Source organism: Pinus tabuliformis, chromosome J, assembly GCF_031772625.1.
Source record: "Pinus tabuliformis cultivar Carrire ecotype Pingquan chromosome J, CPIR1, whole genome shotgun sequence".
Taxonomy (NCBI): Eukaryota; Viridiplantae; Streptophyta; class Pinopsida; order Pinales; family Pinaceae; genus Pinus; species Pinus tabuliformis.
In genome coordinates, this window is record NC_142295.1 from 1,407,114,273 (window position 1) to 1,407,258,451 (window position 144,179).

General features: G+C 35.0%; 1 protein-coding gene across 1 annotated transcript; it reads right to left on the bottom strand.

Annotated features, from left to right (window-relative positions):
* Positions 1-48,170: 48,170 nt before the first annotated feature.
* Positions 48,171-50,897, bottom strand: LOC149232620 (cytochrome P450 71AU50-like). The gene is made up of 2 exons (XM_089379459.1): positions 49,842-50,897; positions 48,171-49,199 (listed from the first exon to the last, which is right to left on the bottom strand). Exons 1-2 carry the CDS (start codon positions 50,808-50,810, stop codon positions 48,567-48,569), a joined length of 1,602 nt encoding a protein of 533 aa, XP_089235585.1. The 5' UTR covers positions 50,811-50,897; the 3' UTR covers positions 48,171-48,566.
* Between the last annotated feature and the right edge of the window lie 93,282 nt (positions 50,898-144,179).

Consider the following 144,179-nt stretch of genomic DNA (forward strand, 5'->3'; position numbering starts at 1 on the left):
AATATTAAAAACCTAACGGATAAAGAAGCGCAAGGGATCAATATTATAAACACAAGAGATTAATAAAGATTACCACGATTGATACTATAAACCAAAGGGATTAATACTAAAAATCCAAGGGATTATGAACCCAAGGCAATAATATTAAACCTAACAGACTAATGTTATAAACCCAACATTGGTAAACCCTAATATAAATATTATAAACACTAAAATAAACATGGTTTATTTTCATGGTGAGACAATCCTTGTCACAATGCGACATTCAACAGTGGCTAACCATGGTTAGTTATGATTGACAATGGTTGACCATGATTGATATTATAAACCTAAGGGAATAATAAACCCAAGGGATTAATATTATAAACCCGAAGGAATAATAAACGCAAGGGATTAACACTAAAACCCTAAGGGATTATGAACCCAAGGGAATAATGTTAAACCCATGGGACTAATATTATAAACCCAATGTATATGAACCCTAACATAAATATTATAAGCACTAAAATAAACATGATTAACCATCGTTGATTTTCACATTGAGACAATCCTTATCACGATTCCATGTTGGACCATGGTTGACCATAGTTGAGTTCATAATAAACCATGGTTGACCGTGGAATAATAAACCCAATCGATTGATATTATAAAATCAAAGGAACAATAAACCTAAGGTATTAATACTAAAACCGCAAGGGATTATGAACCTAAGAGAATAATATTAAACCCAAGGGGCTAATATTATAAACCTAAGGTATGTAAAACCTAAGTGGAGACAATTTGTTTCATAATGTGAGATTAGACCATCATTGATATTATAAACCCAAGGGATTGATATTATGAATCCATGGGAAACATAAATCCAAGGGATTAATACTAAAACCCAAGGGATTATGAACCCAAAGGAGTAAAATTAAACCCAAGGGACTAATATTAAAAACCCAACTTTCGTAAACCCAAATATAAATATTACAAACACTAAAATAAACATGGTTTATTTTCATGGTGAGATAGTCTTTGTCACAATGCGATATTCAACCATGGTTGACCATGGTTGGCTATGATTGACAATGATTTACCATCATTGATATTATAAACCTAAGGGAATAATAAACCTGAGGGATTCATATTATAAACCCAAAGGAATAATAAAACCAAGGGATTAATATTAAAACCCCAAGCGATTATGAACCCAACGGAATAATATTAAACCCAAGGGACTAATATTGTAAACCCAACATTGGTAAACCTAAATATAAATACTACAAACACTAAAATAAAAATGGTTTATTACATTAATATTATAATAATAATATTAATCATAATAGTATTAATAATATTAATTTATGATAGTAATAATTAATAATAATATTAGAATAATAATATTATATTATCATTATATTATTGTAATAATATTATATTATCATTATATTATTATAATAATATAATTATATTATAATAATAATAATAATAATAATAATATTATTATTATTATTATTATTATTATTATTATTATAATATTGTATTATTATTAAAATAATATAATATATTTATTATATTATTATTATAATAATATTAACTCATAATAACAACCATATTCTTATATATTTATGATTATTATATCAATATTATAATAATAATAATAATAATAATAATATGTTATTATTATAATACAATTATTATTATATTATTATTATAGTAAAATAATACTAATAATAACAATTATATATTTTTTTCTATGTAATACTATTCTATTGAGAAAGGAAAAAATAAATATACAACGAGGCTTTGGCCTCTGCAGTGCTGAATAGAGTTATGTCAAAATTAATCAAAAAAGACTAAACTCGACTGCCCACTGGGGCGAAACCAGTGTGAGTGAACCCATTGTAAAAAGCCCATGCAAGGGTCTCAAAACTTAACTTAAAAAGGCCCACACAGGGGTCCTAAATCAATACCAATCAAAACTAGCCATGTTTTTTTTTTTTTAAACAGTAGAGGAAAAACTCCATGAAAATAAACCCATGAAACAAAAATCTGAATGGACACTTACCAACTAGCTCAATAGTCTGAATGGACCCCCTAGGTGTCATCTGGTGGAGGAACTTCCAAAATGCGACACGTGTACTCATACCAATCATCATCCTCTATTGACATGCCGCGCAGGAGGCCACCGACTGCTTGCGTGCTTGCTAAGCTCCCCTCCACTGCATGCTTGCCTAACGTGCCACCTGAGATGCCACCAACTGCCTGTGTGCCACCCAAGCTTCCTTCAATTGCATGCTTTCCTCTAGCTAGCTCCCCTCCATGTACAATGGTGTGAAGACCAGCCTTGCTCGTTTTCTCTGCCACCTGCTGCTTGCTATTGTTTCCTTTCTCTTGTTCATGGTCATCCTTATTCTTCTGCTACTCACTGATATTCCTTTTCTCTGGTACAAGCTCGTGGGTCTGAGCATCCTGCTCATCCTGCAGACTGATTTCCTCATTGAAGGTCATAGTGACAGTGGCTATGATATCGAGGCGATGCAACGTGTTGTGGAAGCGAAATTGGGTCGTGTGGTGAGAGGGGTGACGGAGGGTGGGGAGATTGGCCATTTGGGTATCAACGTTCAATATTCTAGTGCCATGGGCCTGTTCCCAACCTACTGCGAGTGTCAAGGTATCTACCAGAGAAATGACCTCTGGAATGAGTAGTATAAGGGGATGAGGAAGAAGTAGGTAGTTCAGGGCTGGGCATCGAGGGGAGGCGAGTGATTCCACCTTGACTGCCACCTCTTGTGCTACACATTCGATGGCGAATACACATCATGGCTAAATGATGGTTGTTAAGTTGGGCCAAAATGGCAGTGTTGTGTTCAGTGATTGCAATTGGGGAGGCATAGTTAACTCTGGAGTGGATGGAGCTATTCAAAAGAGAAACATAGGAGTTTTGGGTGAAATTCAGTGCACAATGAGTTGTTTGAGAGAAATGGAAGCCATTCCCTAGATCAACACAGCTAAGAATCCAGCATCGCCACCCAGTAATTGTGCGTGAGCTCGGCTCCACAACTTGAGGGGGGCAAGAGTAGTTTAGTGGGGAAGGGGTGACTGAATCATATCTTGTGGAAGCCATGGCCTTATGCCTAGTGTGAACTCCTCGACTTGAGCACCAGAGTAATGGTGCCTGCAGGTTGACTATAACTTGCCATAAATTGGCATGGAAAGGGATGCGGGTGGCCATGTGGCCTGGATGCCTACCATCTTTCTGTCTAATCTGCATTAACTTCATAATAATCACCCGCATCTGGGTAATAATAACAATTATATTATATTGTATTATTATTATAATAATATTATTAGATTATTATTACAATAATAATATTATATTATTATTACCCAAGGGATTAATACTAAAACCCCAAGGGATTATGAACCTCGGGGAATAATATTAAACAAAATGGACTAATAGTATAAACCCAAGGGATACAAACCCTAAGATAAATATTAAAAATAATAAAATAAACATGGTTGAATTAATAAAGTCTAAGAATTAATATTTTAAACTCAAGGGAATAATAAACCAAATGGATTATTAATATTATAAACCCAAGGAACTAATAAACCCAACCACTTCATATTATAAACCTAGGGAATTATTGAACCTAAGGGATAAATATTAAAAACCTAAGGGATCAAGAAGCGCAAGGGATCGATATTACAAACACAAGAGATTAATAAAGGTGACCATGATTGATATTATAAACCCAAGTTAATAATAAACTCCAAGGGATTATGAACCCAAGGCAATTCTATTCAACCCAAGAGACTAATCTTATAAACACAACATTGGTAAACCCTAATATAAATATTAGAAACACTAAAATAAACATGGTTTATTTTCATGATGAGACAATCCTTGTCACAATGCGACATTCAACCATGGTTGACCATGGTTGCCTATGATTGACAATGGTTGACCATGATTGATATTATAAACCTAAGGGAATAATAAACCCAAGGGATTGATAGTATAAACCCACAGGAATAATAAACCCAAGGAATTAATAGTAAAACCCTAGGGGATTATGAAGCCAAGGGAATAATATTAAACGCAAGGGACTAATATTATAAACCCAACACATATAAACCCTAAGATAGATATTATAAACACTAAAATAAACATGATTAACCATTGTTGATTTTCATAATGAGACAATCCTTATCACAATTCCATGTTCGACCATGGTTGACCATGGTTGAGTTCATAATAAACCCTAGTTGACCGTGGAATAATAAATCCAAGCGATTGATATTATAAACCCAAACGAACAAGAAACCCAAGGTATTAATACTAAAAGCCCAAGGGATTATGAACCTAATTGAATATTATTAAACCCAAGGGGCTAATATTATAAACCTAAGGTATGTAAACCCTAAGTGGAGACAATTTGTTTCATAATGTGAGATTGGACCATGATTGACCATAGTTGACCATAGTTGGTTATGTTTGACGATGATTGATATTATGAACACAAGTTAACAATCAAGGGATTGATATTATTAACCCAATCAAAGCATAGACCTAAGGCATTAATACTAAAACCCAAGGGATTATGAACCCAATGGAATAATATTAAACCCAAGGACTAATATTATAAACCCAACATTGGTAAACCCAAATATAAATATTACAAACACTAAAATAAACATGGTTTATTTTCATGATGAGACAATTGTTGTCACAATGGGACATTCAACCATGGTTGACCATGGTTGGCTATGATTGACAATGGCTCACCATCATTGATATTATAAACCTAAGAGAATAATAAAACCAAGGGATTAATACTAAAACCCCAAGTGATTATGAACCCAACAAAATAATATTAAACCCAAGGGACTAATATTATAAGCCCAACATTGGTAAACCAAAATATAAATTCTACAAACACTAAAATAAACATTGTTTATTTTCATGGTGAGACAATCCTTGTCACAATGCGAAATTCAAACTTGGTTGAGCATGGTTGGCTATGATTGAAAATGGTTGACCATCATTGATATTAAGTATTTAAGGGAATAATAAACCAAAGGGATTGATATTATAAACTAAAAGGAATAATAAACCCAAGGGATTAATACTAAAACCCTAAGGGGTTATGAACCCAAGGGAATAATATTAAACCCAAGGGACTAATATTATAAACCCAACATTGGTAAACCCAAACATAAATATTACAACCACTAAAGTAAACATTGTTTATTCTCATGGTGAGACAATCCTTGTCACAATGCGACATTCAACCATCATTGACCATGTTTTTCTATGATTTACAATTGTTGAGCATGATTGATATTATAAACCTAAGGGAATAATAAACCCAAGGGTTTGATATGAGAAAGCCAAAGGAATAATAAACCCAATGGATTAATATTGAAACCCAAGGGATTAAGAACCAAAGGGAATAATATTAAACCCAAGGGACTAATATTATAAAAACAATGTATATAAATGCTAAGATAAATATTATAAACACTAAAATAATCATGATTGACCATCATTGATTTTCATATTGATACAATCATTATCACAGTTCCATGTTGGACCATGGTTGACCATGGTTGACTAGGGAATAATAAACCCAAGAGATTGATATTATAAACCCAAAGAACAATAAACAACAAGGGATTATGCACCTAAGGGAATAATATTAAACAAAAGGGACTAATATTATAAACCCAAGGTATACAAACATTAAGATAAATATTAAAAATACTAAAATAAACATGGTTGACTTAATAAACCCTAAGAAATAATATTTTAAAGTCAAAGGATTAACAAACCAAAGGGATTATTAATATTATAAACTCAAAGAACAATAAACCCAAGTGATTAATACTAAAATCCCAAGGGATTATGAACCTAAGGGGATAATATTAAACCCAAGGGACTAATATTATAACCCCAAGTTATATAAACCCTAAGTGGAGAAATCCTTTTTCATAATGTGAGATCGAACCATGATTGACCATAGTTGTACATGGTTGGCTATGGTTGACCATGATTGTAATATAAACCCAAGTTAATAATAAACCCAAGGGATTAATACTAAAACCCAAGGGATTATGAACCCAAGGGAATAATACTAAACCCAAGGGACTATTATTACAAAACCGACATTGGTAAACCAAAACATAAATATTACAAACACTAAAATAATCATGGTTTATTTTCATGGTGAGACAATCCTTGTCACAATGCAATATTCAACCATGGCTGGCTATGATTAACAATGATTGATGATCATTGATATTATAAACTTAAGGGAATAATAAACCCAAGGGATTGATATTATAAACCCAAAGGAATAATAAACCCAAGGGATTAATACTAAAATCCCAATGGATTATGAAACCAAGGGAATAATATTAAACCAAAGGGACTAATATTATAAACCCAACATTTGTAAACCCAAATATAAATACTACAAACACTAAAATAAACATGGTTTATTTTCATGGTGAGACAATCCTTGTCACAATGCGACATTCAACCATGGTTGACCATGGTTAGCTATGATTGACAATGGTTGACTGTGATTGAAATTATAAACCTAATGGAATCATAAACCAAAGGGATTGATATTAGAAAGCCAAAGAAATAATAAACCCAAGGGATTAATACTAAAACCCCAAGGGATTATGAACCCAAGGAAATAATATTAAACCCAAGGGACTAATATTATAAACCCAACGTATATAAACCCTAAGATAAACTTTATAAATAGTAAAATAAACATGATTGACCATCGTTCATTTTCATATTGAGACAATCCTTATCACAATTCCATGCTGGACCATGTTTGACATCATAATAAACCATGGTTGGCCGGGGAATAATAAACCCAAGCGATTGATATTATAAATACAAAAGAACAATAAACCCAAGGGATTAATACTAAAACCCCAAGGGATTATGAACCTAAGGGAATAATATTAAACAAAAGGGACTAATATTATAAACCCAAGGTATATAAACCCTAAGATAAATATTAAAAATACTAAAATAAACATGGTTGAAATAATAAACCCTAAGAATTAATATTTTAAACTCAAGGGATTAATAAACCAAAGGGATTATTAATTATATAAACCGAAGGAACTAATAAACCCAATAGTTTAATATTAAAAGCCCAACGAATTAGTGAACCTAAGGGATACATATTAAAAACCTAAGGGATCAAGAAGAGCAAGGGATCGATATTACAAACACAAGAGATTAATAAAATGACCATGATTAATATTATAAACCAAAGGTATTAATACTAAAACCCCAAGAGATTATGAACCCAAGGGGATAATATTAAACCCAAGAGACTAATATTATAAACCCGATATTGGTAAACCCTAATATAAATATTACAAACACTAAAATAAACATGTTTTATTTTCATGGTGAGACAATCCTTGTCAAAATGCGACATTCAACCATGGTTGGCCATGGTTGGCTATGAATTACAATGGTTAACCATGATTGATATTGGAAACCTAAGGGAATAATAAACCCAAGCGATTGATACTATTAACCCAAAGGAATAATAAAACCAAGGAATTAATACTAAAACACCAATGGATTATGAACCCAAGGGACTAATAGTATAAACCCAACATATATAAACCTTAAGACAAATATTATGAACACTAAAATCAACATGATTGGCCATCACTAGTTTTCATATTGACATAATCCTTATCACAATTCCATGTTTGACCATGGTTCACCATGGTTGACATCATAATAAACCATGGTTGACTGTGGAATAATAAATCCAAGAGATTGATATTATAAACCTAAAGGAACAATAAACCCAAGGGATTAATACTAAAACCCCAAGGGATATTATAAAACAAAGGGGATAATAAACCAAAGGGATTAACACTAAAATCCCAAGGGAATAATATTAAATGAGGGATAAATATTATAAATGTAAGGTATATAAATCCTAAGATAAATATTACAGACCCTAAGACTCAATGTTTTATATACCCAAGGGAATAATAGTAAATCCAAGGGATTAATATTATAAACCTATGTTATATAAATGCTAAAACAAATATTATAAACCTTAAAAGAAAAGTGACTAATAAATAAAAGGGTTTAATTTTATAAACCCAATGAATTAGTAAACCCAATGGATAAATATTATAAACCTAAAGAATCAACAAGCCCAAAGAATCAATATTAAAAACACATGTGATTAATAAAACCTAAGAAATAACATTTTAAACCCAAGGGATTGATAAACCCACATGATTATGAATATTATAAACCTTAGAGATTAACAAACCGTGAGGATTGTTAATATTATAAACCCAACCATAACGAACGTTAATGATATAAATATAATGTTAATTATAAAATTAATATTGATATTAATAAATATATAATATATAATAATAATAATAATAATAATAATAATAAAAAAATATTATTATAATAATAATATTACACACAAAAGAATAATATTATAATCCCAAGGTATAGACACCCCAAGATAAATATTTTAAACCTTAGAATTATCATGGTTGACCACGGCTGATTTTCATATTGAGACAATATTTCTCACAATGCAACGTTGCACCATGGTTGACCACGATGGATTTTCATATGCAGTGAGTCTTTGTCATAAAGCAACTTTGGAACATGGTTGATTTTCATACTAAGAAAATATTTGTCACAATGTGACATTAGACCATGGTTGACCATGATTATAAACCAAGGGGATTTATATTAGACGCAATGTTTAATATTATTAACCCTATTAATAATATTAAATCTTAGGAATAATAACCCTTAGATTAACAATAACATTGTTTTCCATATTAATTTGAATGTTATTGTTATTATTAATTATATTTATTGATATTGTATTTTTTAATATTTAATATTAATGTTTTTTTTTTTTTTCCAATGAAAAATCATAATTTTTCATTAATTTTGAAAAATTACATATAGTAGATGCTTGGCATCATATCCAGTATTTGGCCCTTAGCCATATCTATGCGTACTAGTCAAAATATACATCCATGTCCATTCCAAAAATGGTGCTGAGTAATAAATTATATTCACCATGCAGGGTGGTAGCATGAGAGAGTTTGAAAATAGAAAGCCATAACTGAAATGTCTATAATATATATACACCACACAGGGCGACACCATAACATATAGTCTAAATATAAACACATACTATGATATATACAATGAAAAAAAATTATGTCTGAGCATGTCCAAAGTAATTTAGGGTCCATCTTCCCTATGATATGCCTGATCAATATATGGCCTTTGATAGTATTGGTACTGGGCAGTACCCGTCTGCTCTTGAATCATCCACTGGCCTCTCGGTAGTAGCGTGGCCTCCTTGGAAAGCCTAAAAGCGTTGTTGTTATCCTCCCTATAAATATGATGACATGAGATGGAGTTAAACTGATATTTGAATATGTTCACTTCATCCAAAATATTTCTAAGAGTGTGTTCATAGCAAGAAGTGATGTTATTGAACCAATTTATAGCGATTTTGAGATCTGTAGATTGATGTAGTCATGGCCTAGAGAAAAATGCAGTAAATGACGGAGGGTGATTAATTCAGCATAATTGTTAGTCCCTTCTCCAAGTCTCATCTTGACCTTGAAGTGATGATGATCAGATAGATACATTAGGAAACCTCCCCCACACCCATGCTCCTATGCTGCAACGACAAAGTATGCCCAGGGGATGGATTTATCAATGGGATCGAGTGCAAGTGATCTTCAAGGGTGAGGCACAGTGAAATCAGGCAGTTCATGGTAGGTGAAGATGATATTTGCAATAATAATCTGCCAACTGGCAACACCATCTTCAAATATAATTCTGTTCCGGGTCAGCCAACTAGACCAACATATAAGCAAAGGGAGATAAATCAGATTTGATCCATGATGCACATTATACCAATTTCCCTAGGCTTGGTTTGTGTTTTCCCCATCCCATCTATCAGCAAAATGGATCGATGTAGAGATGGACTGCTAAAGGTCAACTATAGAAACACATTTTAGAAATAGGTGATCAGTCGTTTCAGATGCCTTCTTACATAGGACACACCAGTGTGGTCCATGTATGGCTCGGTGGGTTAAGGATTCCCCAGTGGGAACTTTATTACTAAGCACACACCAAAAGAAAAGCTTGGTTCGCGGTGGGGTTTTTAACTTCCAGATAGTCTGCCACCAAACTTAAGTAATCTACGGCTGTCTGTAATTAATCAGCCCGAGGTAACCAGTTTTTGGAGTGTATACTCCGTTCTCAGCAAGACACCACATTAGTTCATCAAGTCCCTCCTTTATTCTGATGTGAGATTCAATTAGTGTAGACATGTAATTTTACCATGTTTGGTGCCATTGGGGTGGGATATTAAGCAAATGAGCAGATTTATAGCCCTGTGCAAATATGGTGGTATTATCCTGATTAGCAATGTGTGCAATAATGTTGATATCTCACTGATTTAGTTGGTGGATTAGCTCTCTCGAAAGATGATGTTGGTCACCTCCCCTAGTCTATTGATCCAGGCCGATTCGCACTTTTGAGCCATCATTTATCCGCCAGGCAAAATTATTGCGAATGATAGGTAACGAGTGGAGCAGAGCTTTCCAAACAAAAGATATACCAATCCTTGGCCATCGTGGCAGACACACCTAATCCATGAGCTGAAGAGGGCAAATGTATTTGTGATAAGTAATAGAGGTCTAGAGGTTCTGTCCAGTAAGAAGTGTCCATCCCATTTTAGCAGCAAGTGCTTGAGCAAAAAGATTTAAATCTTTTAATCCCCAACCTCCCCATTTTTTGGGCAGAGCAATCTTGTTCCAACTAACCCAGGCAAAAATCTTCTTATCTTGATGACCATTCCAAAGATATATGCTGCAAATCTGTTGGAGACAGGCAAGGATGCTTCTGGGTATCCATGCCAAAGCCATCCAGAAAATAGGTGTAGCCTCCAGTACTGATTTGATGAGCACTAGTCTTCCTACTCTAGATAAGAATCGATGACACCAATTTGATAGCCTTTTCTCCAACTTAATGACCAACCATATCCAGTCAACAATTTTTTGGCTCAGGGGTTTGATCCAAAACCCCAGGTATTTGAAACCCTAATCAAGTGGGAGGATGTAGTATGGGAAGTGCTGATGAGAAAATCGAGACTCATGGATGGATGTGTGGGCTAAGGTAATAGTGGATTTCCCATGGTTTGCCATCATACCTGTAGCCCAAGAGAAAAGGGAGAGTATATTGGCAAAAGAAGCAGAGTCTCGGATGCTACCGTCAAGAAAAATGAGGACATCATCGACAAATAGAAGATGAGTGAGGTAACATAGGTCATTTATTTTTAGTCCAAATAGTCGACCATTTCTCTTTGCTTGTGCAAGGAGCTGGCTGAGTCCTTCCATGACAATAAGGAAAAGAAGGGGAGATAGGGGACAACCCTATCTGAGTCCCCTCTCGGCATGAAAGAAATGTGAAGCAGATCCATTGATGAGTACACTGAAGGAGGTAGTGGTGATGCAAGACATGATCCAGGTGATGAAATCATGAGGGAAGCCCAGATGAATGAGAAGCATTTTGATGTAAAGCCAGCTAACACGGTTGAAGGCTTTTGCCAGGTCAATCTTTAATATGATGCCCTTTAGCTTTTTGGACCTGATCGAGTGTATGGCCTCTTGGGCAGTGCCAATGGCTTCATGAATCTGTCGATTCTCAAGAAAAGCAAACTGCTCAGATGATATATGATGAGAGAGGATGGGTCTAATCCTATTGGCAATGATCTTTGCAATGATTTTGTAGAGACAATTGCAGAGAGAGATGGGGTGAAAGTCATTGAAAGATGATGGAGAATCAGACTTGGGGATAAGGGCAATGAAGGTGGAGTTTATGGCATCATATAATTTCCTAGTGGTCCTGCATTCCTCCACTACATTGAGCAGGTCTTGTCCCAATAGTTCATAAAAGGCCAAATAAAATTCAATAGTCCATCCATCCGACCCTGGACTTTTATCTTTTTTAAACCATTTCAAGGTCCCCTCAAGTTCAACAGTTTTCACTGGTGAGTTGAGCTCATCTGCCATATCCTCATCCACAAACTAAGGAAAATGACTAGCTACATGTATAATAACGGCTAGATTGGACCCTAGGGGGGTTTTGTAGAGATTTTGAAAATGAGAGGTGCCCAGATGAGATAGTTTATTAAAGGTGTCTGCCACTCCTCCATCAGGTAAGGGCATATTCTAGATAGTGTTAGACACCTTTCTTCCCTTGGTATAGTTCTGAAAGAATTTTGTGTTATCATCTCCAACTTGTAGCCAGATGGCCCTGCTCTTAAGTCTCTAAGTTTCCTCTCTTACCTTCAATATCTTTTCCATCTGTTTCTCGAGCTAAATAAGGTGAGATTTTTCATTTACAGTTGTAAAACCCTTGTTACGATCATCCATTAGCTCACTCAATTATGATTCAATTTGTGATAGGGTATGATCATCCCTTTGTTCTTTATATTTAGCCCAGGTGATAGATAGATGCTTGAGCTGAGATAGATTGTGATAGAAACCCTCAGCTAGAGATCTATGTCTCGTAATGGGGTTTGCCTTCCAGTAGTCAGTGACCATCTTGATGTATCCCAGATCATGTAGCCACACATGATTGAATTTAAAGGGGGATTTAGGCTTTGAATGGGGGCCAAGGATCTCCAAATATATGGGTGAGTGATCAAATATTCCCCTAGAACCCACCCATTGTCTATATCTATTCAGATGTTGTAATAGGGGCACCTTAATCAGGAATCGATCAAGCCTTCTAGCTAGAGCTGCATCCCCAACCCTTCTATTCCTCCAAGTAGGAAGGGGCTTATTCATGGGGACATCTGTAAGGTTATGCTGCTCCAATAAATTCATCATATACCCTGATAGAGGATCCACTTGGGCTTGGGAACCCCATGATTCCCCAAATCCCAGGGAGAAATTGAGGTCACCCCCAAGGACCAGATGATCAGATGAAGTAATCGATAGGTTGAGGAAACGCTGCCAGAAATCCTCTCGCCGATGACAGGGTCCATATATGTTAATGACCCGAAGATTCATACCAAGTTTGGCCGAGAAAATATCCATACCAATAAACCCTAATCCACCCCACGATGATATGACCTTAATGGTGTGAGGATTGTAACCAATGGCTAATCCCCCAGAACATCCCATAGCATCAAGGGAATAAAAGTGCCAACCAGGTTTTAAGGGTGCCAAGGTTCTGGTGATGAGATCAGCATCACCAAGGGTTTCTTGCAACATAATGATATCCACAATCTCAACTTCAAATAATCTATGCAGGGCTAGTTTTATGGAGGCACTAGCCATACCTCTGCAGTTGAAGGAGAGCCACTTCATGGGGGAAACCTTCTCGGGGTGTTCAATGCTCTAAGAACCCCTTCCAAGGTGGATTGTTTGCCTGAGACAATTTTTACCCCAGCCTTTTGTATGGCTTTAGAGAGATAGGATTTATGGCCACGAGATGATTGAACGAAGGATCCAAGTAGGGTGAGTCCCAGTCCTGTATAAGAGGGAGTATGACCTTCAAGGTGTGTGAGAGAGTGAAAGTTATATGTGTGAGGCGAATCAGTCCAGTCCAAAGTGGATGGCAAAGGAATGGAGGGTGATGGAGGGAAAGATGGAGCGGTGGTAGAAAAGATGGGAGGGGGCAAGGTAAGAGTGCAGGGTATGGAGGGAGTAATGTTCATAGTAGATGTAGTATCATGTAATGCACTGCAAGAAAGAGATATAGAGGAGATAGGGTGAGAGGAAAGAGGAGTACCCACTTTTCTCGTAGCCTCAGCAGCAGCTCAGGATCACGTCATAGGAGGAGATGGTGTCCTGTGTGCACCTTCTACAGCCATGGGAGGAATGTCCCAAAAAGAGGCCTGGGGGGTTAAACAGGAGTACGATCTGGGAGGGAGATTGCTTGAATCTTTGAGGTTACTGGAGCACTTAGAGGATCAAGTGATTTCTTGATCAGTGGGTAGTCCTTGAAAATGTGCCCCACCTTGTGACATCTTCTACAACGAAACGAGAATCCTTCATAGTCCAGAGAAAACCACCCCCGTGGAAGGATTTCTTTGAGGGTGTTGCCCCAAATTTCATGTTCCGAGAGAGTCAATCTCTCCATCAAATAAGCCTTGCCATAGACATGCCCAACTAGAACAAAGCTAGCCTTATTTGTGACTTCACCCATTGATATACCCTCACTGAAACAAATGGTGAAATCCTTTGTCGAGGCCTTCACACACTTTACTTTCCTTTTTCTAGTCTGGGGCATAGATGGATGATCCTGAAGCAAGTCGAAGGAGGTGTGCCCATCCTGTTGTAGTTGAGCCATCGATTTTACCCTAATCACAGGATTTTCAAAACAACCTGACAGTGAATTTGCAGAATTTGACGGCTTGATGCCGAGATTGAAGGGCCCCAAGTTGTATGGTCTGTAGGCAGCAGAGAGCTAGATAGGTGGAGATGGTCATTCAGAGGGTTTGGCTCGAATGTGGTAGAGGGCGGTGAGACTGCAGCAAGCAAGTGTAGTGTACCAGGGGATAGCGGTGGACAATCCAGTGCAGGTGAGTTGATAGAGAGGGTGCCGAAGTGAAGAGAGGAAGTGGTGAGACCAGGGAGGGTGACCACTGGGGCGGAGCAGGATGGAGCAGATGCGGGAAGCGGAGGGGATCCAGAAACGGATGGGTTAGGATTAGGGTTTTCGAAAATGGGCTGATCGGGAAACAGGTCCAGTGAATAGTCCACCTCCTCATAGTCCATGACTTCGTCCATGTTCGAACAGGGAAACGACACCATGACCGCCGGCAACTGTTGACAGCAATGAAAGGAAACAAACGCAGTCGGTCAGCCAGAGGACTGCGGGGTAAGCTGCGGTACTACAGTAAAAACCAAGAGATTTACCCTAAGCCCTTGCTAGGCAGGCTATTCAATTGCTCCACCATCCAGAACCCCTATTCCCATATAAATTAAATTAAGGTTTTAATAATAATTAATATTAATGTTATATAATAAACAGTAATAATATTTAATATTAATATCAATAATAATAATAATAATGTTAATAATTATTATTTGAATTTAAATATTAAAAATATTATACAAAAATTTAGTATTTAATGTAAAACTACTTTTAATAAAAAATAATTAAAATAATTAATATATTTATTAAAATTTAATATGAAAAAAATACATATTTATTAAAACCTAAATGTAACTCACATTTGTTCTAATGATGTAGTTAAATGCTTGTATTAAATGTTTGAATTAAATGGAATTAAATGTTGTATTTGTTGGATTCAAATGCAATAATACAACAACGTTGTATTTGATGGAATTAAAGGTTGTTCTAAACATTGTAAATGTTGTAAACATATTATATGATATAACTCATTGCTTATATCAAATAACGTTGGGCATGTACCAAAATGATAACATTGCACAATTAATCATAAACCACACAATGTAATGTAAGGCACTATGTTGTAAACATTATTCTGAACACTGTAAACTTTGCTCTCCATAATGAATATGTATTTCCATAATACTAATGAACACTCCTAGTGAACACTATATTAACCCAACAACCCTAAGCAATGCCAAAATAACTGTTGCTAATATAAAAACAATGTACCAAATTCAAATACACTACCCAATGGCTTAGATTATGGCTCAATATAAACATTAGAGTGTTGCTCCAAACTATTAATGTTTCTCCAAAAATATTAATGTATTGAAAAATATATTAAAACTACATAACTTTGCAATTATACATTGAACGTTAGTATTAAATAAATAAAAGATACCATTAGATGAAGAAACATTCTCTTTAAATGAACAAGAAGCACATGTCTAGTTTATTTTGAATTCTCTCCACCACAATAAATGTTGAACACTGAATGTTGCATGATAAAAACACATTCCAATGTTGTACATTCTCCAAATGTTCTTCATGGCACCTTTAAGGTGTCAGTATTATGTATGGAGCTGTCAACATTCATTATTTGTTTTTCTATTTCTTGCCATCTCTGTGATCTTGTTAATTATGCCTTCCCTGTGCCTATGTCATCTACTATTTTTGAAGAGCGTGTCACCTTGCATTACTTTTGATCATAAGTGTAATGCATATTTGTGATGAGAGTTGACATTAAGTGTTAGGGTGCAAAACCCTAAAAAAATCTTTTGAGGGCACTTTCTTCCCAATGAAACAATAGGTAACATATTTCATGAAAATACAGGGATTCGGATTCGAGTACTATACGTCTTGTCTTATTGCTTAATTATTTGATTAATTACATGTCTCTTGATTCAATTGCCTTTTTTTTTACCCATTGGCTACTGTCTCTTGTTTTTGCTTCACCATGACTATTTTTATTGACTTCCATTTAGGTTCATAAAATGCTATTGGAACTGCTGCTTATGGTAAAATTTATCTTTTTTTATCAAAATTTTAAAAGTAAAACTTTTTTTAATAAAAAATTTAAAATAAATAATATATTTATTAAATTTAATGGGTGAATTTAAAATAAAATAACCTTTTTTTATTTCAAACATTTGCAAGTGAAATGGATTTAAAATTCTAAAGATTCAAACACTTCATGAAACTCATTCATTGGCAACTCATTAAAATCTTAAACCTAATATTATAATATTATATTAATATAAACTAAAAGATTTATGATTGAGACATGTTCAAGTGAAAAGAAATATGGGGATACAAAATATTCATTTGAGCAATATCTTGGTATAACAAACTCATTTGGCACTTAGTAAAGAGGGATTCAATTAAAATAATTAATTCAAGGCTTAGATGAAGAGGCATGTGGGATTTACATTATTTGAATTTGTCCAAGAGAGGATTTCATTGTTAAGAAAGAGAGCATCTCATGGTCAACAAAGTTTTTATTAAAAAAATTATATATATATAGAATTTAAATGAAACACATTTCAAATTAGCTTTTATTTTAAATCAAACAAATTTAATTGAAATTAAGTAAAAAAAAAAGGTGATGGATCAAGAGAGATATTGAAGAGGAAAAACATAATGATTAAGAAGAAACATCATTAAAAGTTATTCTTAAAACCAATTAGTTATATTAAATTTAATATTAGTATCTAATATTATATTGAGAATAATATATTATATTAGCAATACTAAAACTTCATATTACATAAATTATATTAATATTTAAAATCTAAAATCTAATCCCGGATGCGGGTGTTCAATCAGCGTAAGGGTACGAAGGTGGCGCTTCACATGGGCAGGTGTCAGCCCATGCGCGCCACGAGGAACCGTGCAGATCAAGTGAGCTGGTCTCACGCAGGGTTATTAATGTGGTTCGTTTACTCCTCCATCTACCTCCTGGTAAATTGTGCAATGGCGCTTCATAATGTTTGTGCTCCCGCGGCCTCCTCGCATTCCTCTGTGGTTTCTTGGCATTCCTCAGTGGCCTCTTCGCATCCCTCTGCTGCCACTTCACACTCCTCTGTGGTGCTGTTGGCAGCTCAGGGGCATTCACTCTCTGTGCCCAAGTCCGTCTCCGTCTCAGGCTTGAGCGTGTTTCACGGGAATTTAGCTCCAGTTCATCGAGCTCACGTTCTGGTTAGTTGCTCCCCTCCGTGTATTTGTGCGCTGGTCAATCCACTGTATACTGCAATGCCGATAGAGCATCCAAGAATGGGTAGCAGACGCAGAGGCTCCCATGGATGCGCCACCTCAAAGAGGTCTGCCCCCATCTCTCCCTCCTCCTCGGTTGAGGTGGCACCTGAGCAAAATCGCCCTCAAGTTTCCAGAGCTGGAAGAGGCAGAGGTCACGGGCGTGGAAGGCTGGTTGAATGTGAGCATGCAGCGCATCCAACAGTCCGCTATCGTATCCCCTGCACTCTTGCCAATTCCACTTTCTTAGTCTCTGTTACTATTGAAAATTGTGCAAATCTCAGCGGCCAGGCAGCAGCTCATCAGGAAATTCCGCCAGAACAAGGGACAACGCCTCCAATTGACACTCAACGCCCGGTCACGGGAAGTTCCTCCTTGGCGACTCAAGCCGCCCCTGATGGTCCAAGCGAGCCTGCTCCGGGAGTCCCAACCGGCTCGGTGGTCCTTCGCTCAGACTCGGAAGACTCTTTGCAATTTGGGTGCAGGGTAGTGGAGGAACCCTACACTACAGATGACAACTGATCTCGGATGGCACTCTGCTCTCGGCAGCCTAAGAAGTAGGTGCATTACTCTGTTTTTGGAACTCGCAATTCTGCCTGTGTCAGGTCATAGTATGTGTCTATATGTCTCTGTGTCGACTGTTTGGATCTATGTCTATTTGTCCTTGTTCAGCGCTGCACAACAGTGCAATAGTTGTTTGTATCAGCTTGTCTGTTTCGCAATATTTAGAGTCTTAGGAGAAGATGTAACAGATGGAAGTCCACCATTTTTGGAAGGTGTTCAGCTGTGCTAATTGTCAATCTCATGGCAATATTTTCAAGGCTACGGCCTTGCTATAACATTTTGAATCTTTTTGTATAATAATAGAAGTAGACAGATTGAGAAAAAAAAAAAATCTAAAATCTAAAAATACTATTGTAACCTAAAACCATTAATTTTTGTTGTAAAACCATGTTAAAGTTTTGGTAGCTTGAATAAACAACAATTAATGAATACCAATGAATTGAACAGACAAATATTTGGACCATGAAGCCTTTTGAAACACATACTTTTAAAAAAGTAACGCACAACAATGTGCAGCCACATTTCAACTTTTCTTTTTTTTTGCAAGCTGAGGTGGTACTCTTTCTATTACTGGATAGAAAATAAAACATTACATCATATCAAAAAACTTGTAGACCCGCCCACATGGGGAAACTGGGTGACTAATCCATCTATAGTTTTTAATAGCCGCCCAAAAGTAAAAGGCCCACAGTCTGATAATCTTAGCCAAAATAACAAGGCAGTCTTGAGATTTCCTAATGCTACTAGTATGCAGAAAATGCATATCTCTATTTAAGTCATGCAAGAAACTATAACCAAAAAGACTATTAGATTTTCTAAACATATCTCATGTCAAATAGTGTCCATTGCCGGTTGCTGACTTGCTCCGTTCTCTGCATCTTGCTGGTCTCCCTTCAGCAGCTGATGAATTGCGTCCAGCTTCTCCTCTTGCCTCTCCATCGCAATGCGGATGAAGCTTAATTCCCTATGCATGTCCGGGTTTCCCAGGGCCATCTCAACCATATCCTTAGCCACTTGCTCTAGAGCCTTTGCCAGCAGCCCCTTCATAACCCAATATATGTGCAAAGATTGTTTAAACAATGACATTCTCCCCCTTGTATGCCCAGGATCATGAAGCAGGAACTCCCACTCCTCCATGTCCTCTTCCGATTGATCTTGAAGAGACTCCTCCTCCAGATGCTGCATAATTCTCCTCACTGCTGGGTTGGAGTTACGCTGGTAGGCCCTTTCTGCCCGCCGGACCCTGTGATTCACCGTTCTCCTTGCCTTTTTAGCCGGGTTCTTGTCCTGCCTGGAGTTTTCTCCTTCCTCCTGCGTCCTCCTTTTCTGTCCCCGGCCCCTTTTCCTGTTCGAGTCCACGCCTCTGCCAGGGGCTCTCTCTCGTTTTCTCATGCCATACCGCCGAAACTTTACCTCCTGCGGAGCAGGGTAGTTTTCTTCCATCTGTTGGTGCTTGTCGTCTGCTGCCCTGTCCTGAGAGAAAGACCGCACATTCCTTTCACCCTGTGGAAGCTCTTCCTCCGACTCATCCTCGATATCCCAGACCTTGATTGGCTGGTCATCCTTCATAATTCCTTTTCCTTTCCTGCTCTTATTCTCAGCAACTGCATTAAACTGCTCCTCTGTCTCCCTAGCTTTCTGTCTTGTTTCCATACTGCCCGTGGGTCTGGCGCAGAGAAATCTCGGGTTCCCGGAAGCTTTTACCTTTAGATGTTGTTTCTCGGCAGCAATATCCGCACCTCTCCAAATTAGGAAACAGCTTGATATGAGATCCTCCATCCCCAAATGGGTATATATCGAATTCCTATCCTTATCGTACGTCCTTGGCTCAGTTTTCGTTTGCCGCCGGTAGCTTTCCGGGATGACGATTCCTCCGACCATCATTCCCTGATTAATTTCTGCTGTCAAGGGATCTGACAGACCGCTCCAACCTCCTCTAATGTTTCGATCATTTATTGCTTCACCTCGGATGTCTTCCTGGGCCGTTCTCCACGCACGCCGCCTCTGTACTAGCCTGTATCTTATGATCATATCTTTTCTCTGTCCCGTCTGATCTGAGATCATTACTCGGGACCTCCACGTCCTCTCATTGCTCCAACTCATCGATCCTCGTGTTCCCGCTTGTAGCTTGATCATAGTCTGATTTAATTACTTCTGCCAGGTCCTTCCACTCCCTATGCTCGCACACTGCTCTCCATTGATTATCCACCGTGCTACCACGACCTTTACAGCCCCAGTTTGCCATGAAATCGGCCGCCTGGTTCCCTTTCCTTCTAACGTGGCTTATAATTTTGTATTCAATTCTTTTCAGAAGATCAGCGATTTCCTGGATAATACCTGCCGTGCGCCAACTATTAGTGACCTTCTCCCAATCCCGACCATTACTAAGCTTTTTCAGTGTCTCGACCGCAATCTGAGAGTCTCCAACAATTTCCAGATTGGTGTAACCATTTCTTACAGCAATTCGCAATCCCTGGTGGAGAGCCCAGAATTCTGCCTCGTTATTTGTCATTTCTCCACCCCAGTCTGCGAAAATCCATCTTACCTGCTTGTTACTATCCCGGAAAATGCCCCCAAAGCCAGCTTCTCCCGGGTTCCCCTTCGAAGCCCCGTCGAAATTTAATTTGATAAAGTTTCCTCTGGGGAAGCTAAATTTATCAGGGCTTTGAGTCTGCATATCTAAATGAGAATTCTTCTTGTAATGAACCATCTCAAACTTTAGATTTAACTTATTCAGAATGCCCTCCTCAACCGGGTTGGCCTTCCAATCCTCCCCATCCCACTTTTCAACCAGGATTGTTTCCCGCATTAACTGGACTGCTCGATCCCAGATTACTTCAGGTTCTTTCTCTGTATTTTGAAATACCCTGCGATTCCTCTCCTTCCAGATCATCCACATTACAAACCCTGAGATGAGACTCCACGCTCTTTTGACCACTCTACACTGAAAAACTTCTTTATTCCATTGAAAGACAGTTTCAGTGAAATCGCTAGGAGCTATCTCAGATTTACCAAATACTCGTTTGGTGTTCATCCACAGCTTCTTAGTGAATGGACACTTAAGCAGAAGGTGATTTCTGGTCTCAGTATCAGTGTTGCATAGACAGCACCTCGAAGGACCATTGAAGCCTTTTTTTTGGAGTTGATCCCAGGTTAAAATCTTATTCTTAATTGCAAGCCAAATAAATATGGAGACTTTTGGCCACCAGTTGCTTTCCCATATCATTTTCCAGTCTAGATCCTCTTCATCTCTGGTTTGGGTATCAGTTAAGAAGTAAGCTTCTTTGGTGGTGAAGGAGCCTTTCATAGAGTTCCCCCACCTAAGGATATCCTTACCGGGCTCTTATTTTCCTAGATTAAACCTCTTTTCTGTAAGCTTCCTGATGATCTTGGCTGAGCTCCCTATCCCACTCAGTCGGGTCAGTCCAAACTCTCCAGCTTCCATCTGGTTCATTAGCTTTCCAGTAGTCTCTGACACATATCCTATCTCCTGCTATTCTATCCCGAATTTGATGTAGCCTCTGTATTTGATTCATTCTTTCTTTCTGTTACCACCTATCTTCCTAGAAGTTGGCTTCTTCCCCCCCTCGGATCTCCCAGAAGGTATGGTTTTCCACCAGATCTTTGTTTTGACGTGCAAGGTCCCATATTGCTGACCCTTTAGGAGTATTTCTCTGTCGTAAAATCTCAACTGTGGAGTCAGGCATATTGTATTTGGTCTTCCATATGATTTTCCAAAGATCATTGCCTCCTCTAAGCCAGCGCCACCAGAGCTTGGCTCCCAAGACTCTATTAAGAGTTTCAGGGTCCCTCAGCCCCAAACCTCCTCTCTCTTTTCTCTTTGTTACCTGTTTCCAAGAAACTAAGGCCCACTTTTTCTTCTGGCTAGTCCCTCCCCATATAAAAGTTCTAATGATCTCTCTAATCTTAGCACATGCTCCTAAAGGGGCAGCCATTATTGACAAGGGATAAATGGGGATAGCTTGAAGGACAGATTTTGCCAGAACTATCCTCCCTGCTATATTTAAAACTCTGAAGGCCCAATTTGCGATTCTGTTTCTCAGCTTATCCAGGACTCCTTGCCAGTTTTTCATCTTTTTGGAAGTGAAGTCTAATAAATTACCCAAGTATTTCGTAGGAAGTTCTCCCCTTTTGAAGCCCAATAATCTTATAAGGTGGGTTTTGACCTGCTCCACTGTATTAAATATGAATATACAGGATTTATCTCTGTTAATTTCTAGACCCGAAGCCTCAGCAAATAAGTCCAGAATTTTTTTAAGCTGTCTTACTTCTTTGACCGTTGGTTCCCCGAATAGCATTATATCATCAACGAATTGCTGATGAGTTAAAGGCAGATTATTTCCCCAGAGTTGCAGACCTTTGATTCTGTTTGCTTCTCTTTCTTTTTTAATAAATCGACCCAGACCTTCAGCTGCTAGGATGAAAAGAAACGGAGATAATGGATCTCCTTGTCTAATCCCTCTAGAAGCATTAAAAGTTTTTGAGGGAGTACCATTAACCAGAATAGAAAAATTTGGAGATGAAATCAAACTATGTATCCATCTAATCCATCTACTATTAAAACCAAAACTTCCCAACACTTCTTCCAAGTAATTCCAATTGAGCCGGTCATAAGCCTTCGACAAGTCCAACTTTATCATCATACCTTTTTGCTTCTTTGTTTTTAGAGAGTGAATAACTTCTTGAGTTACAACCAGACCATCAAGGATCTGTCTACCTTCAACAAAACCTGTTTGTTCAGCAGATATTAACTTGCCCAGAAGGGGTTTTAATCTCTTGGCGATCAGGGATGTTATAATCTTGTAGATAACATTACACAAAGCAATAGGTCTAAAGCCATTGGCATCTTCTAAATTATCCCCCTTAGGAATTAAGGCATAAAAAGTAGAGTTGATGGCAGGCCATACCTTTTGGTTCATCCTGGACTCTTCGACCAAATCAAGGATCTCTTTCCCCAGAAAGTGCCATCCCGCCTGGTAGAAATCGACTGTGAAACCATCCGGGCCTGGAGCAGTGCCTTTCTTCATTGCTTTCACAGTATCCTCTAACTCTTCTAATGTCACTGCTCTCATTAACGCCATATTTTGGTCCTCTGTGACTAAACGAGGAATAGCTGAGCAGATCTCCTGAATTGCTCTCGATCTATCTGCTTGAGGTTCAGTTAGGATTCCTTTATGGTGATCCATTAGGACTTGTTCTATCTCAGCTTGTTCGACCACTCGATTCCCATTCCTATCTTTGATGGATAGAATCATGTTGCTCTGTCTGTGTTTGATCATAGCATGATGGAAGAATTTGGTATTCCTCTCCCCCTCCCTTAACCATTTTATTCTTGATTTTTTCCGCCAGAGAACTTCCTCCTGCTTTCTTCTTTCTTCTAACTTACCAAGGACTATCCCTTCTTCTCTAGTGCTTTCCTCTGTTCTGCCTTCCACTATCATTTTTTGTTGAAGAGATTCCATTTCTCCCTCTAGCTTTTGTCTTTCTTCCATAATGTTGCCAAATTCCTCCTTGTTCCATTTTTTGATTCTACCTTTCAACTCTTTCAGCTTCAACTGGAATGTATGCATTTTTCCTTTGCCCTGCACTGTACTTTGCATCCACCATTCTTCAACTTTCTTCATGAATTCTGGGTCCCTTAACCAGAAGGCTTCAAATCGGAAGGGTCTTTTTCCACAGTTCCTTTTGATATCCACCTCAAGTCTAATCGGCCAATGATCAGAACCCAGGGATGGTATGATTTTGGCTTCAACAAAAACATCCTTATTCATGATAGCTTCTGAAACTAGGAAGCGGTCAAGTCTTGAGGCAATTTGATTTTTGCCCCCCCTCCTGTTGTTCCAAGTGTGTATCCCGTTGATAGTCTGAATGTCTACTAATCTTAATTCCTCGATCATTTCATTAAATTTATCCATAAAGTGGTCCACCCTCCTTATCCCGCCTTTTTTCTCGTCTAAGGATCTGATTAGATTGAAATCACCTCCTATGATCCAAGCAGCTTCTGAATATATTCTTCTGATGGTTTTCAGGCTATTTATAAAGTTTTCTTTTTCCCCTGGGGACGGGGGGCCATAAACCCCTGAGATGACCACCTGTTCCTTCGTCCCTACTATCCTACCCAAGCCTGTAAGGACTCTACTCATGCTAGTCCAACTTTCTAAAATGATATCATTAGGATTCCACAAAATTGCAATACCTCCCGCAGAGCCGATAGCGTCTTGCCCCATAACTTCATATTGCAGTTTATTTTTGTCCAATATTTTTTCAAGCTGTTGAACAGTGATTTTTGTCTCCTGTAAAATCATAATGCTAGGCTTCTCCTTTTTCAATTTATCTTTCAGATATCTCTGTTTACCTTTACTATTCAGGCCCCTAATATTCCAACTGATAACAATCATTTAAAACTTTTGGTAGGAAGGGAAGAATACCTCTGACAAAGGTATCACTTTACCTGAGTTTATCAACGTCTCTCCCACCGTCTGGATGGTTTCACTCATCATTTTTCGACCTCTTTTCCTACTGTTTTTGCCAGAGCCGTCCATTCCCGCCTGTTCATTTCCTATCATAACCTGCTGATTCATGTTCTCCCCTTTTTTTCCTTATACTTCTGAAATGCTTCCTTATACAGTTGTTTCTGTTTTTCAGGTATAAATCTATTATCTAGACGTTTCCATTCCTGGATTAGCTGTTTCATAATTCTCTCCTCTTCCACCTCAATTTCTAGTTGGTTTTCCACATCCATCTGCGATTGCGCTTCTGTATTTTCTGTCTTTCCTTCGTTCTGGGTCTCAATGATTTTTCTTAAGTTTGCACCTTTTCCTTTATCCTCACTTACAATTTCCATTGGTGAATTTCCTGGATCCTCGTCATCCTCCAGATTCACTTCATAGTCCTCGTTCTCGCTCTGAAGCACTTGGAACTTGTTTTGACTTGTTGCTTGGCTGGGTTTTTCTTGTGAGTGATATTTTGGTCCCTCCTTACTCTGCTTCCGTCTCCTTGTGACCTGTTGAAAACCCCTGTCTGTCTCCTCCACTCTTTCTGAGTTTTTCTGGTGTTCCTCTTGATTTCTTTTTGATTCCTCCTCCTTATTCAGCGGACACTGCCGGTATAGATGGCCATACTCATGACACCTGCGGCATCTAAACGGTATATGTTCATAGTCTATGGGCTGTTGCCAGACTTCATCATGATATTCCAATTCAATATTTTCTGGGAGGGGTTCTGCCAAATTCATGTAGACACAGATCCTTGCGTATGAAGTATATTTGCCTCGTTTCGTATTTTCCGCAATTTTAACAAAACTCCCGATTGAGTTCCCGATTCCTTCTAAAATTTCAGGGTCCCAGAATTCGTCTGGCAACCCAAATAATCGAACCCAGATTGGGGCGTCCAGCATTTTTTCCTTCTCTGGGTTGTATCTTTCTTCCCAGTATTTCATGAACAGGCCTGCATTGTTCATGAAGTATGGGCCTTCTTCGAAGATCCTATTTTTGTCTTCCAAGTTCGTGAAGATAGCTGTGAAAAACCCTTTGGCTCCCAGTTTCAGATCTATATGACCTCTTGGTCTCCACCTTTGGTCAATCCATCTGTACAACTCTTTCTCTGATGGCCAGTAGCCTATGAATTTACATATCAGGGCATGGTCCTTCATATAACAGTTGTATTCCTCCAGTTTGTTGCAAGGGATGACGTATCTTGGTTGTTTTTGTGCCCTAGGTAAGCATTTTCCTCCCATCCTTTTCTGCCATAGATTACCCATCACTGGGGCAGAGCTTTCCTTCTGATTGTGCTGCATTCCACTTGCACTAGTCTCTCCTGCTACCACATTTTTGAAGGAGGGGATCTCTCCCCTCCCCTTTGGGTTTTCCATATCCCCCTCAGCGCTTGCCTCGAATTATTTCCTTTGACTTTGCTGCTGAAATCTCGTTGCCTGAGATGAGGGTATTACTAGATTCTAATCCCTGCTACGATTGCTTCAGTCTTCCACACCCTCTCGACCACGATAAGCCCCTGTCAACCCCGTCTGCTGCGCCGTCTGCAAACCCTAGCAGCGCGCATCGCTCAAAGCCCTCCCCTGGCTAGTGGTTAGTTTTAATTAAAGCATTATAAAATATTAATAATCCGAGTCACATTTCAACTTTTCAATAATATAAAGTTTTAACATTTTTGTTTTTAATTCTATTTCTCTAATCTTCATACGTGTCGAAAACTAACTTGTATGGTAAATTTTTAATAGTGATTTGTAAAAAATTAATTTAAGTGAGGTTTAAACATATGATTTAAATATGTAAGAAATTTAGTGGTCTAAATTCCATGCATTGATGGAGTGGTGATGACAAGAATATACTGGCACCTTTAAGTTTACACCATCCGATCAAAAAAATTAATTAAGAAAAATATTATAGTGCTCAATTGCAATGGGGGGTTGCACCTATCAACACCCCCCCTATGTATATTAATATAAATCCCTAGTGTTTATAGTCATGGTCAACCATGGTCCAATATCACATTGTGATAAATATTGTCTCAATAGGAAAATTAACCATGGTCAACCAAGGTCCAAACTCAACATATCTCATGAAAATGCAGAGATTTGGATTCGAGTACTATAAGTCTTGTCTTATTGCTTAATTATTTGATTAATTACATGTCTCTTGATTCAATTGCCTTCTTGTTTTTTAACCATTTGCTACTATCTCTTGTTTTTGCTTCACCATGACTATTTTTATTGACTTCTATTTAGGTTCATCAAATGCTATTCAAATTGCTGCTTATCATAAAATTTATCTTTTTCAATCAAAATTTTAAAAGTAAAACTTTTTTTAATAAAAAATTTAAAATAAATAATGTATTTATTAAAATTTAATGGGTGAATTTAAAATAAAATAACCCTTTTTTTATTTAAAACATTTGTAAGTGATATGGATTTAAAAATCTAAAGATTCAAACACTTCATGAAACTCATTCATTGGCAACTCATTAAAATCCTAAACCTAATATTATAATATTATATTAATATAAACTAAAAGATGTATGATTGAGACATGTTCAAGTGAAAAGAAATATGGAGATATAAAATATTCATTTGAGCAATATCGTGGCATAACAAATTCATTTGGCACTTAGTAAAGAGGGATTCAATCAAACTAATTAATTCAAGGCTTAGATGAAGGGGCATGTGGGATTTACATTATTTGAATTTGTCCAAGAGAGGATTTCATTGTTAAGAAAGATAGCATCTCATGGTCAACAAAGTTTTTATTAAAAAAATATACACACACATAGAGAATTTAAATGAAACACATTTCAAATTACCTTTTATTTTAAATCAAACAAATTTAATTGAAATTAAACAAAAAAGAAGTGATGGGTCAAGAGAGATATTGAAGAGGAAAAGCATAATGATTAAGAAGAAACATCATTAAAATTTATTCTTAAAACAAATTAGTTATATTAAATTTAATATTAATATCTAATATTATATTCAGAATAATATATTATATATTATATTAGCAATACTAAAACTTCATCTAATATAAATTATATTAATATTTAAAATCTAAAATCTAAAAATACTATTGTAACCTAAAACCATTAATTTTTGTTAGAAAACCATGTTAAAGTTTTGGTAGTTTGAATAAATTGCAATTAATGAATACCAATGAATTGAAGAGACAAATATTTGGACCATGAAGCCTTTTGAAATGCATACTTTTAAAAAAGTAATGCACAACAATGTGCAACCACGTTTCAACTTTTCAATATATAAAGTTTTAACATTTTTGTTTTTAATTCTATTTCTCTAGCTTTCATTCGTGTCGAAAACTAACTTGTATGGTAAATTTTTAATAGTGATTTGTAAAAAGTTAATTTAAGTGAGGTTTAAACATACGATTTAGATATGCAAGAAATTTAGTGGTGTGAATTCCATCCATTGATGGAGTGGTAACGATGAGAATATACTAGCATCTTTAAGTTTACATCATCTGATCAAAAATATTAATTAAGAAAATTATTATAGTGCCCAATTGCAATAGGGGGGATGCCTATCAGAATCCCCCTTATGTATATTAATATAAATCCTTAGTGTTTATACTCATGGTCAACCATGGTCCAATATCACATTGTGATAAATATTGTCTAAATAGGAAAATTAACCATGGTTAACCAAGGTCTAAACTCGCATTGTGACAAAGATATTCTCAATATGAAAATCAACCATCGTAAACCATGGTCAATCATTTTTATTTTAGAGTTCATAGTAATTATCTTACGGTTTATATACGTAGCGTTTATAGGTATATTCCGTCGGGTTTAATATTATTCCTTTGGGTTCTATTCCCTAGGGTTTTTAGTACTAATCCCTTGGGCTTATTATTTCCTTTAGTTTATAATATAAATACATTGGGTTTATTAATCTAAGGGTTCATATTCGTAAGGTGCAATCTTTAAAAATAATACACATAATAATTCCCTTATCACAATTCTAATTATTATTAGATCATGCTTGTTATTATGAGTTAATTTTATTATTATAATAATAATATAATAAATATATTATATTATTATTATAATAATAATACAATAAATATATTATATAATAATATTAGTAATAATACAATATAATATAATTTTTATTATTTTATAATAATGTAATAATAATTATAATATATTATATATTATTATATTATTATAATAATAATAACAATTATATTATATTGTATTATTATTGTAATAATATAATATATTTATTACATTATTATTACCAAAGGGATTAATACTAAAACCCCAAATGATTATGAATCCCATGGAATAATATTAAACAAAAGGGACTAATATTATAAACCCAAGGGATACAAACCCTAAGATAAATATTAAAAATACTAAAATAAACATGGTTGAATTAATAAAGCCTGAGAATTAATATTTTAAACTCAAGGGAATACTAAAACAAATGGATTATTAATATTATAAACCCAAGGAACTAATAAACCCAACAGTTTAGTATTATAACCCCAAGGAATTAGTGAATCCAAGGGACAAATATTAAAAACTTAAGGGATCAAGAAGCACAAGGTATCGATATTACAAACACAAGAGATTAATAAAGCTCATCATGATTGATATTATAAACCCATGTTAATAATAAACCCAATGGATTAATACTAGAACTCCAAGGGATTATGAACCCAAGGCAATAATATTAAACCCAAGAGACTAATATTATAAACCCAATATTGTTAAACCCTAAGTCACAATGCCACATTCAACCATGGATAACCATGGTTGTCTATGATTGACAATGGTTGACCATGATTGATATTATGAACCTAAGGGAATATTAAACCCAAGGGATTGACATTACAAACCCAAAGGAATAATAAACCCAAGGGATTAATACTAAAACCCTAAGGAATTATGAACCCAAGTGAATAATATTAAACCTGAGGATTTAAAATTATAAACCCAAGATATATAAACCGTAAGATAAATATTATAAACACTAAAATAAACATGATTAACCATCTTTGATTTTCATATTAAGACAATCCTTATTACAATTCTATGTTGGACCATGGTTGACCATGCTTGAGTTCATAATAAACCATGGTTGACTGTGGAATAATAAACCCAAAAATTGATATTATAAATGCAAAGGAATAATAAACCCAAGGAATTAAAACTAAAACCCCAAGGGATTATGAACCTAAGGGAATAATATTAAACCCAAGGGGCTAATATTATAAACACAATGTATGTAAACCCTAAGTGGAGACAATTTGTTTCATAATGTGAGATCAGGCCATGATTGATAAGAGTTGACCATGGTTGGTTATAGTTGACCATGATTGATATTATGAACCCAAGGGAAACATAACCCAAGGGATTATGAACCTAAAGGAGTAATTAAACCCAAGGGACTAATATTAAAAACCTAACAATGGTAAAACCAAATATAAATATTACGAACACTAAAATAAACATGGTTTATTTTCATGATGAGACAATCTTTGTCACATTGTGACATTCAACCATGGTTGGCCATGATTGGCTATGATTGACAGTGGTTGACCATCATTGATCTTATAAATCTAAGGGAATAATAAACCCAAGGGATTCATATTAGAAACCCAAAGGAATAATAAAACCAAGGGATTAATACTAAAACCCTAAGGGATTATGAACCCAACGGAATAATATCAAACCCAAGGGACTAATATTACAAACCCAACATTGGTAAACCCAAATATAAATACTACAAACACTTAAATAAACATGGTTTATTATATTAATATTATAATAATAATATTAATCATAATAATATTAGTAATATTAATTAATAATAAAAATAACTAATAATAATAGGAGGATAATAATAATAATAATAATAATAATATTATTATTATTATTATTATTATTATTATTATTATAACAATTATATTGTGTTATTATTATAATAATATAATATATTTATTATATTATTATGTTATTATTATAATAGTAATATTAACTCATAATAACAACTATGATCCAATAATAATTAGGATTGTGATAAGGGAATTGTTGTGTATATTATTTTCAAAGACAAACTAGTTATGATTATTAATAACTAAATAAATAATAACAACCATATTCTTATATATTTATATATTTATGATTATTATATTAATATTATAATAATAATATTAACTCATAATAATATTAATAATATTAATTAATAATAATAATAATGGATAATAATATTATGTTATTATAATAATATAATTATCATTATATTATTATCTAATAATATAATAGTTATTATAATAATAATAATTATTATTATTATTATTATTACAATAATAATATTATACTATTATTACCCAAGGGATTAATAATAGAACCCCAAGGAATTATGAACCCAAGGGAATAATATTAAACCAAAGGGACTAATATTATAAACCCAAGGGATACAAACCCTAAGATAAATATTAAAAATACTAAAATAAACATTGTTGAATTAATAAAGCCTAAGAATTAATATTTTAAACTCAAGGGAATAATAAACAAAATGGATTATTAATATTATAAACCCAGGAACTAATAAACTCAACCATTTATTATTATAAACCCAAGGAATTAGTGAACCCAAGCAATAAATATTAAAAACCTAAGGGATCAAGAAGCGCAAAAGATCGATATTTCAAACACAACAGATTAATAAAGCTCACCGTGATTGATATTATAAACCCAAGTTAACAACAAACCCAAGGGATTAATACTAAAACTCCAAGGGATTATGAACCCAAGGCAATAATATTAAACCCAAGAGACTAGTATTATGAACCCAACACTGGTAAACCCTAATATAAATATTAGAAATACTAAAATAAATATGGTTTATTTTCATGGTGAGACAATCCTTGTCAAAATGCGACATTCAACGATGGTTGACCATGGTTGGCTATGACTGACAATTGTTGACCATGATTGGTATTATGAACATAAGGGAATAATAAACTCAAGGGATTGATATTATAAACCCAAAGGAATAATAAAACCAAGGGATTAATACTAAAAGCCTAAGGGATTATGAAGCCAAGGGAATAATATTAAACCCAAGGGACTAATACTATAAACCCAACATATATAAACCCTAAGATAGATATTATAAACACTAAAATAAACATGATTAACCATCGTTGATTTTCATATTTAGAGAATCCTTATAAGAATTCCATGTTGGACCATGGTTGAATTCATAATAAACAATGGTTGACCACGGAATAATAAAACCAAGCGATTGATATTATAAACCCAAAGGAACAATAAACCCAAGGTATTAATACTAAAACCCTAAGGGATTATTAACCTAAGGGAATAATACTAAACCCAAGGGGCAAATATTATAAACCTAAGGTATGTAAACCCTAAGTGGAGACAATTTGTTTCATAATGTGAGATCGGACAATGATTGACCATAGTTGACAATGGTTTCTTATGGTTGACCATGATTCATATTATAAACCCAAGTTAATAATAAACCCAAGGGATTGATATTGTGAACCCAACGGAACCATAAACCCAAGGAATTAATACTCAAATCCAAGGGATTGTGAACGCAAAGGAGTAATATTGAACCCAAGGGATTAATATTAAAAACACCACATTGGTAAGCCCAAATATAAATATTACAAACAATAAAATAAACATGGTTTATTTTAATGCTGAGAGAATCTTTATCATAATGAGACATTCAACCATGGTTGACCATGGTTGGCTATGATTGACAATGGTTGACCATCATTGATATCATAAACCTAAGGGAATAATAAACCCAAGGGATTCATATTATAATCCCAAAGGAATAATAAAACCAAGGGACTAATACTAAAACCCCAAGGGATTATGAACCCAACAGAATCATATTAAACACAAGGGACTAATATTATAAACCCAACATTGGTAAACCCCAATATAAATACTACAAACACTATAATAAACATCGTTTATTTTCATGGTGAGACAATCCTTGTCACAATGCAATGTTCAAACTTGGTTGACTATGGTGGTTATGATTGACAATAAATCCTAGGGATTAATTCTAAAACCCCAACGGTTTATGAACCCAAGGGAATAATATTATTCCCTTGGGTTTAATATTTTATCCTTGGGTTCATAAACATAAGGGATTGATAGTATAAACCAAAAGGAATAATAAACCCAAGGGATCAATTCTAAAACCCCAAGGTTTATGAACCCAAGGGAATAATATTAAACCCAAGGGACTAATATTATAAACCCAACATTGGTAAACCCAAATATAAATATTACAAACACTAAAATAAACATGGTTTATTTTCATGGTGAGACAATCCTTGTCATAATGCGACATTCAACCATCGTTGACCATGTTGGCTATGATTTACGATGGTTGACCATGATTGATATTATAAACCTAAGCGAATAATAAACCCAAGGGATTGATATTAGAAAGCCAAAGGAATAATAAACCCAACGGATTAATACTAAAACCCCAAGGGATTATGAACTAAAGGGAATAATAATAAGCCCAAGGGACTAATATTATAAACCCAACATATATAAACCCTAAGATAAATATTATAAACACTAAAATAAACATGATTGACCATTGTTGATATTCATATTGAGACAATCATTAACAAAGTTCCATGTTGGACCATGGTTGACCATGGTTGACTTGGGAATAATAAACCCAAGTGATTGATATTATAAACCCAAAGAACGTTAAACCAAAGGGATTAATACTAAAACCCCAAGGGCTTATACACCTAAGGGAATAATATTAAACAAAAGTAACTAATATTATAAACCCAAGGTATACAAATCCTAAGATAAATATTAAAAATACTAAAATAAACATGGTTGAACTAATAGACCCTAAGAATTAATATTTTAAAGTCAAGGGATTAAGAAACCAAAGGGATTATTAATATTATAAACCCAAGGAACAATAAACCCAAGGGATTAATACTAAAACCCCAAGAGATTATGAACCTAAGGAGATAATAATAAACTCGAGGGAGTAATATTATAAACCCAAGTTATATAAGCCCTAAGTGGAGACAATTCTTTTCATAATGTGAGACCGGACCATGATTAACAATAGTTGACCATGGTTGGTTATCATTGACCATGATTGATATTATAAACCCAAGTTAATAATGAATCCAATGGATTGGTGTTATGACCCCAAGGGAATAATATTAAACCCAAAGGACTAATATTAAAAACCCGACATTGGTAAACCCAAATATAAATTTTACAAACACTAAAATAAACATGGTTTGTTTTCATGGTGAGACAATCCTCCTCACAATGTGACATTCAACCATGGTTGACCATGTGTGGCTATGATTGACAATGGTTGACCACCATCGATAATATAAACCTAAGGGAATAATAAACCCAAGGGATTCATATTATAAACCCAAAGGAATAATAAACCCAAGGGATTAATACTAAAACCCGAAGGGATTATGAACCCAAGGGAATAATACTAAACCCAAGGGCCTAATATTATAAGCCAACATTGTTAAACCCAAACATAAATACTACAAACACTAAAATAAACATGGTTTATTTTCATGGCGAGATAATCCTTGTGACAATGAAACATTTATCCATGGTTGACCATGGTTGGCTATGATTGACAATGGTTGGCCATGATTGATTTAGAAACCTAAGGGATTGATATTATAAACACAAAGGAATAATAAACCCAAGGGATTATGAACCCAAGGGAATAATATTAAACCCAAGGTACTAATATTATAAACACAACATTAGTAAACCGAAATATAAATATTACAAGCACTAAAATAAACATGGTTTATTATCATGTTGAGACAATCCTTGTCACAATGCGACATTCAACCATTTTTAACCATGGTTGGCTATGATTGAAAATGGTTGACCATGATTGATATTATAAACCTAAGGGAATCATAAACCCAAGGGATTGATATCACAAAGCCAAAGGAATAATAAACCCAATGGATTAATACTAAAACCCTAAGGGATTATGAACCCAAGGGAATACTATTAAACCCAAGGGACTAATATTATAAACCCAATGTATATAAACCCTAAGATAAATATTACAAACACTAAAATAAACATGATTGAACATCTTTGATTTTCATATTGAGACAAACCTTACCACAATTCCATATTGGACCATGGTTGACCATGGTTGACATCATAATAAACCATGGTTGGCTAGGGAATAATAAACCCAGGCTATTGATATTATAAACACAAAGGAAAAATAAACCCAAGGGATTAATACTAAAACCCCAAGGGATATGAACCTAAGGGAATAATATTAAACAAAAGTGATTAATATTATAAACCCAAGGTATACAAACCCTAAGATAAATATTAAAAATACTAGAATAAACATGGTTGAATGAATAAACCCTAAGAATTAATATTTTAAACTCAAGGGATTAATTAAAAAAAGGCATTATTAATATTATAAACCCAAGGAACTAATAAACCCAACCATTTAATATTAAAAACCCAACAAATTAGTCATCCCAAGGGATACATATTAAAAACCTAAGATATCAAGAAGTGAAAGGGACCGATATTACAAACACAAGAGATTAATAAAGTTGACATGATTGATATTATAAACCCAACCTAAAATTAAACCCAACGTATTAATACTGAAACCCCAAGAGATTATGAACCCAAGGGGATGATATTAAACCCAAGAGACCAATATTATGAACCCAACATTTTTATGCCCTAATATAAATATTACAAACACTAAAATAAGCATGGTTTATTTTCATGGTGAGATAATCCTTGTCACAATGCGACATTCAACCATGGTTGGCTATGAATTACAATGGTTAACCATGATTGATATTGTCAACCAAAGGGAATAATAAACCCAAGGGATTGATATTATTAACCCAAAGGAATAATAAACCCAAGGGATTAATACTAAAACCCCAAGGGATTATGAACCCAAGGGAATAATATTAAACCCAAAGGACTAATAGTATAAATTGAACATATATAAGCCTTAAGACAAATATTATAAACACTAAAATAAACATGATTGACCATCACTGTTTTTCATATTGAGATAATCCTTATCACAATTCCATGTTGGACCATGGTTCACCATGGTTGACATCATAATAAACCATCATTGGCTGGGGAATAATAAACCCAAGTGATTGATATTATAAACCCAAATGAACAATAAACCCAAAGGATTAATAATAAAACCCCGAGGGATATTATAAACCAAAGGGGATAATAAACCAAAGGGATTAACACTAAAAACCCAAAGGAATAATATTAAATGAAGGATAAATATTATAAACCCCAAGGTATATAAATCCTAAGATAAATATTACAAGCCGTAAAACTCAATGTTTTATATACCCAAGGGAATAATATTAAATCCAAGGGATTAATATTATAAACCTGAGGTATATAAATGCTAAAATAAATATTATTAACCTTAAAAGAAAAGAGACTAATAAATAAAATGGTTTAATTTTATAAACCCAATGAATTAGTAAGCCCAATGGATAAATATTATAAACCTAAAGGATAAGCAAACCCAAAGAATCAATATTAAAAACACATGGGATTAATAAATCCTAAGAATTAACATTTAAACCCAAGGGATTGATAAACCCACATGATTGTGAATATTATAAACCCAAGGATTGTTAATATTATAAACCCAACCATAATGAACATTAATGATATAAATATAATGTTAATTATAGAATTATTATTGATATTAATAATAAATATAATTATAATATAAAATAACTATTACAATAAAATTATTATTATTATTATTATTATGATATTACACACAAAAGAATAATATTGTAAACCCAAGGTATATACACCCCAAGATAAATATTGTAAACCCTAGAATTATCATGGTTGACCATGGTTGATTTTCATATTGATATAATCTTTGTAACAATGCAACGTTGCACCATGGATGACCATGATTGATTTTATTATGTAGTGAGTCTTTGTCATAAAACAATGTTGGACCATGGTTGATTTTCATATTGAGAAAATATTTGTCACAATGTGATGTCAGACCATGGGTGACCGTGATTATAAACCAAGGGGATTTATATTAGATGCAAGGATTAGTATTATTAACTATATTAATAATATTAAACCCTAGGAATAATCACCCTTCGATTAATAATAACATTGTTTTCCATATTAATTTGAATGTTATTGTTATTATTAATTATATTTTTTAATATTTTATTTTTTAATAATTAATATTAATGTTTTTGTTTTCACGTGTTGTTCATGAACACTCATGGTCATTGGGTGGCCACTACATCCATGGAAATATCTAAGCTTTATCAAGGGTATCAAACCCCGCAACCAATAGCTAGGCCTAACACCAAGGTCTTCGGGGAGAATTGATCCTATGAACTCCCAAACGGCGAGGCACTTATTTGACGAGTTGAGCCAACCCTTGGGGCTAATTAATATTAATGTTATATAATAAACATTAATAATATTTAATATTAATATCAATAATATATAATAATAATAATAATGTTAATAATTATTATTTGAATATAAATATTAAAAATATTATACAAAATATAGTATTTAACGTAAAACTTCTTTTAATAAAAAATAATTAAAATAAATAATATTTCTATTAAAATATAATATGAAAATTAAAAGTAAAAATAAAAACATATTTATTAAAACCTAAATGTAACTCACATTTTTTCTAATGATGTAGTTAAATTCTCATATTAAATGTTGCAATTAAATGGAATTAAATGTTGTATTTGTTGGATTCAAACGCAATAATACAACAACGTTGTATTTGTTGGAATTAATCGTTGTTCTGAACATTGTAAATGTTGTAAACATATTATATGATATAACTCATTGCTTATCACAAATAATGTTGGCATGTACCAAAATGATAACATTGGACAATTAATCATAAACCACACAATGCAATGTAAGGCACTATATTGTAAACGTTATTCTGAACATTGTAAACTTTGCTCTCCATAATGAATACATTGTTCCATAATGCTAATGAATGCTCCCCAATGAACACAATATTAACCAAATTGCCCTAAGCAATGCCAAAACAAATGTTGCTAATATAAAATCAATGTACCAAATTCTAATGTGTTGCCCAATGGCTTAGATTATGGCACAATATAAACATTGGAGTGTTGCTCGAAACTACTAATGTTTCTCCAAAAATATTAATGTATTGGAAATATATTAAAACTGCATAAATTTGCAATTATATATTGAACGTTAGTATTAAATGAATAAAAGGTTCCATTAAATGAAGAAACATTGTCTTTAAATGAAGAAGAAACACATGTCTAGTTTATTTTGAATGCTCTCGACCACAATAAACGTTGAACACTAAATGTTACATATTAAAAAACATTGTCCAATTTTGTGCATTCCCTTGACGATCTTCATGGTTCCTTTAAGGTGTCAATATTATGTATGGAGATGCCAACATTCATTATTTGTTTCTATGTTTCTTGCCATCTCTGCGATCTTGTTAATTATGCCTTCCATGTGCCTATGTCATCTACTATTTTTGAAGATCCTATCACCTTGTATTAGTTTTGATCATAATTGTAATGCATATTTGTAATGAGACTTGACTTTGAGAGTTAGGGTGCAAAACCCTAAAAATTTCTTTTGAAAGTACTTTCTTCCCAATGAAACAATAGGTAACATATCTCATGAAAATGCATGGATTTTGATTCGAGTACTATATGTCTTGTTTTATTCCTTAATTATTTGATTAATTACTTGTCTCTTGATTTATCTGCCTATTGTTTTTTTACCATTGGCTACTATCTCTTGTTTTTCTTCACCATGACTATTTTTATTGACTTCCATTTAGGTTCATCAAATGCTACTCGAACTGATGGGTGAATTTAAAATAAAATAACCTTATTTATTTCAAACATTTTAAAGTGAAATGGATTTAAAAATCTGAAGATTCAAACACTTCATGAAACTTATTCATTGGAAACTCATTAAAATCCTAAACCTAATATTATAATATCATATTAATATAAACTAAAATATGTATGATTGAGGCATGTTCAAGTGAAAAGAAATATTGGGATATAAAATATTCATTTGAGAAATATCGTGTTATAAAAAATTCATTTTGGACTTAGTAAAGAGGGATTCAATCAAATTAATTAATTCAAAGCTTAGATGAAGGGGCATGATGGCTTTACATTATTTGAATTTGTCCAAGAGAGTATTTCATAGTTAATAAAGAGAGCATCTCATGGTCTAAAAAGAGTTATATAGATATAGATATAGATATAGATATATATGCTCTCTTTATTAACTATGAAATACTCTCTTGGACAAATTCATATATATATATATATATATATATATATATATATATATAACCATTTTTATTGAATTTAAATGAAACACATTTCAAATTCACTTTTATTTTAAATCAAACAAATTTAATTGAAATTTAGTAAAAAAAAAGTGATGGGTCAAGAGAGATATTGAAGAGGAAAAACATAATGATTAAGAAGAAACATCATTAAAATTTATTGTTAAAACCAATTATTAAATTTAATATTAATATATAATATTATATTGAGAATATTATATTATACATTATATTAACAATACTAAAACCTGATATTATATAAATTATATTAATATTTAAAATCTAAAATCTAAAAATACTATTGTAAATTAAAACCATTACTTTTTGTTATAAAACCATGTTAAAGTTTTGGCAGTTTGAATAAACTGCAATTAATAAATACCAATGAATTGAACAGATAGATATTTGGATCATGAAGCCTTTTGAAACACACACTTTTAAAAAAGTAATGCACAACAATGTGCAACAACGTTTCAACTTTTTCAATAATGTAAAAGTTTTAACATTTTTGTTTTTAATTCTATTTCTCTAATCTTCATGCGTGTCGAAAAACTAACTTGTATGGTAAATTTTTAATAGTGATTTGTAAAAAATTAATTTAAGTGAGGTTTAAACATAAGATTTAGATATGCAAGAAAGTTAGTGGTGTGAATTCCATCCATTGATGGAGTGGGGATGACGAGAATATACTAGCATCTTTAAGTTTACATCATCTGATCAAAAAAATTAATTAAGAACTTTATCTTGATTTTAATAATGATTATTTTATGAGAACTATTACTTTAATGCAATCATATTTTTTTTAGTTTGAATTCATTTTATTTGAATTTGGATGTATGTGCACCAAGATCTGATGTCTTTTCATCAAATCTTGGTGCAGATACATAAACTTTAATTAACTAGTAATAAGCCTTGGAACTATTTCCTTCACTTATTGACTTCATTTTCAGTTCAAATTCAAAGTTGGTCCAAATCCCATTTTACCTTGCTCTTGGTTGAGAGGGGGACTAATCCTTCTTTCAATCGAGATATATTTAGGATTTATTTTATGTTACTTGCATATTAGAGTAGATCTGCATTCAGTTTTAATTATTCGATTCTAGAAGTCCTCTTACATAGAGACAAACTTTAGAGTGGCTTGACTGGGCCATTAATTTAAGTTAAGGACCAGTGTCTTGCAAAAGCCCTACAAGAGGGAAAATCTTATATCTCTTTTCTATTGGCAAGAAAAATACATACTATAAGCCAAAAAAGAAAGGGAGAGGGTAATTAGACCCAATAGAACCAGTTGGAACCACCACATCAAAAAAAAAAGAGCTTAGTTTTGGGCTTTGCCTAGGTGGTCTCCCTTACATGTTGATGAGGTCATTTTTTACCATCAAAATTTTTGGCTCTAGAAGGAGAGCCATAGTAAATTTTGTCTTTCAAGATTTTGTGCTTTAAAAATTTATTTTATTACTATGCCTCCACTTAAAAGACCTCCTTGGAGTTTTTGATTGGGCCTCACCCAACAACTACTCTAGTAAAGGCAATCCAGACCCTGTCTAAGGTAAAGTATGATGGTATGTCATCTTCCTTTAATCATCTACTTTAATTTATTTTAAGTTGAAAAAAATCAATATTGATGAAGATATTATTTGCAGGATATTTACTCTTAATTTGACAGGTAAATCCAAAGGCTGGTGCTTATCTCTTGCAGTTGCCTCCATACATAGTTGGGACAAATTTTCGAAGATTTTCCTTAACACTTTTTAGGAATATAATTACGAAAAGGTGTGTGATTAGTTAGAAGAATCACGTAGGATGAAAGGTGAGTCTTTGGATAATTTTTACATTAGATTTGAGTTAACTTTAATGCAATTTTAGTCCAAAGATTTTCCTTCTAAATTTCAGTTAAATGGATGGTTACGACATTTAGTGTCTTTCTAGTGATTTTTGTCAAGACATTGATCAACAATCAGAATTCTACAGTGGAACAAATGTGGAAGAGTCTATTTTGGAAAATGAGCAATCATCTGTACATAGAGAAAAATTCAAGAATATATCTTCAACTCTTTATTTTTGTGCTCAATTGAATATTAGGTTTAGGATGCTACACATATTTTATAAAGCCACATAATGATAATTCTAAATTTTTAATTCTTGTTGATGGTCTCATAGAGTTTAATATGTAGAAGACATTAATAATAATTTATATTTCATCATAATTCCACCATTCTTTAATCGTTGAAGAAAATTTTACATATTGATATGTGAAATAGCTATAGTTCTTGACTTTTGTGCGCTTTCATTTTTCCATAATATGATTTTGTGTGAATTTTGGTAGGTTTGACACTAAAACTACTGTAGTTGTTACTAGATTTTAATTCTTGTTGATGGTCTCATAGAGTTTAATATGTAGAAGACATTAATAATAATTTATATTTCATCATCATTCCACTGTCCTTTAATCATTGAAAATAATTTTACATATTGATATATGAAATAGCTATAGTTCTTGACTTTTGTGTGCTTTCATTTTTCCATAATATGATTTTATGTGAATTTTGGTAGGTTTGACACTAAAACTATTGCACTTGTTACTGAAGAAACACAACTACCATTTCTTACAGTCAAGAACAATTTTGAAGCTCTAGTATGTCAAAATAATTGATTCTTTTGGAATTATTTTCTAATAACTTATAAGATTGCATTGATGGAATGACTTACAAGAATTGAATATTCGAGACTTTGCAAGGATCTTCCTCCCTTCTTATCTTCAGAAACTTTGTTGCAAGGTCAATTTTGTTGTGAATTGCCCTCTTCGTTTGCAATCCATAATTTTTGGAGACAAAAGAAGGTATGTTAATATTTTATCATCTATATGTGTTGTAGGTTGCCTTCGATGCCTTAAGATTTGCAGCTCCAATTCAAGCTTTGGGAACATGATTGTGAATAGGATGTGGGAAACAAACCCTTACATAGCTTTTCATTTATGAATAAAAACTTTATGGATGCAAATTGCCACAACTAGTATTTGCACTCCACTTGAGGCACTAGACATAGTGACTATTAGTATAGACTACAATGCCCATAATGTCATGTGAAGGATGCAAGATGGTGAATGCATTCCATCAAAACTTTGGTTAAATTGTAAGTTACATCTAAAAAGCATGGCAATAAGACATCAAAACTTTGTTTAAATTGTAAACATGAACACTTTGGATAAAAACAACTTGAAAAATATGTATCCACTGAGATCTCTAATAAGGCCCAAACATGTATAGCCAATGAAAATTTATTATATAATTCTAAATATAAGATTTTTTTTTTAATTTGACTAAACCATTTGATATTAGAAAAGGTCAAAAGAATTAATTGTAAGTCAAAGTTATCGTTATATACCATGTTCTTGTATAATAATAACTTTACTAAAACTAGATAGTACTTGGATAGCGCTTACCATGCAAGAAAAATAAATATTTAAAGAAAGGGACTAGCTGCTTTGCCTCTATCTCCCTAATTAGTAATGTATCAACCTAATGCAATTATGTGAGGAGAAATATTTCACCCCATAATGCCAGTAATGCATTTAAGAGCGTAAAGAAGACAACCTGAAGCTGAAACATAGAGATTCTTGTTGACAAAGTTTCCTTGCTATAAAGATGATTGTGAAAGAGAACGGTAGCCACACAATTTAAAATTTAATTGTGTGAAAAGGATATAGGTTGTAGTTTAATCACTTGCCTAACAATGTTGAAATATTAAGGTTTAGTGGGAGTATATTTTTAAATTTTTATTATTATTTTGAGTGGTAGTTAGTTTCATGTTTTAGATAGTGTTGAGATATTAAGATTTAGTGATAATAATTTTTTTTTAATTTTTATTATTATTTTGAGTGGTAGTTAGTTTCATGTTTTAGATAGTGTTGAGATATTAAGATTTAGTGATAATAATTTTTTTTTAATTTTTATTATTATTTTGAATAAGTGATTAATTTCATGTTTTAGGTAATCATTGATTTATGTAATTGATTGCCAATTAAGTGAATGTGATAATTACTCTAATAAATCAATACAATTGATTCGTAATGAAATGAGTGAGATATTTGTTCCCCTAAGCAGTACGTCATCTTTTTTTCGCAAGAGAAAACTGTCGAATAAGGATGGGCTTGTTTTCCGGGTCGTTAGTCAACATTGGGTACACACTAATATTCTGGTTCTCGGCCAAACCCCGGGCCAGACTTTTCAGTAATATATCGATTTATTTTGGGGGTTTATATATTGCTCAACTAGGTATGAGTTTCAAAAGGGAGGAGGCTCCAAGCACTAGCGCTACGATATGTAAACTAGCGTGGTCACCGTATAGTAGGCAGAAAGAGGAAAGCTATCCAGGATAGCTATTAAGTTCAGTTCCTCACAGTGCAAAGACATAATGCGGGCTGAATATAATATTTTTAATGCGGTATTGGAATTTGACCTGGTGATCAAATACAGTTAAAAGAGATTGTGGTTGTCAAAAAAATCTTTAACTCATGGGTGTATTCTTTTGAAAGTGGAGATTTAAATTACTACTTTATTTAATGTCAAACTATTTTGGCCTGGTTGGAAAACAACGAAGTTGAAGTATTAGCATGTTGTGACAATTGAACGGGTTGGACGAAGTTGAACTCTAATTGAAACTGCATGCACATTATATTCGTTCTCCTTAAATAATAATGGACAGCAATTCAAGCGTGATAAACTGTGGGAGCCACGGTCGTATTCTTTGTTATACCAAGATCATTACATATGAATTCAAATACAAATCATTGGAGAGGTATTGGAATTACTATTTACCTTTGACTTTGGATGTATTATGCTTTGAGATGGATTATCCAAATTTCTTTTTGGAAAGTTTATATCATTAGGAATTTGATCCTTTTCGTACGATAGATTTAGAGTTTTGGAATGTTTATATCATGAGGAATTTGATCCTTTTCGTACGATAAATTTAGAGTTAGACTAATCTGGATGGGTGGCTATACAATTTACAATAATAATGAATTATGACCATACCATCTCTAAGTTTATACAACAAATTAGAACTCAAAATCATATACCCAAATGACATGTCCACACATAATTGTTACTCATAACCCTACCACATAGCCTATGTAATAGTTTATCATATTTTTAATTTATTAATCAATTTGCCTAGATTCATTTTAACTCAGATTTATCAAGCATCAGGAGGGATCCAATCTCAAGGTGCAAACCTTTTCTTCGAGTGTAAAACTTGAGGAAAGGTTTGCACCTCAAGAGATTTGATCCCTCTAGGTGCTTGATAGATCTGAGTTAAGATGGATCTAAGCAAGTAACATAATACTATATAATATCTATGTTTCTCTTTCTTATTCCCTCTCTCTATCTCACCCCAAACATACACACTCTATCTCCATATCTATCTATCTCTCTTTACCTCCCTCTTCCTCTTCACCTCTCTCTCTTCCTCTTCTCTCCTTCTCTCTCTCCTTCTCTGGCTCTTTCCCCCGCTCTCCTCTCTCTCTCTACATTTATCCCTCTATGTATTTCGTCTTCCTTCCCTCTCTCTCTCCTTCTCTCTCTTGAGTCCTATCTCCCCCTTTCTCTCCCACCTCCCTCTATCTCTCCCCCCATATCTCTCTCCCTCTCTCTCTCTCCAACTCTATCAATATCTACCTCCCTCTCCCCTTCTCTTTCTCTCCTCCATATTTGTGCCTCCCTCTCTCTCCTTCCCTTTTTTCCCCTCCTCTTCTCTCTCCCTAACTCTCTCTCCATCTCTCCCTTTTCACTCTCTCTCTCTCCACCTTTATCTCTCTATGTATTTTTTATGCCATCCCTCTCTCTCCCTTTACAAATCCATATCTCTCCTTCTCTCTCTCCCTTCCCCTCTCTCTTCCTTCCTCGCTCTTCCATCTCCCTCTCTTTGTCTCCCCCCATCACTCTCCCTCTCTCTTTCTCTCTCTCTCTCTCTCTTTTCCCTCCGACTTTGTCACTATCTCCCTCCATCTCTCCTGCTCCCCCTTTCTTCCCTTCCCTTTGCTTGTTGTCATTGCTTGGATCCTTAGTTGAGATGGATCTATGTTGATTCTTACTAATACTATTTGTATTATATAAATTTCACATCTTTAAATATAAAATTACTCTCATTTTTTATTTTATTAAAACCTTACTTTAATTTAGGAATATTTTTAGTAGTCCCGAGGATAGAGGGTTTAGATATATCTCAAAAGTAATTACAACCTTTTGGTTTTTAGCTTCAATTAAAAAAATGTTACAAAATTAAATTAAAACAAAATATTTTTATTGTGAAATAAGTTATAGTTTTTGGGCATGTGGTATTGGTAAGCCATGGTATTGACCCATGGTATTGTAGCAAACCCTATTTACAAGTTGATAATATCCATGTTAAAGTGGGGGTGAATATCCATAGTTAAGAATCTTGTCATATTATTATAAAATATTTTGATTGTGAAATAAGTTATGATTTTTTGGTATGTGATATTGCTAAGCCATGGTATTAGCCCATGCTATGGTAACAAATCTTATTCACAATTTCATAATATTAATGGCAAAGTGGGGTGAATATCCATGATTAAGAGTCTTTTCTTATTGTTTTGGGCATGTGGTATTGATAAGTCATGGTATTAACCCATGGTATTGTAACAAAGCCTATTTACAAGCTAATAATATCCATGGTAAAGCGGGGATGAATATCTATGTTTAAGAATATTTTTATATTGTTATAAAATATTTTGATTGTGAAATAAGTTATATTTTTTGGCCATATGGAATTGTAACAAACCCTAATTTTTACAAGTTAATAATATCCACGGTAAAGTGGTGGTGAATATTCATGGTTAAGAATCATGTTACATTGTTATAAAATATTTTGGTTGTGAAATAAGTTATGGTTTTTGGGCATGCAGTATAACAAATCCTATTCACAAGTTAATAACAAAATCAAAATATACAAAAATGAATTTTATTATTTTTATTACTTTAACTTTTTATTATTAATTGAGCCAACATTTAAATGTTTGCACTCATCCCTATCACTTTCAACGTTCTTTTATCTTTTAATGAAACAAACATTTAGAATTGTTTACATATTACATTGCACCTACACATCTACTCTATATTGGGTTGTAGAATGCCTCATGGAACAACCATGGTTCCAACTATTAAATTACTAATTTCAAACATATGCATCCATAGATATGGTTAAAATGTAAATTTTAAAGTGTTATAATTTGTATCTAATAATAAATGACTTTTATGTGAGGCAAGGATCAACCTTCATACAATAACACATTGCATTCATCCAAGCAACAACAATTACATATATAAAATATATTACAAAGAAATTGAACAAACTCCTCCTAAAAGGGATCTAAAACTTAATTAAAAAACATCTTCACAATGAGAGAATAATCACTCATCCTAATAATATAAAAACCTTTCTCCATTATTTTCACACTCCCCATTAATGAAAAAATAAATTATTTATCATTCAACGAAAGTCTAACTTTTCCTTTCTTGAGTCATCTTACGCATTTTGATATGGTTTGTCATAATAGCTCGTGTTAAATAACAATCCAAGGAATGCAAGCTAACTTGGAGTATTTCTCCTCTCACACTCCCCATTAATGAAAAAATAAATTATTTATCATTCAACGAAAGTCTAACTTTTCCTTTCTTGAGTCATCTTACGCATTTTGATATGGTTTGTCATAATAGCTCGTGTTAAATAACAATCCAAGGAATGCAAGCTAACTTGGAGTATTTCTCCTCTCACCACTACTAGTGTCAAGCGTCAAGCATCTGAAGATGGGATTCATTCCACCGAGACAATGTTTTATCTCTTCCATGTGCTCTTTGTGGATCACCCCATAAGGGCTTATCTTGCTAATTGTTGAACATGTATAATATGATATGTTTTGTCCTCTATAGGTTACTTCGGAGCCTAGAGATGAGAAAGTTTGAGATAATGATTACCTCGGAGCCTAGAGATGAGAAAGTTTGAGATAATGATTACCTTAGATAATAATAAGCGTTAATTCCATTAAACACGCTCTTTTATGCCTATATTGTGCTGTCCATCCTGTGTTGCCTTGGCCATCATCTGAATCTTCAACAAAAGTTCCAGACGCAACTAGTTACACCTTTCGTCATGATCAAGTAGAAACTCTTCAATGGTAGGATATATTTTGTTCCAGACTCAACTAGTTACACCCTTCGTCATGATCAAATAGAAACTCTTCAATGGTAGGATCCAGTGGAGAAGAATGTAACTCCTTATACTCATAGTCATCGATAAAACCATTATGTTTATCCGGTGGAGAAGAATGCAACTCCTCATTATTTTTATCCGGTGGAGAAGAATGCAACTCCTCATACTCATAGGCATCGATAAAACCATTTTGTTTACTGGATAATTCTTCTAACTAAGAACGGGTGAAAATGCTTTCAAAAGCATCATCTAAATGATCGTTGTAGAAAATTTCTAAAAAGAAAAAACATATCGCTCGTGAACCACTGCGAGATAAGATCAATCACACTTTACCAAGTGATTTCCAATCTTTATGAAAATATTCCGACAAACTTCCCAAAACCACAAATTTTGCAATTCGGTATTCACAAAATTACACTAATGACAAAATAAATACCCCAACCATCAGTACAGCAACAAAGCTACTGAGACTTGGTAGCTAGCCCCCAACAACTCGACTTTCAAATTTGTACGAGGTAAAGTAGAGAATGCCCGAATCAACCAATTCGAGTCTAAAGAAAGTAATCATTGACTTTTATACAAAATGAATCCGATTTGCGTATGCGTGACACACACCCAACAACAGAATAAAACTTCGCAAAAAATGTACACATCTACTGTAATTGAAATCATTGAAAATTGTCATAAATTAGGTAGGTTTGATACCAAAACAGAAAGAAGGAAAGACAAAGTAATAGGGAGATGGAGAGATGCAGCTCTTAGGTGAAACAAGGCTCAACCTAGAGACTATGTACACTGGCACATTGCATTCATCCAACAAACAACGATTACACATTGAACAGACTCCTCGAAGATAAGATCTAAAACCTAATTAGAAAACACAATCCCACAAGGAGAATAGTCACTCATCTAAGATGAAGCACTCCAGAACTTTCTCCATTATTCTCACACAACTTGATTGCAGAATGAATTCTACTGAAGACAGTATTTCTAGAACTAAGAGAGAGTATCTGCCTGGTTATTTAGAAGTATACAGTTATTAATATGCAATAATTACAGCACTGGAAGCCGAGGGGTTGGAACAGCCCAGAGTTCATGCGCTCTTGGAAGGGTGAGTCCATTGAACTTTTCAGTCATGTCCAGGTCACAGTCCCGTCCATTCAGGGGAAGCCTCCAGTTGAAACAATGCAAAAGCTGAGCGACCGCAAGCTCTATGACCAGCGTTCCCAGTTGCTGTCCAGGGCATCCTCTCCTGCCTCCTCCGAACGGAAGCCACTGAAAAGCTGCGTAGGTTTTGTGGGTCAAACCAGCTTCTCCTTCAATTAGGAACCTCTCAGGCTTGAAACATTGGGCATCCTCCCCCCACGATTTCGGGTCCTTTCCAATCGCCCAAAGGTTAATCATAACGCGAGTGTTTACGGGGATTTCGTATCCCATGACACTGCAGGCCTCCACAGCCGAGTGAGCAGCAAACGGCACCACTGGGTGGAGCCTGAGTGTTTCTTTCACCACGGCTTGCAAATAAACGAGACGAGGCAGATCAGACTCGCGTACCATACGGTCCATTCCAACCACGCGTTGCAGCTCGTCCTGAAGCTTCTGCAGCACTTCAGGGTTTCTCAGCACTTCAGACATTGCCCACTCTATGCTTGTGGAGGATGTGTCAATGCCACCCACCAACATATCCTGCCAACATCAAATACAATATCATAAACATAAATTGATCATCATATTTATATGCTTTCAAACCCCAAAAAAGGGCATTTTTATTTTCATTGCAGATTCTGGAATATTTTAGAATTTTATCCAACCTATAAAAATTGAGCACTCTTATTTCCATTACAGAGTCTTCAATATTTTAAAATCTATAATCAACATAATTTCAAAACTTTCATTGCAGATTCTAAATATTTTAGAATCTTTGTCAATTCTGGATATTTTAGAATCTGACCACCAAAAGAGGGATCAATTTTTTAACCCTTCTAAGACTATCAGATTCTTGAAATCTGCAATCAGATCCCCAAAATCTATAATCAACATAATTTCAAAACTTTGATGGCAAAACTTTGATCAATTTTTTAACCCTTCTAAGACTATCAGATTCTTGAAATCTGCAATCAGATCCCCAAAATCTATAATCAACATAATCTCAAAACTTTGATGGCAGATTCTAAATATTTTAGAATCTTTGCCAATTCTGAATATTTTAGAATCTGACCACCTTTTAACCCTTCTATGACTATCAGATTCCTGAAATCTGCAATCAGATTCCGGAAACCTGCAATCTAACATAAATTCAGAACAAAAATCTACACCATTTTAACCTACAAAGAGAACGGCCTTTGTATTATCTCGTGTAATTCGGAGCTCCATATCTTTATCTTCAGAGACTGCAAGTAAAACATCCACAAGATCTCGCGGGTCGCTGGGGCCATTCTGGGCAGTAACAGCAATGTGTTCTTCTATTACTTTCTCTAAGAATTGGTCTTGCTCCTTATGCACTTTCTTCAAGCGACGGTAGAAACCTCGCAGATGATCCATCCAGGCCAAATATGGTATGTAATCTCCCATGTTGAAAGAACCAGCTAACAGAAGACTCTCTTTGATCACTAAATTGAACCCATGGCTGCCATTTATGTCTTCGTCCGAATACTTTTTACCTAAGGCCATTTTGCAGATTATAGCGTTTGCTAAAGTTGACATGGTTTTGCTAACGTTTAAGGGGCGAGGGTCATCCTGAGGGTGATCTGAGTTTGAATTAATAATAGAGAGAATCATGGCTGAGACTTCCTCTTCTCTTGTCGATCTGAAGGAATCAATGCGTTTAGAACTCAGCAACTGTAAAACACACACCTTACGCATCTGCCTCCAGTAAGACCCATACGGAGCAAAGACGATGCCAGAGCAATTATAGGTCAAGCACTTAGCGGCGGTAGAAGGAGCTCTGCTGGCGAAACGCTGATCGTGCGTCTTAAGAAACTCCTCCGCCATATCTGCGGAAGAGATGACTAACATAAGAGTGGAGGAGCCGAGGCGGAGAGACATGAAAGGGCCATATTTCAGAGAGAGAGCTGACAGAGCTTGGTGGGGAAGCTTTCCCAGCAGATGGAGATTTCCAATAATGGGCAATTGGACTGGCCCTGACGGCAGCCTCCGCTTGTTGCGGTAAATGAAAATGAAGAAACCCCATGCGGCCACCAATGCAACCAGAGCTTCAATATAAAACCCAGCGGATTCCCAAACAGCCCTCATCTCATACCCCAACTCCTTGCCCATTCTCACCCACCAAGAAACCATTAATAGCAGCTACTCTCCGCTCACTTTCATGCTCCTTGTTCAGTCGCCACCTCATGATGACAGATATTCGCCGTGCAATATAAACCTCAGCTGAGGATAGATTTTTTATATCTTCTAACAAATTTGACTAAATTCTTAAAATATATTGTAAACAATGCTATTAACATTTATACTGTATTTGGTAGAATATTCCTTTTTATCTAAATTAAATTAAGAAATCTACTTAATTATTTTATCCATAACAACACCCATAATTTTATCCATAAGAGAGTGGCACAAGAAATCCATTTTTATGGATGTCCCATGTTTATTCTTTCTAAGAATTTTCCCTTTGGATGTCATGCTTTGGTAGAGGCCTTGGAATGATATTACTAAGAATTTTCTCTTCGGATGTCATGCTTTGGTAGAGGCCTTGGAATGATATTAATGTAAGCCGATATGAAAAAATCAATGACATATTGTGCAACTTTATATATACATGGATTGCTTTCAACTTTTCTAATTGTGACGTTTTATGTGCTATATATCATGCTCTATACAATCTATATCATTTTATGTCTTCATAGAATCTACTTTGCAACATTATAAGAGATTGTATTTTAAGTTGTTGCAATAGGTTGTTTCATTGGGGTAATGACATAGTTAGGGTTTTGAGCAATTGTTTTGTAATTCTTCTTTGTAAGTAATGGAGAATTATGTGATTGTTATTGTACATTTTATTTGTAGTTTAATTTTTTATTCTTTTTCTTCCATATGCCAAGAGGATATTGATGATGATGATGATGATTAACGTCCACTAAGACCAATGTAGTCTATCAAACCTTAAAAAGAAAAAGAATCTAATTGAGATTCTTCAAGATCTTATTTCTATGATAAAAAAGAAGGGAAAGAAGCAGTCCAAGATCATTGTCGTTGGGTTGACTTAAAAAGTAAAAAAGATTACAATATCATGCTTGAAATTGCACATGGATGATTATCATACCATTATAACAAACTCCAAGTAAAATGTGGACGTGCGGATCTACAACTAGGGTTCTGACAGATCGGATTGGAAACCCTGCAACATCAGTATTGGCAAGCTAATGTCGATCGACCTCTCCCCCTACATAGATTCTTCTCACGGTGCATGCTCTTTTGGCTACAGAAACACTAGTGATGGGTGCGAAATGGCAGGCGTAGGGTCAGAACCATTGCCTCCCAAAGGCATAGAAGAACCCCAAATTTGTGATCCCCATCAATCCTCTTAAGAAATCAAGACAATACATGAAATATCATGCCCTACTCTGCAAGATTTTGGGTATTTGGTCTTGGGAGCAAGATATTCTTTAGTGGATCCAGAACAAATGGGCACCTTGGGGTCAAATCGAACTCCACTTGTGAGCCAAGGGCTTTTTCATAATGATCTTTGTAGATCTGGACGACTGAAAACACATTTTTGAGAATGGGCCTCATTTCATGAATAGTGCGAGACTCTTTCTTCGTTATTGGGAGAAATGTTATAATCCTGACAAGGAAGAGTTCCAGGAAGCTCTGGTATGGGTAAGGCTATTCTCCCTTCTGGACGAATTCTCGGAACCTGATATCCTAGAAGGAATAGGTAATGTGATTGGTCAATTTATGAAAGTCTTAGATATCACAAAGTGTCAAAGGCATGCAATATATGCCTACATCTATGTCCATATGAATATCTCCCAACCCCTCCCTAAAGCAATCGAGTTGGTCTATCATGACTCAATTTGGTTGCAATCGCTTGATTATGAGCGTGTCCCTTTTAAATGTCATCGTTGTCAAGAATACAGCCACCTATTTTGTGATTGCTCCCTTACCATAGTCGAGGAAGCCCAACATGCAACCCAGCAACGTGATGATGAAGGTTTCCAACTAGTAGGAGGTAGACGCAACTGCCAAAACTAATCTTAGGATGCACCCTCAACTGCCCACCTTAACCCTCCAACGCCTCATCTAGGATTTGACCGGACAACCCACCTGGTCGGTAAAACCCGTCCTCAAGAGGATGAAAACCCCTTTGCACTTCTAGGAACTCTGGAGTCAGTGCAAGAGTCTCAACAATTGCTTCAAGAAATGGATGTCAACAAACAAACCACAACTTCCATAAACAAAGCTACACCTAAGTGGAAAATGTTGGAAACTGCAGAAGAAGGTCAAAGAATAAAGGAGATCCTTAATCATACAAGCAAAGTTTTGGAGACTGAGGAATGAAACAATCGGCTCAACCTGGAGGAAAGGAAAATGCTTGACATATTCAAAGTATGGCTCAAAGGGAACATTAAAGAAATCCTAACTAACCAGTTTTCACACTTTAGTAAGATTTTCAACCAATAGAGCGTCAGACTGGGAAAACAAGAGATCGATCCCAAACCTCCCAGTTCGGGCAAAGAAGAAGGCATATTGGCTATAACCCTCCCAAATCTAGGTCTACGTGATAGAGGAAAAAAAGGGAGGAAGACGACCAGAGAAGTAATCAAGGAAGAAAGTGAACTTATGTTAAACTCAGGACAAATGGGTCAATTAACGGATTCTTTTCCCAAATCTGTACCCCCCTCTTAATGAAAATCATCTCTTGGAATATTTGGGGCTGCAACAACAAATGTAATCTTTGATCTTTGAAGGAAAAAAATCATTAAAGTTAAACTGGATATTGTGATGCTACAGGAAACCAAAATGAGAGCAGCAAAAATAAAGGAGGGTAGCCAGCATTGTTGGAAGAATAGTGAAGTCATGATGATAGATGCCATTGGCATGGCTCGTGGCATTGCAGTGCTTTGGAACCTAGCCAAAGTCATCTTCAAGGACTGGTTTGGCACCCACTATACCCTGTGTGGTACCTTTCGATTAGTCAGCTCTAATGTGCAGTATAACCTATCGGCAGTCTATGGACCCTCCATTCCTCAAGCTAAGGATCTATTTCTGAAAGATCTCCAAGCCATTTGATCCATCATATCATCCTTTGAATGGATAATAAGGGGCGACTTCGACCTCATCCGGAATTTGGAAGAAAATGGTGGAGGGGTTAGATGGTTGGAGCCCAACTCCATTGCCTTCAATGATCTAATTGAGGAACTTCATTTGGTGGATGTGAAACCAAAGACGGGGCTTCACACTTGGAATAATCAGAGAGGAGGTCAAAACCAGGTGGCCTGCCATTTGGATCGATATTTTTTCTCGGAGGAACTCCTTTTAAAGGATATTTTCATTGAATCTTCCATTCTTCCCTCCTTGGATCAGATCATTGGCCTATATGTCTCAATATAGCTTCCCATGCCCCTTCAAAGAATAAACCCTTTCGCTTGGGAATTTTTTGGCTACGACACTTGGGATTTGTGGGAAGTTAGAAGAATGGGGGGAGACCCTTGAGGTTCCCCTCGGCTCCTACATGCAAATCTTCCAAAGAAAACTCAAATCTATCAAATTAAAAATCAAAATCTGGAGTCGAGAGGAGTTTGGGCACATATTCGCTGAAAAATGGATTTAGAGGAGCAGATGGAGAATATTCAAATGCATATTGCCTGTGAAGGCCGCTCAGAGGCATTGGTGGCCACAGAGGGACAACTCCTAGTGTAGTTGGAAGAAAGGAGGTTCCAAGAGGAAGAATTATGGAGGCAAAAGTCTATAATTCAGTGGCTCTAGGAGGGGGAGCAGAACTCAAAGTTCTTCCATAAATCCATGATCAGCAACCGACAACATAACCACATCACTTTGCTTACTTCTGGGCAAGGGGTCTGTCTGGAATCACACCAATCAATGGAGAAAGAACTCATCTCTTTTTATTCATCGCTCTTGTCTGAAGAATACAATGACCAAATTGAAGACATAGAGAAAATTACCCATCACATCCCCAACCTCCTGTCAGAGGAGAAAAATGAGGCCTTAATGTAGCAAGTGACATTCGAAGAAGTGGAGACCATGGTTAAAGAGATGCCTTCCAACAAGGCACCTAGTTCGGATGGGTTCACTGCAGAGTTCCTCAAGGCTTGCTAGTCATTCCATGGTCCAGATATTGTAGAAATGGTGGAAGAGTCCTGACAATGAAGATAGGTTTGGTTTGGATTGAATACAACTTTCCTCACTCCAATTCCAAAATCCAAAGAGGAAAACACCCCAAGTGGATTTAGGCCTATTGCGTTATGCAATGTGATCTACAAGATCCTTTCCTCCATCTTGGTTCGACGATTGAAACCAATTCTTCACCATGTAATCATTCAAGAGCAATCAAGATTTGTAGAAGGGAGGGAAATTTTGGATGGTATAGTCTCACCCCATGAAACTATCCATTCACTCCAACGACATAAGAAGTAGGGGGTGATACTAAAGCTAGATATTTCTAAAGTCTACGACTGCCTCAGTTGAGCATACTTTCTCTCAGTCATGAAATCCTTCAGTTTCGTAGAGGAGTGACTTAGTTGGATTCATTCAATGATCTCCACCCCTTTCTTCACAATTTTGGCTAACAGGGCTCCTTCTCCTACTTTTCAATCTTCCAAGGGTCTCAAACAAGATGATCCAATATCACCATTCCTATTCATCATAGTTGTTGAAGGTCTGATTCATCTAATTAAGGTGGCCAAACTCAACAATGACTTGAAAGGACTATGCCTCCCCGGAACTGATATCGTCATGACCCACCAACGATAATCTATTGTATGGCGAACCCAAGGTCCAGGAAGTAGTAGCGATCGATGGAATTCTTGTGGAATTCCAAGCGGCCTCAGGTATGATCCTTAATAAGGAAAAATCCCATATCTATTTCTTTAATACTCCTTGCTCAATCTAACTTTTTCTGGCTCACGTCCTAGGCTTCTCCATAAGGACTCTCCTGTCAAAATATGTGGGCGCTCATTTACTAGATAATCCTCTTTGAATTTCCCACTGGAAATATTTATGCTCCAAAGTCCTTAAAAAATTGTCAAACTGGACACTTAGGGTCCTTAACCTGGAAGGTCATGCTACTCTTCTCAAATTTGACCTTCAAGCTATCCCTCTCTACTAAATTTTTGTTCGTCTTGCCCCCAAAAGCATATATCAAAAATTGAAAGCTATCTTCAGAAATTTCTTGTTGCATGATGCAACCCTTGAAAAAGAATGGCCCCTTGTCACCTGGAATAAACTTCGCATCCCCAAAGTGCAAGGGGGTCTTGGTCTGTGGGATCCTGAGGATTTGAATGCGGCTTTAGGGGCCAAGCTCTGGTGGCGATGGATACAGAGTGGCACGAAGCAATGGAAAGAGATCTGGTCACAGAAATATGGGAAAGGTAAAACCTAGTGTGTGTTACTCTGAGATCCCTCCTATCCTATAGGATTGGCCATATGGAACTAGAAAAATCAGAACAACTACCTCATTCGGGTTCACTTCTTCTGGGAAATTAAGGATGGAAATACATCTTTATTTTGGGAGGACTCATGGTAGCAACTCCCTCACTTGGATAGAGAGGCTCCCCAGCAGGATGTAAATCTCATTCTTCAACATCATAGTGAGGGACTAGTAGCTAACTACTAGAAGGAAGAACCACACCCTCATGGTTGTTGAGAATGGAAAAGAGTAGCCGATTGGCATCTTGCGGCACCTCGGGAAGCATGGTAGAACCTCTCACAATAGTTGAATCATAGATATATCCCTGTCTCCCTGAGGCCTAATAAACTAAGATGGGGGTACTCGACATATGGCTCCTTCACCCTCAAATAAGCTTATATCATCAAGGTAAATACACAAACCATGCCCCACTAGAGAATCTGGAGTTCCATCTAGGGGGGGAGGTTTGGCCCAAGGTAGCCCATTTTCTTTGGCTCATTGGGCATAAACGAATCCTAACTTGGGATCGCTTGCTAAAGAAAGGCTTCCTGGGCCCCTCACAATGCCCCCTCTGCAAAAACCAGGAGGAAAATTTACAACACCTTCTAAACGCATGCCCCACTACGGGATAAGTATGGGATTTAGCAGTTGTCTTGTTTGGCACCTACGAATGGCATCAAGATGACATTCTGGATATGATCGAAAACTGCCTGCAAAGTCAATTCAAAAACCCAGTTTTCAATAGAGCATGGTGCCTAATCTTGGGATTTATCATATGGAACATCTGGAAAGAAAGGAATTGAGCCATATTTCATGATCAGACTCCCTCCAATGCCTCCATTTGGGGGATAGCCAAAGACAACACCAGGGAGAAAATCCTGTCATAGAAATGGGATCTCGATGATTGGCAAGCTACTCCTTCAAAGTCATACATTCTCCTCTCCCTTAATTTATCTCAAGATATGATTCTTCCCCTTCCCTCTATGATCAAGGACCCTCCTATATCAACTCCTTTTTTTTTCTCTCAACCTCCTTCAGGTTGCATTCAAATCAACTTTGACAAAGCATCCAAAAGCAACCTTGGTCCTGTGGGTTATGGGGGAGTCTTTCGCAACTCCAGGGGAACCCTGATAAGCATTTACACCATGTATTGTGGTCATGCCAATAAAAATGTAGCAAAACTCATGGAAATGGATAAGGGTCAAAATCTAGATGGACAACAAAATTTCTTAAGGATTCATATAGTCGAGGACTCCAAAATGGTGGTTCAGATGGCCCAAGAGATCATTGATGGCTCTCCCATTTGTAAAATTGCCAAAAGTTGGCGTTTTGAAGCCCAAATAGCAAGAATAAAACACCTCTTGGAGAGATTTGAATACGTCACGACAGGCCAAATCCTCGGGGCTAGAAATAAAGTGGTTGATTCGTTGTCTAATCAAGGAGTGATACACCAGCACAAATAATTTTCCATTCTGTGGCATGTTTCTTTAAGTGTCGCTGATTTAGACCCTTGTGAGGTGTAGACTCTTCAAGATATCCTAAAATCAAACACTTCTTCCCCCGATGGGGGTGCACATGTAGACGTACAAGTGGCGTGTGAAAGGCCATCCGGACCTGCTCCTCCTCCATGTGAGTATTAACTCCACATCAATGAACTTCTCCAACATTTACTCCTTTTGTGCGATGATATCCCTCACAAGCTCTATAGATAAATGTGAAGCCTTGCAAGCGAATTGCTTTAGTTTGGCAGTTTGGGTAATGAATTTGGGTGGTAAGGTGATTGGTTGTGTCTGGGTATATGTCTATTGCGCCTCACTGGGGTTCCGGCCTTGGGTGTGGAGGGAAGACAACATTTGTATTTTTTGGTGTGGTTGGGATATGTCTACCGGTCTGCCCTTGGGACCCAGGTACTCAGATAGTTATGGTTTCGTACTGCTCCCTCTCCTTCGTTGGTTACAAGTCTGTTTCACTCCTATGCCAATTTCTAGCTCCACTCATGCTCCCTAGGACCCTTGTTGGTTTCACAAGTGCGGGGTTTTCATCTGGTTTTTGGTGATTTTTGCAATGGGTTCAGGTCTCTCTTTTGGTCGGAAGGTAAATACCATGTCTTGCTTAGCACTTAGGGTTGTGGGTTATGTTTGTGTGGATATTCAGGGTGGTTGTTGAGAATTGCTTTGCTCTGTCACCCGGTCTGAGTAAACGTGTGCTCATCTCACCTTTCTGTTAGGGGTGTCAGTCTAGTGTTTCATTCTTCCTCGAGAAAGTGGGCAGGTGGGTTTGGAACGTTTCATCTCTGGTGTAGGTTCTCTCAATATCTCTTTATGGACTCCCCTTGTTGTGAGTCGTCAACCACCATGACCAACAAGATTCCATGATAATGGGGTTGTCCTCGTCATGGGCGGGGGCAACAAACCCAGGTTGGGTGTCCCGAGATAGGACATCACTCATCCTCTGCCACCTCATCTAGCCCAAAAACAAAGGACACAGAGGATATTTCTCCATCTAATTTGGCAGGACGCCTAGCGGCTCCCACCTTCATGGACTCTATCGTCGAGCAGTTGCGATACATACAAATTGACATTGGTATTATAAGGGATCATAGGTATGAATACTGCAATGAAATTGTAGCACATCTTACTATATTCAAGATAGTGATAATGTCATTTTGGAGTAGTTGGAAGACCTCCGGCATAGTCAACGATGTACTAATGACCACCTCTGCTTGGAGGCACGGGTGGAACACATTGTCTTACACATTCATGGCCGTGTTGGTTACTTTGCAACTCCCAATGTAATTCTCCCTCATTCCCCTCCTTGATATGTTGTTATCATTTCAGGTCTCCTTTTGTGTCTCTCATAGTATTCTAAGGCCACAAGGCCCTCTGGAAATCATGTATGCAAATTATCTATCTTGGCATTCTGCAGCCCCCAATCTCAAAAAGTTTGGTCGGAAAGAGGGAGCGGGGGTTGTTGATAGCATTTTTATATGCTATGATATTTTGAAAATCTAATGAAATCCATTTTGAATGATAAAAGAAAACAAGTCAAGAATATTGGAAGTGTGGCAGATGTTAGGGAAATGAGAGCAGTTGTGAGTAAGAGATGGGCAATCTAAGAGAAAGTGTTTTTCATCTTCCACCCTCTTCAAATCACAAAGCTGATAGATTCTATCATACTAAGGAGACTTAGGAGTAGACCACCTCCTAATTTCACTTCGAAGCTCATGAGAATTAGTTCTAATAGCGATGTTCATTTTTTTCTTAGTGTTGGCTCAAATAGAGAGATAATTTTGGTTATCAAGGGTGGGTATGATCACCTCCTTATAATATCTTATCCTCCTTTTACCCTCCATCTCCTTATCATCCTACAATTTATCCTTAAATTTGGAGGTGGTACTATCTTTGACACTATCCTTATTCCCACGATGATCTCCTCCTTTATCCCCTGATGGTTGAGCCAATACTGGGCATCCTTATACCACCCATGCTTGAGGCGGAGGTGGGGGTTTTAACTAAAGTTAGAAGAAATTTTGGGAAGCCTCTTGGCTTCCATGTTGTAAATCTTCTTCTTATACATTAGATACTTAAACATAGCCCTTCTTTCAATGGGGGGAAGGCCAACTTTGATCAGGAGGATAGGGTTGGGGGTATTTCCATTGATCTTGATGTTGTAGGTAATGAATTTCTTTTGAATCATCTCAATATTTCTCCACGACTCTCTCGATATAATGCAACCCCAAACTTCACATTTGTATAAGACAATAGGGGTGATGAGGGTCTAAAAAAGGAACCTTTTTTTACTCCAAATACAAATATTGGCCGACTTACAATTATTTTCAAGCTCATAATAAGCTTTCCAGCCTCCAATAATCCTTTTCTCAATGTTATAATTCCATTTGACTTGATGAGGAATGTCAATATCCAAATATTTATAAGAAGAAACATGTTCTAAGCAATTTTTATCATAGACAAAATTACCATGGTTGATATTTTTGGATTTGATAATCATAACTTTAGTTTTGTCGGTATTAACCATCATACCCATATTGGAGTAGTAATCATGAAGAGTCCTAACATGCTTGTCTAGGTTAGCATGGATTCTAGCAAGAAGAATCATATCATCAATGTAAAGGAGAATAGTAATGATTATACCAGCAAGCTTTGTGCCCTTGCAAACCGCAGTTTCCAAATTCTCCTCTGTCTTATCGATGTAAATGCCAAAAATGGTAGGAGATAGGAGACACCCTTGGTTAACCCTGATATTGCATTTAATATCTTTAGACCACCCTTTTTTGGTCTTAAGCCTAGTAACAACAGTCTCATAGAGGTGAATCACAACAATCCTCAACTCAAGAGGAACCATTATCTCATCAAGACGGTTCCATAGCTTATCCCTAGGAACAGTGTCAAAGGCTTTTCTAAAGTCCACAAAGAAGTAGAAGAGATCGACTTTACTATTGCAACATTCCTCGATAATGGTCTTGAGAGTGACAATATGGTCGATAATCTAGTGATGTCTCCTAAACCCAGCTTGCCCTTTAGCTATTTTACCATCATTTTCAAGCCAAAGGCTAATATTCTTTTCCAAAATGAGCCCATAAAGTTTGGCTAATATGTGGCTAATCATAATGGTCATGTAGTTAGAGGGAGCATTTTTGTCCCCATTTTTAAATATAGGAACAATAAGGCTTTGCATCAAAGGCTTAGGGAGGCCATGCTTTAAAACCAAATTAAAAATCTTGTGGAGATGAGGAATGAGGATAGATCTTCCTATTTTAAATATTTCAACTTGGTATCCTTCGATATATTTAGCTTTCCCATTAGCAAGCTTATTAATCCCACACTCAACGTCTTCAAAAGAAAAGATATATTCCTTAATAGGAGTGTTTACGATGGTGTCCATGGTGCCCAGGGGGTCATACAACTTCTTAAGATATATGTCTTAGTTATCTCAGGGGATTGAATGATTATTTGTTAATTTATGAACAAGCACATTCTGCCAAAACTTTATGGGCATAAGTTTAGAAAGGTGAAGCAAATGCTCTTATCTCTTATTAAACTAAGTCTACCGCTTCTTATTTTTTATGAGGGATTTATATATACTAATATTCTAAAGCTTTACAGTTTCGTTAGGAGCATCTCTAATCTCTTTTCTGGAAATTTTAATAGTCTTTATCATACCATGGGTTGGAATTTTTTTTAATCTATTTATATGAAACCTCAGTAGAGAAGTTGTTAATTGTAGTCAAAAGGGTAGTAGTAAAATTGTAATAAATTTGATCAATGTTGTCATTATAAGTCAGGGAGCCTAAATCCCTCTTTAAACCCTTTAAGAAAAGGTTTATATTACTACGATTGAAATGAATATGTCTTTGGATTTCATTGTCTTCCTACGTCTGATTGGTATGCATAGAAAGATTGAGGGTTAAAGACAAATGTATGTGGTCAGAGTCAGGCTCATAATTGTTAAGTAGTGAAAAGTTGGTAATATGGTAAAGGACATGGGTGTCTGAAATTGCATAGTCCACAACACTACTATCTAGCCCATGGACACAAGTCATTTGGCCAGAGGAAGGCCACTTATTAATACCATTTCAAATAATCAGGTCTTGGGAACTACAAAGCTTGAGAAGCTTGGTGCCAAATAATTTCTCGATTATGTCTTGAGATTTTCTCTTGAATCTATTAGCTAATTCATCATCTTCATCAAGCCATAAGACGTTAGGGTTAGAGTTGTTACTTAACATAATAGCTTGGTTAGTAGCAATTCTAGCATTGAAGTCCCCAAGAAAAAGGATATTACCTTCATTCCTAAGGTTGTGGATGTCTTTTTCTAAGGTATTGAAAGGACAATTCTTATCCAAGTTATTTTTCTTATAGGAGGTAGAGTTGATAGGAGTGAAATAGTAGATTGCAAGAAAAATCCTACTAGTGGTAGAATCAGAGATCTCGATCCAAATGTACTGATTGAAGGGATCGATTTTATGAAGTCGAATGTGAGAAGAAATAATGTTATTTATATAACAGGTTATACCACCAAGACCCCTCTGAGAGGATTTCTTATTCCAAGTTGACCAAAGAATGAATTCGTCAAGGTGAGGAACCCTAGATTCATCATGCTCCCAAGTTTCAACTAAAAAAATAAGATCAATATCAATCGGGATCCAACTTATCTTAGGACCTTTATACCATGGAAAGCCATAGAAGTTCCAAAAGAGGATCTAGAGTGACCCTAGTCCCTATTTATCACTCGTATTTTGGATTTTTTCACTAATAATAGCTTTTTGATTCCTAATGATAGCCTATTATTCATAGTTCAATCTTTTATTCACTTTCTTCCACATAACAAGAGGATATCCCAAAATAAGGTTTATCCTTGTGTTATACAATGGAATTGAATGAGCAGAGGCTTTTCATATATGAAACCAAGCTAACTCATTCATAGATATAAACCTAGATTCAATGAACCTATGTTCCGAAAAATGTTGTCCTCATTCATATAACTAATAGGTGTTCCTTTTGTTGCTAGAAATTGACATATAAAATTTATAATCTATTTGTGGTTTTTTATTAGATTTGTTGGTTAATCTTGGTTTTTTTGGGTGAGAGACATTATGTTAACGTCATGTTCTATTTGCTTAGTACTCTATTCATATGTATGTTGATTGCTTTTAACTATTGTAATTAAGATGTTCTATGTGTTATATCATCCTCTACATTTCCTAAATGTATCCTGATTTTTAGTGGGATGGTGTTTCACTAGAGTGGTGAGAAATATAAGGTTTTTACTAGTTTCTTTGTAATTTTTTTTTGCAAGTAATGGAGAATTATGAGATTGAGTTCTTGTACATTCTATTTCCCATCCATTGTTTTTAGAACAATGTTTCGTAGATTGAGTTATATATTGTTTATTGTTTTGATTCCTTACATTATGCAATGTATGTACTTTTGCATATATATATTTAAATTCTTAGCTTATAGAGTCTGGTATTTTTATAAGTGTTTAGGTGGGTTTCAAGTTTTAAATATATAAATTAAAATTAGACAATGAAAAATTTGAGTTGTGATTCCAATCAAGAATATTAGTATCGAGTCACTATGTGATAATTGTTTCCAAAAAATTCAAAAGAAAATGACTTCACTACTCATGACATTTCCTTTACTAAATATTTCATCTATGTTCTCATGGTCCATTATATCTCTTACTCATGTTGAAATCACTTATCTAATTTTCATTTAATAGTTCAAATACACTTTTTAATATTTTTACTTGTTTCAAATACAAGTATGAAATATAAAATATACTTGGTTCTCATATTTCATTTTGAGAGCCTATTAACAAACTACAGTTAGAAAAAGGTGCAGTGGTCGCTTCTTCATCTATTATTTCAATGTATTTCCATAATTCATTCACTCTCTCAACTGGTACATGCACCACTAAAATGACCCTTGTTCAATATACATAAAAGAATAATTTACAATTCAAAATTTTAGTTATACTCCAAAACCAACATATATATTGTTTTTATTCAATGTTTAAGTTTTCATAGAATTTTCATTGGATAAAATTAAATGTATATGACAATAAAAATAGTTAAATATATACTTTTCTAATAAATGGAGAAAATAATTGCACTAAGAGGTGCATTCTACAACCTAATATGAGGTTGATGTGTGATTTTGTCTATGTTCAATGTGGGAATTTTTGCCCCATTATAATTATCTTTTGAAAATTTATTTTCCCCACTATAGTTAGATTTGAGCCATTCAAAAATTTGGGGTTTAGGGGTCTGTTACAGATCCATTTGGGCACATCATTCCCATCATCCACATCAGTGTTTTAGGGCTCATCAAACCCTAATTTTAGTTGTTACATGCCCTAAACAAGTCAACCTTTTGAATGCCTCCTTCCCATAAAGTTTCATGGCTTGAAGACATCCTAAAATGATCTCTAAAGGCACCAGTGTAGGTAGGCCCATGTAAGGGTGTGCTGCAGAGCAGTTGAGTCCATGTCAGGGTGCTCTGCAGAGCAATTAGGCCCTCTTTGACCTACGGTGGGTGAGATTGAGCAAAATTCACATAGGGTTTGGGGAATATTCTTATCTCTTGGAGTCTTCTAGAATTTTCCCTCACTTATCAACTCCTATGAGCTCGAAAATGGATGAGGAATGAGTTAAGATGCATCCTATCCTCTCATCCCTTCCTCCATGGAACTAATTCTAAGTATGGAAGGCCATTCAATACCCCCATTTATGACATAACATCCTTCATCTTCCTATAAATTGAGCACTCATCTAAGTGATCAAGCAGTTGGACTATGTTGAATTATAAGGAGATAATGTTGCTATGAAAATTGACTTTGAAGCAAGTATTGTTATTCTTTTGATGTGATGTTGATGGGATCAAAGCTGGAGGAGTGACTTCGAATCAGATTTGATGGTTTTAATTCCTTCTTCTATTCAATAAAGTATTTTAACCTTTTTCCATATGCCTATCTTGTTATATGATGCTTATATGTGTGAATGTATCTGATTCCATTTACTTGTAATCAATAGATCTTTTTCTTTGATTGCTTCTTTGTCTTCTGTTGATGTTTACAGGTACCTCTCAAGCGTGTTAAGTATGAGAAGGAGTGACAGGACCGATACAAAGGAGACAAGAGGAAAGAGGAACTACAAGTAGGTCTTCTCATTCTCTTTGTCTTATCTATTGCTTATAGGAAAAGGCTAAAGTGCTTTAAACTATTGTTCTAGATATGGCTACTTATCTAGGGAATTAGTATTTATCCGTAGATACCAAATTCTCCAAAACAAATTGGTGACCATAATGGGGAACGATAATCATTCCAAGTGGCTTATCTACATCCTAGGACACTCTAGCAGACTTTACTTCCTTTCATTGATTCTATTTCATCCTTGTTTAAGTGTTTTTTAGTCAAAAAATTGAGGTTAGATGACTCTTGAGTGGCCTCTTAGGAATCAGCATAGGCTTGGTCAGGGGACAGTGCTCCGTAGAGAACCCTTGAGTGAGAGACAGTGCTCTACAGTGCAATTAGGCGCTCTTTGACCTGCACTGATCCACCTTACGGATACTTTTCACCTTTGGATTGGGCTTTTTCTCCAAATTTCCTTTTGTTTATGCTTGCTGAAAGATCAATGATTGTAGTATCTTTGAAATCAATTTGTATTTCCTTTTTCTAGCCCCACTTTGGCTTAATTGATTAATGTTTCTTAAGTTATTTCTTTATCATTATCATTTCTTTGCTAAAGCTAGATTATAGTTGATTAATCTTTGTTCAAAATAAAGTGTTGTAAAAGTCTTATTTTCTTTCGAAACAGAATTGTTGTAAAGTCTTCGTTCTTGCAAAAAGATTGATTGATTATATGTGCATTAGTTTCCTTTTTGTTCATCTAAACATTAAAGGAAATTGAAAAAGAAAAACTTGCATTGTCCATATTGTCGTTTGTGAATGCTTGATAGGAATAGCTAGGGAAATTGCATTATATGTGCTCTTTGCTCTTTGTCAAAGATCCGATTGCTCTATCCCTTTCTAGCTAAGGTTTTCATTGTTCAATTGAACGAGAAAAATTCTTATCATATTAGTTGCATTTTAGGAATTGCAAACATACATCACGTGGTGAACCATGAAAGGCAAATTCTAAAGAAGATCAACTTAAAATTTATCTGAATTAACCTGATGGAGCATTGTCACTTAATGAAAAGCATTTAGAGGTCTAAGCTAGAGACATGTTCCGGTGTCGTAAAACATAGCAGCTATCGCTAACTTGTCTGCAGTACATCCTAAGTGTGATACCTCATTCCACGTATGTGATTATATCGTAGCTCATCCACATTCCTTCAGGTATATAGGGTGGTGTTATAGTACGTAAAGTATATGGGAATGCTCTCACTGTGCGGTTTTGCATTAGACAACGCTAATATGGAATGAGCCTCCACGTACTTTCGGGTATATATGGTAGGACAACATTACGTTGCTATCCATCCTTAGGTAACCAAGTTGGCCTCCTTGTACACTGTGATACACCGAACACAGCATTCAGGGAGATTGCCTGCCTGTACTTCTTGATTCACTAGGAAGTATTCTGCAGTTCATAGTTACTTGGTAATCATCTTGCCTAGATCATCCCTGTTTTGTTTTGTTTTGTCATTTTGATTAAAATAAATTTGATTGACCGCAAATAACATCCTCCACACTCACTCCTTAGTTGATCTTAAGTTGAGACATATGGTGACAAATCCTGAGTCCACCGATCAAGGAATTCCTTTTGATGGGAATCCTAGTCCTTTTCCTCCTTTCAGAAATATTGGTGCCCCTTATATGGCTACATTGTCCCTTCTGGGACTTACCATTGGCTTGCCAGTATGGTTGTTTTCAACCTCCTTGGTTCAAAATTTCGTTCTTTCTTCGTAATCGAGTACTCCTCCAACTGGACAAAATCAACCTCTAATTGATCCTAAAGTTGACCCTTTACCTTCTTCCTTGATTATTTCTTCCTCCCCTTCTTCCTCTTTGCTTGGTGAAAGTATTGGTACTAGTAACCAGGTGGCTAATAAGAAGAAAAAAAAGCAGGGTGGAAACCAAGCAACCATTACTTTGAATGCAACTTCTGATGAGAAACAAGCGATAAGCCTCACAAAGTTTGATATCCATGAAAATTTTGTACGGGAGACCATCTTCTTCTAAATTGTCTTGATATTCCTTAGACCTTAGAAGAATGGTCTTCTTGTTCACGTCATCCTATGTCATCAACTTCTCGAGATCATGTTGCTGACACACCATCAACTAGTGGTAGTAAAGTTCATGGAAAGAAGGGTAAAGTTAAGTTTCCTTGTAGGTTGTGTCAAGGGAATTCCTTTGAGAAGTTCCAACATCACTAGAACCAGTTTCTATCTTAGGCACAACTCGTTCCTTAAAGCGGAGTCCTCTTTAAGCTCTTTTCAGACTCTCGAAATATGAAAAGATTTCCGAGCACTTATCCTTTTCAACTTGTTGACAGATTGGAAATGACATCTACTCAATATAAGTTTAACCCTTTTTAGGGCTGAGATAGATTATTTATGAAAAAGGAATAGATTTACCGAACATGGTCAGTAGGTTCTCTCTCATATTGTTTTACACTTTTCTGGACTTGAGAGACAAATCTACGAAAAAGAACTTTTGGAGTTTTCTTTTTTTCCCTTTTCAAACTCTCTAAACATGAAAAGCACTGAGTTATATTTGTCGTTAAACTCGTTAAAACATCGAATAGCGACAAACTTGTCCATCTAGACAAGACCGAGTTTTGCCTTCGCTAGACTCGTTAAAACATCACATAGCAATGGATTCACCTGAAGGGTGAAATTTTACAACAAGCATATGTTATCCTCTTCAAGATTGATAAAAAATAAAGAGGTACTGGTCAGCAATGACTTGGGAAAATGGAGAAAGGGGAAAACCAAATTATGATAGCAGGCCACTCTCGAACATGACACTTTCACTTCATCACTGTGACTACTTGGGTTGGGTTATCAGCTTGATGGTTATCATACCATTGATCTATCATACCATCCATCACTTTGTTTTGGTCAATGCTACCAATTCATTTCAGTGTCACCGAAATGTTCAAGAGAATTCATCCAGTTAAAATTCATCCTTTGCAATACCATAAACCTTCATTTTCATGACCACCATTCCTGAACCTTGTGTCGTCAGTCAAATTCCGTCTCCAAAATCATTACACTCATTTTGTGTCGTTGATCTGGGATACATCAAGGCCCTCCTACAATGAGTCACTTCTTGTTGACATTATTACATTATCCAAGAAGTTCACTTAGAAACACCCTTCCAGTACCTTGAGGCTTACATACATCAATGGCAAGTTTCTTGCTTCCGGCGACAAGTTGACATCACTGGCCTTCGATCGAAAGACTTTGTATGGTGTTCGACATCAAAACATCTATTCACACCATGCAGAATGTACTGTAGTACCTTGATGATCATTATCATTATCGGTGTTTTCTCTTGCATCCATTAATAACGTACATCATCGGCTGGTAATCAGACGTTGTCTTCCCATGTTCGACTTCAGATCACATATTCACATGGTTAGACTCGTACTAGAGAAAATTATTGAATGAGATAGAAGACCCTAGATCTAGTTTCATCCATCTGAGCTATGATGTCAAGAGTACTAAATCATATGTACAATGGCCTTACACTGATGGCCATCCATTTATGGGTCTATATCTTTAAACGAGTGTCTATGTACATGTAATGAAAATTTATATGTTGAGCATGGGTATGCCTTCCCTCAGTGATTCATGAGAAGAAATCAAAATATCATGATATTGTATTGTAATCGATGCAGGTCACCAACCACTTTGGAACCTCCTCATCACATCGTAAGGCATTTCACTCGACATTACATTTTCAACTTCATGCTTTAGGGGGCAACTATTACAGATCCATTTGGGCACATCACTCCCATCATCTAGATCAGTGTTTTAGGGCTCATCAAACCCTAATTTCGGTTGCTACATGCCCTAAACAAGTCAACCTTTTGAATGCCTCCTTCCTAGAAAGTTTCATGGCTTGAAGACATCCTGAAATGATCTCTAAAGGGAATAGCACAGGTAGGCCATTGTAAGGGTGTGTTTTATAGTAGTTGAGTCCATGCCAGGGTGCTCTGCAGAGCACTTAGGCCCTCTTTGACCTGCACTGAGCGAGATTGAGTGAAATTCACATAGGGTTTGGGGAATATTCTTATCTCTTGGATTCTTCTAGAAGTTTACCTCACTTATCAACTCCTATGAGCTCGAAAATGGATGAGGAATGAGTTAAGATGCATCCTATCCTCTCATCCCTTCCTCCATGGAACTAATTCTAAGTATGGAAGGCCATTCAATACCCCCATTTATGACATAACCTCCTCCATCTTCCTATAAATTGAGCACTGATCTAAGTGATCAAGGGGCTGGACTATGTTGAATTGTAAGGAGATAATGTTGCTATGAGAATTGACTTTGAGACAAGTATTGTTATTCTACAAGTTTTTCATGCTTTTGATGTGATGTGGATGGGATCAAAGCTGGAGGAGCGACTTTGAAATAGACTTGATTGTTGTAATTCCTTCTTCTATTCAATAAAGTATTTGAACCTTTTTCCATATGCTTATCTTGTTATATGATGCTTATATGTGTGAATGTATCTGATTCCATTTACTTGTAATCAATGTATCTTTTTCTTTGATTGGTTCTTTTTCTTCTGTTGAGGTTTACATGTACTTCTCAAGTGTTTTAAGTAAGAGAAGGAGCAATAGGACCAATACAAAGGAGACAAGGGGAAACTGGAACTACAAGTAGGTATTCTCATTCTCTTTGTCTTATCTATTGCTTATAGGAAAAGGCTAAAGTGCTTTAAACGGTTGTTCTAGATATGGCTACTTATCTAGGGAATTAGTATTTATCCGTAAATACCAAATTATCCAAAATAGGGTCCCTAGTCTCAGCCCTTAGGAACTCAACAAGAAGGGTCTAAGCAAGGAAGGTAAAATGTTAGGATATTGACATTAGAAATACCTCAAATAGTAGCCAACTTGAATATTGACATTAATGGAGAGTATCATTGTCCTTTGACTATAATTTAATTTATTAGTTGTCATATCAATTATCGAAATATTGCGTACTAGTTGTTGGGGAACAAGACATCAGTCACCAACAAGAAAACCTCGATGCTAGTGGATCTCAATGATGGCCATCAATTGACAGGGAGAATTCCATGATTCTACTATGGCATAAGGTGTCGGCTATATACCTTACAAATTCCAAGATAGGTATGATATTGGGAGGTTATATATCATCCTTGGGCTGGCAGAGGATGTTTTATCAACCTTTAGGATATTAATGTGTTGGTTATCAGGACCATCAACTAATAAAAACAAGCACTAAGCCTCAATACTAATAGAATTAGACACATCCTTTAGTTAACAAAGACAAATATTTGGGAGCATTATCATGTGATAGCATTAGCTATTAGGTGTCGATATGTTAGATATTAGGATATCAGGTGAACATATGTGTGGGATGCGAAGCAAAGCCATGATATAGAGAACATGATACATTAATATGCAGGAGTTGTTTACAATATATGATAGATGGAGATCATTTATGAGTTGTTAGGTGTAGGGATGTTGGAGGTTAGACATCAAGAGGATGAATCGTAGCCATGAATATTTCCTCCTTATGTTGATGAAGTGTGATAAGGAATGCATATAGGCTAGAGGAAGTGGTATGATTGCATGGAAGAATTGGTGACATCGTATGCTAAGTGGCAAGTAATGTGGTGAGATGACAGCGATAAATCTTCCTATATGATGTGATAAGGTGTCATGTCATGATGATCTCGCACTAAGGAAAGTATTTAAATATGTCATAGCTGACATAACATTGATGTAACATCCTCCTCCCACATTTACCCAAGCTAACCAGTCCACTAGGGTAAACATGTGACAAAGAGTTACTTGCTGAGGAAGTGGAACCAACAAGACAAGACCGATCTAACCCTCCTTAGAAGCTATAAAACCTTTAAGAGCGAGCCAACCCCTCCAGGTGTCCAACCCCTAAGACAACTTGATGTTTTGCTGAACTAGACCCCCAGTCACTCCCAAGACAATCCATCCATGTGACTGAGACCTTCCAGTCACTCCCACAACAAGGCATTCATGTGACTGCAACCTTTTTTAGGTAGTTCTATGCCAACAGCCGTGAATTCTAAGCCACTTTTTTAGGGCTATGACTCAGGCCTCTTCCTAGAACTTCATGCAACTTCCAAAAATGGTAAATAACAATGAAATAAGGATAATAATGCAATAACATGAATAAGGAATTGACCTGACCCCTACCATCCATGACAGACATTTTGTCAAACATATCATACACATGTAATGTACAGGTCATAAATACACATCTGAACATAGGGGTCTCATACTTATCTAAGAATCATCAAGAAGGACTGATGCCTCCTCACAATAGCTGCAATATCATCTATTAGGTCATCCGTTCATTAAAATTTCATCTACTAATCAAAACATGATGAGATCCATAACTCAAGTCTATCATAAAACATGCTTATAGCTAGAAAATAGCAAGATAAATATTAATGAAGAAACGACCATTTAAGCCACATAATGACAAGCAAATTTACTCATATAATACCAAAGGAAAAGGAACTCTTATTAACATATGAAAATCCAACCAAGTCGGGGACTTTCACGTACCACCATGACCATAGATTGGGATGAACAAAATCTGTTTGTTAACCAATCACCCCCGTGCCATATTCCAAGAATGAATGTGGGATCTCATGGAATAAACCAAGAACATCAAACTAGGGCTTCTAAAGGCCAAAATACCTCAACCCTCAACCAGTGATTTCACCTCACAGTCAAACATCACTAACCATCACCAAATTTTTCTCTACCCAAGTTGTCCAGGGCTCCAGAGCATTTGTTCCAACCAAGGCTTCTAGGACTAGTAACTCAATCTGTAGTTATTGTTGGGCTCTAGAGAATTTGTAAAACCAGAGATTCTAGGACTAATAACTCAACGCACCAAGGGCTCTAGAGTGTTTGTCCAACCAAGACTTCCAGGACTAGTAACTCAACCCAGGTTGTTACTGGTCTTCTAGAGCGTTTGTCCAACCAAGGCTCCAAGAACTAATAACTCAACCCATAGCCATAAGGAACATAAGCACCAACTAAAAAAAAAAAGGAAAAAATCACAACACCATAGATATCCAAGAAATGGAAAGGCTAAGCCAAACCACTGTTAATACAATCAATCTTCCATGCCAATGATATATCATAACCAAGAAACCACATGCATATTCCATGCATGTCAAAAATAGCAAGGAAATCATACACACAACTTGGTACCTACAATCAAAACTCATTGTAGCTGCTTTCTTACTCCAAATCCCATGTATGCCACACTCCAAGTTTTCTCCAAGAAAATTCTAAGTTTCTAGGAGTATGAGAGAGAGAGAATATAATGAGAATGCCAAAGATTGAACTAACAAAAGCTAACACTGACAAAAGATGTGAACTGATCCTCAGAAGCCTTTTTATCATTGATGCATCTATTCTCTTCATTTTCCTTATTTTTCCTTCAATTTCCTCCTCACATGCAATTTGTGACCTTTCGCCTTCCTTTTCTCCTATTTTCCATTATTTTCACAAATAAATGCCAATTAGTGCCATATGATTTTCCAAAGCCTTTTTCATTTCCTTTTCCAATTTCCATAGCCATTAATTAACCATAAGTGATCCCATCACTTTGTTTATGCCCAACATTAAACTTGGAATACGTGTCCCATGACCTTGGTTATTATTTTCCTTTATTAACTTTATTACATGGATTTTTGATCAGGTCTATTACAAAACCCTCCCATTGGGGGAACATTGTCTCAGTGTTCAATGACACCTATAATCAGCAAGACTATTGAAAATCAAAACATACTTCCCATAGATATTTATAAATTAGCTTGTTACAGTATTTGCGATGAACAACCTACTGAGAAGAAAACCAACATGACAAACATAGCAACAGGACAACCATGCCTCTTATTGGAGCTTTATAACACATCTCATAGAGATATTTACATCCATATACATATATACATAAACCAAAACTACTTTACCTTAACCGAGAAACAATGAAGGATACATAGCCCACATTTGATCATCCATCTTCCATGTAGCGTCATCAGGTCCTAATTGCTTCCACTGCACCTTAACCTACTCGATTGATAAACTCTATAGCATGAGCATTTTCCTATGCAAAATGCACTTAGTTTCCAGTTGGAAATCTCCTTCAGGCTCCACCCGCAATACATACTAGTCAATAAAATGATCAACATCTTTAACATACTTCTTAAGAAATGACACATGGAAAACATCATGGACTTTCACTGTTAGAGACAGTTGAAGTTGGTAGGCTATTGGTCCAATCCTCTCAAGAATCTAGAAAGGTCCACAATACCAAGGTGCCAACTTGGCACATGATACAATCCTCAAGTAGATCTTCTTGGGATTGATGTGTAAGTACACCTCTTCCCCAACCTGAAACTCCTTAAACATCGTGTTCTGATCTCCATAACTCATGTTTATCTTGTGTTTCCTTTATATTATTATTAATAACCCACAGTTCCTACTCCATCTTTGCCAACATGTTTAGTCCTATCAACACCCTGTTCACTGGATCACTCCAACTGATGGGAGTATTACAACTCCACCCATAGAGTGCCTCAAACAAACTCATCCTCGGAGACTTGTGAAATCTATTGTTGTAAGAGAACACAATTAGTGGAAGATAATCTTCCCACTTTCCCTGTCGATGCATGACCTACATTCTCAACATGTCCTCCAAAATCTTGTTGACCCTCTCTTTATGTGCATCTGTTTATGGATGATAAGTTGTACTGAAGGAAAACTTTGTACTATAGTGATATTAATGCAAGAAGATATGAAAAATTCAGCAACATGTTATGGAACTTCATATGTAAATGGACTGCTTTCAACTTTTGTAATTGTGATGTTTTATGTTCTATATCATGCTCTGCAAAATCCATATCTTTTCTTGTCTTTATCATAATCTACCTTGCAATGTTATAAGAGATTGTGCTTACTAAATGTATCCTAATTTGTTGTAGCATGTTGTTTCATTGGAGTAGTGAGATAGTTAGGGTTTTGAGCAGTTGCTTTGTAATTCTTCTTTGCAAGTAATGGAGAATTACATGATTGCTCCTGTGCATTTGATTTGTAGTTCAATCTTTTATTCTCTTTCTTCCATATGGCAAGAGGATATTCTTCATAGTTTAATAATTTATTCACTTTATTCCACATCACAAGAGGATATCCCAAAATAAGGTTTATCCTTGTGTTATGCAATTAGAAATTGATGAGCAGAGGCTTTTCATATATGAAAACAACCCAACTCATTCATAGATATAAACCTAGATGCAATGAACCTATGTAAATGAACCTATGCCCCTAAAAATTTTGTCTTCATTCATATAACTAATAGATCTTCCTTTTGTTACTAGAAATTGATAGATAAAATTTATAATCTGTTTGTGGTTTTTTATTATATTTGTTGGTCAATCTTGTTTTTTTTGGGTGGGAGACATTTGTATAAATTTAATGTGTAGATTCAAAACTTCTCATGAAATTTATTGTATCACAAGACTTGAAGCTACTCTACTCATCTTCAGAAAGAAAATCACGATCAAGAACAAAAATCATTAACATGCATGGATTCAACACACATGCACAAAGATTTATTTAGGGGAAAGCAACTGCTCAAAACCCCTTACTATCTGTATTACATTAATCAAAGAATATGGATGAATACAATATGATTTACTCAAGATTGAGCTCAACTTGCACCTATATCTTCTATCTTCTGCCTGACTAACTCACCTTGGACAATACTTATCCAAAATTTCAAGCCTCCAAGCCCCTATATCCTTGTGTTGTTCCCTTGGGAATTGGGACCCTATTAATTAGGAAATTCACCAATTTGGATTGTCCAATTCCTATAGGTCGTTATCAAACTGCATGCATGACTTGTACAACTTTGACTAGTTTGCAACTGATAGTACACTTCCCTTGAAATCCAATCTCAACTGGGTAACTCGAATTCTCTGCATGCATGAGTTAATTTATGTTTATTGATTAGTTAACTGGATGATTAATTAGTGTGAAAAAATGTTACAACCCTTTCACTGAACCTCCACTGGTTCTATTAACAGTGAGAACTAGTTACACTAACAAAAACTCAAATTAACTGAAATAGATTGCTACAAATTAGCAATCAATCATGTAGAATTGCACTCAAGTGTCTCCAACTCAAATTTACTAAGTTAGCTAAGTGACAAGAGCTATGTCACCTCAGTTAACTACCTCCAAGTATCTTGCTAAAATCGAAAGGTGAATTTCTCCTAATTTAATCAAGGAAAAGGTAAATTAGGAATCTTTTGTTGCATTTTCAACACTCCCTCTGAGCAAGAGAGGGATTATCAAATAACCCAATCCTACTTTTATGGAACTCGAATTTAGCTCTTGACAAAGCCTTTGTCAAAATATTTGCATCTTGATCCTCTTTGGAATGTATCACAACAACATAATTTGCCTCTGCACATAATCTTGTAGATGGTGACACTGGATGTCGATATTCTTCGATCAATCATGAAATAATAGATTCTCAGAGAGTTTGATACAACTCTCATTGTCATAGTAAATCATTGTAGGACCCATCATCTAACCAAATAACCCAAAAATAATCTTTCTCATCCAGATAGCCTCACATGTTTCTTGACTTGCAACCATGTACTATGCTTCTGCTGAGCTGAGTACCATAGATCTATGCTTCTTGTCGTAGCAAGAAAGTTTTGTTGACACAACACTGAAAATTACTCCTAAAGTTCTTTTCCTGTCTAATGGACTCCCTGCCCAATGCGCATTAGTGAAGCCTTGCATTTTCACTCCCTCTATCTGTCTATACCAAAGAGAAAACTGAGTGGTGCCTCTGAGGTATCTAAACACATGCTAGCCTCCACTTCCTCACCTGAAGTGGCATCCTCTTTCCTCTAGTTACCTGCTAGAGGAGTTTCCATGGGTTTATTTCTCTCCATACTTCCAAACCGAGGAAATAATGCATGAGTCCCATGTCCTTCATCCTAAACTCTCTTGCAAGGTTCTCCTTGCAAGATCTAATCAACTTCTCATCCCAGTAAGGATCAAGTCATCAACATATAAAACAATAATCAATAATTCACCTTCTACCACATTGTGATAAAGGCTTGCATCTACTTCACTTTTGGCGAAGCCCAAACTGGTGAGATAGCTATCGATCCTGGTATACCAAGCATGAGGTGCTTGCTTGAGTCAATACAATGCTTACTTGAGTATACACACATGTGACTCTCTGTCAAAGTTCTCAAACCCCTCAGGTTTCTCAATATACACCTCCTCCTCAATCACTCCATTGAGGAATTTTGTCTTCACATCCATCTAGTGGATCATCCACCCCATCTGCACTAATAATGCTATAATTGACCTGATGGATGAGTACCTTGCTACTGGAGTAAAAGTATCCTCATATTCAATTCCCTCCACCTAAGAGAACCCCTTGGCCACAAATCTGGCCTTATTTTTCTCTATGCTCCCCTCTGCTTCATGCTTTACCTTGTAAATCCATCTCGAACTAGCCATTCATTAGTTTACTGGTCTTGTAACCACTTCCCAAAAAAAATTTCTAACAATGAAATCATATTCCTCTACCATAGCATCAACCCATACTAGTTGTTGCATTTCCTTGAATGAGGATGGTTTTGTCTCAACTAGCTCATTCATCATAGCCATGTACCTAGTGTATTTATTCGATGACCTCCTCTATTTGCATTGTGATGTGGGTGCTTCCACATTCTCTCTATTATCCTACAATAATCTACCAGCTTCCTTCCTTCTCTGGATGTATCTGCTTGAGTGGATGTCTCCACTCTCTCCTCCTCTTCTTATGGCTTCTCCACAACTTACTGAGGTTCTTCCTTTGGAGCCAAAATCTCATGATCAGGCTGCAACTAAAGTTCCTTCTCAACAGAACACCTCATTTCCTTCTCCTCATCAAACTTCAAATCTCATTTGACCATTTTCTTCCTGAGGGATGACAATTACACCCAATAGTTGTGAGGTGTATCTGTGTACCCCACAAATATGCTCAACTCTACTTCTGGCTCTAGATTTTTCCTTTCTTCCTTGGAAACATGACAGTAAACTAATGATCCAAAGATACTAAAATGTGACATATATGGTTTCTTCCTTGAAAAAGCTTCCTCTGGTGTACTCATTCCAAGAATCATGTGAGTACTTCTATTTTGCAAATAGACCATTATGTTTCATGCTTTAGCCCACAAGTGTAGAGGTAGGCTTTGTTCATGCAACATCGCTTGTTATGCTCCCACAATATTCTTGTTCTTCCTCTCAGCCACCCCATTCTATTATGGGTTATGAGGTGTTTTCAACTCCTTTCGAATGCCTTCCTTTGCACAAATTTTTTTAAACTCATTCAACATGTACTCACAATTGTTATCACTCCTAAGAGCCTTCAATTTCCTACCAGTCTCTTTCTCAAAAAGTTCTTTAAAATCAACAAATTTGGAGAATGTTTGGTATTTCTTATCCATGAAGTAGATCCAACACTTTTGTGAGAAATCATCCACAAATATAACATAATACTTGTGCTTGGCGGTGGAGGCTATCAAGAAAGGTCCACATACATTAGAGTGGATCCTTTCAAGGATTGCATGTGACCTGTTGTCCCAATCATTGAAGGTGGATTTTGTGTACTTTCCCAATGTACAGCCTTTGCATGTATCGCATTGCTCTAATGCTCCATTTGGGAGGCCTGTAGAAATATGTTGTGTGATCTTCAAAGCCCCGTGATGCAAATGGAAAAGTATTCTATGCCATAATTTGTCGACATCTCAACTCTGCACCTTCTCTGATTCTGTGCTCAATGCTTCACAGTCTTCCACTTTTAATTTGTAGAGGTTATTCACTCCAACCACAATCTGCTTCACTTGTCCTGTGGCGATGTGTCTCAAAAAAGCCTTCATCTTGCTAAATATCAAATCATATCCATTGTCTTACAACAGCATGACGGAAACTAGATTCTTCTTCAGAATCGGTACAAACATCACATCCTTGAGCCTAAGAGGGGAGCCAGACTCCCTCTAAAAAGTAACGGTACCAATGTCAGTCGCACTATACCTTCTATCATCTCCCGTCTCAATGTGCATATGGAGATCCTTCTCCTCCTAGTCACTGAAAATATCTTTGTTGATTGACATGTGGAATGAGGCACCATTGTCGAGATACCACACGCTACCTATCATTGTGCTTTCCATGCATGCAATGAGGGTAAAATCAAGTTCGAATTGTGAAGCCAAGGCTTCACCCGCTGCTCCTCCCACAGTCATCTTACTTCTTTCTTGTGTGGACATTTTGTGGTAGTGTATCCGAGTTCATAGCAATGAAAGAAATTGCTTTTGGACAAGTATTTCTTCTTGCCCCTTAACCTAGTTCTACTTTGGATTGGGATTTCTTCCCTCTCTTTGCCCTTTTAGCCAAGGATCATTTCTCCTCATCATCATGCTTGGAAGAGGTTTTGTCTCTGGTGTTCCACCTTATCTCCTCCTATACTAAATCAGACCAAAGGCATTCTCGATTTGGTAGCTTCTCCCTTCCATTTACCAAATCCTAGTAGTTATGCTAGCTCTTGGGAAGGACTAGAAGTTCTAGGCTTACCAGATCATCCTATGCTAAAGTAACACCAACTTGACCAAGTTCCTCATGAAACTGTGTGAACCTGCTCAAGTACGATGGTATTGTGTCTCCCTTTTGTATCTTGATATTTCGAAGCTTGTCCTTAAATGCCAGCTTCATGTGGTCATTATTGCTCTAGAACAAATATGTCAAGGCCTGCCACATTACATATGGAGTCTCTTTTTTGTGAATATTCAAGACAATATGGTCTCTAACTCCTTCCAATATGATCTTACTTGCCTTTGCTACACACTTGTTCCATTTTTCTAGATCTTGAGCATCATATGTTGGAGGCTTTGAGATATCATTATCTATGAATTCCTTCAGCCCATTATCTTCAAACATTGCCTCTTTCCTGTCCTTCCAAGAAACATAATGTGAGCTAACCTCAAGGGCATACTCGAGTCTTAGTCCATAGAAATCCATCCTGCTAACTCTGAATAATTGATCCTGCAAGTTCGATCCACTTGTAAAGACAACTTTGAATTCTCTTCTCTATTATGGTTCCTTCTCTGATACCATGTAGAAATTTAATATGTATATTCAAAATTGCTCATCAAATTTACTAGATAACAAGACTTGAAGATAGTCTACTCATATGCATAAAGCAAATCACGATCGAGAACACAAATCATTAACATGCATCAGGATTCAACACACATACACAGAGATTTATCTAGGAGAAAGAAACTGCTCAAAACCCCTTACTATCTGTATTGCATTAATCAAATAATCTGGATGAATACAATATTCTATGCTCAATCTTGACATCAACCTGCACCAATACTTAGCCAATACTTAGCCAAAATTTCGAACCTCCAAGCCCCTATTTCCTTACGTTGTTCCCTTGGGAATTAGGCTCCTATTAATTAGGAAATTAACTGATTTGAATTCTGCAATTCCTATAGGTCCTTCTCTGAATGCATGCATGAACTGTACAACTTTGACTAGTTTACAATTGATAGTACATTACCCTTGAACTCCAATCTCAACTGGGTAACTCGAATTCTCTACATGCATGAGTTAATTTAGGTTGATTGATTAGTTAGCTGGATGATTAATCGGTGTGAAAAAAATTTACACACCTTTCACTGAACCTCCATTAGTTCTACTAACAGTGATTAATTACACTGACAATAACTCAAATTAACTTAAATAGATTGCTACAAATTAGCAATCAATTATGTAGAACTAAACTCAAGTGTCTCCAACTCAAATTTACTGAAATTGAAATTGAAATTTCTCCTAATTTAATCAAGGCAAAATTAAATTAGGAATTTCTTGTTGCATTTTCAACAACATTATGTTAACGTCATGTTCTATTTTCTTAGCACTCTATTCATATGTATGTTGATTGCTTTTAACTATTGTAATTAAGATGTTCTATGTGTTATATCATCTTTTGTATTTCGTAAATGTATCATGAATTTTAGCAAGAGAGTATTTCACTAGAGTAGTGAGAAATATAGGTTTTTTAGTAGTTGCTTTGTAATTCTTCTTTGCCAGTAATGGAGAATTATGTGATTGAGTTCCTGTAAATTCTATTTTCTATCCATTATTTCTAGAACATTTTTTTTGTAGATGTAGTTCTATATTGTCTATTGTTCTAATTCCTTACACTATGCAATGTATGTACTTTTGAATATATATACAGAAATTCTTAACTTATATAGTAAGCTATTTTGATAAGTGTCGAGGTGGTTTTCAAGTTTTAAATATATAAGTCAGAATTAGACAATGGACAATTTGAGTTGTAATTTAAATAAAAAACATTAATATTGAGTCACTATGTGATAATTGTTTCCAAAAAATTCAAAAGAAAATGACTTCACTACTCGTGACATTTCCTTTATTAAATAATCCATCTATGTTCTCATTGTCCATTATATCTCTTACTCATGTTGAAATCACTTATCTAATTTTCATTTAATAGTTCAAATACATTTTTTAATATATTTACTTGTTTCAAGTACAAGTTTGAGATATAAAATACACTAGGTTCTCATATTTCGTTTTGAGAGCCTAAGTCATATTAACACACTATAATTACAAAAAGGTGCATTGGTCGCTTCCTCTATTATTTCAATGTATGTCCATAATTCATTCGCTCTCTCAACTAGGACATCCACCACTAAAATGACCCTTGTTCAATATACTTTCATAAGATAAAAGAATAATTTACAATTCAAAATTTTAATTATACACCAAAATCAACAACATATATATTCTTTTTGTTCAATTTTTAAGTTTTCACACAAATTTCATTGGATAAAAATAAATGTATATGACAGTAAAACTAATTAAATATATACTTTTATAATAAATAAGCAAATAATTGCATTGAGAGGTGCACTCTATAACATAGTATGAGATCGATGTTTGATTATGTTTTTGCTAAACATGGAGTTTTTTGCCCCATTATAATTAGCTTTTGGAAAGTCATTTGCCCCACTGAAGTTAGCTTTGAGCCATTCGAAAATTTCGGGTTTAGGGGTCCCCAGTCTTAGCCCTTGGGAACTCAACAAGAAGGGTCTAAGCAAGGAAGGTCAGATGTTAGGCTATTGACATTAGAAATACCTTAAATAGTAGCCAACTTGAACCTTGACATTAATGGAGAGTACCATTGTCCTTTGACTATAGTAAATTGATTTGTTCTCATATCGATTATCGAAGTATTGGGTACTAGGTGTCAGGGCACAAGACATCAATCACCAACAAGAAAACCTCAATGGTGATGGATCTCAATGATGTTCATCAATGGACAGGAGAATTTGATCATTTTTCTATGGAATCAGGTGTCAACCATACACCTTACTAATTCAAAGATAGGTATGATATTGGGAGGTTATGTATCATCCTTGGGCTAGTAGAGGATGATTTTTCAACCTTTAGGATATTGATATGTTGGTTATCAGGGCCATCAACTCTTAAAAACAAGAACTAAGTCTCAATACTAACAGAATTAGGCATGCACATTTGTTAACAAAGACACATATTTGGGAGGATTATCATGTGACAAGATTGATTATTAGGAGTCAATATTTTGGAGATTAGGATATCAAGTGAACATATGTGTGGGATGTGAAGGAAAACCATGATATACAGAAATTGATACATTAATAGGAAGGAGTGGTTTACAATAGATGATAGATAGAGATTAGATATGAGTTGTTAGGTGTAGGGATGTTGGAGGTTAGGCATCAAGAGGAGAAATCATAGCCATCAAGATTTCCTCCTTATGTTGATGAAGCATGATAAGGAGGGAATTTAGGCTAGAGGATGTGGCATTCTAGCATGGAAGAAATGGTGACATCGCATGCTAAGTGGAAACTAATGTGGTGAGATGACAGGGAGACAACTTCCTATATAATGTGATAAGGTGTCATGTCATGATGATCTAGAACCAAGGCAAGTATTTAAAGATGTTATAGATGACATGACATCGATGTGGCATGATATTGTTGCATGTTAACATATAATTAGAGTGCTAACATGGTAGTGAGGTGGCCAAGATAATGATGAGATCGATGTTGAGCTATCGAGTGTCAAGATATCAAATATTTAGGTATCAAAAAATTATTTATCTTCTTCTCAACGGCCTATTTATTTTCTTACTAGGTGTAAGGACATCAAGATTTAGGTGTCAATTATTAGGAAAATCCATTGTGAATTAAGTGTCCTAGGGACCTTGGGAACTAGTGACATAGTAGATGCATAAGGTGGGTGATGGAAAAGCTAGGCTCCATTAAATGATGACCCTATGTCGGGTTGGGTAAAGACCATGTAAATAAGGTTAACTTGATGGATTATTTCCCAAGCGGTTGATATCAGATATAATAGCCAAAAAATTGGGAAGGCCATTTTCGTAACTAAGAAGAACTCATATGATGATGACATGTCGGCCAAGGGATGACACATGTCTTCCACTTGGAAATAACATGAGTGTTTATGTGGCATTGGAGGATAAGTTTCAAATGGCATAACTTTGTTTCCAGAGCTCAGAATAAAGTGGAATTTATGTGATTGGAAAGATTTAAAAAAATAGAATACAATGGTTCTCTCAAAAATAAGTTTCCAAGTGGTCACAGAAAGAGGAAATTTGGTAACCCCGTCTCCATAATATCGCATTGGAAGTTGGGTTTGGATACCTCATATCCTTAATTAGGAAATAAGGGGTTGGGTATGTTACAGATGGCATCAAAGATAAGGTTCAATGCTAGACTAAATGGGTCTAGGAGATATAAAATGATCAATGCTCTATATTCCAAACACTAGCATTGGAGTGCAAAAAATGAGACACAAATTAATTTGGAGAAATATAGAGATATTTTTGGGTATGTTTTTCAACAGTAATATTACCTAGGTTCAACCTTGGAAAGGAGTTTCATGTTTTAGAAGTATTACCTACATAAGGCAGTGTAAAAAAAAAAAGTGTGAACCTTGTGGTTGGTGTTAATCTTAAAAATTATAGAGTTAGGAATGAAAAATGTAGTAAATGCACTTGCATATATACAAAACACATATGGATATGCATGTATGGAGGATTTAGGATGCCATGGAAAATAATGTTGGATGAGCATTTCTAGAAGCCACATTGCCATTATTTGAAGCAATGATTTAAGTAATGATGAAATGCATTGTTGAAATATAGATGTGCATGATTGTATCCCATTAGGGAGATTTTAGTTTAAGTAGTAAGAGTCATGACTTGTAATAATATTAGGAAATGCCAATAGTTATTAGAAACATTGTTTGGATGATTATGGATGCCTTAAAATGGTTAAGAAACATCTCTCTATGATAGGGTGGCATGGCATTAACCATAATTGAATATCCTTAAAATATTTCATCCTTTGATGGATAATGTGGCTACACAAAATACTTCAATGAGGATGGGAAGTTTGGTAAATGGTTAAAAGGCATAAATGGATAAACTTGGTTATGTTAGGAATGATAAATAGTGCTTGCACTGGGTGTGAATAATGGAAGGAATGAGTTAAAAGGCCTTAGTTTTAGTTTTAAGATAGGTGGCCAAGATGCTTAAGTATAATGTATATTGGAGAGTATGGTTAAGGATTGTTGAGTCAGTGAGTAAGAAGGTAGCATTGAGATTTGAGTGAAAAGTATCATTGGTAAAGTAATGCACATGGATATATGTGTATGTGCACATGAAGGTATATAAGACATACCCCAATGGTACCATTGAATTCCTTGTATAATGAATACACATAATTGGTATGAATGCCAACCTTAGTAATTACTTATGCCTAATGGAGATGAGCTTCTTCATGGATAAGCTAGTGCAAGCACTCACTTGGAAAGTGAATGAGATTGATTTCGTAGATGTACTCTCAAGAAGGGATGTGGATGTGGATGCATTGTTCTATGTCATTTCTATTATCCAACCTAATTATATAACTAAATCAAGGTATGAATGAGAGAATGATGAAGAGGTGTGGACACACATTCAAAAGTTGCAAAAAGATCCCAGTGCAGCTGATACATTTATCTAGAAAAATGATTCAATGTGGTACGAAGATCATTGATATCTATGTAAGAACTCCCAACTCAAACAAAAGGTTCTTTTTGAATCGCACACCTCTCCTACAGGAGGGAACTCAACATTTTTAAAAACTTACCACAGAGTTAAGAAGGGTTTTTTGTTTGTTTGTTTTTTTTTTTTTTGGTTTTTTTTAATGGCCTATGTATCTCAATTATGGAAAAAGAAGGTCTCTTTACAAGGAATTCCTAAGTAAATTTCCCCAATGATAATGGAAATGCCTTGAAGATGCCTTAAAATTTAAAAGGAAATAAAATGGCAGGTTTATGAGAGTGATGTAGTTATTAGAAGGACATGTTGATGCTATACTTAATATGAGAACGAACCTAATGTATTTATATGAAATTTATTTCCTTCACATAAATGAAAATGGAGACCAACAAAATATTTGTAAGGTTAATGGTTGAATGCCTTTATGTTGCATGAGAGAATGAATAAATCTCTAAGGAAAGGAGTTATATATTATGAGCTTGTGCTAAGGATTTAAGGACTAATGTCCAAGAATTTAATGAAATAAAATAGACATTGTTGTTATCCTCAAAGAAAAATGGGATGGCTTAAAAATTTTAAGTTAATTGAATCTCTTGTGAAGTGCAAGTTTGTAAAATATTTATCTGAAGGTTTTCCACTTGAATAAGTGTTGGCCTAATCAGGAGACTAAGTGGTTTGATCATGTTGGATTAGGCATAATGCAACAAAGCGATATTACATGGAAAATGGTCCCTTAGGTAGACTATGGAAAGACATATCAATAGCATAGGGCTATAATAAAAGATAAAAGGAATAGGGGGTTTATAAAAATTGATTTTTCTTGTGGCAAAAGTTTTATTGGAGAGACTGGGCGCTCATTACAAAGAATACTAAAGGAACATGGAGCTAACATTAAGAATGGGATATTGTGCACTTCATTCCTTGCAGAACACTCCTTAAAAACTAAGCGTCATGTTTGCTTATAAAGTGCCACGATTATCACAAGGGAAGAACATTATCAAAATTGGAAAATTAGAGAAGTTCTTGAGATTATGAAGCATCCACATAATCTCAACAGCGATGGTGGGATCAAGATCAGTGGAAACTAGCTTCCTCTAATCGAGCAGATTAGTTCTTCTAGTTCTTCTTAGGTATAACATCACATGTATAACCTTCTATCCCTATATTTTACTTTATTATTTAGTTTCCATATTAAATTTCAGTAAAAAAAAAGTATAATTTAATAGCTCTAGATGAATTTATTTATTAATATTTATAAAAAATAATTATTAAAGATTATTAAAAAATAAATTTAGTTATTATAAATAAATAACTATTTTTAATTATTATAAATAAATAAATATTATTATTAATTAATTAATTATAATATTTATTTATTTATTTATAAAAATTATCTCATCTTTTAGATTTATTATTCTAATAATATTTAATTATTATTATCAATAATTATTATTAATATTAGTTAATTATTTATAATGTTTATTTATTTATTTATAATATTTAATTTATTTATTTATAATTATTATTTCCTTTATTTGATTATCTATTACTTATTTTAATAATATTAATTTAGGTTTAGTTTTGGTTTTATTATTTTAGACAATTTTTTAGGTTTGAATTTGTTCATTTATTATCTATTTATTCCTCCTCTGCTTTGGCTTTTTTATCATTTGTTCACTATCATGATGATGGATCCTCTTTGAGATTCGAAATGTCAACAAAATTCATGTTCTACTATGAAAAATCTGAATTCTCTCTTGAAAAGAAAACCACAGAAGTCTAACATAAAAGGAATAGATTCTCACATAAAAAGAAATTATCTTTTAAATCATCATCAAATTAAAAGATAAAAATAATGATATAAATTATATTGGGACAACTAGTTTGTACAAGAATGCAGGGGAATGTGTCCTCTAGGTTGTTAAGATAAATAATTGGGTTATTGAGCTCGTTGAATATCATTGCAAAATTTCGATTAAAAAAATAATTGTTGAATAATAAAACTTCATAGTGAATTTGTAAAATGCCCTTGCTAAACAAACCTAGAAGGTATATTTGTAAAATGCCCTTGCTAAACAAACCTAGAAAGTATATTTGGGGAAAAATCAATCAAGGAGAACTTGATTAGGTCAGTGTGGATACAGAGAGAGTGAAGTCACAACCGTGAGAAAGATCAAGAAGGGAGTCTTCTCTTAAATGATATTTATCTATTCGTTGATATGGATTAAAAAAAAAAATTGAATTAAAAGAAATAAAATAACGTTAAATGGTGAAATAAAGTATGATTGAGAATGCTTAATTGGTCGCTGATATGAAATGCATTATAATACTTTGAAAATTACATGAATGAGTGCATAAAAATTAAATGAGTTGGGATGATAATTGGGAATGTTGTAGCACATGTTTTAATTGATTGATTAACAATTAACATGCACATGAAGATGTGCATGAAGACAAATCATGAATTGTTCTCAAGAACATGATATTAAATGGCACTTAATTGAAGTGGAATTTGAGGTAGTAAAAGTTCCTTCAACCAATGAATTACCTTGAAGAAAATTACAAGAGGATGTTAGCCAAAAATAACTTAGGTATACACTATGATGGAAGCCGTGTAAGTATGGAAACCAACCATGCAACAACAAAAGGTAATTTGAAGGAAATAGGTAAGAGTTCCTTCAAGCTATATTTATATTTCAATGATATATTTTTCTGCTTTAGATGCAGGACCTACATGATACCCCACTCAAGAAATGTTCAAGGAAGGAAGCTTCCAACACACAAGATTTGTTAAAATAATAAAATATTAATAATGTGTACATGTGTGAACTATCATAAAGGACAATAGTTAAATAAGTGAGTGATCCAATAACATGTAAACTTTTAATATTTGAAAATGCATGATTATGTATGATGTATGAAAAGAATGATATCACTGCAATGTATGCATGGGAATATGGGTAACGGACAAGATCTTTTAGTAATGAATAAAATAATTTCACCACTAAGTGATGAGTGAATAAAATGGTACTATATGCATGAATTCTAGAAGGTTCTAGGGTAATTTTTGAATGCTAGAATGTGAGTGACTGTGAATCTCTATGTGTGGACAAACTGTTAAAAAAATTAGTAATGTCTAGTTTTGAAACATGGAATAGATGCATGCTTGTATGGCACAAGAAATTACATTTAATGAATGTCATAAAATAAAATGTTGAATGCATTATGAAATATTGAAATAATTGAGAAGAAGATATATGATATTGATAATATGTATTTATATAATGAAAATAATGTTTCTTTTCAATTTTAAATAATATTCCATGAATTAGGATTAGAAATTTTTTTGTGGATTTTGGTGAAAATTATATTGAAAGAATTTTAAGCATGAATACTAATAAATTCTATGGTTGAGTGGAAGTCCATATTGTAGGTGAAATAACTACAGGTATTGCATTAAATTTAATCTCATAAGAACATTGGATATTATCACTTTAAAAAGAGCCAAATGTTATCACAAAGAGTCACCTATTTGTGAAACATTATTTCTATATCAAACAAGTTGAAATCAATGATTTGATATTTAATTTGAATTAAAATGATTAATCTCAAGAAAATTGTATACATGTGACATAGATAAGAGAACATATATAACCGTGGATGATAAATGTAATGGACCATACATTAAACATAATTAAATAAGAATTTTTTATATAAATTCAAGGCAATTAATCATCAAAACAAGGATTATTTTGATTAATTAGTACAAGAATGATGAGTGGTGAAAAATTACCTATAAAACAAAGAATTAACTTACCTGTAATTTTAGAATAGTTGTTCTATTATGGTTTGGTTGACCACAACCAACATGTTGGGGTTGATTGGTCAGTTGCACTATGTATTTCTATAGCTTGCCACTTTCAATCCCTCAATCAACTCTCTCTTCCAGTGAATCCCTTCTATCCTAGAATTATCCTGGTAAAAGGATGCATCACACCCTCCTTCTCATCCATTAAATAGAACTATTTGTTCCAAAAATGAAAAGAAATTTTGTGTGCACATAATCCTTGTGTCATTATGCAATTTTCTATTTTTGTCCTAAGTTTTTCTTAACATACATTTCTATTAACTATTTTTTTACTATTTTTTTTAAAGTAGTTTTTATTTATTTATTTATTATTATCTACACTTTATTATCTATTATTTTATTTTGTTTATTACTTATGATTCTTTCTTTTTATTTTTTAATATTTATTGAGTATTATAATAATAACTATTTATTAATTTAATAATATGGGGCATTACATACTCCACTTGTTCAAGGAACATTCTCCCGAAATTAAGTTTAATCATTTAACTTATTTATTTATTTCTTCTCTTCCACCTAATGCTTTCGATATAACTAGTGTAAGGGCCACTTAAGCAACCATAGAAAACATCAAAAGCTACATCATAACATCGAGGGAAAGTGCAAGTACTCTCAATATGTTCTTTCTAAACTATTGGAACTAGGCTTAAAGCCCCATCGATCTACACCAGATTCACATGGTTGAAAACTCATTTGGCCTAAGGAAGGCATCTAGTCTGGTACTCATGTACCATAGAAATCTCAAAAGGCTATCCCAAACTCCCTCCACAACTCTCAATAGGTATAGCTCGAGGAATTGAAGTCCCTCACACAACTCCATCCCACTTCTAGACTCCAACATCAAATCAACAATATCAGGGACTCGACCTTATTAAGATGATCTCATATCCAATAGAGAAATATACAAGGAAAAAAAACACTAGCATAAGTAGTTGATTGAGTTCATTCCTAGCCCATAAGTTGTTACATATTCTCCCTCATATGTATGGGCTCCCGCGAGATCATCAAATAAATCAACCCTCTTATCCCACCAGTGTATCCCTTGTTAGTCACCACCTTATAACATGCAATCAATACAAGAGTTATAACATCATTATCTCGTAGAAAATAATCCTCATGTAAACTCTTGCATGTCATAATGGAAATACAACATCATTGTTATCACAAGATCCTAATTAGTAAGGAATTTCATGCTCATGAATGTCATCATTGAACATATCATCATTAAAAATGCATGCAATTACAACGTGGCATAAAATCGTGAAATTTCCTCATAATATTATAACATTATCTTTATCAAAGATATAGTATTACACCAACATAATAAATAAAACCATATGTTAATATAACAACATGGCTTAACACCATAAATATGATAATCTTCTCAACACATATCACATGGAGAGGAAAAAAAACCATAAGAATTCTTATCATGAATCAATCAAATATATTAAGATGCATAAACAATGAATACTCTCTAGCTCATTTAATGCAAAAATATCATTAAACATCCATATAGAATATATTTGGCTAAGTTATTTAGCCTTATTTGGATCATCAATACTATGAGTGCCATGTTTTAATCAAGATACTAGTTACAATAAAATAATTATTTCCTCTTCTTATATCTAAGAAGTTAAGACTCTATGGGTAGGTATATGAGATTCAATTAACTACTCTAGTCCTAAAAATTCCTTAGTGATGTTTAGTGACCTTTCTTAACTACCATGAATTCTTATAAGGCTAGAGTACTACCATTATGCTAAGGTATTTCTTCCTTTCCCTTTTCCACAATTTTTGTTATCTCTTCTTTGTCCCATCCTATATGCCTAATGGGTTTACTACATCCTCACTTTAATCTCACCACAGTTTCTACCTTTGTCACTATCATTTAACTTCATTAGTTGATTGAAAATATTTTCCCAATAGGAATAATTCTTATTTAAACCTTATAAGGGTTCTTATCGTGTTCTTATATGGAAATATTATTGTGATTCCACATCCATTTTTCACAAGGTTAATCATTCACATCATATCTCAAGAGTGCTAAGTAATTCAATCATGATTATTTCTCAATCTAAAATCTTCTATAACATCTTCTACAATATGTGACTAATTTTGATTAACTTTTTCTACTTTCTTTCAATACCATTTGCCACAAGATTATATATTCTAGGGATACCTCCCAAGCACTAAGTTATTCCAAAATATTGCATCATGTGCTATGATAGGTTATTTCTACTTGTTGATTTCTTATACTCATTTATGAAACTTCCACTCACTCATATATAGTATTATTGTATGTCCATCTCATCATTTAAGGTTGACCATGGTTATTAGGTAAGCATGCATTATCATCATTAGAAAATTTGTAGATTTCTTCCTTATCCTTCCTCCCTAGATAAGTTTATCCAAATATCACTGCTAATGTTAGGCATCACCTTAGAAATTTTTAATTATTTTGTTAATCCCATCATATCAAGTATGTTTATTATCTTTCTTGGATAATTTAATACAATACCTTGCTTCAATTATGACTTCATTTGACAAGTACTTTTATGAAATTGTATTATTATCCTCTTAATTTAATCATTATAATTTCTCCACATTTTTCTTGAATAGATAGTGTCTTATTTAGGCCACCTCAACCAATTTAACATTTTAAATTATAGTGCATACTTCATAAATAATATCTTCTTCTTAAAGTTGATATCTAGCTCTCTAGGTCTACTATATTATGCATAATGACCACACTTTAATATGCATCTTGATTATTATCATGTACTCATCAATTCATTGTTGAGCATTGGATAAACCAATGCTCCCCATGTGTTTCACGACATCTACTAGCCACCTCTCGTGGATCATTATCTCTGGCGATGTGATCATTGACTACACTTGCAGGTTTGGTCTAACGACAATCGTTATTACCAACAAGTGGTATCAGAGCATAGGTCATGAGTTAGATATACACCTATCTTGCATTGGGGGGGAATTGTTGGACATTGGATAAAACAATCATCCTGGTGTGTTTTGCCACATGGACTAGATGCCTCTCGTAGATCCTTATCTCTGGCAATGTGATTATTGACTAACACCCGGAGTTTTTGGTCTAATGGAAATCGTGATTACCAACATTCCCATCCTCAAACAAATGTTATTTTAAGTAAAATTATCTTAATCCCACTAGGTATCTAGTTAACCTATAAAAGGACCCTAATTTAATTATTAAAAAAGTTGTAATTTCCCCCTTTATCATTTTAAAATTTATAAATCTAATTGATGGTGTTATTTGTTTCAAATTGATTAATTGGTTGTATTTGCCTCACTATTATTCCTCTTTTCCAGAGGTGACGTTTTTGTAGAAAGGTTTACCATTTAATATTTTAATCCATCTTGTTCCTATCCTTATCGTCTTCTCTCACTAAATGTGGTTTTACCTTAACATTACCTCTTAATGGCCATTTACACAGTCACTCTCGAGAACTATATAATTAAACATCCCTAATATTTCAAAACCCTTAAATCCCAAAACATAGAAATATGAAATATAAATTCATTCAATATTTATCTAAGATTAATTTATTTACTGATAATTTGATGCTCTCTCTCTCTCTCACACACACACTTAATTAATTAATTAATTGCATCCACGAGGTCTTGGATAGATGGTGATCGAGTGCATTGTTAAGGAACTCCTAGATTTTAAGTCACTGATTCAATTCCCCACCCTATTTGGGTGTTACTTTTAGACATGACCATGATGTCACCTCACCAATGCCGAACTTATATATATATATAATGTCAAACCATAACCAACACTTCCAAGTGTCTATAAATTTTATAAAAGAAGTTCAACTTATAATAAAACTAAATGAATATGAATTCATAATCTCTCAAATAGACTTAACAATTCCAAAAGCACTAGACATTTATATTAAATTCTTCTCTGCTATTGTTTTGATATAACATTTTATTTATTGTCAACATAATTATATGACTAGCACAACCACATTATTAAATGTGGTTGATATATGCCAAAAACATTTCCATCATTTATATGCCAGTCAACTTTTGTAAATGAGGCCAATCAACATAATTTAAATGAGACCTATTGGAAGTTATAGCATGGCCTATGAATAAAAATGACTTGCGTTTTAATATCTAGTTTTCCTTATAATTGTGACATGACTCTTTCTTGTTAGCCGTGATGATGATTATGCATGTCATTGTCCTAGTTATAATGAAGTCCTTTGATTATGCCTTGCTCCAACCTGCATAATTGAATTTAGGGTTTTTTTAATCCGTTTATGAATATCCCATGTTTTCCTGTTCTTTCATGTTGGAATATATATGGAAAATATAGATAGAAGATGAGAAAAACGAAATCACTACTTCTCGGGATGTTGAGGGATGAAATCTAAAACCTTATGAACATGTCCCCAACCAAATCTTGCATCATTTTTTTCAACAATATCTTCATGAGGGTTACACACAGACCTTTACAATTCCAATGTGTTAACTGCTTCATATTTTTGTTGAGCGATGCTAGTAGGATGTAGTGGAAATAACTCTAGTGTCAGAGGTTCATTATCGTCCACAACAACTTTCCTATGAAAACTAAACAAACGTTATGAATCTTGATTATCCTATTTTTAGGAAAGACTGATAGTTTATATTCAAGTTATCCATGGCTATTCAAGTTATTGATAAGTAACGAAATCAATGGACACATTTAGGAAACTAAATGTGATCATTACCTCAGGAATGCCCACGGCCGACTGCTGTTGTATTTAGCAAATTTCCGGTGACGAAGATTCAAAAAGGTTAGATTAGACACAAATGAATTGCAATGATAAACATGAGAACATATCAAAGTACTATTGATGATTTTGTTTGGGAGACTGAAGTAGGTATGAAAGAGCTTACCACTTGTGAGTGATGCACCTGCTAAGTAAGGTGGTCTATCAGACTGATGTATGGATGCCACAGAAAAACCCACGGCAAAGATCACCAATATCCACATCGACTCATAGTGTTTCTTGTACAGTACATCATAAAGGAGGGTGATAAACAGGTGTTCCCATAGCGCCCCGGCACGTTTCATAAGACGAGGGAAAACACTTTGAAGATTTGAGGGAAAATGTTTCGCAGATGTTTGATTGTCTTTCTTGAGCTCAAATGTTTCATGTAGATATTATTTATAACCATTAGTCATGATACTGCATCACATAGCTACATTTCAGAAATTATTATTTAATAAATTAAAGTGAGGAATTAATTTGAATCGGAAAATTTTTCATTTTTTTTTCCATTAGATTATGTATTAGAGAAAAAATATTTTAAAATTATCAAATCTCCACCATCCATAATTTAAAGATTTAAAATTTCTCATATAAATCAAAGCAATTAAAAAAAAATGCCTATAACTTATTGTCTATTATTAAATTCAACATAAAAATATATTAAACAATGTATAAAGAGTTTTTCAGAAGAAGTGACTTTTTCAATGTGACTTTTTTCGAAAAACTCTTTATACATTATGATATGGATCACAAAAGCTTGAATAACGAATCAAAATAAAACTGTATGTGTACATTTTCACTCGAATCATATGCATAACATCAAACCGTGGATATATAATTAGCCCATATCGCTCATAATATCAAACTGTGAATATATAATTAGTCCACATCCTCTTTATTCACGATATTAAATTTTATTAAAATCAATAAATTAGCATAATCATATTTATTTAAAAAATAAAACTGATAGGTGTTAACCGTATAAATTTAATATTTATATTAATATCTGTTGGACACCTAATCCTAAATGGGTTAGTGTGGAAGCCGAATAGACCAAAGCAGTCCAAGAGACCTCGGGATCTAAAACCCAAGAGTCACGTATTGTACTATAAATGTATATCTCATGTTAATAAAAAAAAATGAATTGCATGTTTTATCTTTCATACCTCTCTTGTTGTCCATGTGTGTTTAACATGGTATCAGAGCGGGCGATTGCTGGTCCTGCTCCAATTTTAGCCATTTGTTTTATGGCTTTTCTGTGCAAGTCAGTTCTGCATTTCATGAATGTTTTATCAGCAGTATTTTAGCTGCTTTCTCTGCGCGCATTCCCCAAATAGAAAATTATGACATTATTCTCCTGCTCTGACGCTTCCACTGGCCTGAACGCTGCTCCTAGCTGCTCCACTTGCATACAAAACAATGCTCTCTGTCTATTATTCACCTGCATATAAAAGCGCTGCTCCTCTGCTCTGCTCTGACATATAATACGCTGCTGGTACACATATAATACGTTGCCCATAGCGATTTAGTTTCCCATATAATACGCTGCTCATTTCCCATATAATACGCTATTGTTGCTTGAAGCCTGCTCCATGCAGATGGTGTCAGTATACGTTTTATTCTTTGAATAGGCCGCCCTCCAACCATTATGCTCAGTGAATATCACTGGTCCGACTTGCCAAATGGTGGTTACTTGCAATGGACAGCCAGCCATGGATGATGGCCTTTCGAGTTTGATTTTGAAGAATTGATTGTTGAAGGTTCTGATAGTGTCGTTGCTGGTTGTGAAAGCAGACTTGTGAAGTCAAATCCCAAGCTCTCTCAGTGAAATTCTGTGCGTTGATTGACCTCATATGCAAAGAAGTTTTTATATTTTGGTTCATATATATGCATTGCAGTCCTTGATGCATTAATTAAGGATTAAATTTTATGCGTTCATCAATTTATGTTGAAGTTCGTGAGTTAATTCTGAAGTGCGATGCTATATGTTGGATAGCACGTGTGCTCCTTTGAAGTATGATTGATCTCTTCCTTAATGGCCACTGTGTGTTGTATGGATACGCTGCATTGAGTTAAGCTTAATAACCTTTTATGTGTGGCATGGTCTGGACAAAAAAAAAGAAATGAAACAGACAACTGCACAATCACAAGTTTGCCACGGACTTCCACAGCACTGGATCTGAATGGTATGCGCTCTGTTGAATGCGTTGAAGGGGGTACTGCACTCCGATATACCTGTAGTGTTTTAACGCTGAATGGTATATGCCCGTCCAAAGTTGAATTGCGTTGAATGAATTTTTAACACAGCGTTCCTTGCTGATGCGTGAATATCTGAGACAGCTGATACGCATGGTTATGTTATTGAACTGATATGCATGGTTTTGATACCTCTGCGGCTGATTAAAGTTCCACGTCTTTTCCAATTGGTTTAGTTTGTAAGGAAAATGTTCACGGTATAGAGCCATCCTGCCTCTTTTCTTGTCCCAGCCCGGGGTGTGTTAAAGAAAGTCTGTGAAGTTTATGCACTGGTATGATGGTACCCATGTGAAATTACAGTGAAATATTGGATCAAAAAGGCCTCTGGACTCTACATTTTGATGGGGCTTGCAAAGTAGATGGGAATGGAGTGGAGCTATTAGTGGTTTCTCCTCATGGAAAGGCCTTCCCTCCTGAATTCAAGGAATGCATTTGAATATGAGAAGGCTGCAAACAATGAACAAATCCATCAAATGCAGGCAATGGAAAAGAACTTGCTTCCTATCATAAGAGAAGTACAGAAACTACGTGCTCAGTTTGCAATTGCTGACAAAAGAATTCATGGTAATTGTTCCATTTGGAAATGCTATGTTCATGAAGATCATAATATCAAATGGTATTGTAGTTTGCACAAATGTATTATTGTTCTAGCTTGAAGCAGTTTCATGGTTATAATAACTACTTCCAGCACTTCAGAGATCGTGCGTGGGAACTTGTGGATTCTATGTGAGCCTGAACTCATTCCGATTGAATCGCGTCCAATTTTAGTAGCTTTTGACCTAGAACCAGCAAAAGATTCGGTTTAAGGTGCAGGCGAAGCCTGAATTACCATTTCCAGACTATGCAATTTGCATTGTCTTGACATTGCATACGTTGTATATGGAGACCTAGACGTGGTTTTAGGTATGCTGACTTTTCTTGAAGGCCAAAATACGTTGGAACAAGTTCTTATCAGGGACTGAAAACAATGAATTGTGTATGCGTTGAATGCCTTGGTGCGGTGTGAATCCTGCATTCATTAATATATTCGTTAATCCTAATGCGGTCATATAAAAACCTGTGTATCTGTACTTTCTTGCCCTGTGTTCATGGTTGTGTTGAATTTTCTGCCACTCCTGCGCGATGAGACTTTGACTAGCAGTTTAGTATCAAATTTCTTGCTACCATTTCACAAAATTACTGCGCTACGGTGAGTTAAATTTCTCTGATCCGAGCATAAATTTAAGAGCACCGGATCCATAGCTGCTAACATTGATAACAGTAATTGTTTTGTTTGAATTTGTGATATATTTCCATACAACGTTGAGTTGCTGGCGACGCAGAGTGCTGGGCTTTGGGCTGTCATTGTAAAGACGTTCCAGAACTTCCACCTGCTTTGCTATATACCGAATGTACTTGCCCGCTTCCATTCCAAAAGGAGAAGCTACTGAATGAGCTGGATTGGTGGTCTCAAAGTATCCAAATTTCATCAACTGTTTCCGACTTTTCAGCATACACGGCTGCATGTTCAGATTTAGTTTCAACTGAAGTGACTACAGTTTCAATATTTTGATTTTGTAACTTGGAGGGACGAGATATATCAGTGCTTGCAGTTTCAGCAATTTGATTTTGTACGTAAAAGGGGCAAGATGTATTGATGGCCGCTGTTTCCATAGTTATATTTTGTACAGTGGAGGAGCATGATGTATTAGTGGGTGCTGTTACAGTATTTTCATATCATACCTTTGACAAGAAAGACAATAATTACGAAAATGCCATGAAGATGAAAATAATTTGTTCACATATATCTTTGATATTTCTTATGAATTTGGATTGAGATAGCTTTGAAGATAAATTATTCTGCCTAATGGAGTATTAAAGTATATAGAAGTTATCATCTTATTCCAAAAGTTGTATGATTTTACCATTCAGCCGGAACTTGGTGCAAATCAAAAGAGGAGCCACTTCTAATATCTTTGAAAAAAAAAAGAAAAAGAGAGGTTAAAATAAGTGTATTTAACAGAGTTTGAGTTCTTGACAAAATGGGAAGACTTTATGGAGTATTAGAGTTATTGAACACACTAATACATTCTAGTGCCGAAAACATAGTCAACATCAACAAAGACACTCTCTGTGACATTCAGAGCTGCCTACGTAATGCACAGGAAAAGATCGACTTTTTTGCAGCTTGAATCACAGCTACAGCAAGAAGAGCTACATAAAAGAAGACATCATTCTGAACCTGTTTTTGTTCAGAACATTGAAACAACCACCTATTAACAGCAAGTCAATAATGTTATAGTTCATTCAAATAAAGCAGCAATTGTACATGCAGATGCAGAAACTCAGTCTGCACTTCCCAAGCCCATCATCAAACCTTGGGAACAGCTTGTCCACAACAAGCACAGAACTGGTCTTGGATATGACAAGGACTTGTCCTTTCATATTCCAGACTACGCCAAGTCCATTCAGTTTCAGAGTGCTGGATTCATTCATGACAGTTCACCTGCTCCTCATGACAGTGCACCTACTCCTCATGACAGTTCACCTTCAGCTGTTCCAGATTCTGCCCCTCTTCCACAGCAACAACAACAACAACAGATCGTGAAATGCCAACACTGTGACCGAGTTGGCCATTTGAAAGATCACTGTTTTGATCTTCATCCATGTAAGCATTGTCATAAAACTAGCCATTCTTCACACAGATGCTTCAAAAACAAACGTCCTGCAAGAACAAAGATTCATCTTGGATGGATCGCTTCTTGGCAATGGGCATCAACAGCCAAGAAGATATTCCAAACACATGTCAGAACTTGTTCCAGAGTATTGAACAGTCTTGCAGTTGAGTTTTCTCCATCATCTCACCTTGTATCTGACAAGGGGGGAAATGATGGTCATCTACAAGCCTCAAAGTCACATCAAGCGAGCCTGAGCCACAACCTGCCACACCAGTTTCAGAGTTGTAGCCAGAGACAAAGATGCCCGTGAACATGCCTTCAGTTGGCAATCTGGGACACTTCCTCTAGCAGAAGACTTCAGCTTCTTGCCAGCTTTGGAAGAATTCCAGGAACAAAATTGAGAACACTTCCTCTAGCAGAAGACACCAGCTTCTTGCCAGCTTTGGAAGAGTTCAAGGAATTGCATTAAGCATTCCAGAGTTCTTGGTTATCCTTAAACCATCACAGGTTGAGACTTCCCTTTTCAGGTTGAAGTTTTACCTTTTATGCGGGGTGAGACCTCTCTTTTATGGTTGAAGGTTTCCCTCTTTAAAACAATAGGATCACTTCCTCTAGCAGAAAACTTCAGTTTCTTGCCAGTTTTGGAAGAGTTCCGGGAACTGCACTAAGCATTCCAGTGTTGGTGGTCATCCTTAAACCACTGCCCTTTATACCAACATTTCATAGAGCACATTCAGCCTAGTGCTGCCATGCATTTTTTGCACATTTTGTATTACAGCTCTCTTCTTGGACTCATACATAACCCTTCGGATTAAGGGGGGGAATGTTGGACACCTAATCCTAAATGGGTTAGTGTGGAAACCGAATAGACCAAAGCAGTCCAAGAGACCTTGGGATCTGAAACCCAAGAGTTACGTATTGTACTATAAATGTATATCTCATGTTAATAAAAAAAATGAATTGCATGTTTTATCTTTCATACCTCTCTTGTTGTCCATGTGTGTTTAACAATATCCATATTGGTCTTGGTGAAAGTTAATCATCATCATCATCAATAATAGTAAATTCCTTCTAATTTTAATATTAATCTCATAGGTTTAATATTGATTAATTAATACTAATTTAGTTAATAATTAAATTAACCTAATTATTAATATTAATATTAACTAGATTAATATTAATTAATGAAGTTAAAAATTAATTAATTGTTAATATTAATTAATAATTAATTATAAATATATTATTATTATTAATCAAGTTAATAATTAATGAAATATTTATATTCCCTTGGGTTTTTAATATTATTTTCATGATAGTTATAATTTTATTATTATTAAACTTAAGAGATCAATAAAATTAAGAAATGTGTATAATAAACCATGCATATTGAAACCTACTGAATATTTAATAATAATAAGAATAAACCCAAGACACTAATATTATAAAACTAAGAGGTCAATTAATTATTATTAAATAATCAATTTATAGATGGAATAATATTAATTAAGATAACTTAATTATTAACTAAATTAATATTAATTAATCAATATTAATTTACCCTATTAATCACTAATAGTTAAATAATTATTGATTTATTAATTATTAATTAATTAAAGTTAATCCATTAAATATTAAATTTTTTATTTTTAATTATAATTAATTAATTTTCAAAATTAACAAGTGTGTTTGTAACTTTATTAATAAAAACAAAATTACAATCGATTTCTTATTTTTATTACGTTTTATTTTTACTTTTTAAATTGAGTAGACATTTTATTATGGACTTGTCTTTATAGGGTGACTTTTTGGAAGCTTTTCTTGTGGGGTTTTTTTGTCTAATTTCTCTAAAATCCGGCAGGAATTTATTGAAATCACATGCTTGATGGATAACGCCTGCAGAATCAAAGTGCCCAAGGGTTTTTTAGGGTGTTGAATCATATATACAGTAAAAAAACTAGTTTAAATAACACAAATCAAGATTTCACCTCAAATTTTTCCATCTTATTCGCTCATTGGAAAGTCCGAAAATTGCACTAATGGGCAACCCCTGCAAAATCAAAGTGCCCTAAGGGTTTTTCAGGGTGGTGAATCATATATACAGTCAAAAAACTACTTTAAATAACACAAATCAAGATTTCAACTCAAATTTTTCCGCTAGATTCGCTCATCGGAAAGTCCAAAAATTGGCACCAAAGCCATGATTATTATTATTATTTTCCGGGCATCCATTCTATATTGAGCTGACATTTAAATGTTTACATTCAAACATAAACATATAAAAAAAAAAAAAAATTATGTGATATGTACATTATAATATTTTTTTTCTTAAGTGTTTGTAATTTTATTACTAAAAATAAAATTACAATAAATAAAATTGAATTGATTTATTGTTTTAATTATTTTTATTTTTATTTTTTTAGTTGTGTAGACATTATTATTATTATTTTGTAGACATCCATTTCATATTGAGTAGAAATTTAGATTATTACATTCATATATGGACACTACAATATCTCCCTCTATATTGAGCCTATATTTAAATGTTTACGCTCATTTATTAACCATACAATATCTCTCCATAATAAATTATAGAGAACCTCTCAACCCAATAATAATTGTATATCAAAACGAATAACACTTTTAAGATTTATATTTCATATAATTGTATATCAAAACTAATAACACTTTTAAGATTTATATTTCATCCTTAAATTATATTAAATAAAAATTAATAATACAATCACAATCAAAATAAAAAAAATAAAAAAAATAAATCATTAAAAAAATTACCAAATAATACTTTTCAAAATTCATTTAAATCCTTGAGACAATATTCCACCCAACAAACTTTCACATTAAAACGATGCATTATCCACCTTGTGGACTTTTAATCAAACCTATCTAACTACAATGATAATAAAGCATCATGTTGAGTGACATACAATATTGGTTGGTTCTCATTAGTTCCCGCCTCTTTAATTTTTACAAATATTTTGTTGAGTTTTTCAGTTAACTTTGGTCTTTCATTCACAGACAATAACAAATATGAGTTACCCATATCAGAGACTAGAATGTGACGCTTCCTCTTATTTGTTCTTGCGACCTAGCTGTAGTATTTCCGAGGCTTCGATTGCGTTGCCTGGCTACGGGCCTACGGAGGTTTCTTTCTCGCGGCCTGGAAGGTCACGAGGTTTTTAACTAAGGCTAATCCTAATTGTTGGGTTGCGAGCCATAATGGGTCTACCATTTTGGTCCATGAAAATGCCCATGTTAAGTCCCAGCAATGGGTGATGGATGAGAAGGAAATCGGTCACGCCCTAAAGCATGGATTTGGAGAAACCCCACCTGCCAGGTTGAAGTGGACTGACAATAGGAAGAGGGTGTGGGTTGAATGCACGAAGTCTAAAAAGTGTGCGTTATGTCCTAGATTTGAAAAAGAGTGAGGAAGAAAACAATGTGTTTAACAAAATGCATCAATTAGTTGGGGAAGGAAATCGGTCACACCCTAAAGCATGGATTTGGAGAAACCCAACCTGCCAGGTTGAAGTGGACTGACAATAGGAAGAGGGTGTGGGTTGAATGCACGAAGTCTAAAAAGTGTGCGTTATGTCCTAGATTTGAAAAAGAGTGAGGAAGAAAACAATGTGTTTAACAAAATGCATCAATCAGTTGGGGAAGGAAACGTGGACAGTTCTCTCCAAAATTTCCTTTTTTGTTTGATCTTTGTCTGGTAACTCCCTGTACATCATGGTCAGTGTAATTGATGGTTTTTTTTTATCCTCAAAGACAAAATTAAAGCATTGACAGGAATTCAGGAGGGTGCGTTTAGGCTCATTTACAAAGGAAGGAAATTATAGAGAGATCAGAGATTACAACATTGTGAAGCATGTCTCCATATCTCTCATTGCATGTCTAAATGGTGGTGCCAAGGGAGGTGGGGCGTATTTGGCTTCAAAGTCGCTTTCCTTCAAGGATACCCTCAAGTTAAGATCTAGCTCTATAGAAATTTCAAACCTTACTCTAGAGAACTACCTTCATATCTACTCTGAGAAGGGCTTCATTTTTCATTTCAATGGATTTTGGCCATACTCAGTAGACCTTTATAAGTGGATTCATGTGGCCCGGACTTCAATATGCAGGATTATCTTTGTTTCTAAGGGTTTCTTTATAGTGTTGTTTAGTGAATAGGAGGATTACCAGAAGGCCTTAACTTGTGTACCTTGGTTTTGGGGTAAAATTGGTTTGTTCAATACCCCCTAGTTTCCATATTTCGATCCCTCTACAACAGCCATCACCAAACTTCCAATGTGGATTTGGCTACCAAATTTTCCTTCCCATCTTTGGTATTTCTCAGTGTTTGAGGGAATTGGTAATTCCTTAGGCCATTATCTTGCCACAGATATCTATTGAGGAAAGTATGGCTTGTACACCTACAGAAGAATTTGTATGGAAATTGACATTAATAAAGGGTTATCGAATATAATAAATTAAAAAGTCTGTGATTACCATTAAACCCAACCCCTAGATTATGACAATACAATGTTTCAACGTCGTTTTTGTCTTCAAATGGGGCATCTACAAAATTATTGTCCTAGGTAAATCTCCACCAAGAAGTGACACAATAGAATGTCTAAATCAAAAAGTTGGAAACCTTGTGACTAACCCCCTCTGGAGGGTGATCCTACTCCTTTTGATCAAGAGGATGAGGACACCGATGATGATATGCTTCTAGGAGATCAGGATCAAACCGTTACTACACATCACCCTCATGAGAACTCTGTTGGGATCCTAGTTCACCCTATAAATAGGGAACTAGTTATGAAAGATGTTTCTTCGAGTATGTTAAAGTGTGTTCATGGATCTGCTTCTTCTGACTCCGACAAGGAAACACCTTTAGCGCTCAACAATAACTTGGAGATTACCTTGGTTGATCTGCCTCCTGTAGGTTGGACCAAGGTTGTGAGGAAGAAAGGCAAGAAGAATCATTTCGAAGAAAAACCAAGTCAAGTGATATTGTATAGTCTATCTCTTCCATAGTAGTTTTTTCTTTAAAACTGTGTCAAATTCCTTAGATAGAGATTGTTATCTATATGTAAAAAATGTAAAACTTTTTATATTAACATAAATCCTTTTATACCAAAAAAAAAATAATAAAACATCACGTTGTATATATGTTTCATTCATTAATATAATATATTTAAATATTTGAAAAAAAAACTTACACATGCTACTGTGGATGACGATGCAAAGGTAGACAAGCCCATTCAATGAATATTGAAACATCAAATTGTTTAGTTACAGAGAAGACAATGAAGTTCCACTGAAACAATGGGTGTTTTTTTCCGACCATTCATATTGGAAGGCAATCAAGTTTCAAATAAATGCCCTTGTATATTCGATGTAACATTAATGCACAAAACAGAGTTGAACGGGAGATAATTAAAGTTAGCTTGTTACATTTTTATGATTTCAAATGGAAATATTTGAAGTGTGGTTGAGCTAACCACAGTAAAGTTTGTGTATTTTTATGTCTAATAATGTAGAGATTTGAAATAATTAAAGTTAGCTTGTTACATTTTTATGATTTCAAATGGAAATATTTGAAGTGTGGTTGAGCTAACCACAGTAAAGTTTGTGTATTTTTATGTCTAATAATGTAGAGATTTGAAATTAGTTTTTATAGTTGAAGAAAGAAATAGTTATATAAATTAAATGCATTGTATGTTTTTTCGTGGGTATAGGATTGATGGTGAATTGAGTGAATTTTATAGATAAATATTTTTAAAACATAAATAAATATTTAAAATTTTCATTTGGAAAAAAAAATAATAATTGAAAAAGAAATGTTTATGAGGGAAGTATGTTATGAAGTATTATGTAAATTATCAGATTCAAGGTTCAAATTTTTAATGGTTCAAGCCACTCAAAAAAATAAAAATTGAAAAGTCGATAATATAATTTAATTTTATAAATATAACTTTTATTTCACATTTTTCTTCAATGTTAATTGATATTAAATAAAATCTCACTATAACATAGTTATAAAAATAATTGTATACATCAAATTAAATTTTACTATAGAATTTGTGTACTGTCATACAATATATCTACCTATTTTTGTATTTATGGAATTAAAATTATCCATATAATTTGTAAACCACATGATTTGCATACCAAATTATGATTCAACTTAACTTTTGTTGTATTTTCCTTTGTGCTCCTCTGGATGAAATTGAGGAGAAATCATCAAGGGAAACCTAATCCAAGTATCTCCAAGTTAACTATTGGATCATTATACCAAAATCCATGTCTTTTCAAGTTCAATAATGAAGTCAATTAGAATTATATAGGCACACTCTATTGTATTCACATCAAATATCTTCACGATATAAATGCATGAATGAATTCTCAAGATAGAGAAACTATCTTGATCTCATAATCCACTAGTTGAGCAAATATCTCAACTGCACATCAATCTAGGAAATATCTTGTTGAGGAAATATCTTTCAAACCAACTAGATGTAACAACTCCTAAATGATAAGATTGTACTTGTTTTCAAAGTAATGATCGTTGTTAGAGTTCCAATAAAGAAGCTTCCATTGCACTTATAAATTAGATAGTTGTAAATCCTTTTACTCAAACAATGAAATGTTTTATTCTTCGTCCTTCAATTCTCATTGGTTTGTTTCGTAAAAGGTTTTTAGATTTTCTAATATGGTCCTTGGGTGTCTATATAATCCGACATTGTATCATAGCTTTGACTGCAAGAACCTTCCCATTTTTTTAGACACCTATTGTAAGCTACATTGGATCACTTGTGATCTAGGTAGGAGACCATTTTTCAAGATCCTATGGTCAGATCTAGAGCAACAAAGTGACCTTGATTTCACCAAATATCTCATGATTTTCAAGGTATTCGTAAAAAAAATTTTAGAAGAGGTTATGCTTTGGTTGTGTGAAATATTATTTTATTCTACATCAATGAAAAATCTTAAGCTTCGGAAGCCTATCATTACAAGAGGCATCGATATTGTTTTTGACAATTTTTCATAAGTGTAGAGTCTCATTACTTTTGAAGACTCGCTAGAGATCCTAGGGAGATAGTTGGAAAAAATTTAATGGGTTCTATCAATTCTTAAATTTTCCCAAGATTTTTTTTTTAAGGAAATTTGAAGTGAAAAGTTTTTAATTGTGGGGAAAATTTTAATTCTCAAGGAAAAAAATTTGAGTAAGTTTTTTTGATATATAAAGAGGTCATTGGGCATACTATTAAATTATAATTGTTCTTGTTATATATATGTATTAGATATTACGGTGGAGTCAAGGACCATAGAGCTCCTTACTCCCTATCATTATCATAAATGGAAAAAAAATGCACAACTCTTACAATCCAAGGTACTGTGGAAAATGTTGAGTGAAAACCAACCCACTTTTACAAAAGAAGACGAAATTTTTTCCTGTAGGAATAACAATATGAAGCTATGGGGTTAACTGATTTGCATGTTCCAAATAACCTATTTTTAATCTTGAACAACTTACTACTCCATGGGAAAACTAGGATAAGTTGGCCTTTATGTTTGAAAAGGTCAGTGACTCCTTAGCTTCAAAATTGGAAGCTATATTATAAACCTTAGTAACTAAAGAGAATGCCTCTATTGAGAAGTACCTTACAGAAATCAGGTCATTAGTTTCCTAATTAAAATCATGTGGCAAGGAGAAAATAGAAGCGAATGAATTTTTTTGATATTATCAAAGCTAAAGGGTCATTTTCTCATTTTCATTATATTCAACAATGGATGCTCATAATGATAAGCTCTAGACACGCTCAAAATTCAGCAATGGTTATGGATAAGCTCAAAAATCAAAATCCTCAAATTAAAGTGAAACTAGAACCAGATTATATTGCTCATCACCCTGATTCCAATGGTGCGAACGACACTCAAATCTGATTTCGAATGGTCAAGTTATAGTTGGTCAAATTTTCAGACAAACTTGGCCAAGTGGCAAGCTTAAAGAGGAAATAATTTGGCAAAAGCCTAGCACACAGAATCCGGCCACCAGAATGGGAAAATTTGTTTCCTACTTAATTTTGCCAGTGACCCCTAAAAACCAACAGATTAATTTTACCTTATTGGTTGTTAAAAAATCAAAAAAGTATTAAAATTGGGGGGTGGGCTACCACGTCCCCCGGCACTATATATGAAAACATAATATATATGCAAGTGGAAGGCAATCAAAACCTGCCACCGACCGCATTACCCACTACCCAACCAACAGTCAACATATATATATTAAGTTGTGAATTTGGTAGGGTATGAACCCGCCCGGACCATGTGGGTCGGCGCCCGATGGGTGGCCCTGTAACCGCTGGCTACAACAGAGTAAACACACTATTTGTTACCACTGATAAACAACACCACGTAACTGCCACAGATTGTTACAATGATTTAATAAAACTTCGGCCCATTTGTTAATTAAACGCCATGTAAATGGCACCGCTCTAACTACCAGTTGTCCAACGGTTAACCAAACATTTAAATTTAAATGCACCAAACCATAAATGTAATGGGTGATAAAACATATGCACCGAATGGGGGTTTGTTGGTGTTGGAACCCCCAACCACCCTACGCCCAAGTTGGCTCTTTAATCAATGGGCCAATGACCCTACTTGGTAAAGTTTGCCCATCATTTTTATTAAATACCACCAGTAAATCATTCGCCCAACCAACAAAGGAGTGCCGAGCTAGACCCAAGCAAAACCATGAACAGGAAGAGGTTGTGGAACCCTAAATGTGGAGAACCTTAAGATGATGAAAAGATTCCTTAAAGGGTCAGAGGTGCCAGTGAGAAAATTTGTCAAGATTAAAGTCATTTTTGCATGCTTTCTCCCCAGGAGTCTAGCTGTGTAGTCTGTTTCCCCATCTGAGCAGCAGAAATACAAGTGAAACTTTGGAGAATCTTTTAGAATCTAAAAGATTCCCTTGGAGGTAGATTTTGACTGAGACAAAATGATGTTGATTTATATTCATTTTTCATAGAATTTCGTAGGGAGCTTAGTGGTGTACTCGGAATTTCCATCCAAGCAGCAAATTTTTTAGCCATCTTCAGGAAGGAATCTTTGGGTAAATCTTCAAGATGCCCAAGGGTCTAGAATTTGACAGTGTCAGAAAGGGGCAAATTTTATAATCGAGGGGAAAATTTAAAGTGTTTGACATGATTTTGCACCATGAGTTAAATGTTGTAGTCCATTTTAGTGCTGAGCTTTTTATTTTTCCTCATCTTTGAGAGTGGAGGTATATGGTGCAATTATGTCATTTTTTCTTTTGATTTGCTGAGATGATGTTTTTGTTGTTGAGATCCCTGATTACCATTATGTTGTGGGATACTTGTATGCCACATCATGTAAGATTTTATGAGCTTTTCATGTTGAAGGAATGCCCATTTGAGTGAGAGATCCTGAGAACGTCTCGTGGAGAGAGACACCACTTTGTTTGAGGGTATTTATCCTTGTAATGACAAATAAAATGTCATGTACATCACCATCATGTTGTAGAATTTAATGAAGGAGCATCCCCATTCTTGACACTAGGGTCCGGAGACGTAATTCATATTGGATGAACTCCGTTATCAATGTGTTTGTGTTATTGATTTGATGGTCATCGTTATGTTTCATTTTCTTTACAGTATGTACACGTGACTTTTCATACTCTTTTATATGCAATTCTGCTAACATCACAAAAGTAAAAGATCTTGGTTAATTTCAGTATTTGAAGAGATCCAGATCAAGTTTGGTATTAGAGAAGTCTTCTCACTGATGTGAATTGTGAGTGAATGATTTAACGTGCAATAAGAAAGAAAATGGATAATGAAAGAGATATGTGCAAGGCCTTCTATAGGATGTCAAAAATGGTAGACATAATGTATGTATCTTATGAGGAGAAGATTTCAAGAGAGGAATGGGCGAAAGAAGGAGTAGAGGAAAATGCTCCATCTACCCCCTTGAGTGTACATTCATCTTCTTCGTCTTCTTCGCATCATTCAGATGAGGAGATAAATTCAAGTCTTCAAGCAAATAATGTTGAGTTGAGGAGACTTCTATGGGAAGAAAAAGAGAAGAAGCAAAGATTGCAACTTCAATTACGAGCCACAAAAAATGCCTTCGAAAAATTAAAGCGCAATGAAGGCTTAGTGAAGCCATCATCAATTCTTTCAGAATCGACAGTTGAGGTAAACAATGTTGATCGTTCTTCAGTTTCATCTTCACATGATTTTATTTCTATTGGAAATTTGGAGGTACCCATTTCAGGATTTGGCATGAGACTCCTTACCAAGATGGGGTATAAAGGAGGAGCACTTGGTGTTAATAGCCAAGGGATGACTTAGCCATTGGAGGTTGTACAAAGACCTCGATTTTCAGGTTTGGGATACATTGAAGGAGAGTGCTCAAAGGTGTCAGAATCTTCCAAGACATTGTTGAAACTATCGAGGAAAGAGGATGATGGGAACACATCACCATCCTCCCATGACAATGCACATCACAAAGGGAGAGCTAAGGCAATATTTCATCGACATAATTGCACCAGAGGGAACAAAGAGAGGTATAAATAGTCTCAGTATTCTAGATTTAATTTTGATTACAAGAATGTTAATAATGAACAAAAATCATGGCATAGAAAGTCGTGTGGTTTTTGTGGTTTACATAACCATGTGCTTATTGAGTGTTGGAAGAGAATGGTAGCAAGAAAGAGGATGAGGCGTGAAAGGCCTTCTCCACATCAGGGAAGGAAGAAGGTAAAGAAGGTATGGAGGAAGAAGACATTTTGCAGTCATTGCAATAGAGGTGGACATCAAAGAGCCACGTGTTGGAGGCTCCATCTAGAGCAATGTCTTAAGGACAAAGCATCCATGCAGTAACTAGTTGAAAAAGTTGTTCGACAAGAAAATTTACTGCAGGCAGATGACCCATTCACTTTTATTAGTGAGATATGGTTTTACTAGAAATGGTAGCTTGTCATGGCCTCATTTTTTAAATCATGTGTTGCAATTTAAAATGTAAAAATGATGATGTGTTTTCCATCGCTTATTGGTGATAGTTAGGCTATTGGTTTCTATTCTAATGTAAACTTGACCAAAGAGTGTGTCTTATAAAATCTTGGAAAGTATGAGGATTCTTGGGTCATGGTTGGTCATTGAGCATGTAATTTTAAAATATGCGCTATAGGTTTGCAGAGGATGTAGGTGTCGGCTCATCCCTTAACGTTCCGAAGGACAAAGGTGAATGAGAAGGAAGTGTGACTTGATAAGACAGTTGTGGTTGAGACAATGTAACATAGCAGTTGCATATTATGTTCATGATTTTGGAGGAATAAAAGCTCCTCATTGGGAGGAATGATCCATGTGGCTCCAAACACACTCAAAATTCAGCAATGGTTGTGGATAAGATAAAAAAATCAAAATCCTCATATTAAAGTGAAACTAGGACCAAATTGTAGTGTTCATTATGCTAATTCCAATGACACAAACAACACTCAAAGTCAAGTTCATATGGTCAAGTTATAGTTGGTCAAAGTTTCGGTCAAACTTGGCCAAGTTGCATGCTTAAGGAGGCAACAATTTCGCAGCGGCACAACACATGGAATTTGGCCACCAGAATGGGAAAATTTGTTGCCTACTTGATTTCGCCAATGACCCCAAAAAACTAGCAGATTAATTTTAACTTGTTGGTTGTTAAAAAATAAAAATAAAAAAATATTAAAAATGAAGGGTGAGTTGCCACCCCCGACACTATATATGAAAACATAATATATATGCGGGTGGAAGGCAGTCAAACCCCGCCACCAATCACATTACCCACGGCCCACAGTTGTTCAACCAACAGTCAACATATATATATATATATATATATATATATATATATATATATATATATATATATATATATATATATATATATATATATATATATATATATATATATATATATATATATATATATATTACATTGTGGAGCCGTCAGATTCGAACCCGCCCGACCCACATGGGTTGGCCTCTGCAAGGCAGCCCTGTAGCCGCCTGATGCAATGGAGTCAACACACTATTTCTTACCGCCAGACAACAACGCTAACCAAGCCATTCAACATTATGAAATGTGCCACGTAACTACCACACATTGTCACAATGGTTTATTAAACCACCAACCCATTTGTTAATTAAACGTCATGTAAATGACATCGCTCTAACCTCTAATCGTCTAAGAGTTCCAAAAAAAAAAAAAATTTAAACATGCCAAATCATAAATGTAATGGGTGGTAAACCATATGCACCAAATTGGGGGTTGGTGGGGTTGGAACCCCCAACTACCCCATGCCCAACTTGGCGCTTAAAGCAACGGGCCAACAGTGGTAAAGAGTGCCCATAATTTTTATTAAATACCAACAGTAAATCATTCACCCAACCAACTGAGGGGCATCGATTGAGAGTCGAGCAAAACCTTGAACAGACAGAGGGTGTGGAACCCTAAATGTGGAGAATCTTAAGATGCTGAAAAGATTCCCTTAGAGGGTCAGAGCTGCCAGTGACAGAATTTGTCAAGCTTATAGTCATTTTTGCACATCTTTCTCGTCAAGAGTCCAAGCGTGTAGTCTATTTCCACATTTGAGTAGCAAAAATGCAGGTTTCCAGTAGCAAAGAATCTTTGGAGAATCTTGTGGAATCTAAAATATTCCCTTAGAGGCAGATTTTGATAGAGATAGAATGATGTCGAATTTATAGTCATTTTTCACAGAATTTCGCAGTGAGCACGGTGGTGTACTTTAAATTTCCATCCAAACAACAGAATTTCTAGCCATCTTCAGGTAGGAATCTTTGGGGAATCTTCAAGATGCCCAAGGGTCCAGAATTTGACGGTGTCAGAAATGGGTAAAGTTTATAGTCATTTGACACAATTTCGCACCACGAGTTTAGTGATGCAATCCATTTCAGCAATTGAGCTTTGCATTTTTTGGCCATCTCCGAGAGTGGAGGTATATGATGCATTTATGTCATGTTTTCTTTTGATTTTCTAAGATGATGTTTTTGTTTTTGAGATCATTGATTTCCATTATGTTGAGGGATACTTGTATGCCACATCATGTGAGATTTTATTAGCTTGTCATGCTGAAGGAATTCCCATTTGAGTGAGAGTTCCTGAGAATGTCTCATGGAGAGACATGCCACTCTCGTTAAGGGTATTTATCCTTATAATGACAAAGTTAAGCCATGTACATCATCGTCATATTGTAGCATTTAATGAAGTATCCTACCCATTCTTGACACTAGGGCCTAGAGACGTAATCCACACTGGGTGAACTCCATTATCAATGTGTTTGTGTTGTTGATTTGATGGTCATCTGTATGTTTCATCTTATTTATAGTATGCACATGTGCCTTTTCATACTCTTTTATATGCAATTCTGCGAAGATCACAAAGGCAAAATATCTTGGTCAATTCCGGTAACTAAAGAGATCTGGATCAAGTTTGGTATCAGAGCAGTCTTCTCACTGATGTGAATTTCAAGTGTGAATGATTGAACATGCAACAAGAAATAAAATGGAGGATGACAGAGATATGTATGAGGCCTTCTACAAGATGTGAAAAATGGTATACATAGTGTATGCAGCTTATGAGGAGAAGATTGCAAGAGAGGAACGAGAGAAAGAAAGATTAGAGGATGATGCTCCATCTAACCCCTTAAGTGTACATTAATCGTCTTCGTCATCTTTGCATCATTCATATGAGGAGATCAATTGTATTCTTTAAGAAAAGAATGATAAATTGAGGATACTTCTATGGGAAGAAAAAGAGGAGAAGCAAATACTAGAGCTTCAGTTACAAGCCATGAAAGAGGCCTTGGAAAATTTAAAGTGCAATGAAGGTTTAGCGATGCCATCGTCACTTGTTTCAGAATCGACAGTTGAGGTAAACAATTTTGATCTTTATTCAATTTCATCTTCATATGATGTTATTTCCGTAGGAAATGTGGACGTACCCATTTCATAACTGGCATGAGACTCCTTACCAAGATGGGGTATAAAGGAGGAGGACTTGGCATTAATGGCCTAGGGATGACTCATCTATTGGAGGTTGTACAAAGACCTCAATTTGAAGGTATGGGATACACTTAAGGAGGTGCTCAAAGGTGTCTGTAGAGTCTCCAAAATGTCTTCAAAATATCATCCACTTTCACCTTTATCGCCACCATTTCACTCACATGTCGCAACTCCATGACCATATAACCTTTCATTAGCCTCCATTTTCATAATTATATGGGTTCCATTTGTGTTTTCCAAAATTTAATGATTTCTAGTATTATAAGTGAATTAAATGGTTAAAATTTAGAAAAATGATATATAATTGCTAATACTTGAAAGTGGCTTGATTTTTATGACATGTGTAGGTCATTTGGAAGCTTCCAAGATACCCTTATGTGGCCTCCAATGCTCAAATTCGAATTCCCTTCAAGATATGGAAGAAAATTTGGATAAAGGTCAAAGAGGATATGTGTCTCATCATTACCTATTTGAGTTGTAACTCTATATGTGTCTCATCATTACCTATTTGACTTGTAACTCTATGAGATTTTCTAGGGATCTAGGGAGAGAATAATGGACCTCCATTAATGAGGTAGCTTCTTATGTTCTTGTATAAATAGGAGAGCCTCCTCCTTTCAAAGGCATGTGTAAAGTTTTGGAAATGCTCATGTTTTGAATATAGAATTTGGATTTGGCACCATGATCATGAGTGATTTTCACTTTGATTTGGTTATGCTTGCATTTGGAGCCTCTCAACTTTCCATCCCTCATGCGTTTGAATTGGCCACCTATAATGCGTGAGATTTATTGTTGTTCATAGATTAAGATTTATTGCTTTCATAGATTAAGATTTATTTCTTCCATATCTTTTCATGTGTGAGAGGTTAAGAGTGATTTTTTTTATTTTCTTTCATATCTATAGGTTAAGAATGATTGTTTTTGCTTTCATTTTATATCATGTGGTTTTGATTATTCATTCCATAGGATCCTAATTTGATAATGCACAGATGACCCCTTAGAGTAGATTTCATTTCATGTAATTTAAATTCCTGCAAGTGTGGTAGATTAAGATTTCATTCTTACAAGTGCGGTAGATTAAGATTTCAATTTCGTGCATTGTACTATAATTTCTTTTGAATTAATTGTTGAATCATAATAGGTGAACTTGGTTTTTCATTATTTTGTTTCGTAGTTAGATGGATATAAATTGGAAATTAATTTCTAGCATATACAGTGCACGCATGCTTTGCAAGTTTTACGAAACCCCCGAGTTAACAATTAAATGATAGGTAATTAATTTGCCTCAACATTTTCGCGTTGTTGTTGGGGAAGTGTGCATATGAACTAGCTTTCAGTCTAGAGTTCATTTTTAGTTTTTTTCTAGATGCATGAATCATTTAGCTATATATCAATTAAAAAAAAAAAAAAAAAATCGATACTAACCATTTATGGACGAAAGATCTAGAATGCAGATTAAACATTCTTTGGAGCCATAAGGACCACATTGAGGAATGGTATCAAAACGTGATTGTACCATGATATTCATCCATTCTTCAAGAGATCTTTGCAGTAAATCTAAAGGTTAAAATGATTTTTCATGTCCTCATGCACAATCAGGTACATTTTGCAAATTTGGATATGAACACTCTAGGAAGTCTAATCCTTATTCTAATCCTTAAATGGCTCCATTGGAAACATTCATATACTTAAAAAATTAAAATTAAAAAATTCTTTCAAGTAGATAAATTAGGAAAAATAAAATCAAGCTTGATTGCATTTTTTTAAAGTTTTTAGACTTTAAAATCTTTAGATTTTTATTTATTCTTACATTTTCACTAACCTCACAAAAATATTTTCAATAAAAAATCATGTTTTGATTTTAAATAATAATAAATAAATAAATCATGTTAGATTTTCAAAAAATAAAAATAAAAATAAAAAATCATGTTTTTGAATAAGGGAAATGTAAATTTATAAATAAAAATTATCAATTTTTTTTAAAAAAATTGTGAAATTGACAATTTAGGCTCTCATGCGACCTGTAATAAAAAACAAATCGCGTTAGCTTGAAATCCAAATTCAAAAATCTATCATAATAAAAAATATAAAAATATAAAAATCTTGCTTGAATAGGCTACATATTTGGTGCACAGCTACATAAACAACTACTTTCTGCAGCCAAGCCTGATTTGATCCATATCACCCATGTGAGAGCCATCACGATCTGATAATCTTGGTAATCTATCACCAATATGTACTGAGAGAAAAGGCCACTTCAACACTGGATCCATCCACAAGGTTTCCCTATTCTACGCTTTTACTTAGCTATAGGATCGCTTGGTAGGAAAACTTTTCCTTTTCTTTGTCTTCCTTGGCCTAAACTACCATCTCTTTCTACACTCACATCATGAATGTTAGCCAAAAGAGACAATTCAAAGATTATCCATAGTAATATATTAACATGATCTAATGGTATACTCGAACAAGAAATTGCTGATTGCCGAAAGATGAGTTGACCAGTGACACAGAAGGAGAACCAAAAAGCCCTTCACACTTAACAACCAATGTGTCCTTTCCCCCACACTAGCTTGATTCTGCTCTATAACCAATGGAAGATTCAAAGTGGCAGCATGCTTAGTATATAGAGACAAATGCATATTGGCCATCCATATGAATTCAGACTAGGAAATGAAATTCTTATTTCAATAATAGAAACAAATATGTGTATTTCTCTTGTGTCATTCTATTGGGGTGAGCAGTTAAATATAAATTTTGTTTACTATACATTTGTTGTTTCCTCGACCACATAGTAGAATTGGTAGCTAGCTTATATTAGAGAGTTTAAATCTGAGACTATGCATATCAGTGATCTAGTAGAAAATCCAATTTTTTTTCTCATCAGAAACCCATGGAAAAATTGAGTAGCCCAACAAGCATGAAGGGTATAGACTGTATCCTAAAACCCCAAATGAAGTAAACGTTGAAGAATGTAATGTTGAATCTCCTTTGCAAAGTACCCCCAATAAGGCCACAGAGTAAATTTTTATCAGAATCCCACCAGCTAGCTTTCAATTTCCACCAACGTTAGAAGTAGTTACCTGAAGCAAAGGAAATGCGTAGTAGTTTTTGACACGTCATTTTAAAACACATTTTGTGACCAAATTAAAATGAATTTCAAAGAACTAAAATGCGGGTTTTATTCAGAAAGGGGTTAATTATATATATATATATGTTATTATTTATTTATTTATTTTATACTAGAGGAATTGGCAACGACGATGGTATCATACTCGCATTACACAGGGTCGAATCCCATCGGCTACCTCTATAACCTCTAGGAGGGTCCGCCCAGGCCGCCTTGAACATCCCTCGGGTATTCTTGGGGTTTGAACTCGTGACCTGCATAGCTGCACGAACGACTTAGCAAATCGTTCGCTTGCCACTAGACCAAACCCCCACGGCCGAAAGGGGTTAATTATATTAATCAACAGTGATTATCTCAAATTCGTAACCGTTTGAGAGATTTGCAGGGTTCTTTAAAGCCTTATTTGCGAGATTGCATGACAAAAATGGATTTTCAATTCAATGCACATACAGTGGTTGTGGCCATGCAAAAAGGATCAGATCCAGTTTTGGATGCCATGGTGGTTTGAAAAACCAGAGCTGTGATTTGCTGTCACGTAAATCCATGGATTCGCTACCACAGACTTTGAATAAAATCCTTGATCGCCATTTCGTATCTCTCTACTGCCCAGTACAAAAAAATGTTTTATACATGGCAATTTCATTTTTTTATTTATTACGTTGTTTTTTTTGTCATGTTTTATTTTTTTGTTACGTTGTGTTATATGTTTTGTTTTGTTTTTTTTATGTTATGTTTTATAATGGAGTGTTTGATTTTTAATATTATTTGTGTTTTCTTTTTTTGTCATTTATATGTTTTGTTTTATTTTTAATGTATATATTTATGTTATATGTTACAAATGTTTTTTTTATATGTTTTAATTTTGATGTTATGTATGTTATGTTTTAATGTTATGTTATGTTTTTTGATTAGTGTGTTTAATGTTTTGTTTGTATATTTCACTTTTTAATTTTGTAAATATTTTATTGGTTTTATTGCTTGTAAGAAAATTGCCGCAGAAAATTGTCATAAAAATTGATGTGAAATTCATTTAATGACGGGAGCAAATTGAGGGAAGGTTGTTGTGGTGATTCACTTAAACGCACCCACTGAAGAAACAAAGGAAAGAATCAGAAAACATGAGACAAAAACAATTGAATACAAGCGCAATAGCTCACCTTAGCTAAACTTAATTGCAAATCGAATTTTGTTAAGATTGAGTTTTTACATCATCAAAATCATGCTCAAAAATTTGTTATTTGTTTTATCTAATGTTATGTCTTCAAGCATGATGCGGGAAAAAAGAAGAACTATAAAGGCACTTTATTTGTAGGATCGAATGATCAATTTCTGATTGAAGATTGTTTTGCATGAATCATCAAGCATTCACAAATAATACTTCTTTATCTTTATGAAATGTTATGATTCAAACATAAATTGAGGAATTTTTTTTTTTTAGAAATCAGATTTATTATCACAATTGTGAAATTGGACCAACCATTTGAAATGAAGACATGTCATGAACCTATTTAATTATGCAGATTTTTCGTATGTATCAAAAAGAAATTGATCACTTATCTTTGAACACACTTACATTTTATTGCCATATTAGTGACATGTTTTTTTTCAGGTTCTAGGACAATCGAAGAATTGAAGGAGGCCAATTTGTGCATGATTGGTTTTCTACGACCAATTTCAAGAAACATGAACCAATTGAATTCATTTCTATCATCCATAAATGCCATCATTTTTCCTCTCCAATCTCACAAGCTATTCAAGCATTTTTGCTAAAGCATCATCATCGCCATTTTCCTTGCAAAGAGTCACACATTTCCTTCACATTTTCCATAATTTCCATTCATAGAGACATTGAGCTTGCTTACATGCTGATTTGTCCTTTTTCTTTCTGTTCGCTTGTTTACCCTCTTGTCATTTTCCTTTCCATTAAATAAACCTTAATCCACTGCAAAAAATTTCATTCATAGTCCTTCCAAAATCATCATTTCATACTCACATTAGATGATGGGGGATTCATAATGCCTCCCTTCTAACAAGTCTTAGCCTATCAACATCAACAAATTATCTAGGTTGAGGGCTAGATTCCTTATTAGTACCTTGAGGCTTGTATGAATCAATGGTGGGTTCTCTCGCCAACAATCATGGGAATACATCAATGTCCCTTGATCGTTGGATCTTGCAAGTGGCTCGACATCAACTCATTTATTCCCACTTTACAAGATGTACTTAGGTACCTTGGCACTCATTGAAATTAATGGTGAGTTTGCCTTGCATTGGTTAACGACATTCATTAATGGTCGAGATCTAATGACTTCTCTTCATGCTCGACAACAACACATTTATTCGCATGACTAGAATTGTACTATTGGGGTTTGTAGCAGGTGAAGGCTATATCATTTCAGCATTTTGCAGTAGACACAATAGATTTAGCAGTAGAAATAAAGAATCCACTTTCACCACCTCATCTACCATTTATGCAACCAAGAAGTAGATGAAATTCTACATTATATTCCATGATCTAGCAGTAGCTACAACTTCTCTACATATGCACAGTTTTTCCACTTCCTAGGTAAGTAAAGGTATGTTCTTTTCTAGCTTTTAATCATAGAATTCCTTAAAAACTAAAATTATAATTTTTGGAAAATAGTTCACCATATTTCCTTTCTCATTTGAAAAAAAATCGTAAACACCTTTAGTTAGGGGGGAAGGGACATCCATTTATTATCACATCCATATCACTTCATTCCATTTCACTTCATTTCATCTAACATACTTGTCATAATCATTATAATTTCATTATGGTTCAAAAGTTATATGATTTGCAAATAATGCCTAAATGATGAGCATATTATATGGCTGATTTAAATATTCATTCTTAAACATGTTTAATGAATCTTGCTGGAACGAAAAGAAACAAGGTATTGAAACACAAGAACCAATACCAATTAAGATTTGGTTGTCACACAAGAACCAACCAAACATGTTGCAATTCAATGTATGACAAGGAATACTTTGCAAAATGAAATAAAATTGCCAAATACTATCAAATGCAAAGTTTAAGGACATATGATATAAGCCAAGCTCATTCAAAATCAAATCATAATTAAACAATGAAGTAGATTGCATGAGGACATGCAATAACGTCAGTTGGGGGGTATGTAGAGTCTCCAAAATGTCTTCAAAATATCATCCACTTTCATCTTTATCGCCACCATTGCACTCACATGTCGCAACTCCATGGCCATATAACCTTTCATTAGCCTCCATTTTCATAATTATATGGGTTCCATTTGTGTTTTCCCAAAGTTAATGATATCTAGTATTATAAGTGAATTAAATGGTTAAAACTTAGAAAAATGACATATAATTGCTAATACTTAAAAGTGGCTTGAGTTTCATGATATATGTAGGTCATTTGGAAGCTTCCAAGGTACCCTTATGTGGCCTCCAGAGCTCAAATTCGAATTCCCTTCAAGATATGGAAGAAGATTTGGATAAAGGTCAAAAAGGATATGTGTCTCATCATTACCTATTTGAGTTGTAACTCTATGAGATTTTCTAGGGATATAGGGAGAGACTAATGGACCTCCATTAATGAGGTAGCTTCTTATGTTCTTGTATAAATAGGAGAGCCTCCTCCTTTCAAATGCATGTGTAAAGTTTGGGAAATGCTCATGTTTTGAATATAGAATTTGGATTTGACACCATGCTCATGAGTGATGCTCACTTTGATTCGGTTATGCTTGCATTTGGAGCCTCTCAACTTTACATCCCTCATGCTTTTGGATTGACCACCTATAATGTGTGAGATTTATTGCTTTTCATAGATTAAGATTTATTGCTTTCATAGATTAAGATTTATTTATTTCATATCTTTTCTCATGTGAGAGGTTAAGAGTGATTTTTTTTATTTTCTTTCATATCTAGAGGTTAAGAATGATTGTTTTTACTTTCATTTCATATCATGTGGTTTTGATTATTCATTTCATAGGATCCTGACTTGATAATGCACACATGATCCCTTAGAGTAGATTTCATTTCATGTAATTTCAAGTCCTGCAAGTGTGGTAGATTAAGATTTCATTCTTACAAGTGTGGTAGATTAAGATTTCAATTCCATGCACTGTACTATAATTTCTTTTGAATTGATTGTTGAATTAGAATAGGTGAATTTGGTTTTTCGTTATTTTGTTTCGTAGTTAGATTGATCTAAATTGGAAGTTAATTTCTAGCATATACAGTGCACACATGCTTCGCAAGTTTTACGAAACCCCCAGGTTGACAATTAAATGATAGGTAATTAATTTGCCTCAACAGTCTCAGAAGATTCCAAGACATTGTTGAAACCATCAAGGAAAGAGGACGATGGGAACACATCACCATCTTCCCATGATAGTGCACATCACAAAGGGAGAGCTAAGGCAAGCTCCCAATTCCAAAATTGCGCCAGAGATAGCCAAGAGAGGTATAAACAGTCTCAGTATTTTAGAGTTCATTTTGATTACAGGCATGTTAATAATGAATGGAAATCATGGCCTAGAAAAATGTGTGGGCTTTTTGGTTTACCTAACCATGTGTTCACTGATTGTTGGAAGAGAATGGCAGCAAGAAAGAGGATAAGGTGTGAAAGGACTTCTCCACATCAAGGAAGGAAGAAGTTAAAGAAGGTTTGGAGGAAGAAGACTTTTTTGCAATCATTGCAACATAGGAGGGCATCAAAGAGCCATGTGTTGGAGGCTCCATCCATAGCAGCATCTTAAGGACAAAGCGCCCATGTAGGAGCTAGTTGAGAAAGTTGTTCGACAAGAAAATATGTCGCAGGGAGATGACCCATTCAGTTTTATGAGTGAGAGATGGTTTTACTAGAAATGGTAGCTTGTCATGGCCTCATTTTGTAAATCATATGTTGCGATTTAAAATGTAAAAATGATGATGTGTTTTCCATCGCTTATTGAAGAAACAATGATGTTTTGGCCTATTGTTGATAGTTGGGGTATGTGTTTCTATTATGGTGTAAACTTGACGAAAGAGTGTGTCTTATAAACTCTTGGAAATTATGGGGATGCTTGGTTTATGGTTGGTCATTGAGCATGTGATTTGCAAATATGTATTACAGGTTTGTAGAGGATGCAGGTGTCGGTTCATCACTTATGGCTCTAAAGGACAAAGGTGAAGGAGAAGTGTGACATGTTAGGATACTTGTGGTGTAGAAAATGTAATACAATAGTTGCAGATTATGATTATGCATTTGGAGGACCAAAAGATCCTCAGTGGGGAGGAATGATCCAGGTGGCTCTAAACATGCTCAGAATTCAATAGTGGCTATGGATAAGCTCAAAAATAAAAGTCCTCCTATTGAAGTGAAACTAGGACCAGATCGTAGTGCTCGTTTCTCTAATTCCAACAGTGTGAGTAGCACTCAAATCCGAGTTTGTATGGTCAAGTTATAGCTGGTCAAAGTTTCGATCAAACTTGGCCAAGTGGCAGCCTTAAAGAGGCAACAATTTGGTAGCAGCCTGGTGCATGGAATCCAACCACTGGAATGGGAATATTTTTTTTTTACTTAATTTCACCAGTGACTGCTAAAAACCAATAGATTAATTTTAACTCATTGGTTGTTAAAAAATCAAAAAAATATAAAATTGGGGGGCGAGTTGCCAACCCCAGCACTATATATGACAACATAATATATATGCAAGTGGCAAGCAGTCAAACCCCACCACCTGTTGTATTAACCACATTCGTTCAATGAATAATCAACATATATATATTACGTTATGGAGCCGATAAGGTTCGAACTCGCCTAGCCCACATGGGACGACCCCTGATGAGCAGCGTTGTAACCACCAGATGCAATGAAGTCAACAAACTATTTTGTTATCATCGATCAAAAACACCAACCAAACCATTCAATGTTACAAAACTTGCCACGTAACCACCACAAATTGTTAAAACGGTTTATTAAACCGTCGACCCATTTGTTAATTAAGCGCCATGTAAACAACGCCGCTCTAACTGCCAACCATCCAACGGTTAACCATGTAGGTTTTAACCCTGTACAGAAATTACCTGCATACGAATTCTAAAACACAAAAAATAAACAATGCGAGAGCATAACACATTAACACATATACACAAAGATTTTCTCCTAGATCCCAAAACCGGGACTACCAACTTGATTTTTCATTATGTTCCTTTCAATGTTACAATACATATTTATACATGCCGAAGCATCCATTACCATAGACCGAAAACCATCGCATCCAAAACCATGGACTAAAAACAATCACATCCAAAACCATGTGCGAAATCATGCACAAAACCATAGATAGGTCCGCCCAACCTAATATAGGGTCCAAAAAATAAAATTTTCCAGGGCGTTGCCCCGAACCCCATAGAGAGGGGTTACCTGTACCCCTCAAACCCCCTGTGACCCCCCCGCTATGCAATCAGCGCAACGAAGGGGGGGCGCATCTAGCCCCCTAGTTAACTACGTGGCCTAGTCGTGGAAAGAATATAACACAACCCAACATTCTCCCACTTGTTGTTTTCTTTACACAAGGGGCTACAAGAGAGCTCAGTGATTTATCCAGCCCTTCAATGCCCATTGTGTCTCTACACCAAGAGAACTTCTCAGAGCTCACAGATTTTGTCAATGCATCTACAGTATTCTTCAAAGTGTCCATGTTTACCAGCAACACCTTTTTGTCTTCTATCATATCCCTCACAAAGTGATACTGAACATCAATGTGCTTTGTCTTTGAATGATATGTAGGGTTCTTTGCCAAGAAAATTGCATTTTGGCTGTCACAATCTATCCTTATAACTCCTTGTACTAACCCCATACTTGAACACAATCTCTGCAACCAAACTTCTTCCTTGCTTGCATGAGTGGCTGCCATGTATTCTGCCTCTGTAGTTGATAGTGCCACTACATATTGTTTCTTACTCATCCAACTCACTACACCTCCAAATAGGTTAAACACATACCCACTTTTAGATCTTCTCTGATCCAGATCTCCAACCTAGTCTACATCAACAAAGCCATGAATATCCAACACTCTATCCAATCCTAGTCTTCCTTGGTAGCACAAACCATAATCAATAGTGCCACGCAAATACCTATAAACCCGCTTCACTAATGTCCAGTGCTCCTTCCTTGGTTTTTACATAAACCTGCTCAATACTCCCACTGCATGTGAAATGTCTGGTCTAGTACAAACCATTTCATACATCAGGCTACCAATTGCACTTGCATATGGAACATGGGACATGTCCTCTTCCTCTTCTTGTGTCTTGGGACACTGTTCAACAAATAACCTCACACCTACAGGAATAGGAACCTTCACCGGTTTACTATCCTTCATATTAAACCTCTGCAGTATTGTCTCGCCATACTTCCTCTGGTTTAACCAGTGCTTCCTCTTTGCCCGATCTCTTTTAATTTCCATGCCCAAAATATAGTTTGCAGCACTAAGATCTTCCATGTTGAATTTGGAGGACAATTGGGTCTTCAAATCCTAGATAATTTATTTGTCATTTCCAACCAGCAACATATCATCCACATAGAACACCAGATAAATAACACGGTCACCAATTAATTTAAAATACACACAGTGATCTGCTTTGCTTCTGGTGAAGCCAAGTCCTCGTATAAATGTATCAAATTTCTGATACCACATCCTTGTTGGCTGTTTTAACCCATACAGAGACTTCTTTAACTTGCATACTAATTCTTTCTTACCCTTCACTGCAAAGCCTTCAGGTTGCTTCATGTAGATTTCCTCTTCCAGATTCTGGTGAAGAAATGTTGTCTTCACATCCATCTGTTCTAACTCAAAATCAAAAGTAGCAGCAACAGATAAAAGTAATCTAATAGAAATTACCTTGGCAACAGGAGAAAAAATATCACCAAAATCAATTCCCGACACCTGGGAATAAACTTTTGCTACCAACCGAGCTTTGTATTTCTCCACCTTTCCTTCTACATGTGTCTTCTTCTTGAACACCCTTTTGTTGCTAATATGTGTCCTTCCAGCCGGCAACTCCACTAGATCCCAAGCCTCATTTTTGTGCAAAGATGCCATTTCATCAACCATGGCCTCTTTCCAAAGTTTTCCATCCTCTGAGTCTACTACTTCCTTCACAGTTCTGGGATCATCGTCAGTAATAGATAAAGCAAAATTTGAACAGAAAGCAGATGGACTATACCTTTCCGGCTGCCTTCTTTCTCGAACTGATCTTCTCACACCCGGAGGTTGTGGCTCTTTATCTTCTGATTCCTCCTCTGTTGTAGAGTCTGATTCTTCCTCCTTAAGCTCAAACTCTATCTTCTTAGGTTCCTTTGGTTGGACTTCATGTTTAATAACATATTTTACCTCTATGAACACCACATCTTGGTTGTAAACAACCTTCCTTGTTACTGGGTTCCAAAGCTTATAACCCTTTAGACCATCCTTATACCCAATAAAGATGCACTTTTTAGATTTACTATCCAACTTGGTTCGTTTCTCCTTTGGAACATGTACATATGCATCACATCCAAATGCCCTCAGATGTGAAAGAGAGGGTTTCTTACCAGTCCATACCTCTTGTGGAGTCTTATCCTCCAATGCTGATGAAGGTGATCTGTTGACCAAGTAACATGTTGTCTCCACCACCTCTGCCCAGAATTCTTGTCCTAACTCGGCACCACTGAGCATGCTTCTTTCCCTTTCCATCAACATCTTGTTCATTCTTTCTGCAACTCCATTTTTCTCAGATGTGTATGGAGTAGTCTTCTGTTGTTCTATACCACACTTCTTACAGAATTCTTCAAATTCCTTGCTGCAAAACTCTCCACCATTATCTGTCCTCAACACCTTTATCTTCTTATCTATCTAGTTTTCCATGAGAGCCTTAAATTCATTAAACCTATCAAAGACTTCAGATTTATTCATAAGGAAATATATCCATGTATTCCTTGAGAATTCATCTATAAATGATACATAGTACATAGACTTACCCAGTGATGGAACCTTCACAGGTCCAAACACATCACTCTGCACAAGTTCTAATATATGTTTCGCCATCTTACCACCAGAGGGGAAACTCACCCAAGTCTGCTTCCCATATACACAATTTTCACATAAATCAAAATCCAGAGAGCTATTACTCATACCTTATACCATACATTTACCATGAAGTATTCGAAGGCCCTTCTCTCCAATATTTCTAAGCAATTGATGCCACAACATGGTCTTCTCTCTAGAGACCACTAGATTTTTGCTCCACTTTCAGGAACCATAGAACTATTGCCCCCATCAACAACAGTGCTACCTTGCAGCTTGTATAGAGTTTCAATTCGAACTCCCCACATCAATACCAATGCCCCCTGAACCATCTTGCAAGTATCCTTATCGAACACTATTTTTACACCTACATCATCCAGCTTGCTTATAGAAATCAAATTTATAGCTAATGCAGGAATATGCAGAACACCCGGAAGTGTTCTAACCCTTCCACCTTGCAACTTCAACTTTACTTTTCCCCGACCAATGATTCTAGCCTTCCTATCATCCCCCAAGAAGACATCACCACCATCATATTTCTCATACTCATAGAACCACTCTCTATGGGGAGTGAAGTGAAAAGATGTACCTGAGTCAATCAACCATGCCTCATGATCTACATGTGTACTTGAAGAAGCCAAGTACACATCCCCACCTTCATCTCAGGTGGTTTTTGCCTCTGCAGAAGGATCATCATCAGATCTCTTTCCTTTATTAGGAGCTTTAGATTTACAGTCCCCTTTGTAGTGCCCTTCCTTTCTGCATTTCCAGCACACCACCTTTAGAGCTTTTCCTGGAGATTTAGATCTCCCTCTAGATTTAGACCTCCCACTTGATGACTTATTTTTGTTTCTATTCTAGGACCGTCCTCATACAAACAAGGCATCACCATTCTGGCTCTACATATTTTTCCGTCTCATTTCCTTCGTTAGCAAGGATGAGACTATTTCATCAAACTGCAACACAGTTGCATTGCTACCTATTGCAATAACCAGACTATCCCACGAATCTGGTAGAGAACACAACAAACTAATGCACTTATCTTCATCTGAAATTTTAATATCAATAGATAATGACTAACTTACCACAGTATTAAATGCATTCAGATGCTCTGTCACCGAGTCTCCATCTTTCATCCTCGGGTTATACAGCCTTTTCTATAGGAACAATTTATTCACCAGAGACTTAGATTGGTACATAGTCCCTAACTTGTCCCACAAAGCCTTCATCATAGCTTCCCCTAATACATTTAGCAATACTGAATCTAAGACACACAATCGTATTGTGCTCTTTGCCTTCTGATCCAACTTCTTCCATTCTTCATCGGACACTCCCATTAGTTTAGTACCTAGATCTATCGCGATCCACTGATCTTTATCCACCAACAGATCCTCCATCTTGAGTTTCCATAACTCAAAACTTTAACCATTAAATTTCACAATCTCTATTTTTCCACTTCTCACCATCTTCTTTCACCAACAGAATCGATCTCGCAGATCTCCCACTGAACAGGGTCTACCACAGGCCCGAGTGAAACCCCTCAGCAACAAAGGCATCCCCTTGAAGCCAAAAACAACTTTGATACCAAATGTAGGTTTTAACCCCGTACAGATATTACTTGCATACGAATTCTAAAACACAGAAAATAATCAATGCAAGAGCATAACACATAAAACACATATACACAAATATTTTCCCCTGAATACCAAAACCAGGACTACCAGCTTGATTTTTCATTATGTTCCTTTCAATGTTACAATACAGATTTATACATGCCGAAGCATCCAATACCATGGACCGAAAACCATCGCGTCCAAAACCATGGGCGAAAATCATGCACAAAACCATAGGTAGGTCCGGCCAACCTAATATAGGGTCCAAAAAACAAAATTTTCTAGGACGTTGCCCTAGACCCCATAGAAGGGGGTTACCTACACCCCTCAAACCCCCTGTGTCCCCCCCGCTATACAATCGGTGCAATGAGGGGGGGGCCTACGCCCCCCCTCTAACCCCCTGTTAACTACGTGGGTTAGTCGTGGAAAGAATATAACACAACCCAACAAACCAAAAAACATTTAAATTTAAATGCGCCAAATTGTACATGTAATAGGTAGTAAAACATATGTGTCGAATGGGGGGTTGATGGGGTTGGAACCCCCGACTACTCCATGCCCAACTTGGCGCTTTAACCAACGGGCCAACGACCCTGCTTGGTAAATTTTTCCCACCATTTTTTTAAATACCTACAGTAAATAATTGACCCAACCAATGGAGGAGCGCTGAGCCAGACTTGGGCAGAACCATGAACGGGTAGAGAATTTGGAACCCTGAACGTGGAGAATCTTAAGATGTTGAAATGATTTCCTTAGAGGGCCAGAGCTTCTAGTGACAAAATTTGTGAAGCTTATAGTAATTTTTGCACGTTTTCTCGCCAGGAGTCCAACCATGCATTCTATTTCCCCATGTGAGCAGCAAAAATGTAGGTGCCCAACAGCAAGGAATCTTCGGAGAATCTTCTAGAATCTAAAAGATTCCCTTGTAGGCATATTCTGACTAAGACGTAATGATGCCGACTTTATAGTCATTTTTCATAGAATTTCGCAGGGAGCATAGTGGTGTACTCATATTTCCATCCGAACGGCATATTTCTCAACCATCTTCAAGAATGAATCTTTGGTGGAATCTCAAGATGCACGAGGGTCCAGATTTTTATAGTGTCAGAAAGGGGCAAAGTTTATAGTCATTTGACATGATTTTGCGCCACGATTTCAGCGGTGCAATCCATTTCAATAGTTGATCTTTGCATTTTTTGGCCATCTCCGAGAGTGGAGGTATATGATGTAGTTATGTCATGTTTTATTTTGATTTGATGAGATTATGTTTTTGTTGTTGAGATCCCTGATTACCATTATGTTCAGGGATACTTGTATTCCACATCATGCGATATTTTATTAGCTTTCCATACTAAAGGAATGTCCCTTTGAGTGAGAGTTCCTAAGAACGTTGTGTGGAGAGACACGCCACTCTGGTTGAGGTTGCTTATCCTTGCAATGAGAAAGAATATGCCATGTACATCATCATCATCTTACAACATTTAATGATGCATCCTCCCCACTCTTGACACCACAGCCTGGATACGTAACCCACACTAGGTGAACTTCTTTATCAATGTGTTTGTGTTCTTGATTTGATGGTCATCTTTATGTTTCATCTTATTTACAGTATGCACATGTGGATTCTCATACTCTTTTATATGAAATTCTGTTAACATCACAAAGGTAAAATATCTTGGTTAATTCTGGTAACTAAAGAGATCTGGATCACATAGAGACTCATTCAGAATGTTATTTTTTGATATATTATGTGATTGACTCACATGAGAATAATCTAAGCTTAAGTAGCTAGATTCTCTCTCTACTCTTTGAATCAATCCCTTGTAGTCCATATCTCCAAAGGTCAACATAAAGCACAATCCCAACAAAAGAAAAATTTTGTTCAACCCTCTGAGACTCACTCCAAATCTTACCATAATACTAAGTATCCATTTCTAGCTTCCAAGACCAATGGATCCTCCTCCAAGATAGAGAAGAAGCAAAAGAAGAAGAAGAAAATAGATGAAACATGTACCTTTTGTGGAAAATTTGGGCACATTAAAGAACAATGGTGGGAAAAGTTGCAAGTATTATATGATGCCATGAAGAAACACAATATTTCAATAGGATATGGACATTATTTATTGGCTCAAGTTATACGTAGATATACAAAACATTTGATACTTAATTTAGGAGCATCACGCCATATGAATCCTTGTCAATATTTGCTTCCTTCTACATTCCACATTAGCATTTCACAAATCATCATTCAAGACTTTACTCAATTTGAGTTTTTGGGTCAGGTACTATGCAATTGACTTATGGGTGAATTAACAATGTATTCCTAGTCTTGAGATCTTTGCAAATATTATACACCTATTATAACAAATATTCTAATGATGGGAAAACAATCAATATTTTTCCCATTTAGGTAGTTATTTGAGAACTACATGATCCAATAGTTGTTGTTACTAATAGAAAATTTGATCATGCCTCCAAATTATATAATTTTATCATCATTCATCGTTCCTCATTTTCTTCTTTCATAGCTCATGTTGATTCCTTAAGTAGGCTTTGGCATGAAAAAATTGGCCATCTAAATTTTAGATGTTTGCAACAAATATTCACTCAAAATTTGGATTATGGTATTCTAAAAGTTTCTTGTACTAATGTGTTGTGTGTATTTTATGCTCTTGGAAAAACACCAAGATCGCTTTCCTTAAGGGAAACCTTCAAGGGCAATAACACCTCTTGAGTTGGTTCATAGTGATTTAATAACATTTCCAACTCTTCCTTTTTCAAGGGCTAAGTATCTAATAACCTTTATTGATTATTTCTCATGGAAATCTTAGGTTTACTTCCTCATGTACAAAAGTGAAGTATTTACAACCTTCAATACCTTTAAATATTTTGTTTAGAAACAATCATCATGCTCCATCAAGAAGCTATGCACTAAGAATGGGCGGGGGGGGGGAGAAGTGGGGGGATATTTCAATAAGACATTTCAAAACTTTTGTAGAGAATAAGGTATCATTCATCATCACTTTGTTCCCTACACCCATCAACAAGCTAGTGTTTTTGAAAGGAAGAGTTGAACACTAAGGAGATGGAAAATTGCATGATTTAGTCCAAGAACATGGAACACCTTCCTTTTGGGCCAAAGTATTTAATTATGCCAATTATATTCAAAACGAGATGCCTCATAAGGTAGTTTATCATATGACTCCATTGGAATCTTGGACACATGAGAAGTTTGATGTCTCTTCTTTCAAGGAATTTGATAATCCTTCTTGGGAATTGATTCTGTATGAAAAGTACAAAGCCATGGAAAAGAAGAGTCAATAATTTATATTTATTGGTTACCCTAAGGACATGAAGGCTTATTAGCTCTTATACCCTACCTCTATTGAATTTTTGTTTCGAAGAGACATTCACTTTGATGAAAACAAAAATCTAGGATCGGCTTCCCCTCCTTCCTCATCTTTTAGTGTTGATAATGGTTTTAATATTTTCAATGATTTTGTAGATATGGAAGATGAAGAAATTTATATTGAATGTCCTCATCCAAAATAAAATCTACCAACAACGCCATCAAAACCTAAGCATTCATATAAGGATTTTCTTATTCTAGATGAATCCCTAAGGAGGATCCTTTACAATACAAAGTGATCAGATAAATATGGCTATGAGGAAACTAATTTCAATTATCTTTCCTCAAATTAGTCACAATCAAGAGGAATCTCTCATTTGAGTCAAGCAGTTTTAGAAGATCCACAACATTTTTTTGATGTTGTTGGATACTTGAGTGGGAAGTTATCATGATAGAATAGTATTCTGATTTGATGAAGAATCGTACTTGGGATCTCATTCCTCTTCCAAAAGGACATAAGGTGGTCCACTGCAAGTGGGTCTATAGAACCAAATATGTTGCAGATGCCTCTATTGACAAACATAAGGCATGTCTTGAGGCCAAGGGATTTTCATAGGTTGAAGTGATTTATTATTTTGAAACCTTTTCCCCTATTGCCGAGATGGATTCTATACATCTTACTTTTTCTCTGGCTTCCTCTCAAGGAGGTTCAGTTTAACAAATTATAGTTACTACTTGACCTTATCAGGATAATTTTGATTAGTGTTTAATTAACTTGCATATATTGACTTACAATTATTAAATAATATTGATATAAACCTACACTTGTGAATCTATAATTTTATTTTACTGAAATGACTTTTATTATTTATTAGTATTTAATTCCCAATATATCTTTTCAAATCTACTTTTGATAAGATATGGTCTTCTCCAATTTATTTCTAAATTAAATATACATATTTTTGTTTTCAAGGTGTCTTCTAAAATCTACTTTTGGAAAAGATATGGTATTCTCCAATTTAATTCTAAATTAAATATCAATATTTTATTTCCAATGTGTCTTCTCAAATCTACTTTTGGAAAAAATATGATCTTCTCCAATTTAATTCTAAATTAAATATCAATATTTCATTCCCAATGTGTCTTCTCAAATCCACTTTTGGAAAAGATGTGGTATTCTCCAATTTAATTCTAAATTAAATATCCATATTTCTATTCCCAATGTGTCTTCTCAAATCTACTTTTGGAAAATATATGGTCTTTTCCAATTTAATTCGGAATTAAATATCCATATTCTATTCCCAATGTGTCTTCTCAAATCTACCTTTAATAAGATATGGTAAGGAAAGTCAAGGATATTAAAATAAAAGGATGAGGGGGTAGTCATGACATTAATGATAGGTGGTTGAGGTCGATGGGAGGAATAAACATAAAAGGGGAAGAAGGATGAGAGGAGAGGGGGGATCATTGGTCTTTGTGTTGGAATTGGACGATTTTATTTTGGGGAGGAATGTGGAGAAAGAGAAGGGGTAGAATGGAGAGAAAAACGAGAGAACTCAAACTTGGATCTATTAGAGAGTGTTTATTTTAACTTGGACACACTACAGCTGGTTGGATTTGGGCTTGGATGGCTAGGGAACCTGTGGAGGTTCCTTGGGCTAGGAAATCATTCCTAGTTGGCTAGGACATAAATTTAGTTAGGTAGCCAAGAGGAGCACCCCAACAGAGTCAGGAGCATATCAACCAAGCTATTGGAACAAGTATTCTTCCATTTGTTGATTACTTATGTAAATTGTTGCAATGAAATTTCTTGCTTGTTTAATATGTTGTAAATAAATTTACTTGTATATTATCATCAAATAAATGTTGAGCTATAAAAAAGGAAAATCAGATAGGCGCTTGAGATTAGGAAATGTCTAAATGACCTCAACAGGGATGGTGGGAATGAGATCAGTGGAAATTGACTTCCCATGATTAGGCGTATCAGCACTTCCAGGTCTTCTAAGGTATAGTACTCTAGGTATGAACCCTCTTTCCTGACCTTACTCTCTAATTATTTATGAAACATAAATAAATTAATAAATAAATGCATATAAACATTAATAAGTGGATTTAATTAATAATTAAAAATTAACTCTTATAAGAAATTTAATTTAAATATTAAAGTTTGTAACAAACTCATCAAGAATTAAGTATTAATTATTAATAAATAAAAAATTTATTATTTATTTATAATTTGTATTCATAATAATTATTTATTTGTTCATCAATAATTAAATTAAATTACTAATCATTATTAACTAAATAATTTAATAATTATTATTAATATTATTATTATTAATTAGTTAATAATCATTATTATTTTATTTGTAATAAATAAAAAATTAATTAGGACTTTCTCTTATTATTAGTAGATGATATTAATATTAATTTAACATAATAATTCTAAATAGATAAATCGTTATATATTTCATCATAAAATTAATATAATATAAATTAGTAAATTATTCTTATCATTTATTATTAATATTACTTATAAATTAATTAATTTTTCACTTTTAATAAAATTTTATCAATATTAATTTACTAATAATTAAAACAAAAAATTTATTAATTTAGTGTTTCTCATTAAAAACATATTAATTTTTATGTATTTTATAAAATAATTTAATAATAAGTTTTATAAAATTAATTAGGTTGAGGATGTAACTTTCACTTAAATTAAAAATCTTTAAGAAATTAATTAAAAAATATTGGATATTTGATAATGAAAACTAAAGAAATGATTATTAAATATTACTTAATAATAAAACAACTACATTTAATATAATAAATTAAATATTTTTGTATATTAATTAGTCTCATGTAGGCTTAGGTTTAGTTTTTTAAAAATTAGGCATTTTTTGTTTTTATGTATTAGGTATTTGTTTCTTCTGGTTGGTAAGCTCCTCCAATCTATCACTTATGTCCTGAAGATGGATCCCCATATGGATTCGAAAAGTTGACCAGAGGCACACAATACTGTGGATGATCCAAATCAAAAATCTATAAATAAGTTATTTCGCTTCTTATTGCGTTTAAATTAAATGATAAATTTAGTTTCGTTAGAAGACTTAGGTTAGGTCCTCACATATGGTATCAGTGCCTAGGTTCAAAATATGGACCTGGAAACCTACCTACTACCACCACCCTTATATATGTGTGTGTGTGTGTGTGTGGATGTGTTTTTTGCATTTATTTATGTTAGAAGAAAGGAAAAAAACAAACAAACAAACAAAACAACGTTCCAAACAAATTGAATTATATTAGAAACCAAAATAAATTGAATTATTAAATTATTAAATGATATTAACCATAAATTTAAATGATGGAAAATTAATATTTTTATGTTTTTTTATTATTTTCCATATTTTCATCAAAATATATATATGTGTGTGTGTGTGGGGATGTGTTTTTGCATTTATTTATGTTAGAAGAAAAAGAAAAAAATAAACAACAACAATAACAACATTCCAAACAAATTTAATTATATTAGAAACCAAAATAAATTGAATTATTAAATTATTAAATGACATTGACCATAAATTTAAATGATGGAAAAATAATATTTTTATGTTTTTTTATTATTTTTTGTATTTTCATCAAAATATATATATATATATATATATATATATATATATGGCAAAATTTCACTATTACTTTATCCCTACAAATTGTAAAGAGCAGAATTTCACCATTGCTAGATGTAAGGGCAATGTAGCAAAAATTCTAGATTTAACAATCAACATTTTGAAAAATAAAAATCTTTTGAAAAATTAAAAAAAATATATCACAAAACAAAGGTGTTAAACAAGAGAGAAACTATATAAAATTTTAAATTGGAACGAAGTTTTTAATGTGGAGCATTCGAAATAAATAAATTGATCGTCTCCTTTAAATGATGAAGAATGAGAGAATATGCAATAAGTTATAGGTTTTTAAAGTTAAATTAAGGGTTACATGTCTCTGTTATGAAACCAACTCCCAAAAGGATAGAAAAGATAGATCAACGTCTTAGAATTAAGCCTCTTCGAGGGGGCAACCTCCCTTACATTACACAAATGAACAATTCTTGGATGATACAAATGACAAGACCTCCTTTCTATATATAGGAGTCTAAGGGGTCATAATATAATCAAACCGACATAACAATAATAATGTAAGAGCACAATAATAACAATAGTGGGCTTCTATGGGGCACAATAATAATAATATGGGGACTACATGGGCACAATAATATAATAAGGGGGTTGTACTAATAACAATAAGGGCTTAGACTAGTAGTATAGGGACTTAACATGCCCCTCTCCTTCAAAAAGTGTTGTCCTCAACACTTGAGTAGTTCTTGATGCTTCTGTATAAATTCTTTTCCTCTCATGTGGAATCTTCAGTGGGTAAGTTCTTCTACTTGATGAGATACTTTGAAATTGATCTATTTCGTAGTTATCGATTTCTAAGTTCTGTGACTTCTTCAGGTTCCAATATGATTTTTCCTTCCTTGTCAAGTTCTCACAATATTGTTTGAACTGGGATCTTCTCCAACTTTTGAATGAGTTCCCACTCCTTTGGGCATATGGATATCTGTAAGGCCTGATGTTTGGAGGAACATTTCCTGGAATCAAATGAATAGCATGATCATGATCACGAATAGCTGGGAGGCCTTTGGGAGTCTCAAATACCTTGGAATGATTGTCCAAAACGTTCTGGACATCTGGAGAAACACATGATTTCGATGTGGGATCTTATAGTGAACATAATTGTGCAATTACACCCCGTTTTTATTTATTTAGAAGCTTTGTCATGCTATTAGAGTTGATTATATTTCTAGGTTTCCCTTCGATACCCCTCAATTCAACTTCCTTTCCTTCCCAAAAAATTTCAAGAAAAGTTCTTGAAAATTAAAAGCTATCGTACCCAATGATTGTAGCCATTGGACTCCTAGTAAAACATCAGCACCACCCATTGGAATGGAAAGCATTGGGCTATTCAATACATATTCTTCGATGGATAGCTTGATATTATGCCACTTTCCATAGAAATTTATGGTTCCTCCACTTGCAACCATCACTTGACACTTTGGTGCTGGATATAGGAAGCAATTCAATTCCTTGGCTATCTTACAATGAATAAAACTATGGGTACTACCTAAATCAATCAACACTATTACCTTTTTCTTCTTGATATGTCCTTCTATCTTGATAGTTTGAGGAGTGGTAATTTCTTCCAATGCATTACAAGATATGGTCAAATTCATTTCTTCATGCTCGATGTGATCTTTCAATTCTTGAAAATTTTTCTTCTTGATATGTCCGTCTATATTGATAGTTTGAGGAGTGGTAATTCAGGGCATTACAAGATATGGTCGGATTCATTTCTTCTTTCTCAATGTGATATTTCACTTCTTGAACCTTTTTCTTATTGATATGTCCTTCTATCTTGAGAGTTTGAGGAGTGGTAATTATTTCCAATGCTTTACAAGATATGGTCGGATTCATTTCTTCTTTGTTTGGGGTTGGTTCCTGGTGTATATCCTCTTCTTTTGATGTTTCTTGATCCTTTTCTTACTCCTCTTCATAATCTATGTAAAATAATTTCTTTGCAGCACACTTATGACCTTTAGTGCATTTGCTATCACAATTGTAACAAAGCCCTTTTTCTCTTTTTTCTTCCAATTGTTGTGGTGTAAACCTTGTAGGTTGTGGAAGGATAGCAGAAAAAACATTTCCATAATTATAGTTGTGAGAGGTGGGATTCCTTGTTTCCATAATTTTGCTTTCAATTTTTCTTGCCCACCTGGAGGCCTTCTCTAATGAATCAAGTTCCTAGAGACGAACCTCATGTTGAATGTTATCCTTTAAATTACCTACGAAGAAATCAACCCTTTGCTTCTCTGGAATATCATTTACCCTTATATTCAATTTTTGAATGTCCTCAATGTGCTCTACCATTGAACCCTTTTGTTTGATATTTATTAATTGGCTAAAGAACGTGTTTCTCTTTGTATCCTCATAATGTGTGATCATTTCCTCCGTGAAAATTGACCACGTAACCAGTGGTTTACAAGAAAAAAGCCCTTTATACCATAAAAATTGATTCAATTCTAAACAATTATATGCAATACTTACCTTTTGTAACAATGGTACACCATGTAGATCAAAATATTTATCCATCTATAGTATCCAATTTACCAGATCCTTGCCATCAAACTTCCTCATCTTGTTTTTTCTTGATTTTAGAATATCAATCTTGAAATGAATGTAGCTCTGTAATTTCAGATCTTTAAGTTCTGTAATTTTGGCCTGTAATAGCCCTTTAAGTCCTCTTTCTAACTCCACAAGTCTGATCGCAATTGGATTCTTGATGAAAGCTTTATTCCCGATCTCCTGCGATGACCTAATTATAGACTAGTTCAGTAGAGCGAACTTATACGACATGCCACGGGACACTGTTTCAACCTTACGTTCTAAAAATGATACCCAAAAAAACTATAGTCTGTCCTCTTTCTGTAACTTCTTACGCAAATTCAATCTGATGCTCCGAGCAAAAGTTATGACGATTTTCCCAAGGTGACCGGTTTGGAATGTAATTCGAGGGTCTGCAAAAACCCTAACTTTATCATATTATATCTCCAAAAATATAGGGAGACATGATCTGAAATTCGGAGCCGGACTTCAAGACGATTTCTTCTCAAATGGGTTTTTTTTTTAGCTTCTAAAACCTCGTAGAAAAATAGTTATAGTGACAATTCCACGATGATGTGTATTAGATGAAATTATGGGCCTTGCAAAAACCCTAACTTCCGCAGATCATATCTCTAAAAATGCAGCGAGACAAAATCTGAAATTTGGACCAGAGGTTCAGTGTGATTTCTTCTCAAATGGGTTAGCTTCTGAAACATCGCAGAAACAAAGTTATAGTGAAAATTTTGCAATGACATGTTTGGAGCAACGAAACCCTAGAATCCAAAGCTCTGATACCAAATGTTATGAAACTAGCTCACAGAAAGATAGAAAAGATAGATCAATGGCTTAGAATTAAGCCTCTTCGAGGGGGCAACCTCCTTTACATTACACAAATGAATAATTCTTGGATGATACAAATGATAATACCTCCTTTCTATATATAGGAGTCTAAGGGGTCATAATATAATCAAAGCCAACATAACAATAATAATGTAAGGGCACAATAATAACAATAGTGGGCTTCTATGGGGCACAATAATAATAATATGGGGACTACATGGGCACAACAATATAATAAGGTGGTTGTACTAATAACAATAAGGGGTTATACTAGTAGTATAGGAACCTAATAGTCTCAAAGATCCTAGAAACCAAAAACTTCCTCCCAGAACATCCTATACTTTGGTTGGTTACGAAATTACAGTGCAAAAATGTTGCTCGTATCTTAACAATCGGATGCAAACTTTTGCATGTATCATTAACATATAGAAGAAACACCCACGATCGAGACCAATTTGAAGGTCCCATAACCACCATACACCCATCCTCACCATCTTTGAAGTACTATCACTAGCTTGGCTCAAATTTTGAATATTGTCCGTCATTGCTCAGAAATAGGGGGAACTCCTAAAGTTCCGTTGCTAAGATTTGGTCGCAAATGTGTAGGGTATTATTGCTATGTACAGTGAAAACTATTAGAAGAAATCAAGTTTAATATTCTTATTTTCACTTGCACAAACCTTGGAGTGACCCTACTTATCATGTATGATTTTTACAGGGAGGAAGCTCGCAATATTTAAATTTAATATTTTTATTCTCCCCTACACAAGCCTTGGAGTGACCCTACTTATCGTGTATGATTTTTATAGGGAGGAAGCTCACAATATTTTGGGATGGAACCTCATTACAAGGTAATAGAATAGGGTTATAGAAAGGATATTGGCATACCCAATATCAAAATTTGAAATCCTCCAATTAATAATTATACAATTTAAAAAAATATTATGAAATTATACAATTAATAATTATAATACATGTAACCTTATTTTAAACATTTTTACATGGTATATATATATATAAAAGAAAATTAAGAATTACTCTATGTTAAAAAAAAATAACTTTGAACTAAAATAATAAAGTAAACTAGACTTGGTGAAGTTACTCGTGGTTTTTGAGCTCCATGTTTATGAGAACCCATGGTATTCATGGGTCATATTTGTTAAACAATATGCTTGGAATTTTATGGTTAGTTTTGTTATAGTGCAAATTAACATATATAAGATGTTAGATTCTAAAATAAATTTGATAAATTATTTACGAAGATTTTAACATTCTTACAATATAACTTGTTAATAAATATGTGTAATAATTTTAAAGTAAATTTGACAACTTATATATCAAGTTTCAGAAAATAATAATACCATTTTACAATATAACATCTCTATAGAAAAGTAAAATAATTTTATAATAGATAATATTAACTCTTTGACAAGATAACTTGTATATTTATTAGTTATAAGTTATTAGCTTATCCTATTAATATTTCATGTTTTTTTTCTTTTTACTTTGAATTAAAAAAAAAAATACTTATTATTATTATTATATGATTTGTTATATATATATATCTATATATATTATTATATATATATATATATATATATATATATATATATATGTATGTATGTATGTATGTATGTATGTATGTATGTATGTGTATATGTATATGTATATGTATACATATATATATATATACATATATATATACATACATACATATATATATATATATATATATATATATATATATATATATATGTATATATATATGTATGTATATATATATATGTAGAATTAGATAAATTTAATTGAAATATATATATAGAGAGAGAGAGAGAGAAAGAGAGAGAATAAAATATTAAATTCAAGGCTTATTCATTTAGGTTTGAATTACACATAATATTTTAACCTTAGTTTGATTTTCTTTTAGAATGTGTATATCGTTAGGTCCCTATACTACTAGTGTAACCCCTTATTGTTACTAGTACAACCCCCTTATTATATTGTTGTGCCCATGTAGTCCCCATATTGTTATTATTATGCCCCATAGAAGCCCACTATTGTTATTATTGTGCCCATACATTATTATTGCTATGTTGGCTCTGATTATATTATGACCCCTTGACTCCTATATATAGAAAGGAAGTCTTTTCATTTGTATCATCTAAGAATTGTTCATTTGTGTAATGTAAAGGAGGTTGCCCCCTCGAAGAGGTTGAATGCTAAGGCGCTGATCTATCTTTTCTATCTTTTTGTGAGTTGGTTTAATAACATTTGGTATCAGAGCTTTGGATTCTAGGGGTTCGCTACTCCAAATAGGTTATTATGACATTTGCGCTATAACTTTTTCTCTGTGATGTTTCAGACGTTAAAACAAAAACCCATTTGGGTCGAAATCGTTCTAAACCTCAGGTTCTGAATTAATGTCTGATTACTGATACTGTGTTCTAAGAACTTATTGATTCAGTATTTGTACAAGGAAGTTGCTTGATTGCAGATCTATTTGATGTTTGATTGATATTCATGGATCCAGTCTGAAAATTTATGAAACGTGGTCCCTGGAAGGAAAGAGAAGTCTTATGTAGGTCAACACCTACGTACTAGTACCTCAGCTAGTACAAGAGCTAAGGGGGTTCTAGCTCCCTTTCAGGAGAGTCTGGAGAATGAGAGAAGGTTGTAACCTTCTGCAGGTTTAAGCCTGCGTACTGGTATAAGACTGCACCAGTACAGAACTATTGTAAAAGAAGTTTCTTATTAAAAGAAGATTAAGACGACTTGCAGCAGGTGGTTTTCACCCACATTGGATTTCCACCTTACATCATGGTGTTCATGTGTGCTTCTTGTGTGTGATGATCTATTTTACTGCTCCTATTCACTATTCATATGGTTAATAATGTTCTGATGCACTCATTAAGGATCAACTAAATCATAAGTAATATGGAAATGAAAAAGTTTTATTGATTTGATAATACAGATTCACCCCCCCCCCCTCTCAGTATTATTTCCAACAATTGGAATCAGAGCAGGTCCTTCAGAAGAAGCTTGATCGCTTGAAGGAAGATCTAGCATCATGAGCAACTACGAAAAAGAAGCATCTATCAGGCCACTGATTTTTTATGGAAGCAACTTCGTTTATTGGAAGGTAAGAATCACTGCTTATCTTCAATCTCTTGGTACAAAAGTTTGGGATATTGTGAAAATAGGATACACATTTCCATCAACAACTCCTACAGATGCAACTGGTAAGAAGCAGTATGAAACAAATGCAAAAGTTGTCAATACTCTATTAGGAAGTCTATCTCAATCAGAATTCGTCAAGGTTATGCAACTCAAAAGCGCAAAAGAAATATGGGACAAGATCGTTCTGAGTTATGAAGGAGATGAACAGGTAAAACGAGCAAAATTACAAACTCTTAGAATTCAATATGAAATTCTCAGAATGCATAATGATGAAAGTGTGGCTAGCTATTTCCTACGTATAGATGAATCGTAAATTGTATGAAGAACTTGGGTGAAGAAATAAAAGAAGTTGTTTTGGTTGAAAAGGTTCTAAAATCTTTGTCTCCTAAGTTTGATTCAAAAGTTTCTGCCATAGAAGAAAATAAGAATCTACAGAGCCTTACCATGTCATAACTGCACAGAATTCTAACTGATTACGAAATGAGAAAAGGAGGACCATCATACGGGAGATAAGCTGCATTCAAGGCTTCAGGAAAAGGAGATTACTATGAGTCCGGACATATGTCAAAAGAAGAGGAAGAATCAAATTTTGTCAAGAACCTTCAATGGGGAACTGGAAGATTCAGAGGTAAGCTGCCTTTCAAATGCTTTGCTTGTGGAAGATTCGGTCATTATGCTACAAAATGTCCTCATAAAGATAAACTAGACAAAGGTAAGGAACCTATTAGATGGAACAGAAAACATAATGTAAATAAGAAGAGCTATTACACACATGAAGACAGTGATGGATTGTCAAATAGTGATGAAGATGAACAAGGTAATGATGATAGACTTTTGATGGCTTTTGAAGATGATGATTTCTTGGATGCTATAAATGAAGAAGGTATTTATGAAGAAATTTCTAAACTTAAAGTTTGTTTAGAGGAAAAGAATATGATTATAGATACTCTAACATTCCAACTTGCTGAAAAAGATAAACACAATGAAGAGTTAGAATGTGAAATTGTGGAACTTAGAAAGGAAATTGAGAAAACAAAAGCCCTTAATCTCAGATTTGCTAAAGGATCTGAAACACTAGATGAGATTATCAAAGTGCAGCATTCTCCTCTAATCAAGATAGGTCTCGGATATTCCAAAGAAGCATCTCAAGCTCAAAAGCAAGCGTAGAAGCCATCCACCTCCAAAAGTTATCTTGATGTAGCAAGGAGAAGTGAACAAGTTGACAATCGACAGCAAAAGCATAATGCAAATCACCAGGTAAATCAGGGACAATTTGCTTCAAGAATGATCAAAGATTATCAAGTAAATCGGGGGCACTCTACTTCAAGGATGAACAGAAGCTCCAACCAACCACAGGTAAATCACTGTCAATTTGGCTCAAGAATGGATGGAAACTACAATCATATGGTTGGTAGATTTGATAATTGCAAGAGTTTCTTCAATGGCCAATGTTTCTCTTGTCATAACTTTGGTCATAAAGCTGCTCAATGTGTTGCCTACATGACCATCATGACTAGGGAAGCTCAAAAACAAAGGAGTATGACAGGAATCATGAAAAGAACCTACAATAACTTCTCTGCTCTTGAAAATGAAATAGAATGTTCTATTTGTAACAACTTCGGTCATGAAGATTCTGAATGCAGGAGTAGGTTTCGGCAAACAACTCAGAAGGAGCAAGCTTCATTGAGTTCCAAAACATGGAAAAAGAAAGAAACGCAACCGAAAAGATGTGGGATAGCTTTATATGTAGAAGGACAAGAAAATCAATGGTACATTAACAGTGGATGTTCGAAACATATGATAGGTGATAAAGAAAAACTTCAGTCATATAATGCCTTAGAAAAGGAAAAGAAGGTCTCATTTGGAAATGACACCCCTGTGTTCATAAAAGGTAAAGGTTCTATTCAGTTGAAAGAGAAGGTCAAAGCTGGAAATGTTATGTATGTTGATGGCTTCAAGCATAATCTATTGAGTGTCAGTCAGATGTGCGATCAAGGAAATGAGGTAATATTTCGATCAAATGGATGTATTGTTCGTGAACTTGATACAGGAAAAACAGTGATCAAAGGCATAAGAACTCCAAATAATTTATACATATTCAAAGGAAGATATCAACAATGATATCTAAGCAAGAATGATGAACACTGGATATGGCACAGAAGATTAGGGCATCTTAGCTTCTCTCAGATAAGGAAAGCATGCAAATATTAGGCGGTTTGTGATCTTCTTGACATTAGAATTCCAGACAATACAATATGCAAATCATGTCAGTTTGGTAAACAAACCAAAACTAATTTCCCTGAAAAGGAAGGATCAGCTAGCAGGCCACTTGAACTTGTCCATACTGATATATGTGGTCCAACTAGGAAGAGGTCACCTCGAGGAGAAGAGTACTTCATATTGTTTATTGATGACTTTTCAAGGATGTGTTGGATAGGACTCATGAAGTATAAAGATGAAGCTTTCGAAAAGTTCAAATCATTCAAAGCCTTGGTTGAAAACGAATCAGATTGCAAAATCAAATGCCTCAGATCTGATCGAGGAGGGGAATTTACCTCAGATGAATTTTTCGATTTTTGTGAAGAACATGGAATAAGAAGGGAATTTTCTGCTGCAAGGACTCCTCAACAAAATGGAGTAGTAGAAAGGATGAACAGAATGGTTCAACAAATGGCTCGTGCTATGCTTGATGAATCTGGAACTCCCGCAACCTTTTGGGGTGAAGCCGCATTTGCTGCAGTTACTATTCTTAACAAGACAAATGTCCAGGTAAATAGCACTCAGACTCCTCATGAACTTTGGTATGGTAAGACTCCCATAGTAAAATACTTCAAAATTTTTGGAAGCAAATGCTACATTAAAAGGACTAATGAAAATCTTAGCAAGTTTGAACCTAGAGTAGATGAAGGCATTCTCCTTGGATACTCTCCCCACAACAAAGCATATAAGTGTTACAATAAAAGACTTGGAAAAATTATTGAAAGTATTGATGTAGTGGTTGATGAAGAAGGAAATACCCCTAGGCAAGAAAGATCTAAAGTTTTCAAAAATGATGAGGACTATCCTTCAATGTCAAATCAGATTCATGATGAAGAAGAAACCCATGAGGCACTAGAAGAACAAATAAGAATAGAAGAAAAGACTCCATCTAGATACGTTCAGAAGAATCATCCAAAATCTCAAATTTTGGGGCAGAAGGAGGCAGGTGTACAAACAAGGAGAACCATTTCAGAAGCCTCAAGCTATCTAGCATTGCTCTCCTCCACCGAACCACAAAATGTAAAAGAGGCATGCAAAGATGAATACTAGGTCAAGGCCATGGAGGAAGAACTCGAACAGATTGAAAGGAATAACACTTGGGAGTTGGTTCCTAGACCAAAAGATAAGAATGTCATAGGGATAAAATGGATTTTCAAAAATAAGCTGAATGAAAATGGAGATGTGGTTAGAAACAAGGCAAGACTAGTTTGTAAAGGGTATGTGCAACAAGAAGGCATAGACTTTGAAGAAACTTTTGCACCAATTGCTAGACTTGAGGCTATAAGAATGTTCCTGGCTCTCTCTAGCTTTCAGAAGTTCAAAGTATTTCAGATGGATGTAAAATCAGCCTTTCTGAATGGAGACTTGAATGAAGAAGTGTACATTGAGCAACCAGATGGATTTATCCTTGGAAATGATCCAAATTTTGTATGCAGACTCAAAAAGGATCTCTATGGCCTTAAACAGGCTCCAAGGGCTTGGTATTATCAGTTGGATAAGTACCTTCATCAACAAGGTTTTGTAAAAGGATCAACTGATAGCAATCTATATATTAAAATTGACAATGACAAGTTGCTAATACTTGTTGTGTATGTTGATGATATCATCTTTGGTAGCAATGAAGAAGACATGAGTCAAAATTTTGCCTTGGTGATGCAGAAAGAATTTGAAATGTCCATGCTTGGTGAGCTCACATATTTTCTTGGTTTACAAGTCCAACAAAACAAAGACAGTATTTTTCTATCACAAACCAAGTACCTCAAGCAGATCTTGAAGAAATATGGGATGGAGGACTTGAAACCAGTATGTACCCCTATGGTAACAGGATGCAACCTCAGCGCAAATGATGAATCAGCAACAGTACATCATCCAACCTATAGATCCATGATTGGTAGTCTACTCTATCTAACAGGTACCCAACTAGACATTATGCATGCAGTGGGAATAGTTGGAAGGTTTCAGGCAAATCCAAAGGAAACTCATCTTCAGGCAGTTAAGAGAATTTTTAAGTATCTTCAAGGAACTCAAAACTATGGTTTATGGTATCCTAGAGGTATAGATCTTACACTTCATGCATATATAGATGCAGATTGGGCAGGAAGTGTGGATGACAGAAAAAGCACTAGTGGTGGTGCATTCTTTATGGGTCCTAGATTAGTGTCTTGGTTCAACAAGAAAAAAAGTTCTATTGCATTATCTACAGCCGAAGCAAAATATGTAGCTGCTACATCTTGTTGCACTCAACTCCTTTGGATGATGCAAACAATGCATGATATGAAAATCACTTGTACTCCACCTATCTCCATTTTCTGTGATAATACAAGTGCAATCAGTATTTCAAAGAATCATGTCATGCATTCAAAGACTAAGCACATACCAATCAAGTATCATTTTCTCTGAGAACAAGTTCTTGAACAAAAGGTCAAATTGGAGTATGTTCCCTTTAAGGAACAAGTTGCTGATATTCTCACCAAATCACTGCCCAAGGAGACCTTTGAATATCTCAGACAGAAGCTGGGGTAGTTGATGCATCTTCTTACTGTTGAATCTTGTCTGTTTTAGAGATTGTTGGTTGTACACAAGTTTCATATGGGGTATACGCGTACATACGCTGGTTTATGTGGGTACAGTCATGTATATGTTGACTTAAAGGAAAAGCAAAAAGCAGTGGGGCTATGCTCAGGATGAGAAGAGACTGATATGGGTCTGTCAGAGACCATTTGGCACAGGTTCAGGGGGAGCATATATTCTTCTAATAATGGATTGTTGGCATTATCATAGAAGATTTTGGTTTCAGGGGGAATAGGTGCAGAAGGAGAA

What these genes read in the sequence shown, in the direction of transcription:
- LOC149232620 (XM_089379459.1), bottom strand. Translation starts at nt 50,810, where the DNA reads ATGGTTTCTTGGTGGGTGAGAATGGGCAAGGAGTTGGGGTATGAGATG. An exon ending in ATACAAAGGCCGTTCTCTTT is followed by an intron (nt 49,200 to 49,841) that starts GTAGGTTAAAAT and finishes TGATGTTGGCAG; the next exon opens with GATATGTTGGTGGGTGGCAT.